At 33.1% G+C, this 120,314-nt stretch overlaps 8 protein-coding genes across 9 annotated transcripts; 7 read left to right on the plus strand and 1 right to left on the minus strand.

The window, feature by feature from the left end:
• Positions 1 to 16,042: 16,042 nt before the first annotated feature.
• On the plus strand, positions 16,043 to 19,651 carry LOC123892618 (GDSL esterase/lipase CPRD49-like). The gene is made up of 6 exons (XM_045942458.1): positions 16,043 to 16,267; positions 16,964 to 17,041; positions 17,787 to 17,927; positions 18,174 to 18,250; positions 18,394 to 18,537; positions 19,202 to 19,651. The coding sequence occupies exons 1-6, from the start codon at positions 16,157 to 16,159 to the stop codon at positions 19,413 to 19,415; spliced, it is 765 nt and encodes a 254-aa protein (XP_045798414.1). The 5' UTR covers positions 16,043 to 16,156; the 3' UTR covers positions 19,416 to 19,651.
• Positions 19,652 to 27,922: 8,271 nt separating this feature from the next.
• On the plus strand, positions 27,923 to 31,458 carry LOC123893035 (GDSL esterase/lipase CPRD49-like). Its single transcript, XM_045942952.1, has 6 exons — positions 27,923 to 28,209; positions 29,282 to 29,359; positions 29,752 to 29,892; positions 30,027 to 30,100; positions 30,770 to 30,916; positions 31,115 to 31,458. The coding sequence occupies exons 1-6, from the start codon at positions 28,099 to 28,101 to the stop codon at positions 31,326 to 31,328; spliced, it is 765 nt and encodes a 254-aa protein (XP_045798908.1). The 5' UTR covers positions 27,923 to 28,098; the 3' UTR covers positions 31,329 to 31,458.
• Positions 31,459 to 40,207: 8,749 nt separating this feature from the next.
• Positions 40,208 to 44,317, plus strand: LOC123889746 (GDSL esterase/lipase CPRD49-like). Its single transcript, XM_045939232.1, has 6 exons — positions 40,208 to 40,309; positions 41,679 to 41,756; positions 42,398 to 42,538; positions 43,291 to 43,364; positions 43,698 to 43,847; positions 43,941 to 44,317. The coding sequence occupies exons 1-6, from the start codon at positions 40,208 to 40,210 to the stop codon at positions 44,152 to 44,154; spliced, it is 759 nt and encodes a 252-aa protein (XP_045795188.1). The 3' UTR covers positions 44,155 to 44,317.
• A 2,118-nt stretch (positions 44,318 to 46,435) lies between these two features.
• LOC123889747 (GDSL esterase/lipase CPRD49-like) lies at positions 46,436 to 49,019 on the plus strand. Its single transcript, XM_045939233.1, has 6 exons — positions 46,436 to 46,652; positions 47,704 to 47,781; positions 47,873 to 48,013; positions 48,153 to 48,226; positions 48,326 to 48,475; positions 48,556 to 49,019. The coding sequence occupies exons 1-6, from the start codon at positions 46,551 to 46,553 to the stop codon at positions 48,767 to 48,769; spliced, it is 759 nt and encodes a 252-aa protein (XP_045795189.1). The 5' UTR covers positions 46,436 to 46,550; the 3' UTR covers positions 48,770 to 49,019.
• Positions 49,020 to 52,492: 3,473 nt separating this feature from the next.
• LOC123889748 (GDSL esterase/lipase CPRD49-like) lies at positions 52,493 to 62,756 on the plus strand. Its single transcript, XM_045939234.1, has 6 exons — positions 52,493 to 52,646; positions 53,656 to 53,733; positions 61,215 to 61,355; positions 61,539 to 61,612; positions 62,041 to 62,190; positions 62,284 to 62,756. The coding sequence occupies exons 1-6, from the start codon at positions 52,551 to 52,553 to the stop codon at positions 62,495 to 62,497; spliced, it is 753 nt and encodes a 250-aa protein (XP_045795190.1). The 5' UTR covers positions 52,493 to 52,550; the 3' UTR covers positions 62,498 to 62,756.
• A 4,573-nt stretch (positions 62,757 to 67,329) lies between these two features.
• LOC123892878 (GDSL esterase/lipase CPRD49-like) lies at positions 67,330 to 70,444 on the plus strand. Its single transcript, XM_045942758.1, has 6 exons — positions 67,330 to 67,486; positions 68,433 to 68,510; positions 69,243 to 69,386; positions 69,492 to 69,565; positions 69,692 to 69,841; positions 69,939 to 70,444. Exons 1-6 carry the CDS (start codon positions 67,382 to 67,384, stop codon positions 70,153 to 70,155), a joined length of 768 nt encoding a protein of 255 aa, XP_045798714.1. The 5' UTR covers positions 67,330 to 67,381; the 3' UTR covers positions 70,156 to 70,444.
• Positions 70,445 to 70,678: 234 nt separating this feature from the next.
• Positions 70,679 to 89,743, minus strand: LOC123888981 (LIMR family protein At5g01460-like). 2 transcript variants are annotated; one of them, XM_045938152.1, is made up of 16 exons: positions 89,651 to 89,743; positions 77,575 to 77,655; positions 76,022 to 77,476; positions 75,837 to 75,922; positions 74,229 to 74,344; positions 74,039 to 74,149; positions 73,600 to 73,698; positions 73,367 to 73,489; positions 73,100 to 73,162; positions 72,948 to 73,012; positions 72,681 to 72,790; positions 72,427 to 72,541; positions 72,265 to 72,330; positions 71,737 to 71,847; positions 71,222 to 71,288; positions 70,679 to 71,132 (listed from the first exon to the last, which is right to left on the minus strand). In XM_045938152.1, exons 3-16 carry the CDS (start codon positions 76,369 to 76,371, stop codon positions 71,085 to 71,087), a joined length of 1,530 nt encoding a protein of 509 aa, XP_045794108.1. In that variant the 5' UTR covers positions 76,372 to 77,476; positions 77,575 to 77,655; positions 89,651 to 89,743; the 3' UTR covers positions 70,679 to 71,084. The 2 variants fall into 2 exon arrangements, with proteins under 2 accessions (XP_045794108.1, XP_045794109.1); XM_045938153.1 differs by having other exon boundaries at positions 76,022 to 77,655.
• LOC123891972 (secreted RxLR effector protein 161-like) lies at positions 84,078 to 84,776 on the plus strand. The gene has a single exon (XM_045941831.1). It carries the CDS (start codon positions 84,078 to 84,080, stop codon positions 84,774 to 84,776), a length of 699 nt encoding a protein of 232 aa, XP_045797787.1.
• Positions 89,744 to 120,314: the final 30,571 nt, after the last annotated feature.

The following is a 120,314-nucleotide window of genomic DNA, read 5'->3' on the forward strand; positions in this document are numbered from 1 at the left end:
AGATCAACAAGCACATTCTGAGGGATCTTTTTCCCATCAGACTTTTTCTTTGAGGCAGAGGGTGTGATTTCTGGCACATCCTCCTCAACATCATACTTAGAGTCACTTGAAGATTCTTCCTTTCTTTTCAGACTCTGTTTCTTCTTACTAACAAGCACATTAACCTCATACATATTCTTTTCAGAATCAACCACTTCTTCATTAAGTGGCACAGTTTGATGACTTTCTTTAGACTGAGAGACCCTTCTTCAACCTCAGCAGAATTTTCTTCATCAGATCTTGTTTCTTCATCATATGAGTCAGATGGGTCAACAGATGTCCCAACAACTTTCACCACAGCAGTTTCTTGAAAAGGTTTCTGGACAATAGTAACATCAGCCTTAGGTTGGACCACAGATGTGTCAACGTCTGGCACAACATCCTTTTTAGGAACAGTTTGTTTTGGTTTATCCACAACAGAACCAATAGCATCTTTTGTCTAAGATGCAGCAGCAACAAGAACATTAACATCTACAATTGTGTTTGTGGAATCAACAATATTCACACCAGCAGAGATAATAATGTCAGGAGCTAGTAATACTTCTCATAGCTTCTTTCTCCTTTAAAGCACAAAGGGAGAAATAAACTCCCATATACTGAGGAAAATGAATTCTCACACATCAGAGAAAAATAAATTCTCAAAAATCAGATCAGGATGTGTAGACATCATGGATGACATCACAGCACAACATATTTCATGAGAACATAAAGCTAGAGGTTTCAGAAGCAGATCTGAAACTGTCACACATAGTGGTAGTAATCACATCTAAGTATCACATATCTGAGCATTATCACATCTGATCACAACACATCTGAACACATACAGTACTTCTCCGCATAATGCACATCCACACAAACAGTCATAGCATGACCAGTTCTCTTTCAGTCATACTTTGAGCAATAGCTTGGTCACGTGGAAGATCATCAAGATCAGTTTCTTCCACCACAGTCTAAACTTCAATACTCCAAACCACCATCAGGTTTAAGACTCTCAGAACCATATTAGCATCAGTTTGGGGAATTGTAGAACAGGTTTCAACAACACGAACAGGTTGGTCCAAGATGTTTCGACATCTGATGTGATATCAGACTCAGGTGAGGTTTCTTTGGGGGACACAACCACAACTTTAGTGGGGGATAACAAAGTGACAGAATCAACAACTTTGAAAGATGACACATAAAAAAATTCAAAAAAAATGTCATCAACAACCACAACATTCATACTAGACTGACCTATGGTTTTAAGAGATCTTGGTTTATCTAGACTTACAATTTCAGAGACAGATCTCACAGATGTTTTAATACTACCCACAACATTTGAACTGACAAAAACCTTTAACAGATGTAACAACATTTGACTCAACATTAGGGATGACAACTGAATTAATGAGGTTATCAAAACGAGTTTGGTAGGTTCATTAACATCATCAACAAACATAGATAGACTTTTCTAGGATCTTTTGAGATATAAGATTAACCTGGATAATGGATTTAGAAATAGGTTTCCTAGATGATGCACATTTTGTTGACCAAGCAAAATAGAAGTAGATTCAGATGGATTCAAAGTATTCACAGACCTTTTATGCATTCCCTTCTGACACGTGGTTGATCACACTGTCCATTTCACTTCCTTGTTGATCTTACAGGAAACATGTCTCGAATAATGTTCTAACATTCAGTCAGACATTGTCTTCTTTTACTTGAATTGATCAACACATCTTCGAACATACTGTCTTCCACTTGATTCGAAGTGTTCTCCTTTCACTTAGTGACACATACCAAGACATCTGAATATCCCATTTGTGACATCTCTCAATAATGAAGACTCTTGGAAAGTCCTTCCAAAAAAAACTGTAGAGAAAAATAAATTCTCCCAGACTCAACCATTTAACCCTTCGAGAGATATGTGAATAACTGATATAATTATTCAGCTTTACATGACTAGAATCAACCATGCCTTGTTAATAATTTCATAATGTCACAACATGTTGTCTGACATCATATTCTCATATGAGGCAAAGATCTCCAGAAGCTTGTACAACACTCTAGACAATATATATGTACCAATGCAATCCACAGATACACACATGACTCTACCTGTCATAGATAATCAGGGCTCCAGCTGAAGATGAAAAAAAAAAAACTCGAGCACTAAATGAAAACATGTGAAAGACTTCATGCTTTCATGTTGAAGGGCAACACCAACTCCCTCAGTAGAGTCGATTCTGAGTCAGATACTCTCACTTCTTGAGAATACATCCAAGCATTCTGACCTCTTCACTTAACAAGGACAAATCTGATCAATGTCCTAGCAGAACCACACTATGTATCATGACCTTTTGAATAGGCAGGATGTCATGCATACAAGGTGTAAAGTCACTCACAAATTCCAAAACATCTTAGTTTGCTTAAAAGCTTGACTAAGATCCTGATTATCAACCCTTTTTCTAGAGTGACTTGCAACAGAAGAAAACCAAAGACAATTATCAAACCTCAGTATTTGACAATATTCGTCTAGCCTTACATTCACTAGTAGTTGTTGATACTAGTGGAATAAATAGTCATGCATTGCTAGAGCATACTATTAAAACAAGATCAGATCCTCTACATTCTGATTCACATAGTCAGAAACACGTCTTCTGACCACACAGCTTGAGCACTCCCATGCAAAGTCTCAAGCACCTTCCACAGAACAGCCATCAGTAAATATGATGTTACAACATCATTTAGGACATCAGCTTCTGATTTTGGAACCCAATTACATCGGTTCATAAATCATCATTCAAATGGACTCATTGTGCATAGACATTCTTCAAGAAGCTCCCAATAGAGTACCATCAATGCAGATCATCCAGGTTTTTCAAAAACACCTGAATACCATGAAGAGAAATATACTCTCCGAACAATAAAGTTCAGACTACATAATTGCACAGCTCTTCAGACAAATATATCAGTTTTATGCATAACTTCAACAAAGGATATACAGATACTTAGCTCCCATTAAAGTATTTATCATTTGTCAGATATGATTACCTTCTCACACAAGGTAGGACATTAGATCTGACACCATTCTTCTGCACATATATGGCACCAACAAATAACATCCACTCATGACAGTTATTCTTACAAAAAGGTCATTCCAGATTAGGTCAGTTGCTTGACCTTGTACTCCACCCTGAGTAGAACCAGCTTCCTTGGCTGAAGAATCAGATGTTGGAGAAGATGTTTCAACATTAATTTTGACATCAATCTCAATCCCATTGGTTTCATCCTGAACTATGGTCTGAAGATACCATAGTAGTCCATAACTCTTGCAAGGGAACACAGGAGAATCAACCATCAGTAGTTGATCAACCTTCAATATCAAATCATCCACACATGCAGGGACATGCATATTTTACATCTCAAAAACTTCTTCTAATGTTCCAACCCCTTGTCTTACTTTGAGATGTTTGATGCCATTCTTCTGAACCTATAGAGGAGATTCCCTCTAATAGGTATCTGGAACTCTTTGAACCAACATAATATCAGGTACCACAGATGTGACAGTACTTAGCACAACATCCGTCTTAGGTGCCAAAGATGTACCAACATTCGACACAACATCATTTTCAAAGACAGATCCTTTGAGAGACTTATCAACAAACTCACTTGTGACCTTAGTGGAAACACTAAATACATCAGATGGATTTCCCTTGATTAGTGTGCACCAGACAATGGAGAGAGGGATGCAACATATACTTCCTTTCACTTCAACACAAACACACATCTTGAAGGGAAGTAAAAACTTCGTCAATCTTAATTCAAAAGATATCTTTAACGCACAAGGTCAAGAATTAACTTCACCAAAAATACAAGAGAACCATAATTCTTTGGTCCCAAAAATAATAAATCCTCCTTGTTTAATCATGCATTCATACAACTAGATATTATCATAAGAATATAACATGCATGGTTAAAACATCAGATAACACATCAACACTGCACACAGCTTCAACTATCACTTACTTGGATCAGACATGAACTAACCCAAGAGGTCAACCATATGTTGATCGTGTCCCAGCAAACTTATCTAAGATATGTTTCTAGCGTAGAAACCATCTCAGACACAGATGCCTCCTCTTCCAGGTCAGGAGAAGGTTCCAAACATATGTAACCAACACACACTTTGTTTAGCACCCAAGCATCTGCCATGCCCTACTGTCATCCAACAAGATTCTGCAGAATCTGCTCGTCAGATGTTCCGTCAGATGTTCCAACATCTGGTAAGACATCAATTCCCTTCTAACGAAACACACCAAGAAATCCTTTATCAAAGACACTGGAAGTTGACTTTTCTGAGTTGAAAGCAAAAATAAATTGCTCATAACTTCCTTCAGACCCCTTTTCAACAAACTCATACATGAGTGCCTTTATGAGTGGACTTGAGATCACCCATAAGTATCTTTGGCATCTCTAACAAGTTAATTAAAAAAAAACTCTCCTCGAGCATCACCACACCAGGGCTTACATCATAAAACAGAGTGGTGCATCCTCAACAAACAAAACCACCAGGAGTTTTCCATCAGATATATATGCAGCGGAATTCAAACCACAAAACTCCTCAACAAACTTCAGGCACACTACAATAACACGTGTTTGAAAATAAATCAAACCATACAACAACTCATCACAAGATCTACACGCCTGAACAACAAAAGATAGGTCTAATACACACCCTATCATGAATAGTCCATCCTCCACTTCTAGGGACCATTCAATCAATGTGAACTTCTCCAAGTTCAAACAAATTTTCAGTATTCCTTTCTTGCCCATAACCAGAAAGTATCTTCCCTAGGATCTCATCCAGAAAACAGAACAGGATGCCTGCTCTGATACCAATTGAAATTCTGGTATAGCAGAACCAGATGTTGTATAGAATGTCGAGACATCTGGTCTGACAAAAATAACACGGCAAGGCATATAACATTAAAACGGATACTGAGAAATAATGTTTTATCAGATGTTCCAACATTCAATTTAAAGAGAATGTCATACTTAATGTTGGAACATCTTACGAAACATAATAAAATCAACAAGTAAATAAACTGCACAGGAAATTGTTAACCCAGTTCAGCCAACCTGCCTACTCTGGGGGATACCAATCCAGGAAGGAAATCCACTAATAGCTCTAGTCACTAAGACCTCCAGCAAACCCTCGGTTTACGTCTTACACTAAGACCTCCAGCAAATCCTAGGTTTACGCCTTATGACCTCGACACTACTCATGTAACTTCTGCCTAGGAACTCCTAGACATGAGATCCCATCTCACTTCCACTCACTCAACACAACCTGTGTTGTTTATAAAATGTTGAATAAAATGTGGCGACAATCACCGTGACATATTTTACTCTTGCTTAAAAGCTTTGAGTAAATCACACACAGTTAACTCCGTGCTTCAAAGCTTAGGAGTAACCTTAAAACATTACAACTCAATAAAACACAGTCCTACTCAAGTATTAAATCAATACGTGAGAGGCTCACAAACACTATCTCCTTGCTTAAAAGCTTCAGAGATATTACAATACTCTACTCATTACCTAAAGGTTTCTGAGTGAGGACATAGTGACCATCTCACAACCCGAGTGGTTCACTTACACCAACTCTCCTAGAGAGTGGCTTAAAGACACGAAACCCTAAAGACTACATCTTTGATGAACAATGGTTTCGGTTCATGAAATCTTGGTCTTGAGTCTTCTTTATATAGACAGAGCTAGCACGCTCCTGATCTTCCAAGATAAGCTTCAGAACATAGCTGGTCTTTGAGTCACGTCCAGCTAAGCAAATCAGACCTTAATAAAAACTTTCCTAAAATAGTTTATCCTCTTTAGGAAATAAACAATGTGTTGAATCATTCCATTAAGTCTTGATAAGAACATATCTTCACTGATAGCGTCTTGATCAGATCAAATCTTGATATACACGTTTGTAGAGTGGATTTCCATATATAGCAGATACGTGTAATAAATGCGCGAGATTTGGGCAATCTGACTGTCGTACCCAAACATGTTACAACATTTGGTCCAACATCTTTTGTACCTAACATGTTGAAACATTTGGTCCAACATCTTGCTTGTATATTTGTTTTAGCAAAATGAGGCCAATACACAAATATCCAACAAAGTGTATTTTTTTTGTTAACCCTTTGAGGAAGGGATTCTAGTAATTTGGAGTTTGGCTGCGAAGTAAGTAAAATCTGACCAAAAACATATAATGTATATTTAGTTTGGCGGTAAGTTTGTCAAAAACACTCTGACTATTATATTATAGAGCTTTAATAAAATTATGGTGTTATTGTGATTTGGTAAATGTTACCGCAAATTCAAATTCAAATATATATATACTACGTAGGTTGTTTTAATAGTATATATAAGCTTTTGTGTACTCAATGTTTGTGGTACTCAATGTTAGAATTCGATTAAGCATGTGTTTGCTCGCTTTGGCTAAAATGAAATAGTTAGACAAGTGGTGCACGGTGTACCAGTTGTCGATAACTCTATAACGAATACGAATTTTATAAAATTTACTGTTGGATATAAAATTTATATCGTATAGGTCATCCATATAAATTTTTAAAAAAATTGAAAATCATTTAATATGTTTTTGAGACTCATCAAGATTAACGGTTTATGAATTTTTATTAAATACCGTTAATTTTGTTATGTCTCGATAACACATAAAATGATTTTCAATTTTTTTAAAAATTTATATGGATGATGTATATGATATAAACTTTCTATCCAACATTGAATTTTATAAAATTCGTTTTCATTATAGGATTATTAATAAGTGGTGCACCGTGCACCACTTGATCAACTTGTGCATAATAGAAGCTGGCTGTGTTTGCTTCGAAATTTGAAATGTCTCCAAAACTCTATGTCTAAAGTAGTTGTCACCGTTGTTGTAAACACACTAAATATAATATGAAATGGGAAATGTAATTCATGATCGATTCCTAATTTCAATTTTCAAACTTCCAATAATATTTTTCATTCTATATTTCTATGTGCTATATAAATTTTCTTTTTCATGAACCTGGTATCACAATCCTCGAGCCAATCTTATGAAAGTTGATTGTTGACAAATTTTTTTAAATGATAAATATAATATTATATATACGAGAACAATAAAAATATATAAATGGGTTTCAGAAATACACACAACCAGAAACCCAACACCTAAATAAGGCGGACACACAAACAACCGAAAGTGTCTGATGGGCCGAACACTTTTCAAGATGTAAGTTTCACCCTATCCACCATATAATCAACATAAAAGGTTCTTTCCAAAGAAATTACATTGTTTCGAGAATTTCAAATAGTCCACACAATAGCATGTGAGATTAACAAACACCCTAATCTACTTTTCCTAATTGATATTAATTGTACAATTTTATCCTTCAAAGGAGATAACCAGTTAATGTTTTCTTTAGAGTATTTATTATATACTCTCTTCTTTCTATAAGCAAAAAAAACCAACTTTTCTTGTCCCAAATTATAAGTAAAAAAGATAATTTTTTATCATTTTGCAGATTTAATTTTACTTATTCTCATAAAATTATATGCAAATTATATTTAATTTTCTTTCTCTTCAAATAAAAATTATACTTACATCATTCTATGAAACTTATTTTAAGGAAACATAACAAATTATACTTTAAATTATTGTGTTTTGTTTTTGTTATTAATTTTTTGCTTAGCTTACGGAAACATATTGTTAATATATAAGGGTCTTGCTAAATAGTGCCTCTAGGTCACTCTTTAAGCATTCTATTTAAAGAAATAATTTACTCAAAAAGTGGAACATTTCAATTTTCGAGGCGTTGACTTCACATATTTCCATAAAATTTTAACAAAAACTTACTATTTAAGATGCTTAAAGAGTGTCCCGAGTGCACTGTTTAACATTTTTCAATACTTAATAGTTTTATACTACAGTATTAATTAGTCACAATTGTTAGATAGCTAAAAATATTTGACTCTATTATTTTTGACAAATATAGTGATAGTTTGTGATTGATTCACAATATACAAATAATTGCACGATATATGCACCAAAATTAATCTATATTGATTTGTTCATTCAACGAAAGAAATCAATGATTATTTCGAAACTCAAAACAATTCTTATTTCAGTTGTTGGACAAGGTCAAACAAATTTTTATTGGTGGTTGAAGAAAACAAATATCAATTTAGTCTCTAACTACCATAGCTGGTGGTCAAGTCCACTTGTTTGGGCATGGTGTAATTGTGTTTCTCTATAATCTTGATTGTTTTTACGCTTTTTTATCTGTAAACTCTTGTAGTCTCTTTTAACATATCTTGTGCTGATGAGACTCTTTGATTGATTATAATGTGTATATATATATATTATATATATATATATGGGGTTGCTAATTTACAATCACCTAAAAATATGTAAGTGTAAATTAGCAATGCGCACTTTTTATAATTGGAAAAAAACCATTAATATTTATTATTTACAACTATCAAATTGAGGGTTAGTTTGATAACTTTAATCAAATGATGTATACTCACCTTACTAATTTACACCAACTTTTTATAATTGTTTAACAACACCTTGAAGATGTCGATATTGTTGTAAATTGTTAAAAGTATAGTCCTATATTAATTCATTCATTCACGTAAATGTTTTACAGTAAAACAATACAAATTTTTTTTCAAAATTAAAAGCCACTAATTCTTTAAATTATGTGGATGAGTAAATTTTCTAAAATCAGAAAAATAAATATTGTTTGTGTAGGTTCAATATTGAAAAAAGAAGAAATTTTTATTTGATCGTTAACTATATATGAAATTAAACCCAGGGAAGAAGATATTTGGTGCAAGGTGAAAGAAAGTCCAGCCTGACGTTTTCAGATCTTGTTCTACATGTTGGAATTTGTTTTGTTAATTTTTATTTGTGTTTTAATCAGTAAAAAAATTAAATTAGTTTTAAAATAAAATAAAAGCAGGTTACAATAATGTCCTTCCATCAAAGTAGTATTTTAAAAAGAGATGATGAGGGTATTTTGGTCTAATTGATAAAGGTGCGCATTGCTAATTTACACCTACATATTTTTAGGTGGTTGTAAATTAGCAACTCACATATATATATATATATATATATATATATATATATATATATATATATATATATATATATATATGAGTCAGGATCCGTTGACACTAACTAGTTTGACACCAAATGTTACACCTCTCAATAACGTTTTAACCGATATAAATTTTATAAAATCCACCGTTGGATTGAAAGTTTACATCATATAGATCATTTGTGTAAAATTTCAAATAAATCCAAAATCATTTGATATGTTATTGAGATACATCAAAATTAACGGTTTTTGTATTTTTTTAAATGCCGTTAATCTTTATGTGTCTCAATAGCATATCAAATGATTTTGGATTTGTCTGAAATTTTACACAAATGATCTATATGATGTAAACTTTCAATCCAACGGTGGATTTTATAAAATTTATATCGGTTAAAACGTTATTGAGAGGTGTAACATTTGGTGTCAAACTAGTTGGTGTCAACGGATCCTGACTCTATATATATATATAGACACTACTTACTCGTGGAACCAAAAATCAAATGGCACGTGAATCTATTTATTATTATTTTAAATAATTAATCAATAATTAAGGAGCTGCTGAGCTCATCGGATTCTCTCATTGATACAAACTAAATAAATAAATAAATTTTGTACCAAAAATAAATAAATAAAACCGATAATGCTAAATTAATTAAAGAGCAATAATCTCAAAACTCTTCCCCACAGCATATTCTTCCGTTGATTCAGAATCTGGTATACATCGTGGTATACATGAGTATCAAATGTGAATCACACTTTTACCAAAAAAAAAAAAATGTGAATCACACATATCTCAAAACGACAAATAGTTTCAAATTATTAACGTTCTATATATCTTTGCATCTGTGTGAAAATCGTGTTTAGATAATATTCTCTCTGATCTTTTGTAAGAAATAATTGATTTTTTAAGTTTATTAAATAATTAATTTATATTTTTACCAAAAAAAAAAAATTAATGTATTTGATTTATATTATAGGTCATATATAAAATATTTACATGACACAATCATTTAGTGGGGGATGTTTTTATATATTTTTTAACCGAGATGGAACACTTACCGAGATAGAAAATTGTTTGGTAAAAATAGTAGATTATTGATAAGTTAGCTGATAATTTTTATTTATAGTTGATGATTTATAGTTGATAAACTAATTAAAGTGTTTGGCAAAATTAAAGGTTCAACTAACTAATAAATATAAGATAACATAAAAGGACCCTTTTTTTTAATGAATAAAAGGGCACTCTTAATTAATAATCAAATTACAATCAAATTTTTAAGATAGTAATTTAAATTTATTAATATTTAATGGAATATGTCTTTTTTTTTTTTTTGACGAATGGAATATATCTTTTATATATTACTATAAAATGAATTTTATATGTTGAAATTTTATTTTACTTTTAATATAATATTGTAATTCATGTCAATGTGTACATGTACACTAAGCCAACTTGCGATACTTGAAAATTGACTTCATGTTCTATGTTGTAATTGCCTTAAAATCTTAAGATCAGAAAGTTTAGCACCACGACAAGACTGCTCCTGGTGCGGCACGCACCATGCTTTGTGCGAGGCGCAATCGGTGCTTGATCAAGCAGATATGCCCCTGGCTTGGGAGGGCTGCGCATCAATACCTGCGCGGGACGCAATACTGGAATGCGCGATGGGGCTTGCCTCATGTGAGTTGCACGCGTGAGCTAGTTTAATTGGTAGTGGGAATAAATTGAACATGTACTTGAACCACAAGGTACGTGGTTCGATTTTCACGGAAGGCAAAAACTCTATTGGAGAGGGGAGTAGAGAAGATCATGAGTCGCCTTAAAAGAGGGGCTCGGGCTGTGATGACAGTTAATTATACGTTGTTTTTAGTAGTAATTTAGGATAGTTTTAATAGCAATTGAAGCCCAAAAGCAAACAAATACCTGAAAAAAGTGAAGTTACTTGGACCAGAAGCAAGAAAAGAGGAAAAACCAGCAAAAAGGGCAAAAATGTAATAAAGCAGCGCAGCCATCGTACACACGATGAATCTCAGCGTTGCGCGATGAGAAGGCAGTTTAATTGAAGAAAATCTGCAGAAAATCTTTTCTATCGTACCACGATGGCTTGTCATCGTGACACAATCATGACTTGAAAAACACGCAGAAAATCCTGAAGAAATCTTCCATCGCACCACGATATGATCCATCGTGGCCACGATGATGCGAAAATACATGCCATCGTGGCCACGATGGGTGCGATGGATGCGCAGAAAAACTATAAATAGAGCCTCATTCCTCCACTATTATTTATTCAGAAATATTGAGACCTGTTCAATATTCACTCTAGAGTTAGGAGAACTCTAAGGAGGAGGCAAGGAGGCCAATGAACTCCAAGGCCAATAAAGTTCTTTTCTTTCTGTTTTTGTAATTTATTTTTCCTAGGTTAGGTGGAGTTGAGGAACTCCGTTACGAATGCTTGGTTTTGTATTTTATATAATTTGGTGTAAATTCAATTGTTTATACTTTCAAACTCTTTTATTATCCGGTTTTATATTTATTTTAATATTGATCACATTAGAATAAAATCTAAGGACCTAGTGGAAATCGAAGAAACGAAGCTAGTAATCCCGAACAAAGGATAGTGTGCTAGGGCCAACATGAGACCATTAAATTCAGTATCTGGGGTCTTAGTATAGGATTAGAAAGAACGATAATTTCTACCTGAGGCAGAGATAGGACTAGTTAGAGACACACGTGACAGATTATGACACACGGAGTCACTAAGATAATGATACCAACATTTTTAACAAAAAAGTGGAACTTTGAGGCGATGATGCTTAAATAGAGTAGGGGTAACCACTAACTAGGCTCTGAACAGTTTGTAATAGAAATATGGAACGAGTGTTTCTGAACCTATTTTTAATATTCTAATTCCTAATAGAGGGAAACAAGGGAATAACCACCAAGCAAGATTAAAGGAGGGATCTGACCACACTTAACCACCACGTGTGGTCACACACTATTTATATTTTCTATCATTTAATTTCAGTATTTAATTTCCTGTTATTTACTATTACCCGCAAAGATACAATTCAAAACAAACAAAGCGAAGACAACTATCTATATTCCTAAGCGAAACTAGTAACCTTGACACAATCCCTGTGGAGAACGATACACTTATCACTTTATTACTTGGTAGCGATTCTGTGCACTTGCAGAACCACCGTCAGGCTGTTACAAAATGAAAGTGTCTGAATTATTCATGTCTCTAGATCTGTTATTTTTTTTTTAAACTCGGTATTTAGCTTAAGAACCGACTAATTCGATGAGACCAATCCCACCGCCCGTTTACGGGAACCTCATTTAAATCCAGAGTTTTTTTTTTGCTTTGTACGGTGTATATATATATATATGTAACATTAAGACGCCAAAGACATTGCTTTGATTTGTAATAGATACCAAATGGAAGAAAAAAAAGCCGTCAAAATTAAATAAACACCGCAATAATATTAAGAAGAAAAAAAAGTTCGAACAAAAAAGATAAAAGTTGCACTTAATTAATTAGATTACAAAATCACTTAATTTATTTATGGCTGATGCATATGAAAAAATATTTGTTGAGAGATAACAACCTCTTAAATGAATCACAATTAGCTCGAGACATGCATATATAATGCAATGTCTTGCCAACTGAGTTAAGCTCATGAGATAGATGATACATTTAATTTAGGGTTAAATATGTTTTTGGTTCCTATAATTTCCTAGAATTTTCATTTTAGTCCCTGAAGATTTTTTTCCACACTTTTTGGTCCCTGTAGTTTTTTCCGTCAATGTTTTTAGTCATTACTTTTCATTCAACTCGTGTATACTTTCATATTTTTGAATGATTTTTTATATTTATGTTTATAATATGATAAGAAAATCTCCGATAAAAATTTAGAATTTTTTAACATAAGATGAATTATTTATGAATTTTTATGTGCAAAAAACTAAAAAATTCATATTTAATTAATCTTTTGTTAAAAAGATTTAAACTTTTGTAACAGAGATTCATATAATGTACTAAACATGATCGTAGAAAAAAATTAAAATTTCAAATGGTATGCACGAGTTGAATGAAAAATAGGGACTAAACATATTGACGAAAAAAACTTAAGGAACTAAAAAGTATGAAAAAAATCTTGAAGAACTAAAATGAAAATTATTGGAAACTATAGGGACCAAAAACATATTTAATTCTTTAATTTATAAAAATAAATAAAAATAAAACGGGTATTTTCGAAACAAAAATAGCCCTAAATAATCACCCCCTCTCTTCAAAAGGATAAGGAGAAGTGAGCTATCATATGCAGCGTGCATTGGACCCCTCCTTTCATTATCGATAGCGAAAATAATTTTTTTTGTCTTTTCACAAGTTAATAGAAAATATAACTTATACTAGTTTTTTCATAACTTATATGAACTCTTGGTGCATTTGTAGGAACAATCCTTTGATGCGTTTGCAAAGCTGTTAAAATCTATGTAATAAATGGATTTGGAGTATCCTTAATTTATATTCCCCTTTGATGTCATTCTGCTTATATATAAATAAAAACTAACAATATGATATATGTTAGTTAGAAGAGATTCCATTATTAAAAAATAACAATATATCTTATCAATATAAAAAGAAAAAACAATACACACACACACATAATGTACGTAGATTATGTGGATGTCTATATACACTTAATCATTATATTATCCTCAATTCCTGATAGACATGCTCACAATTCACGAGTCTGGATTTATTTCAATACCTTCGTTTATAAGAAAAATAGTTACAAGTAAAAATTAGTGAGTTCTATTAAGAGAATTTTTTATATTTAAACGAATCCTTATATTGGTGCTCGATTTATTTGTCTTTTGCCAAAGTATCTTTTATTAACTTAAAATTTTACTTTTTAAGGTTAATATTTTTTGAACGAAAAATATATTATTAATAAAAATCAGATCTCTGCATAAGGCGAATAAGGACCGGTAAAAAGAGATACAAAACAAAAGTGTCGTATATAAGCGAAACATCAATAAAAATATCAAAACAGACATCACCTAAAAAAGGTCCACTTCTAATCTCATACTTAAAAAAAACACTGACTACCAAAAAAAATATCAGTCCGACACATATACATGCCACTAAACACTAACTCCTGAACTCGAATTAAAAGTGATCGGCCCATAAAATTTATTTTTTACTTAAAATAATAATAAAAAATTTAAAGGTCCATATATATTAATCACGATCACAAATTAAATTATATATTAGTTAAAAGATAATTTTGTAGACAACCTCCTCTCCAATTCTCTAAGTATTGAGAACACTTGGATGAGATGTCTGAGATGGTGTAGTGTGTAGACAACCTCCTCTCCAATTCTAAGTACCAAAGAGCACTTGTTCGGATGGTAATTAAGAGAGTTTTGCCACCTTTTGTGGTTCTATATTCGACTTAAAAAAAATTAAATTTTACAGTTGTACGAAGAGATATTTGAATCATACTAAAAATGAATTTTGTAAGGAGTATAAGATATCAAAAACCAAGATAATTTTGCATAAATGCATGTGTATTTATTACTTGACAATTTTTTTATTTTAATAAGCAAAATTTATTACTTTGGCAAATATTTGACTTATATTTCACAAAAATATTTTTTTAGCTTATCAAAAAAAAAAAATATTGTGTAAAAAAAAAAGAAATAAATAAAGATAAAGATAATTTTTGTGTAAAAAATTATGCATTTAATTTATTAATTTGACAAATTTGTAACTTATATTTTCAAGATAAGTAATTTTCCTAGAATTTTTTTAAAGAATATTTAAGAACATTTATTAATATAATTTTTCTAAAATTCTTTAAATAATGCAATGTGTACCGTTCTTTTAATTACGTAATACTACCGTGATTTCGTAGTCAACGAATTATATGACAACCCCCTCTCCAATTCCAGCTCATTTTGGATGATGATATGGCCAAGAGTTTTTATCATAAAATAATTAGCATTTTTTTCATTTCCATTTGAATATTAACGGTATATCTATTAATAATTAAGCTCATACAGTAGATTCTACCTATAATCTATCGATTGTTGATCCAGTGATGATTGATGTTAGAATTAATAGGGAGGACCACGATTCAATCTTCCACGATTGTGATCGAAAGAGAGTTGTAACCACTTTATATCATAATTGACCCCGAATTAAATTAAGCGATTTAATTAGTTGGATACTTGTGGTGAAAAAAAAAAATTGATCCAACAAATGTAGCCTAAAATAATGACTAATTACCAATCGTTAGTTGACTCGGTGAGATTGACGCTGAACTTGGTAGGGAGGACCGCAGTTCGACCCCCCGCAACTGCGATCGGGAGGGACTAGAACCACTTGATGCCAGAACTGATACCCGAACCAGATTCAACTGGTGGTGAAAACCAAAAAATAATGACTAATTATATAAAAAATACTATTAGCACAATTATTGCATGTGAACAAGTTTTTTTTTTTTTTTTTTTTTGTGGTCTTGAACAAGAATTGTTTTTAATGTATTAAAATAAAAATATTAAGTATTTGTTATTTACACGATAGATCAATTTTAATTGGTTGAATGAGCCCATTTAATCATGGATTAAGTTTTTTTTTTTTTTTTTTTTTGATAAATCATGGATTAAGTTGAAATGGCAAATTTTGGCAATATTATATGCTATGATTGCCAGCTACGTAGCTATTCATATAACGTGGCAAGGACTGTAAACTTGCCCGAGAGAGAGAGAGAGACACAAAAAATAAAATAAAATAATAAAATAATAAAATCGACTTCTATAAATTGTGATTCCAATGACCAATGATAGTGCAACCACAACCTTGTGTATAGGAAGGAAGAGTATATAGATATTGTTTGAGTGAAGGGGAGCCAAATAAGTTAACAACATATATAGCACAAATTAAGAGATTATGGCAGGCCCAATGAGACCACAAATTGTGCTATTTGGCTCTTCCATAATTCAAATGAGTTTTGATAATGGTGGTTGGGGTGCTATTCTAGCTAATTTGTATGCTAGAAAGGTCATTTTCTTGCTACTCCATGGTTATTTTTTTCATTTATCTTTTTATGGTACATTTACATATACTTTCATTCTCTCCAAATATATTTGTAACCAAAAAAAAATTCTCTCCAAATATATATATATTTTCATCTTATTCTCCATTATAGACCCCAGCTCCCTCCAGTTTTATTATAAACAAAAATGTATATACATATTTACCCCAAAATACATATATTTTTTTGTGTTTAAGATAGAGGGAATATTTATTAAGCAAATTGATAAAGCAGTGAAAATATTTATTTAAGCAATAAGAACAATATATTTACACCCGTTAGCACGACTCACTTGATAAAAACATTATACGTAATATACAGGGACACTCCCACTTATTTACCTTAAAAACGTAAAATTTACTAAGCATTCGAACTCGGATCATCTGCAACTATTATACCAAAACATGCATGTTATATTATATTAGTAGCAATAATATATCAACTTAAGATTTATTTTTTTCAAGAAAAAAACTTTAGATGTAATCTATAGTTATGTGATTTTAAACATGAGAATCTGAGGACTCTTTTTACTTGAAATGAATTTTTGGGTTTACAAATGCTCAGTAAAAAAAATTTACAATTGCATATTATGTTGTTGTAATGTAACTATTGAGAGTGAAAATAAATTTATGTTTAATATTGACATGGTGATATATATATAGGCTGATATAGTGTTGAGGGGATACTCTGGTTGGAATTCAAGACGTGCTTTGGAGGTTCTTGATGAAGTTTTTCCCAAGGTATCTAATATATTCCATTGGTATCTATCTGAATATTCCAATTATTGAATATCCTATATGTTGTTATCCACTTGAATATTTAATTAATTTCTTCTATCATAAATATTTTTTTAAAAATATATTATTTTATTGAGCAATGTCCCCATTGGAGTCAACTAATTGAAATGGTCTAAGTGTCTTGGAAAATATTAATTTATTAGTTTGAGTAATCATGGACATGATTTAACTGAATTACTATCTTACAAAGGAAAATTGGACATTTTTTAATATGTTTGGTTGTTAAGATTTTGACCTAGTTTTACACAATGTGATTAGTGATTATTTCTCTAATTTATGGTCAATCGGAAATGTGTAATTACTTGTGTTTATTTTATTATTTTGGTTAAATTATTTAGAAGTGTTTACACAATTAATGTAAATTATAATTAATTACCTGTAACTTTTTTTATCAAGTAGTCTAGTGGCTAAAATTCAAACCTTATTAAGGTGAATAACTGACGTGTTCTCCAACTCTTGCATATAAAATATGATACTCCTACCAACCGAGTTAAACTCACGTAAACATCATATATGTGACTTTGAAAGTAGTTAATTATACTTAAATTGCACTTTTAATAATCTAACAATTTTAAATGATAGTGTAAAAAATATTTGCACCCATAATGTATATGTATATTAATATTCTTACTTTGGTTCATGCTAAGATTCTTTTGCTTTGTTTGTTCTGTTTTTTTAATCAACTTAGGATGCTCATGTGCAACCATCATTGGTAATTATCTACTTTGGTGGGAATGATTCAATTCACCCTCACCCATCTGGTCTTGGTCCTCATGTCCCCCTTGAAGAATATGTTGAAAATATGAGAAAGATTGCTAACTATCTAAAGGTAGTAATTAATGATTTTTTCCCTATTTCTTGGACAATTTTTATTTATTTATCATTATTATTATCTCAAAAAAATATTCAGCATTCTTTTTTGCCGGAGATCGATTAAACCATGGATGTGCCTGGATTCAAACATCGGTTCTATATTTTACATATTTGTCCCTATCAATAGAGCTATGCTCACAGAGACTTATTTACTGTATAATTTATTAGTGCAGAGTTTGACACAAATAATAATGCTTTTCAGAGTCTTTCGGATCATATTCGCCTTATATTTCTCGCCTCTCCTCCTATCAGTGAAGTACAAATCAGGAAAAAACTCAGGTTCATGCAATTTCTGTTTGAATAATTTTTTAAACAATAATATACATGATTTTAATTCATACATTTATATATAATAGTAGTAGGATATTGCAAAAGTTATATATAAATTATGATGAACTTAATGGTGTGATTGAATATTCCAGTGCAACACAATCTGGAAGAACAAATGAACATTGTGGAATATATGCAAAGGCATTGGTGGAGCTATGTGATGAAATGAATTTAAAAGTCATTAATCTATGGTCTGCAATTCAGCAAAGGGATGACTGGTTAGATGTCAGCTTTACGTGAGTATAAATATTCCTTATAACTTTTGTTAAAAAAAACAGGAACATTCCTTAACATTTCCAAAACATCCCTTTTAGTTTCTCTATCAATTTTTTCCAGTCACTATTTCAAATAAAAATCCATTTTAAAGTAATTAAATAACCGATATATCTGGTCAAAATATATAGTACTAATTTTATTCAATGAATTATTTATAATAGCGACTGACAAGAATGTTATTACTATGATATATGACTAATTTTTCACATAGACTTCCAACTCACATCCAAGTGGCATTATTATTCCCATGTGACAATGTTATGTGTTACTATCAACATTAAATAAATGAAGATTGACTACAATGATTAAAAGGAATTATTTTACCGATCGTTAATTTGTTCAGTGATGATTGAGAAGGAGCTGAAATTATTTGATGTTAGAACTGACTCACGAACTATATTAGACAGTCTAGTTGATCGGTTACTGGTGGTGAAAAAAATTATTTTGCTAAACTACACACAAAGAAAAAATAGTGTGATGTTTCTTGATGATTTTTTTTTTTTTTATGAATAAACAAATAATAGTATATTAGTTGTTATGTGTTACTATTTTCTTTCACTATTATAAAAATGTTAATATTTTACGTTTATTTTTTTAATGCGATTATTATTATTTTTTTATTAGGGATGGAGTTCATTTATCAGCTGAAGGAAGTAAGGTAGTTTTGAAGGAAATATTAAAAATCCTTAGGGAAGCAGATTGGAAGCCAAATTTGCATTGGATGGCACTACCAACTGAATATGCTGAAGATTCACCATATTACCCTCCAAGTCCAGATGGAACCACCACCATAAATGTGTCCTACAGTATCCCTAGGAGACATTTGCAATGGGATTAATCTATAAAAAGCATTTGTGTGGTGTGGTTTGAGTATAAAAAAATGAAGCAATAATTGAAAAGAAAAAAGAAAAAAAAACACTTTGGTTATTGTTATTTTTATATGCAATTTATTTTGCAAAGATTGAAAGAAATTCAATTGTGTGGAGCTCTTGAAAAAAGTCAGTCACAGAAAGGGAAAGGTTATATATTTCATATTTTATTTAAATAATAAAGGGAAGAGTTTTTTTTTCTTCATGTTGTGAAAGTCCCTACTCTTTCCTTTGATAAGGAACGGTTTGATTATTATGTATTTATCATTTGTTGGAATTTTTTATGTAATTTATATACGCTCAATGTATATATTAATTCATATCAATTTAAATTTACATGTCACTTCTCCTATTTTTTTAGTAGATAAACAAAAATAATAAAAAATCGAAATTTAGCACATAAAATAGAGGGATTGGGTCCAATCATTGTCCGGCAATTCTCCCCATATCTATAAACCTTTTGTATTTTCAACAACTACAAATACAATAAATTCTAATTAATTTCATATCTAGTTAGACATTCAACAAAAAAAAAAAAGTTTTTCCCATAAAAAATGCTAATAAGTTTTTCCCGAAAAATATGTCCGTAAATTTAGTTCATTTGGAGTTCGAACCTCAAACATTCCATTAATTTACTTTAAGAGTAAAAAATTTAGTCACTAAAATATAGTACTTGACTAAAAAACAAAGTTATCACGAAAAATTGGTAAAGAAACTTAAGTCAAATATACGTTTTAACTAAGCTATTAAGTTTGATCTAGTGGTGAAAATTTTTGATAATTTGTTATAGGTTGTAGATTTGATTATCAGTTCCATTATAAACAAAAAAAAAACATACGATTTAATTGATGAAAGTATTACAATTTATTTATTCTAGATAAGCACTTATATTTTGTGGTGGTAAGCACTTTGCTTCCACCTTTTGGTTAAAAAAAAAAAGAAGATAAGCACTAATGTGAGTCAAAAAAAAAAAAAAAAAAGATAAGCACGGATGTATCGATAGATAGCACAAAGAAGTACTCAACTCATTGCAAAGATTGAGAAAAATCACCTTATACCTAAAATTGACTGATGAAGACATGCATGCTAATTGCTAAGTTATCCCAAATGGTTGTCTACACATGTATGGTCTAAGTTATGTGTGTGTGTATATATATATATATATATATATCATTAATCATAGAATACTATAACATATATCATTAATTGGAAATCATTTGATATGTTAAAGAGATAGATCAAAATTAACTCATTTTTTGAATATTCGTAAGACGTTAATTTTGATGTATCTCATTGACGTATCAAACGATTTCCGATTAATGTTATATTTTATCTATGTGATCTATGTTATGATATCTTTCAATCCAACGGTCGATTTTGTAATACGATTTTCCGATAAAAAATTATAAGAGGTGTCATATAAAAAGTTTGACACCTTAGTGTCATTTGATCATATATATATATATATATATATATATATATATATATATATATATATATATATATATATATATATATATATATATACTACCATTGGTGAAGGTATCTTTTAGCAATGAACACCTTTTTAAATAGGGTATAATAATTCAAGCTTCTAGTATTATTTGCTCAATATAACATGTAAAAAACATATGATCATGGAGATCACACATATGTTTTTTTTTTCTAATAGAGAAGTGCTATACATGACGATAAGAAATGACTCGTAAAAATCATGAGCATACTTTATCAGAACTTGAACATTAAACTTTCAGACACTTTAACTTTTAGCTCAATCAATTGAACTATTCATCTCACCTCTATTTTATAATTATGTAACATTTCCTTAATCTAACATGGTAAATTTGACATGTGATTGTAAAGGTGACAAGTTAATATGACCTGTGAGATGACCAATGACCATGAAAATAATAATGTATCCAAATATGTAGGGCTTGTAATGTGACATATGTAAGATGACGGTGAATTAAAAAATGTTCAATTATTATCCATTCCGTTAATAATACAAATAAAAAATACCAATTATTCTTGACCAAAAAAAAAATACCAATTGATCTCCACCCCATCCAAGTGATAAGGTCTTGCACATATCTTTGGCATCATCATGATTCATGTGCTCTATAGTGCTCCATCAGCTGTGGGGTTGGAGATTCTCACTGATACAGATTCTTTGTTTTATTTATTTATTTGGTGGGTCATACGAGAGAAACAGATTCTATGTACTCCATCAATGAAATTAGCCGACCCTAATAATTTTAAATAGACATGTTTATAGAGTTAGTTTAATTGTTGTGTAATGTTGATATAAAGATTTTTTATATATATATTTAATGATGTCATATGGATTTTTAAACATAATACATAATGTGTTCGTATATTATTAGATGTATGTGTAAAATAATTTTACACTCACAGTGCATATAAATTAAATTCACATGTTTATATGCTAATGATATGTTAAAAATTTAAATAAAGCAAAATGCATTTTACTTAATTTTTAATGTACAATTTTTTTTATAATTTAATGTACAAATTTTAAGAGAATATTTTTTAAGTCAATTTTTTGTCTTAATTAAAATTTATACATTTTTTATTAAAAATTAAGTAAAATACATATTTCCTTAAGTTATAAAAAAAAGTGTATATTAAAAATTTGTTGTTTTCATTCTTTGAAAAAATTGTGGTTTTGAATAATTTTTAAGTCAAAATCACCCTTTTGCATTTCTCCTTTCTTTTAAATTATACACAGAGATCAATTTTTTTTCGTATTTTTTTTGGTCATTTTACTGTCTTTTTGTGAGGTTGTTTTGTTTGTTTTCATGATATGTGATTATCTATTTTTTTTTCACCTCATTCATATATTCACTTTAGCGTTAGAGTGTTAACATTATTACAAGTACATTTTTCTCCAAATACCAAGAAATCAGACCAATCATCATACACAAAAAGGAAGGGGGAGAGTAATATCAACATTGTTATGACGAATTTATTCTCACAATCACAACACATTCCTTTCTGAGCGCACTCAGTTCATGAAAATTTGTCCACAAATTTGTACCCATCAATCATTTTCGTCGTTAGTTTTTTCAAAATTACTAAAACATCCTTCAATTTGCATAATTTATATCAAATAAGTCCCTCTATTAACTTGGGCCGTTAGGAGTGTATTATCCCATATTTTAGTCAAGCTAAAATATGCGTTAAAACTCCTGTTTAAAGTTGCGTTGACTACATTCAAAGATACATTGACTTTAACTTTCATAAGATGAGAAGTAAATGTCTTCAAGAACAAGAGAACTCTTATTTAAATTCTAGTTATGAAGGTTAATGGTAATGTGTTTAAGAATAAGAGAATTTTAAAGGAAATTATTTATAAGTATGAATCTTAAATCATACTCCAAGTCAAAAGGCAAAAGAGAAGAAATAACTTAGTTTCTTTTCTTATATATTTACTATAATTCTGCCTTTCGATTACTCTTTCTTTCGATCATGTCAATTAACAGATCGAAATAGTATTTGTTGTGGACTTAGAATATTTTTCTTATTTCAGTTTCAAATTCAGTTTGATTTCGATGGATGCAACGTTCCAAGTGACAGTGTATTTCAAATGTAAAGGGATACGTGGCAGAAGATTAGTATAGAAACGTTAGGTAGCAGTTATCATTCTTGTAACTATAAATACTAGTTTTTAAGTCGAAATCTTGGTCCCAATTCGCATACAGAAATCCTTGCAAACTCAAAGTACCCAAACGATTGTGAGAAACGAGTACAAAGGGAAAATGTATGAATCTGTGAACCATTTTCAATTCTTGTAATCATTTACAATTCAGTGCAAAGTTAAATTCCTGCAAAGTCTTTACTTTTAAACTTACTTTTCTGCATTTAAATGGTTCTCTCATTTGAGTGAACTTTCTTTCATTTACATTCAAACCTTGCAATTTACATTTTCTTTGCAACTTTTACTTTTCAAAAACCTTTTATCATTATTTGCATTTAAACCTTTTTGCATTTAATATTTTTTAGCATAATAAATGTTTATTTCAATGATGAACATTCAAAACTCTTTTGAATTCAATACACAAAACTTGTCTCGAGATTTACTAGTTGATTTCTCAAGTAATTAATTTAAAGTAGCGCTTATTTACCAAAAATCAGTGTAAACAGAATGCTGACGTGTGGAGTTAACTGGTGACACATCCTTCTACGTTTGTAGGGACTAATTTGATTGATTTTAAAATGACAGTAAAAAATGTGTTATTGTTCATGACCGTTGAATCATGCAACAACTCTATCGTTTTATTCCCTAATATAAACCCAAACTTCTAATCCCATTAACAAATTGAAATCCATAATTTCTATTCCTCCAAGTTTATTCAAACTCAAATAGAGATGATGTGTGGTGTCTATCTGCATAATTATAGCAGAGAAAGAACTCAAACACGAAAATCTTCAATCTCCATATTTAATGTTGACCGCACAATAGGAACTATTGAATGTTAGGAAATGAGTTGAGAGTGATGAAGTATTTGATAGACATAATTTTTTGTTTGAATTATTCAACCAACTAATTTATTTGAGTGGCATGGATTGATATGATTAGAATAGACAAATGTCACATGGAAATCAATTTGGAACCTAGTTTATTAAAGAATGCATCACAAATCTTGGAAAAATAGAAGCATGTGCGTAAAATTGTTTTAGCTTATTAAAGAATGCATCACAAATCTTGATTTTATACTCATCTTACATCATCAAATTATGGGAATAACAGATAAAGTGGTTGGGATAAGTTGTATACAAATCTGACGATTTATTGTGTAAGACATGCTATTGAGATTCCTAATTTTGATGATACTCATTTTGCAATAAGATATGGACGCTCTCGTCTTGAAGAGAATCAAGTCACATTAGAACATTACTTTAAAGTTGAACTGTTTTTTGCTATTATTGATCAACAATTACAAGAGTTGAATAGTAGATTTAGTAAGCAATCAATGAATTTGTTAACTCTAAGGGTAGTTATAAAGCTTTTAAAATTGATATTGTTTGCACTCTAGTTGAAAGATATTATTAGGCATGGCAATGGGGCGGGGCGGGGATGAGTTTTGCCTTCCCCAAACCCAAACCCATAAAGTTCGGGTTTCCCCAAACTCATCCCAAATTCGAGCGTGGATAAAAATGATAACCCCAAACCCATACCCAACGGGGATCGGGTATCCTCATCGGGTTTCGGGTATCCCCATTACGTCTCTTTCCACGTGAATTTATATTATATTTTAATATTTTTTTATTAAAAAAAAAAATTAAATGTCCAAAATTATTTTCTCTCAATAATATTTTTTTTAAATAAAGAAAAAAAAATAGAAAAAATAGATTGTTTAATACTCAAATTAAAATAAAAAAATAAATATATGAACGTAATTTACGAGATTGTTTAAGTGTTTCTAATTTAAAAGAGGTGAAATCTAATTTTTAGTATAAGCGGGGCGGGTTCGGGGACGGGTTCGGGGTGGGTATCAATGTACTCATTACCCTCCCCAAACCCATCTTTTGAAATCGGGGAAAACCCAAACCCGAACCCAAACCCAGTCAACTCGGGTTTTACCCGTCAAAACGGGTATGGTTTGGGTGGGTACCCGCGGGTATGGATTTTATTGCCATGCCTAGATATTATCCTTTGGATTTCAAAGAGCAAGATAAGATCACTTTGCCATTTAAGCTTCGACAATTTCATCTTGATGTACGTCAATCAACAGATTTGAAGAATTTATCAACTATTCAAAAATTATGTTCGTGTTTGGTTGCAACTAACATGGATAAAATTTACTTCTTTATTATTAGACTGCTCCATCTTATCATGACTCTTCCAGTTTCTACTGTCACAATTGAGAGGTCCTTTTCGGCAATGAAAATCATCAAGACTAAATTGCGAAACAAGATGAAAGGTCGATTTCTAGCAGATAGCATGACTGTTTACATATTGAAAGGGAAATTATTTCAAATATTAGTTCAGATTCAATTATTAATGATTTCAAACAGCTCGATACATGTAGAGTGTTATTTTAAGGTATGTAATTTAATTTTCTACTAATAAACTTTGTGCTTATAATGACTTAAACTTTTGTATGCAATATAGTTTTGGTATTTAATTTAAATATTATAGTTTATTTTAGTGGTCCTCCTTTATTTTATTTCATGGTTCCATCTCTTGCTACAAATGTCATATTTAGCCCCACAAATTTGCATGGGCTTATTGTCCGGTGACGGTTGCTAATTCATGTTATGTTATTTTTGTAGTGTTTTAAATTAATTGGATTTTATTTTTTAGTTGGAATAAAACTCATATGTGATTTTCTACCAAAATAAAAAAAACTCATATGTGATTTTCTAACTACATAAATGTTTGACTTGGTCAACAATAAGGGTCGGTTATTTATAAAAATAGGTTAAAATTAGGGGGTCAAAATTATTATTATAAAAGTTATGGCACAAAAATTGCAAGTTTGTGAATGTTATGGGATAAAAATTCATTTTAGCCAAGGAAAAATGAGGATAAATATTTTTTTCGTCCTTATTAAATTAGAAAATTTTAGTTTTCGTCCTTATATAAAAAATCACATGTTTTCACTTTTCATCCTCAACAATTTTTCTGTTTTGTTTTTAGTCTATAATATCTAATTTATTAATTTTTTTAATGTCAAAGTTTATAACCCCTGTCATGCTTGAGATATGTTTATATTATATCCCAACGGAGTTGTTCCTCATGCAACTCAATTTAGTATCTCTTATTTGTTTGGAAAGGAGTTCGGCTTGATTTATAATCTTATTTGAATTGTGTGTCGCTGGTCCATTTGAAAAGCGCGTAATAATCACTTATTCAAAAACAAGACTTTCTATTGCGACCCTGGTTGGTAAGATTAAAGTTTTCTCTTGATGGTGATTGAAAGCTAGGAAAAAGGATGGCCGTTTGATCTTATCCATTGAAAGGTAAGTCCTTTACCATGTTTAAGTGCTAATATTTAGGAGTTTTTTTTAGGATGTCACCCACATTTTTTCTTGTATTTGACACTTCTAACCCATCTTGTGCATTTAATATAATTTTCTTTAGCCTCTTTAAAAAAAAAACTCTATTATGTTAAAAAAAAAAATCAAAATGATGTTAAAATTTTGTCCATTTAATATTAAAATAGATAAACCAACCCATGCCAACCTATGCCACTTTACTTTTTTTAGAAAATGCTAACTAGGGTCCCAAATTAGGGGCAGATTCAGACTTAAAATACAAGTGTGGCTAAAATCTTAAAGAAATAATAAAATATATTATAAAATTATATAATATTGTTAAAAAAATCTGTTTATAAAATTCTGTTTGTTTATAAAATCTGTTTTGGTCCCTATAAATATCTTGAATTCCATTTTTAGTCCTTATAAAAAATTTCAGCAACTTTTAGCTCTCAAATATTTTTTATCGCAACTTTGGTCCATATTTTGAAATCAACTCATGTGTACTTTCATATTTTTCAATGATTTTTATATTCATGTTTATAATATTATAAGAATATCTCGCACAAAAATTTAGAATATTTTAACATAAGATTAATTATTTATGAATTTTTAAGCATAAAAAATTTTAAAATTCATATTAAATTCATCCATTGTTAAAAATATTTAAACTTTTACAAGAAAGATTCTTACAATATACTCCCTCCGTCTCAAATTATAAGGTAAAAGTCTTTTGCGGTGCTATTTGATTTTTAGTATTGTTGTGGTGTTCGCTTATTCCTATTGAAAGATCAACTTCAGTCAATTGTAGATTCAATCAATGATTTGAGCATCAAACGTTGCAGATCTGGAAATATGGATATTCCTCTGACTTTAATGTTATCATATTATTTATAGTACACAATTTGTCATTATATACTATTAACTTGGATGCTGTGAGTTTGTTCGCATATTCATCATTTTACATTTTTAACGATGTTGAATATATGATTGTACTCCCTCTGTTCCTTAATATAAGAGGAAAACTACTTTTTAGATTCATTGAGAATCTAATGTATCTAGTCCATTATATAAACTAGGTTTGATCAGTAAAATGGTCTCTTAAAACATTTTTGGTTTCACATTGGTCTCATAAAGAAAAAAAGTCTGAATAGGTCCTTAAAGAAAAAAAAGTCTGAATAGGTCCCATAAAGACATATCCGTTAATTAGTTTGGTCCTATTCGGATATGTCTTTAAGAGACCTATTCAGACATTTTTTTTCTTTAAGAGACCTATTCAGACTTTTTTTCTTTATGAGACCAATGTGAAACCAAAAATATCTTTAAGAGATCATAATTAAACCTATAAACTAAATATATTAGATACTCAATAAATCTAAAAAGTAATTTTCCTCTCATATTAAGGAGCAATAGAGTATTTGATGCGATCTATCGCTGTAATAAGTTAAAAACTTGAAAATCACAATTCACCCCCTTAATAAACGACGGTCTAAACGTGAAGGAACAACAAACCAACCAACCCACCCCACCCCCCTTAATAATGCATACTGTAATAATTTATTTAGTTTCGAATCTGCTCCTTCTTCTCCACTGAGTCACAGACAGATCACACTGACACTGTATCTGCGCCGTCCGTGTGAGAGAGAAAAAATGGTCGGACCAATTCGGCCACAATTTGTTCTGTTTGGTTCTTCCATTGTTCAGCTCAGTTTTTTGAAAGAAGGTTGGGGTGCTATTCTTTCTCACTTGTATTCTCGCAAGGTACTACTTTTCTTCCTTCCATTGTTCTGCTTTCTGTAACTGAAACCGTTTTTTTTTATGATTTAAAAAAATTAAAAAAACGTCAAATCTTTCGAGTTGACTTTATTTTTCCAGAAATGCACGATTCTTGTGAATCTGTTATAGTTTTAATTTATTTAATAATATAAATATAATAATTGGTGCTAAATATTCTTAGGACAATATGAATATTATTCAACTGATGCTTGTTACATTACATGATTTATGTCATCTATGATTGAGTTAAGGTGAATTCTTCGTTACACATCTTATTTGGATATGTGCTGGTACACTGCTGAGGCTGCTAATTCTGATACCTTCATAAATAGTGTTTATTAATTTTTGGATCTATCAGAATTATCCATCTCAGAGTGTTGTAATTGAAAGGGTTTTAGTTTGATGGTAAGAGATTAAGAGGAATAAGGTTTGTGCCTATAGATTGAGAGAAGTAGGATTTTAGACATTGGGAGATGCATAGACCCTCGAAGCACTGGCATTGTTCTGTAATTTCGGGAACTCACCTTGATTTTCTTGTAATAGAACTGTAGAAGACCGATTTATGTCAAGTGATTACCCGACTAACTTCACCCGTCTTTTCTATTTATAAACAATTACAATTAGGATATCACTCCCCCGAAGGAGTAGTCCAGTAGTATGGGTTGAGACGTTGAAGAAGTATTAAATAGGTTTCAATAGTTCGATCTTTGCTACTAACATAACTATTTAACCACTAACATGTGCATATGTATAAAAAATAAAATAAAGACCTAACCCCTCTCCTAATCTATTGAATAAACCACTACTAATGTGGACCTATTAGAATTTAGAAAACTACCATATTGAGGACTTTTTAGAAAAGTGGTGGTCCTATGCTTCTTTCTTCTAGTACAAGGCTACCAATTTGAGACTAATATAAGAACAATGCATATAAAATGCCTAACATTTTAAATTTTCTACCAAAAAATGTATGAAGTTACTCTTTATTTGATTTTTTCTTGTTTGTTGCTTATGATGGTCAATGAGTTTAACTTATGTCACTTTGTCGTTTACATAGGCTGATATAGTTCTGCGAGGATACTCTGGTTGGAATACAAGGCGCGCTGTGCAGGTTCTAGATACAATTTTTCCCAAGGTATTGAGAATTGTTTTTACCAGTAAATGCCACTATTGAGTAAAAAATTTCTCCTTCTTTTTTCATCTTGAATCTCTATTCCTTTCTTCATAAATGTTTAAAAATGGATATTCTACTGGTGGTGGTCATTGAGTAACAAATGACACCTTCGAAAAGAGTCTGTAGGTTGCGTAAGTTTTCTATAGATTAGGTGGAAGAATCTTGCAAATGATGTTCTCAATTTTTCCTAGGAAGATTATTTTGAATTTTACAATATTAACTATAGTACAACGAGTTTCTTAATTATCACAATTTGTAGCTTGCATTTTTTGAATTTTAGATTCAAGTTTGCACAATGTGATTTATTACAAATGAAGAGTCACACTTTTGCTCTGTTGTCTTCTATAACATAGAATGCCACCGAGCAACCTTCGTTGATAATAGTGTACTTCGGTGGTAATGATTCTATTCTTTCACATCCAAGTGGCCTTGGTCAACATGTACCTCTCCAAGAATACATTGAAAATATGAAGAAGATTGCTAACCATCTCAAGGTAAAATTTCACACTAGAGTAACACTTTCTGTATTCGTTATTTATCATTATATGAAAGAAATCATTCATCCTTCAAGTGTTAATTTTTGTTCACTGCTTGCATAATTTGCATGACATATGCTACTGTTTGCCAGAGCCTGTCAAAGAAGACTCGCCTTATATTTCTCAGTGCTCCTCCTGTCAATGAGGCACAAATTTATGGAAACAGGTTCGTATTACAATTCTATTGCTATTTGATTATTATAATATTGCTGAAATGAAGTTCAATACAACATTGTTGATGTTTTTAAACATAACAGACTAACTTGACATTTAAAAAGGATTAACTTGACACGAAAAGATGATAAAGTACCTGGTTGAAACTTGAAACCTTAAACTAAATTAAAGGACTCTTGATAATATAGTTTTGCCAAAATAGAAGATAGAGAGCCTAGTGATTCCTGCACTCATGTTTATACTATGATTATATATAGTCACACATATGCCACAAAACTGGCACAGATAACTTATGAACTATAGATTTAATATTACAGTATATTAGAAAAACCTGTACTGATAAGGTTATGTCAATAAATCATAGTATATTGTACAGTTGATATCTAAAAATTGTCATCTTCAGATTGAAAACAATCTTCACCCCCTCACTCATGTTGAATAAATTTGTAGGATTAGGCATGTAGGTGAAGTAACATGTCAAAATCCAATCATCCCAAACAATCATGCTATTAGACTAAGACATGTGAAATGTTGTACAATTTAACAATACTAGCATATGATAAATTTAGTGAATGACATGGTCCTTTTCAAGACCCTTTAACATTCTTCTTTTCAGGACTATATCTCAAACTAATGATTAAATTTTTGGACTTCAAACCAGTTGTATAAAGAAGCCGCCAAGGAATAATGAATCCTGTCGAATATATTCAGAAGCATGTTTGGAGCTATGTCGCGAGATGAATATCAAGGCCATTGATCTGTGGTCTTTACTCCAGAAAAGGGATGACTGGCGAGATGTTTGCTTCACGTAAGTTTGCCCTCATATACCCCTCTGTATTGTTTTGGTTTTCCATAGGTTCTCCAATAGAGGTAATCCTATTTGAGAGATTATCAGAGACTAAATATGAGCACATCTCGTAACTGGAATTAAATACACCCTTTAATTGAAAAAGCTTCAAACATGCTCTCATATTGTTCATTAATTTGCTTGATTGGTGTTTGATAGGGATGGAATTCATCTGACATCCGAGGGTAGCAAGATAGTGGTAAAAGAGATACTTAATGTTCTCAAAGAAGCAGATTGGGAACCTTGCTTGCATTGGAAGTCACTGCCAAATGAATTTGGAGAAGATTCACCCTATGATCCACTTGGCCCAGATGAAAAATCAACTTTGAATGTTTCCAGCTTGACCTTCCTGGAAACTTCAGAATATGATTGATGTGCATTTGTGAAACAAAAGACATGTTCCAATTTATTGAATCATTTGCAACAACCATAAATAACACGAATTTAGAACTGTGCCTAAAGAAAAATGGTTTTCTTAGTTCTGTTTATTACTTCTTTTACTATATTTGATTTACTAAATTGCTTAAAATATTTTTGTCTTTAGTGAATGTTCTATGGATTTGGATCACATCGATTATGAATGAGAAAAATGTTGGATTTATAAGATAGGTGACTCATTAATCTAATGCCTAAGAATGTTTTGAGGTAAGTAATGTCTTGAAGGAATTAAATTCTTTTGTCTAATTTCTCCCTTGTTTGGATGATTAATTTGGAAAATTTTCAAAATGATGAGATTTTTTGAAGTATTTTGTCCCGAGTTAAATTTAAGGAATTTCAAATGATACCAAAAAGCTAGAAACTTGAAATTCTTTTATTCCATATGTTTCAAAATTTTCAAATCGACCCGTATAATATTTTTAAAATTGCAAATTAACCCCTATTTTTTTTTCAAAATTTGCAATTTGGTTCCTAAAAATTTGAAATTGTTCTTTATTTTTCAAAGTTTAAATTTGACCCAAAACTTTTTAAATTTATAAAAGTGACCCAAAATATTCACAATGAAATTTCCTATTTCTCTATCCAAACATATTTAAAAATAATGGTAATTCAAATTCAATAATTTGAATTGCTTAGAATTATAAATTCTCTAAAATTTCTAATTACTCCATCCAAATGCACTCTTTAAATTTTGGGTGGAGATGTGACGTCTCTCACTCTCTCGTGATCTAGAACATTTGGTCAACTGTTTTTCCCGAGCTCGCTGTACTCTCCAACACTTACTTGATAGTTGACTTTGTTAATCGATGTTTGTTTGGTATTTTTTTTTTTTGAAGATGTTTGTTTGGCTGATGGCCGAAAATTGACAAATTGGTCTATCTCATGCGGTAAAAGAAGGGACAAAATGGATATCTTCTCACCCCTCCCTTTTAAATCTAACAATCACAAAAATCCCAAAACTGTCGTTGATCTTTCAAGAGGTGGAAGAAGAAGGCGTGGGATCTAAAATCTGACCTAGTGACTATACTTTGTTTCTTGTTTAATTTAAATTTGAAGGATCAACTTCTCTTTCACAATTTACCGATGGTTGAACTCACTACCGACAAAAATAAAATCCTAATTCATTCGTAACATTTTCATATTTGGGACAAATTAATCTCCGGTCACTATAATATAATAAAGAGACTAGTTTATTTTTTTTGTTAGAGACATAATTAATTGGTAAGAAAATTGCAAGGAAGCTGTCTCGTGAGCTTAACTCAGTTGACAGATACAATACATTATATATGTAGGGGGCCGAGGTTCAAATCCCGGTCATCCCACTTATCCACTTTAAGAGTGGAATTTCTAGCCACTAGACTGCTTTGACAACAAAAAATTGTGAGGAACCAAATTAAATATTTATTCTATTTTAAATTTTTGGATATTTACTATATTTTGAATTTTAATAAATATATATACAAAATAATTATGTCAATTTATTTTTTTGAGTTTTAGTCAATGTTTTAAGAACCGGACCGGAGGTCGAACCGGTGTGGCCACTGGTTCATGGGTCAACCGGTCGGACCAGTTCAACCGTTATAGAACCGTTTATATTGAACTGTTCACATCTTTTAGTTGTTTCTAAATGGCGTAATAATCCTTTAGATTGTTTTCAACGCATCTAAAGTGATCTATTCTGAATTGTAAGGGTTGAGTACCCCTTGTACTCCTTATAATTCATTTTTTGCTTATAAAAAAAAAAATCAGTCACAAAATAACAAATACTTAAACATAAATTAACAAACTAACAAAATACTTATACATAATTTTTTTTTGATGTAAAATACTTATACATAAATTGATAACAAATATTAGGCATAAAATATAAAAACATCATAATTCATGCTAATAATTAGATGCATAAAATAAATATGAATAAGCACAATAAAAAAGTAATACATTTTTTTTTCACATGGCCCAACAACATACCAGAAAACCAAATAAGCCCGATAGTACCTCTTACTTTAACCCTAATTATATAAATAGCTTATCTGCCAAAACACAAAGCAGCCGTTCCTTTTCTTTCCAATCTCTTCAAGCAACACTAGTACATGTTAATGCAATTGTTTTGAATCTCTCTTATATTTCTACAATTGACTCAACAATGTTACATCTTTTTACTTCTCTCCCTACATCTAAATCTCTTGTTTCATTACCTCTTTATTTTTTCATATTCATTGTCACTGTTTTCTTTCTTTCAATTAATGCTTAAAAAAAATACCAACTATTTTGTCATCAACTCAAATCATTCAATCGAACTAGGTAAATTGAAAGGTGATTGAAAATCAAAAGATTTGGGCGAGAGAAGTGAGAATATGCCTAAAAATTTATAAAAATTAAAATTTGGTGTTAAAAGATTGAAATTGGGGTTTTTGGTTTTGGTGTTTATATTAGTTAGTAGGATAACAAGATTAGCAATTGGGTTTTTAGATTTCCGTGAAAAGTACAGAAAAATAGGGGGGAAAAGTGATTTTTGCATTTTTTTTTTAAAAAAAAGATTCCGAACCGGCCGGTTTTTTAAAACGCACCCGGTTCAACGGTTTGAACGGTTCGGGACGGTTCTATCCGGTTCCAAATGGTTTTTTTCCAGTTTTACAGACTGCCGGTTCTTGACACCCATCTGAAGCGCTGCTGTGTCCGGTTCCCGATCGAACCGGCCGGTCCGGTTCTTACAACATTGGCTTTATTTAGTACTACTTTCACAATATTTTTGGATTTGGATTTGGATTTTAGACAAACCGACAAAGTTTATTGAATTCCGGTCCCGGATGAAGACATTGAATCTAATAATATTGGTATTTACCGGTCAATGTATAACTTATTGACTGTTCAAAGTTTGCTTTTATAAATGTACCAAAAAAAAAGTTTGCTTTTATAATTAATTTTTTCAAAATGTTACTTTTATATTTCTTTTACACAGAGGATTCATAATTGATTCATACACACAAAAGATTGAATTTGGCGGGTAAGTGATCCTCTATCGTCCCTTTATCTTATGAAATTCAAGCAATTCAATTTTGTTTTGTTTTTTTTTTTTTGTACATAGTAGTTCAATTTTCAGGGTAGATATCCACATTGAATTTATACCAATAAAATGGTCACCGGAGACAATCCAATTCAATCTACTGCTCACCGGAGCATGTCTTGGCTGTGTGGACTATTAAATCTACTGCGGCTGCGATCTTTAAGAGAATCAAATTGGTACCGGAAGTGGATTTTGCTCATACTTTTGATCTGTGGCGTAGAATCTTGTAAAGGAAAGGTGATTGAGTTTTCGGTATCTTTTTGGTTGAATCTCAAAATCCTTGTCCGAATTTGGCTCTAGATTTGAAGTTCTTGCATCATCGCATGTTTCTTCAATCGTCTGGATGCTCACTAGTGACTTGGAGCGAGATCCCAAGAGATCCAAATTTCTCGATCCTTATTTAGATTTTATGTTCTATCCTTAATTTGATTCTATGCCTGGATGAGTAAATCTCTGTTTTCTAATCTCAGTATCGGTGATGCAGCTTAATTCTATGTAGTGGTGATGTTCATATTTTCCTGTAGTGTTATGAGAGGTGTATACCATGTATTAGACAATGAATTCCTGTACTATTATTTCTTTACCTTAGCATTCCTTATGCTTGGGTTTATTAATATATTAGCTTTTGCCTTTCCAAAAAAAATCTACTGCTCACTCCATGTGATTAAAAAAATTATGCTAACTCCACAGGAGGCAGTATGATCTATAATGTTATCTTAAAATAAAAAGTACATAATTTAATCCACAAAAAATGCACACCCCAGACAAGTTGTAAGATATTTTCAAGTTGGTGACGGTTGTACTAATAAATATGTATTTATTGTTTGGTCCAACATAAATTTGTATTTTTATAAACACACACAGGGTGTTAGGAGCAAGAGCAAATGACAATGAGGCCTCAATTTGTGTTGTTTGGTTCTTCAATTGTTCAATACAGTTATTATGAAGGTTGGGGAGCTACTCTTTCTCACTTGTACGCTCGTAAGGTACTCTTACTTCAAAATAGGGATGACTGGCGAGATGTTTGCTTAACGTATGTTAGCTCTCATTTGGATCGTCTTATTTTTTTACATATGAAATATGACTTATGCATATAAATGAGTTCAAAAATAAAGGGGAATTCTAGAGTGGGAGATCATGATAGGTCTCTCACCAATGCACCACAAGTTTTATGAATTGGAAAAAAAGTTTTTGATTTTTCCGGAAAAAAGTTTTCGATATTTTCTCGGGAAATTTTTTTTATTTTTTCTTCGGAATAAAAGTTCCCGATTCTTGGGGGAAAAAGTTTCGATTTCAGATAAAAACAATTCCGGAGTTTTTCTGAAAAAAAAGTTTCCGTTCTTTTTTCGGGAAAAAAGTTTGGGATATTTTATGGAAAAAAGTTTTCGATTTTTTTATGGAAAAAGTTCCCGATTTTTTGGGGAAAATAGTTTTGAAATGTTCACCTGAAAAAATATTGTTGCTACAAAAAAGAGTAAAAAAACAGAAAATATTTGAAACTTTTTTTCCGAATAAAATATTAGAACTTTTCCAGATAAATATTGGAAACTTTTTTTTTTTCCGGAAAATATCCGAAACTTTTTTCCGAATAAAATATCGGAACTTTTTCCCGGAAAAAGAACGGAAACTTTTTTGTTCAGACAAAATCTTCGGAATTGTTTTTATCTAAAATCGAAACGTTTTCCCCCAAAAATCGAAAACCTGTTTTCGAAAAATAAAAATAAAAAAAAATTTCCCAAAAAAATAAAAAATAAAAAATAATATAATACTGACAGTACATCATATAATATCATGTACACATTCAATCTAATCCACAAAACACGTAATGCATCGATGAGAGACTTATCATGGTCTCCCACCCTAAAATCTGCCAAAAATAAATGAATCAAAACATGCCCTAGTTGGCATTTGTTGCTTCCTTAGCTGGCTTGGCTTTTGATGAGAAAACGTGAATAAAATGTGTCTTATAAAAAATTAATAATCAGCTGTATCAATCACTGCCCCGTGATTGATGAGATAAAATAATTGATGGGTCTTTGCAAAGAACCACTAGAATGTGGATAAGAAAAAACACTCCTTTATTACTTTAAATGAAGAACACAAAAATGTACGATGATTACTTTAGATGGTAAAAAAGAAAATGAGAAAGTAAGTACTCCTCACTTCGATTTTTTTCCCAAAATATACCCCTCTCCCTCTCTTATTTTCTGTAATACCCCCCTCTCAATTTTTTTTCCCGTAATACATCTCTGACAGAAGACAAACTGGGTAGCACCATTTGAAATGACGTCATTGCCCATGTGATAGCGCCATTCAGAATGACTACATTGACTTCCCTGCTGCTTTTTCTGTCTCCTCTGCACCTGCTGTCTCCTTGACTGCTTTTCTCACATGTAGCCATTTGAAATTGCGCCATTGACCAAGCATAGCACCATTCAGAATGGCGCCATCTCCCTTGTTGTTTTTTCCTGTCTGGTGCGCGTGTGAGGCTTGCATGCATGTGAGATTAAATTGGTTTGAATGCATGAGAGGGAGAGAAAGAAAATAGTCTTGTAATAAATTTTTTTCCATCAAATATTTGTTCATCAAATAAATAAAATCAAATAAAAAAAATTTTAAAAAATTTCAAACAAAACTATTTTCTTTCTCTCCCTCCCATGCATTCAAACCAATTTAATCTCCCATGCATTCAAGCCTCACACGCGCACCAGACAGGAAAAAACAACAAGGGAGATGGCGCCATTCTGAATGGTGCTATGCTTGGTCAATGGCGCCATTTCAAATGGCTACATGTGAGAAAAGCAGTCAAGGAGACAGCAGGTGCAGAGGAGACAGAAAAAGCAATAGGGAAGTTAATGTAGCCATTCTGAATGGCGCTATCACATGGGCAATGGCGCCATTTCAAATGGTGCTACCCAGTTTGTCTTCTGTCAGAGGTGTATTACGGGAAAAAAAATTGAGAGGAGGGTATTACGGGAAATAAGAGAGGGAGAGGGGTATATTTTGGGAAAAAAATCCCCCACTTCCTCTCCATCACAGTGATATTTCTAAGCACAATTACAAATAAATTGAGGTTAGAGTATATAAAAAATTAATGAAATGAGGTGGATAGCTCAATTAGTACTACTTTCACAATATTTTTGGATTTAGAGTTGGATTTTAGACGAACCAACAAACACTACTAAAATTTTCGCACATGTGTGAAGTTTTGAATTTTATCATGACGAAGACATCCAACCTAACAATAAAGAGATTAATTTATTCTCAATATAAAAATGTCAATGACTAATTTGAATTTTTTACTAGAGTTTTATTTTTTGTCAGGAACATAATTGGACTATCAGAAAATTGTTCGGAACCAAATTTAATATTTATTCTATTTTAAATTTCTTATATATTTACTATATTTTAATTTTTAATATATATATATATATATATATATGGGGTTTTCTAACTTAGACCCTAGTTAGGTCTAAGTTAGCAAGGTGCACCTTTTCAATTGGACCAAAATACCCATTCTTTTAATTTTTGAAAGAATAGAGCAACAGGGGCATTTCTGTAATTTTACATAAAAAAAAAATACTGACGCGCCCCCACCTTCTTAAAAATTAATAGACGTGGATCCAGTGTCGCGCGCGTACGGAAGGACCATGGTTACAGACCGTTGATTTCCATCAGACAGCCAAGATGTGATCTCATTAAGGCTGTCTGATTGATCAGACAGCCCAGATCATCCTACCATCTTGTCTGCGCCACACTAGATTATAAGCTGGAGAGAGAAAATTTTACTTTTGAAAAAGGCAGCCACGTGTCAGCATATGAATGGGTCTGCGTGATTTTTTCCATTTTATGCTTTAAACTCGATTATTTCGTCGTAAATTAATTTTTTATTTTTTAATTTTTATACCAAAATTCATAATTTTTTTTTCTCTACAAATAGAGACTTGGTTTGTTTGATTTGGACACCGAAAAAAAAACACAATTTTTCACTACTTTAAACTCGATTATTTCGTCGTAAATTAATTTTTTATTTTTTATTTTTTATACCAAAATTCATAATTTTTTTTCCTACAAATAGAGATTTGGTTCGTTCGATTTGGACACCGAAAAAAAAACGCAATTTTTCACTACCTTAAATGAGATAAAACGATAATTAAAAACTAATGTTTGCTTCTGAAACCATTTATCTGGTACAATGGTTTCAGAGAGTTGTAATCTGAAACCATTTTGCTGGTAGAATGGTTTCAGTAAGTTGATTATTAGTTATTTGCTTCTGAAACCATTTAGCTTGTAGAATGGTTGCACATAGTTGTATTCTGAAACCATTTTACTGGTAGAATGGTTTCAGTGAGTAATTTATTAATTGTGTTTGCTTCTGAAACCATTTATCTGGTACAATGGTTTCAGAGAGTTGTAATCTGAAACCATTTTGCTGGTAGAATGGTTTCAGTAAGTAGATTATTAGTTATTTGCTTCTGAAACCATTTACCTTGTAGAATTGTTGCACATAGTTGTATTCTGAAACCATTTTACTGGTAGAATGGTTTCAGTGAGTAATTTATTAATTGTGTTTGCTTCTGAAACCATTTATCTGGTAGAATGGTTTCAGAGAGTTGTAAACTGAAACCATTTTGCTGGTAAAATGGTTTCAGTAAGTTGATTATTAGTTATTTGATGAGATTAAGGTAGTGAAAAATTGAGTTTTTTTTTCTGTGTCCAAATCAAACGAACCAAGTCTCTATTTGTAGAGAAAAAAAAATTATGAATTTTGGTATAAAAAATAAAAAATAAAAAATTAATTTACGACGAAATAATCGAGTTTAAAGTAGTGAAAAATTGCGTTTTTTTTTCGGTGTCCAAATCAAACAAACCAAGTCTCTATTTGTAGAGAAAAAAAAATTATGAATTTTGGTATAAAAATTAAAAAATAAAAAATTAATTTACGACGAAATAATCGAGTTTAAAGTATAAAATGAAAAAAAATTAACGCAGCCAATTAAAATGTGACACGTGGCCTTTCCTTTTTAAAAGCTTTCTCTCTCCGCGTGTGGCCTTCACCCACGCGCGCCTGTCGGCGCGTGTGATGCACGCGCTTGGCTTTTGTCAAATAACACGCTGCCACGTGTCCTGGGGGGGAAAAAAGAAGTGGGGGGTGCGTGTACTGTTGCGTAAAATTACAGAAATGCCCCTGTTGCTCTATTCTTCCAAAAAAATAAAAAATGGGTATTTTTGTCCAACTCAAAAGGTGCACCTTGCTAATTTAGACCCAACTGGGTCTAAATTAGCAGCCCCCATATATATATATATATATATATATATATATATAAACAGACAAACACCGCTAAAATTTGCGCACAATTGTGAGGTTATAGATTTAATCCCAGCTGAAGACATTCAATCTAATAATATCGATATTTATCGGTTGATCACTTGATCTATAATTTATTAACAGTTCAAAGTTTGCTTTTAATTAATTATTTCAAAATGTTACTTTTTATATTTCTTTTACGAGGAGAGATCCGTTGACTCCAGAAGTAAGTCTCCATTGACTTACTCCGCTTAATAACTCGATATCGGCATTATATTTCTTCAATCCAACCATTGAATTCAAAGATCTTATTGAATAGATCAACTCCACAAATTTTTATAAAAATTCAAAATTGTTCAATACAGTTATTATGAAGCGCTGTTGTACTAATAAATTTGTATTTTTATAAACACACACAGGGTGTTAGGAGCAAGAGCAAATGACAATGAGGCCTCAATTTGTGTTGTTTGGTTCTTCAATTGTTCAATACAGTTATTATGAAGGTTGGGGAGCTACTCTTTCTCACTTGTACGCTCGTAAGGTACTCTTTCTTCATTTTTAAAACCATATTTATTTAGTTATCGTGTCGGTCAGTGCCGTTCCTAACATTTTATGGGTCTTAGCTAGGCCAAAAAAAAATCTTTTGTTTAAGATAATAGCATTAATACATACCGTCAAAAAATAGATATAAAATTTCTTCATCTTAAAATAGATATGACATTTTTTTAGTCGATTGTTTAGTTTAGATCTAATTATGCCTATCTTTGTTTTTCTTTTGGTTGCAGTAATTGTTCTTGCATTGTTGTTTTAGTTTGACTTCGTTCATTCTTGTTTGTCAAATTTGTTGTGATCAAATAGATGTATTTGTCAGGAGCAAATCTAATGCTTAAGGTTGTATATTTTTTTATGAATTCTATACTTTACTAGTTAGTGGATAGTGATCTACTCGTGGTATAATTTTTGTCTATTTTAACTTATTGAATGATTTGAAGGCTTAATTACATCTTTGGTTCCTTATTTTTTGTTTAGAAGGTTTTAAGTTCGTCTCTTATGTTACCAACGTTACAATTAATTAGTTCTTTTTGTCAATTTTCATTTAAATCGTTCAAATGGCTAAGAGAGTTGCACACGGGATAACTTACGAGGGTGTCAAGTGGAAGTTTTAAAAGAAATCAACTCAAAATTTGACGGAAATATCAAACTTATAGTAACACCACTAACATAAGGGACCGACTTAAAAGTTTTTAAACGTAGATAACAAATTTAAAATTTAAAATAAATGTAAAGGATCAAATATGAAAGTAAACCTTTAAAATAATCTTTAAAGGCTAGGAAAATGCTAACACGTGTTTCAGGGCACAAAAAAAAGTAATACTGTATAATCTTTAAAATAATTCATTCAATGTCTTGGAATTTTAGAAAATATTTTTTTCCTGGTAATGTTTTTACTTTAGTTTTTATTTTTGTTTCTTTAATCAATGCCTTGACAAATTAACATGATTTTTATTATTATTATTTTTAACAAATTAAAAATCATTGATATTACGGATATGTTAAATGTAAAGTTGTTCAAGTAATGTAACTTTGGGTTATATCAAAGTGATTATTGAGATGAATTGCAAAAAGGTTATGGAATATGTCAACCATCCCAAAGCAAATAGATCATAATATGGTTTTCTGATCACAAGTTGTTCTCTTCTTATCAAGACTATGCAGTTGTCTTTGCTAGGCAGCAAGCAAACGGAAGTGCTTATGCTCTTGCACGAGCAGCTTTATCTCATGTTTCTTGTAATACTTTTGATTCAATTCCTACTTGTATTGCTCCTGTTATTATTATAAATAAAATACATTAAGTTTGGTTCCGTAGAAAAAAAAGTAATGTATTTATGTAAAAGGTGAAATTTTTGTAGGCGGATATAATTTTGCGGGGATACGCTAGTTGGAATTCAAGACGTGCTCTCCAAAACGTGGATAAAATTTTTCCAAAGGTATTGAGTGGAGACCATATTACCACATCAATTTGAAATAATTCATTCATTTTTTTACTTCAATGGTAACAACTCGCAACTCTTAAGAACTTATATTGGACCCTATACAACTATAACTCACATTAATAATATTTTATTTATGCATGATAAAACAATGCTATCACAAAAAAAAAATAATAGTAAAACAAACAAATATATTGTTATTTTATTCCTATTTATGCTGAAGCTCCATTGCTTCATAATGGAACCATATTGACAGGTTGATTACTCACCTTTATCTCCAATAGTGAACAGTAATAAATTTTAGATACACACACTTGCGGACAATCAAGTTACCTCTGCTGGAGTTGTTGTAATTTTTTACGAATTTTAGTTGGGAACTATGCGACTACCCATTCTAATTTTTATGTTAAGAAAAAATTTATTTATAAATTTATTGAATAATTAATATATTTAATTTATAATATAAACTAGATAGATTAGTTATTTAATAAATCTAAATTAATTTTTTTTTCTTATATAAATTTTAAAAGGAGTATTTTGATTTTGCTGACAAAGACTCACTTCTAGTACTGTCATTATTTTGATTTTGTTGATAAATATTATTCACCTTTGATATATACTCGTCATTTTTAATACAGAATGCCATTGAGCAACCATCGTTGGTAATTGTGTACTTCGGTGGTAATGATTGTATTCCTCCACATCCAAGTGGCCTTGGTCCTCATGTACCATTGGGGGAATACATAGAAAATATGAGGAAAATTGCTATCTATATAATGGTACTCTCCTTCATTTACAAATTCTCTTTAATATATGTGAAATGATCAACTTCCACAAATTTTGTGGGACGTTAGGAGTAACTAGCTAGTATTGTTATTTTGAGTTCAAATTATGACACTAACTTGAATGGTTAATAATTATGTTTAATTAATGGTTAATAATATAGGCTAAAATATGTTGTTAATCCATGCAAATATGGCATTATTTTTTTGTTTTTCTCCCAATAAAATTTACAAAATGCCGGCTCTCTGATCATAGATTAGTTGACAAGGACATTTCATGTAATATGAAGAGACCGAAGTTCGAACTCTAACAATCTCACTTATTCATTTAAAAAAGATAAAATACTAACTTCTAAACTATTTAATGAATAAAAAATCAACAAAATGCAGTCTTATAAGTACAACTCAAATTGTTTGTGTGTGGACATTTGATATGCCTAGTTAGGGCCAACATATTTGGAGCTAAAAAAAAGTCTTGAAATGAAACTTTTTATGTTTTATCATTTATGTGTGTTAGCAAGAGTAACTTCAATTTTTGAACTTCAAATGTATTAATTTAATTTATTAATATATGATGAAATATTCGGTGAATATCACTCGCAAATTTAATTTATTAATATATGATGTTATAAAAGCCTCAAATTTCATCTCATATTTATGAATGTTAATTTTTATTAATGATATATTTTCCGTTAAAAAAATAATAATTTATGAATGTTAAGTTTGACATAATTTCTAATGATTGACAGAGTCTCTCACATAAGACTCGGATTATATTTCTTAGTAATCCTCCCATCAATGAGGAACTAATCAAGCGCCAAAGGTAATAACTTGGTTTGCAATTTTTTTGATAAATTTGGTTTGCAATTTTGATTACTAGTCAAAACAGCACATAAAATTGATAGATATCACATACAAGTGATGCATGACTCGAATACATGTACATTATATCATGACTACATAATCTAACGAAACTATATAGGAAAAAGTCACTTATTTTTTAGCCGAGGTTATCATATTTAGTCACTTATTTTTTAGAATATCAAATACACCTTACTATTTATTTAAAGCTATTTTAGAAATAAATATATCTAGAACTTTGATATTTTTAATTCCTAATTTTTATATTAACAAATTGTTGGAATGATGAAACTAGTGACAAATTTGGGTTACCACCAAGGACAAATGAAGTAATTCGAATATATTCAGAAGCATGTTTAGATCTATGTCGCGAGATGAAAATCAAGGCTATTGATATGTGGTCTGCAATTCAGAAAAAAGATGATTGGAAAAATGTTTGTCTCATGTAAGTATAATGGTCACATATGTATGCTCTTAAAATAAAATGATTTAAATTTGCATTTTATTGATTTAGTTAGGTGGTTTGGTTATATTTTAGGGATGGAATTCATCTATCAACCGAGGGGAGTGAAATATTGAGAAAAGAGATATTGAAAGTTCTCAAAGAAGCAGAATGGGAACCAAGTCTATATTGGAAGTCAATGGCAGTTGATTTTGGAGAAGATTCACCATATGATATTGTTTCTCCAGATGGAAAGGGAACTATTAATTACTCTGACTTACCTTTTCCTCAAGGAGTAGAGTGGGACTAGACTTCATTATGTGCCTTAAAATCCCTAGGTAATACAAAGAGAACTATTGATCATGCATATGGTTTTTCACCATTTGAGTAGTGAAATTTGATTGTAATTTAAATTCACCATATTGTTATGTAAGTTTAACATCCATGGTTTAATTTTAATTCTTTGGCTAAAATTACAAATGTAGTTGGCAGTTTTTTTTTTTACTAAAATAAAAAATATTCGTTCATTCAAATTGGTAGAGCACATCATATTTATGATGAATCTGAAAAATGATGAACCTACGAACAAATTTACAACATTCAAGTTAATAGCATAAAACTGCATACTCATACCTACAAATAATGTGATATGATAAAATCAAAGTAACTCAAATATATATATACCTCTAAATCAGCATTGTTGTCGAACTTAGTTGGCCCTGCAAAATAGGACATATAGGAGTATAGTGTAAGCCAGTGTTGGTGGAATTATATACGTTAGTTTTTGAGATTGAACAGAAGACCTCTTTTTAAAATTCCTTCAATGGTACGTAGTTCACCAGCCAAACTATTTAAATAGGACTTCTGGACAAAATAATGATGGAATAGTCTAGCTACCTAGGACAAACAAAAGTAACTGAATTATAACTATCTAGCTACCTAGGACAAACAAAAGTAACTGAATTATAACTGTACAAAAACTAACTAACTAACTGCCTCTAAAAGCTAAGAAAGCAGAAACGCGCATCAGAACTAAAACAGAGCTTCATATGCTTTAGAACTTATATCAGTCTTCAGAGGTTGCAAGATTCAGAGGTTGTGTTGCTTCAGAGTTTGAAACGCTTCAGAGCTTGGATTACTAGTCAAACCAATAGATTTGGAACCTTGTTTGCATCGGAAGTCACCGAAAATGAATTTGGAGAAGATTAATTCACTCTATGATCCACTTGGCCCAGACGAAAAAACAACTTTGAATGTGATTGATGTGCATATTTGTGAACAAAAGACATGTTCCAATTCATTGAATCATTTACAACAAACATAAATAACACGAATTTAAAACTTTGACTAAAGAAAATTGGTTTTCTTAGTTCTTTTTTTATCACTTCTATGACTATATTTGATTTATTAAATTGCTTAAAATATTTCACTATTTTTGGGTTTTATGTCTTTATTGAATGTTCTATGATTTGGATCATCTCTTTTTTATTTTTGATATAACTTCATTGGAAATCTTTTTTTTTTTTGACAAATTTTCATTGTAATTCTTAAATTGTTAATTGTTTTATTTTATTTTACAAGTTTGACCTGATGGTAAAAAGATAAATGTTGAATTAAATAAAGTTATGGAGTTACGTTACGTGTTAATATTCGCATGAAAAGGAAAAGATGAATAAACACTAGAAAGAAGAGATCTCACTTCTATGTTATTTGGATTTGGAATATACTTCTAGATATATTTTACCATAAGAGGAGTGCTAGCAACACACTCTTTAACAAACACACTCTAACACACTCTTTTTTATTGATTAAAATTCACATGAGTGTGTTAGAGTGTGTTTGTTAAAGAGTGTGTTGCTAGCACTTCTATGTTATTTGGAATATACTTCTAGAGATACATTTTCTTTTAAGCACTAGAGATGTTATGTCATGATATATTAAAGCATACTCATTGTATCATTGTGATTCTAGGGATTGAGATAAACATATAAAAAGAACAAGATGGAAAAAAATAATAGTAGTGGGGTGGCTATGATTCAAGTCAACTAATGATTCTATGATAAAATTTACACAAAAATAGTTGTGAAGGACTAAATTAAAATATTTACTCTATTTTAAAATTCTTGGATATTTACTCTATTTGAATTTTAATAAATATATCAACAAAATAATCATGTCAAATTTTAGTACTAATCAACGATTTGACCTAAGATATAAGCATTTATGGACAATTTAAAGTCGATTGTCCGGAATTTGAACTACGACTCTTACATATATAATTTAATATATCTTTTTTTTTTGTTACAAATAATTTAATATATCTACCAACTAAATTAAGTCCCCGTAACGGTTCAAATTAAGTTTGCTTTTAATTGATTATTTCAAAATGTTAATTTTATATATAGTATATTTCTTTTGAATATTTTTTTTTAGGTGATTTAGTCATAATAATAACTAAAATCAAAATATGGGTAGATATGAACACGCGGAGAAGTTGTAGGTGGTTGAATAAAAACAATGTATGACTTTTTTTTTCCTCACATGGACAAAATGGATATTCTACGTTTATGGTAATGCATGGTACTTATCCAGTTATCCAATCCATCTTGGCTACTATAAGAGAAAAGTAGGTTCATTCCTTATTAGAAATAAAAACGTTAATTAACTACTTTTATCTCCTTTGATACATTATTGTGTTAGGAACAAATGACAACGAGGCCTATATTTGTATTGTTTGGTTCTTCAATTGTTCAACATAGTTATTATGAAGGTTGGGGAGCTACTCTTTCTCATTTGTACTCTCGCAAGGTTAGTACATTTAGATATGTAATATTTTCTCTTTTTTAATTAATTTTTTTTTAATATAGATGAATTTAGATAGATAGAGAATCTAAATCCCTAAAAAATTTCATTTAATAAAGCTTTAAATTTTGAACTCATACGTACTAAATACATTAAATGTGAACTTTTGTCTCTTAATTATGAGCTCCATTGTAACTATAATTATTTACGGGGATTAGATAAGGGGTATCAGCATCAACTACATTTTCATTTTATATATACTCCCTCCGGTCCTTTTTATAAGGAACACTTTGAAAAAATCACACAGACCAATAAAGCACATTTAACATAGTTATTTTCATTTAATACTCTTATAAATTTAAATTTATTCCATGTATACCCTTATTTAATTACTCTTTATTCAACTAACTTACTTATTTTTAAATTCTCTCTCATAATAAATAAGGGCATAAGTGAAATTGAACATTTAAAACATTTGAAAATTGGTCAAAGTTTCTTATAAAAAGGACCAAATTTTTTGCCCTAAGTGTTCCTTATAAAAAGGACCGGAGGGAGTATAAAACTACATTTTCATTTCTCTTTTGAAAAAGAAGTATTTGTAGATTTTTTTGCAAAAAAACTTAAAAAATCTTGAGAAATTTTTCTCAAAAATTTTCTGAAACAAATTTTAAGAAAGAGTTTGTCTAACATGTGCAATTGCACATGCTAAAAAAAAATAAAAGTTGGAATTTTTTTATTGAAAAACAACTATTATTTATTAAAATCGAGTCTTTTTACACTTTAACACATTTAACTCTTAGCTCAAATCAGTTGAACTACCCACCACATCCCTTAATTTAACAATTTTAATTATCTATTTTTGAAATTTTGAAACCAGTTTAACACATTTTGAATAATTATTACACATTAAATAATTGTTATTCATACACATTAAAAATAATTATTAATAATTTAGTTAAAAAAATTAATGATTGAAGAGCTTATAAAGCTTCTTTTGTTTGATAAGTACATACAAATAGACCATGGTCAATTGGTCATAGATTTTTATTTGTTGTAGGCTGATATAGTTTTGCGAGGATACGCTTCTTGGAATTCAAGACGTGCTCTACAAATTTTGGATAAAGTTTTTCCAAAGGTATTGAAATTTTTGGATTTAAGTTCTTTTCAATTTTTTTTTCTCATGTTAGTCATTTTGTAGTAATTTTGGATTTGAGTTCTTCACACAGGATGCAATTGAGCAACCATCATTGGTGATTGTATATTTTGGTGGTAATGATTGTATTCGTCCAAATCCAAGTGGCCTTGGTCCTCATGTACCATTGGAGGAATACATAGAAAATATGAGAAAAATTGCTATCCATATAAGGGTAAATGAATCTCATTCTCTTGTCACACATTGATTTGGATGATTTTTATGGTTAAAATATATGATTAGAGTTAGAGTAGTACTAATATTATTAATTCACTCTTAAATGTAAGTTTGACATAAGTTCTAATGATTGACAGAGCCTATCAGAGAAGACTCGGATTATATTTCTCAGTAATCCTCCCATCGATGAAGCACAACTCAAGTATAACATGTAATAATTACATATATTATATTGCAAAGTATATGATAAAAACCTTTGATATTTGAATTTCCTAATATTTCCATTAACAAATTGTTGAAATGAATCCAGTGATGAATTTGGGAAACCGTTAAGGACAAATGAAATATGTGGAATATATTCAAAAGCGTGTTTGGAATTGTGTCGCGAGATGAAAATCGAGGCTATTGATGTGTGGTCTGCAATTCAAAAAAAAGAAAACTGGAGAAACGTTTGCTTCATGTAAGTATGTTCTTCAATTAAAATGGTTTAAATATGCATTTCATTAATTAATGTGATTATGTGGTTTGGTTATATTTTAGTGATGGAGTTCATCTATCAAGTGAGGGGAGTGAAATATTGACAAAAGAGATATTGAAAGTCATCAAAGAAGCAGAATGGGAACCAAGTTTATACTGGAAACTAATGCCAGTTGAATTTGGAGAAGATTCACCATATGATCCAGTTCTTCCTGATGGAATCTCAACTTTTAATGTCTCCAACATACCTTTTCCTGAAAATGTAGTGTGGGACTAACAGAATAAAATGCTGTTATATGGTAGTCTTGAATCATGCATGTTCTGGAAGGAGATTAATTATGTAGTAGTTAATTTAATAATTTAGAAGTAGAATTTATATTGATATTTGAGCATTTATTATATTTAAGTTGTTTAGATTGAGTTTTATAGTCTTAAACCGATTTAGGATATTATTATCCATTAATATATGTAGTTTTTGAGACATTGGAGCTTAATCAATGAAAATCTTTTTATCTTGTAGTAGTTTTTTTTTATTGTTTTTCTTAGATTTAGAGTAGTTTTTCCATAGTTTATAGACTTGGTAATATGATCATGATTTCTCATGTGAGTAGTAAAATTTGAATCTGGTTTGTGTGTATTTTTAATTGAGGAAAACAACAAAAGATAGACTCAAAGTACATGATACCCAAAATAAAGAGAGAATATATTTTGAAACAACTTAAATGACACAATTTTTAACCTCCCAATTCATCCCTAATCCCTAATAATAATAAATTAAATTCTAGCAGATGTTAGTTGGTTTAGTGGTGATTGGTGCTGAACTTGGTAGGGAGAACCACGGTTCGATCCCCCGCAACTGCATTTGGGAGGGGACTGGAACCACTTGATGCCAGAACTCGTCCCGAACTCTGGACTACTAGGACCCCCTTCCCCTAGGAACCAGAGGGTGAAAACAAAAAAAAAAAAATTTCTCGAACTCTCAATTCTCCATTTAGGGACCGATTGAAGGGGGGCAACAGAGTCAACCGACTCCACTTGTCTATTATACTTTTGTAAAAATTTATATATTTATGTCATATGACCTCGCTTATTATAAGGTATTGTTGTCTTCACATAGTTAATTTATTCGATTAAATAAATTATAAAATTAATAAAAATACCAATTATTGTCTTAAGAGTATTAATTAAGAAACATAAGTAAGTAATTTTGTATAAAAAATATTTAATTATACATTTTCATATTTAATAGTGATTAAAAGCTAGGTGTGTGTGTATATATATATATATATATATATATATATATATATATATATATATATATGGGATAATTACATTTGAATGGAGGGTAAATGGGGAATAAGCTGCGCCGCTAACCATTTTTTGGATGACAAAATCAATCCGCTTAAATACTACATCTAGAGACCTAGGAGACACCACATCGCTATGCATGACTCTTTGAACTCTTTTCAAAATATTCATAGCATCTGATGCTAGGAAACCAAACGTGTCAATTGCAAATGGTATAAACACATGTTGATTGTCATAACACGCTCTCTCATGTTTGGCCACTTTGCTTGAAGTAGCTTTGAGCGCTTGTCCTATAGTTAAATCCATAGTCGTCAATCCCACAAGTAGGGAAACTCACGTCAAATCCACACATGCATGTTTTCCTCATACCCACCCGTACACCAAAACATCGGCTAGCCTCAATGTAGATCTCCCCTCCATTCTCCCTGTCATAATACACCTTATCCCACTTTATCGAATTAATTTTTCTAGATTCCTCACTTCAACCCCACAAAAAAGATTTAAGGCTTAAATGCAGTTTTAACCCCCCCCCTATTTTGAATAAATTGGAATTTTACCCCCTCTATTTTAAAATCCGGAATTTTACCCCCTATTTTAAAATCCTGAATTTTACCCCCCTATTTTATAATTTTTTGGATTTTGCCCCCCCCCTCCTCCCCAAATTATGCACAAAATTTGCTTTTGAGCCTCAACTTTAAAGCTTTGCACATAACTCAATTTAGATCAATAATTCACCAAAATGGTACCTAAATAACCGTAATCAAGTTAGTTTTCCACGGAATCAAACCCCACTAAATTTGAAGTTACAGAGAGATTAATTTCCATTTTAGTGAAGGTATGTCCAAATTAATTTTGTATGGACCTACCACTGGTATTTTCGTCATGTCTCTCACCCTGTAGCTCCGTTTTGAATAGTATTTACATGTCCGAAAAGCTAACGAAATTATCCTTGTTGCCCTTTTAATTTCATCTAATTTGGAGTTACGATGCGTTCGGTAGACGATGTTGAATTTGATGATTAGAAGCAAATTTTTGCAGAATTAGTAATTGAACAGGTCTGCACTAAATCAATAAATATTCTCTCTGTGTAACTCCAAATTTAGTGGGACATAATTCTATCGAAATCTAACTCAATTACGGTCATTTAGGTACCAGTTTGGTGAATTATTGATCAAAATTGAGTTATGTGCGAAGGTTTGAAGTTGAGGCTCAGAAGCATATTTTGTGCAGAATTTTTGGGGGCAAAATCCAAAAAAAAAAATTAAAATACGGGGGTAAAATTCCGGATTTTAAAATAGGGATAAAATTTCGATTTATTCAAAATAGAGGGGGTAAAATTGCATTTAAGTCAAAATTTAAATAAGGACTCAATGGAAAAAAAAGTATATCTGCAGGAACTTTGAAGGAAAAAAATAAACCGGCAACGAATACAAGACATAATTAAACATTACACCATCCATAAAAAAATACTCTCTACTTTACTACCCAGACAATTTCTTACGTATTTTTTTTTTTTTTTGGTAGAAAAAAGAGGGCTAAAGCCCAAAACGAAAAGATCTACAGAGTCGAACGAATATTTCTAGGCATGCAAGCCCCGAAAAAATCATCAAAAAGGAGTCTTGAAACCTCACTGGGAGGATTCTCCATAACATGAATATTAAAAGAGTCTAAGGAGAAACTAAAATTAGCCAGCCAATCAGCACTTTTATTTCCCTCCCGCCAGGTATGATTGAAATGCACCTGCCAATTCAACTTTAAAAGCTCTTGTATACGACGCACCAAGGTTGGAGGATTGCCATTAATTTTAACTTTCCTTGTGATCATGTCTACTAGAGATTTTGAGTCGCTTTCTACTTCTAGATGATGGAAACCCTGACTCCAAGCAAGCTTCATTCCCAAGTACATTCCCCACATTTCAGCGCACATAGCGTCACAAGTTCCAATTTTTCGCGCATATCCTTTAATCCATCTGCCATCAGAATTCCGAAAGAGTCCACCACAACCAGCTAGACCCAAAGAATTCTTGAAAGCTCCGTCACAGTTAAGCTTAATCCACCCATCCCGAGGTCTTTTCCATCCAATGAAAATAGTGTCGCATCGACGGGTATTCAGAGGATGTCTGGTGTAATTATCTATATCATCAACCATCTTGAGAATCTTGAAAATTGGATCAGTCTTACGTATTTAATTCTAGTAGTAGGAGTTTGTAAAAAAAATAAATAAAAAATTGCAGTTATAGAAGAATAATGAGGGATTTGTCGATTTGGATTCTCTACATTTACCTATATTTAGTTTATTTTTAAGGTTAATTTTATCATTAATTACCACCTACCGTACTGTCTCTCTTCATTCTCTCTCTTAACATTTTTATATTAAATACAAGTGAATGTTGATGAATTTAAAAGATTTTTAAACGTAGAGAATCCAAATCCAGTACTGAGAAAACTAAATTCATAAACAATTAATAAATGTTTAAATTTGATGAGTTGCCATTTGTTGCTTCCTTAGCTAGCTGTATCAATTAATGTCGCCATGTTACATGCATATGTGGATTGTGATTATTGAGATAAATGTAATAGATATTTGAGATTAATTTATAAGATTTTGCAAGAGAATCCAGAAACTACGATCCGCACTCCTCCTCCATCAAGTTGACATTCATATGCAAATAAATTAGTAATTAGATTAGATGTGTATAAGTCATTAAGTATCCCCTTTATCACAGCTCAGTGTGTTAGGGCAAAAACGCAATGAGGCCTCAATTTGTATTGTTTGGTTCTTCCATTGTTCAACACAGTTATTATGAAGGTTGGGGAGCTACTCTTTCTCACTTGTATGCTCGTAAGGTACACACTTTCTTACTCTTAAAACCATATTATGTCGGTGACCGTCGAATTTTATTCTAACGATCACTGATATGGTAACAATGTGAATGCATGATTTTAATTAGCGCGAATCCAAGTTTGAAAGATTGAGTACTCAATATAGTATTAGACATATAAATTTCTTGTATTAATTCACCATGTACATATTTTTTAATTACTTCTAAATATGTTATGTAAAATAAGATTTTATATAACTAAGACATAGAGTTTAAGTGATTAATGAGCTCCCATTAAGATGAATTGTTTGGGTGAGCCCGAGTTTGATTTCCTGTAGAAACAATTTTAAGCCAGACTTTACTTTGCCTCGTGTGTAGTCGAAATCCAGATTACCGAGATCCCTTTCCACCGAAAAGTTAAATTTCTTATTTATTTTGTCATTTGCAAAATTTATTATTGTTTTATGGCCGGATTTGACATATTTTTTAGCTTACAAAAATAGCTTATGCAAATAAATTAACTTTTATGTTAATTTATAAATTTTCACTAACAAAAAATTGTATCTTTAATTATCAACTATTTTCTCATAAAGTACCTTAAAAAACTTATAAGCAAAAATTAGTCAAATCCATTTTTGTTGATATTTTGGGACAAGAAAACATCTTATATTATTATTATTATTATTATTATTATTATTATTATTATTATTATTATTATTATTATTATTATTATTATTATTATTATTATTATTATTATTATTATTATTATTATTATTATTATTATTATTATTATTATTATTATTATTATTATTATTGACGAAATATATTAATATATCCCTCTTTTATGTATATAATTATTTTAGCCTCTTCAAAAAGAAATAATTATTATTTTTTGTTTCTGTCTCCTTAGAAATCAAGGACACAGTAGTACAACCCTATAGAACAGGTCCTGTTCAAGTAAGGTCGTAGGAAATAATTATTATTATTGTTAGGGTTTTTCTTGTTATCATATGCCCTATATTGATTTGATGTAGGCAGATATAATTTTGCGGGGATACGCTGGATGGAACTCAAGCCGTGCTCTGCAATGTGTGGATAAAATATTTCCAAAGGTAATGAGAATCCCTTTGAGTGTTTTTTTCTTTTGGCTTAAATGCAGTTTTGTCCCCCTTATTTTGATTAAATCGGAATTTTACCCCTCCTATTTTAAAACGCGGACTTTTAACCCTCTGTTTTATAATTTTTGGATTTTGCCCCCCCTAAAATTTTGCTTTCGAGTCACAACTTCAAAGCTTCGCACACAACTCAATTTGGATCAATAATTCACCAAAAGGATATCGAAATGACCGTAATCGAGTTATCTTTCCACAGAATCAAAACCTACTAAATTTAGAGTTACAAAATTAGATTAATTACCGTTTTAGTGAAGGTATGTCCCCAAAATTCTGCACAAAATCTGCTTTCGAGTCATAACTTCAAAGCTTCGCACACAACTCAATTTGGATCAATAATTCACCAAACGGATACCGAAATGACCATAATCGAGTTATATTTCCACAGAATCAAACCCCACTAAATTTGGAGTTACAAAGAGATATTAATTACCGTTTTAGTGAAGATGGTTAATAGTTAGTTACAAGTTTTTTTTTTTTTTTTGAAGGAAAAAGACTTATAGCATTTCATTATTAACTATGTTACAAATACATATGGGTACATCAATAAAGAGGTGGAAACTAGCTAGAGATGTGGTCACCCTTGCTAAGGCATGAGCAACCTCATTGGCTTGTCTCCTAATAAACTCGATACGAGAGTTTCTAAAATAAGTGTTATAGACACGTACGCAATCCTTAATAATATCTCCGAGCTCAGACGTGTTAGGATGCTTACTATGGAAACTAGTGACAACATTTCTTGAATCAAGTTCAAAATCAACATTTTCCAGCTGCAAGTCATGGACCCAATTGAGAGCACTGAGTAAGCCAAGAGCTTCTCCTATATCGACATCAGTAATGGGCGATAGCCATTCTGTTTTGGCCAAAACAAATCTTCCTTGATCATCTCGGATGCACATACCTATTCCAACTTTGTTCTGCTGTTTGGAGAATGATGCATCTATATTGCATTTGTACCGACCAGTTGGAGGTTTTGACCAACAAGTTGCATTAATATGTTGTCGTTGCTGGGAGTGCAAGCTCTTGTGATTCTGCGCACCTTTCCAATCTGTAAGCAAGTTGATAGCACGTGCACGTACATGTTGAAACGGTTCAACCTTGTCTCTCCAAACCTTGTCATTTCTTTGTTGCCAAATACTCCATAACAAAACCATGAAAAGTGACACTTGATCTGAATTGAAAACCTGTAACACAGAGAAGATAATGTCTGCAATATTATTATGCTGCAAGTGAGTTTGCAATGTATTCCACCATCCAACACTTTTCCAAATTTCCTTTGCATTGTTACACAAGAGGAATATGTGTAAATTATTTTCCTGTTCATTTTCACAGAGAGCACAAATATCAGGACAGTTAACGCCTTTTTGAATAAGGCGAGCACGAGTCGGAATACAATTTCGACATAATCGCCAAATAAAATTCTTAATTTTTGGCGGAACTTCAGCTCTCCAAATTTTATTCCATTGACTCGGGATTTGCAAACCAGTTGTGTCAATTGCTTCATTGATGCAGTAACGATATGCACTCTTAACAGAGTAGTGTCCATTTTTCTCAAGTCTCCAAATCAATTTATCTTCAACAACCGACTCTAATAAAGGAGTTTGCGAAATTTTTGTTGCACTACTGTTATCAAAAATAGAGCAAATAAGAGGCATATTCCACTTTTTTGCATTTGCCATTAACAAGTCAGATACATTCAAATAGCTTAACATTGGATCCAGTTGCAAGGGTCTTGTAAAAACTGAACCATCAGACACCCATCTATTATCCCAAACCGGTATATCATAACCCGTTCCAATACTCCACTTTATAGCCACCACGAACAATAAATTTTGCACTCCAAATGCTTCGCCACACGTAACTTGGGTTGTGCCCAATGCTTGAGCCAAGGAAATCGCTTCTAGGAAAATATTTAGCTTTGAATAATCTAGTGATTAAATTACCCGGATTAGCTTGTAACTTCCAGGCCTGCTTACCAAGCATCGCATAATTAAAAGCTTGAATACTTTTAAAACCCAAGCCACCCGCATTTTTGTGCATAGCTAACCTCTCCCAAGAGAGCCAATGGATTCCTTTAGACTGTTCTTTGTTATGACCCCACCAAAATGAATTCATCATCTTTTCAATTTCGTCGCAAAGAGAGGACGGAATCAAAAAAATACTCATGATGTATGAAGGTATAGATTGAAGAACCGATTTAATCATAATTTCTCGTCCTGCTTGAGAGAGACATCTGCTGCTCCAAGAATTTATTTTTTTCCAAATTCGATCTTTAATAAACCTGAAAGTTGCTTTTCTACTTCTCCCAACCATAGAAGGCAATCCGAGGTATTTTCCAGTACCAAGAACCTGCTGCACCCCTAGAATATTAGAGACAGAGTTTTGAATGGCCGGAGAGACATTCCTGCTACAATAAATTTCAGATTTTTGCAGGTTAATTGTTTGGCCTGATGCAGCTTCGTAAGTAGAGAGAATATTCTTCATGATTACAGCTTCACTGTCAGAAGCTCGAAAGAAAAGGAAACAATCATCTGCAAAAAGAAGATGTGAAATAATGGGGGCATTTCTGCAAATTTTAACCCCGTGGATATCACCTTGGCATTCTGCTTTTCTAATAAGTGCCGACAAACCTTCGGCACAAATAATAAATAGATAGGGGGACAGAGGGTCCCCTTGCCGTAAGCCTCTGCCCGGGATGATAGGTCCAACTGTGTTGCCATTGAGGATCACTGAGTAATCAACTGTCTCAACACAAAGCATAATCCAAGATATCCAATTATGAGAGAAACCATAGTTTTCATAACATCTTTGAGATAATCCCAATCTATTCTGTCATATGCTTTACTAATATCAAGTTTCAGAGCAACATCTCCTTGCTTGCCTCTAGTCTTTGCTTTCATATAATGCACTAATTCAATTGCAGCCATAGCATTATCGAGAATTGATCTTCCAGGAACAAAAGCAGATTGATTATCAGAAATACATTTATTAAGCACACCTTTTAATCTGTTAGCAAGAACCTTAGCTACCACTTTATAGAGAACGTTACACAAAGCAATTGGTCTCCAATCCTTCATAGTGGTTTGAACATCACCTTTAGGAATTAAAGCGATGTTAGTAGAATTCAAGCTAGGAGGAAAAACACCGGAATTAAGCCAAGAACAACCAGCACTAAAGACTTCTTGACCACAAATATCCCAAAACTGTTGATAAAAACCCGGATTGAAACCGTCCGGACCTGGACACTTGTCGGCTTCCATGGAAAAAATTGCTTCACGAAACTCTTCAAACATGAAAGGCGCTGAAAGTTGGTTGTTGTCCTCAACTGTTATCGAAGGTGTGATAGCATTAAGAACTTCATCACGTGCACTGTTTTGCTTCTGAAACAGATTTAAAAAATACTCTCTAGCAATAGCAACCATGCCTTCCTGAGATCGGCACTCAACATTGTTGTTATCGGTCAAGACTTCAATTCGATTCACCTTCTTTCTTGTAGAAGCAGCAGCATGGAAAAATTTGGTATTTAAATCTCCATCCTTGTACCAGAAAGTTTTGGCTCTTTGTTTCCAAAAACGATCCTCCTGAGAAAGTAAAACATTTAATCTTTTTTTTAAAGCATTGAAGTAATTGATATTGGTCTCATCTACATGACCACGAGTCTGCTCCAGTTTCTTGTGATAGGTGTCAATTTGCTTACGCAAATTATGGAAATGATCCTTGCTCCAGTTTGACAAGTCTGATGCGCAAGCATCGAGCTTATGTGTAATATCATTTGCGTTGTATGTGCTCCACCTGTTGCGAACAAAGTTAGCAAATTCTGGATCTTCCATCCAAGCCATCTCAAATTTAAAATGTCTCGGTGCATAAGAAGTGGGCTGAATCGGCTCACAGACAAGCCACAATGGATAATGGTCAGATGAGGTAGCTGTCAAGCACTCCAATCTAGCATTAGGAAAATTTTGACTCCATGAATCATTTGCTAAAGCTCTGTCCAATTTTTCTTCAACCGCACGATTTGTTCCCAAGCTTTTAAACCAAGTGAATTGATAACCATGCATAAACAGATCAAATAAACCAGCATCTCCCACCGCTTCTCTAAAACCATTTATCAACCAATTTGCTCTGTCAGCTCTACCTTTCTTTTCATCTGAAGACAATATATCATTGAAGTCACCAATGACACACCAAGGTAAATTAGATCGTTGAGAAAGTTGTCGGAGTAAATTCCAAGAGTCTCTTCTACGACTACCTTCCGGATAACCATAAAAACCTGTTAATCTCCAATTCCCCTTACCTGAATCAGCCACCTCAATATCAACATGATTGGAAGAATAATTGGTGATATTACAATTTACATGATTATTCCAAAAAACAGCCACTCCCCCTCCTCTTCCTTCACGATCAACAGCAAGACAAGAATCAAAACTCAACTCATAACGCAAATCAGTTGTTTTATTTGAGTTGACCAAAGTCTCATACAATATCATTACATCCGGTTTATATCTACGGATGAGGTATTTCAAATGAAGAACTGCACTCGGGTTACCCAATCCCCGGCAATTCCAACTAATGACACTCATTTAGCCTTATTTTTAGTATCAGAGGGAAATTAATCATACACATCAGCCATGCTTAGAGAGAAAAACACATAATAGTGTAGATGGAAACAATCAAAGGCTCAGGCATAAATAGTGAAATTCGATCAGTGCAACAAGGATGAATAAATCAGCCTCAACTCTAAGCATTAAGGAGAGTCATAACAACCAGTAAGCAGTAACACAAGCAATCAGATTAGGCCTAACCTAAACGATTGAAAATCAAAGCAATCAGATTAGGCCTAACCTAAACGATTGAAAATCAAAGCACCCACAAGGGAGAGAAGCATATACCCTAGGGGAGAACACGATGACACCAGCGGAAATAGGGAATTATTCCACAGCGACGGCAGCGGCGGGGGTGAATAAAGTAATCGGCGACAGGCAATGAACTAGATAACTGACGGCAGTGTGAGAAGAAAACTGAAACAGACGGTGGGGGTTACAGATTGCAGCAGCGGCGGCGACGGTTCATCTTTTGTTTTATTGTACAGGATGCATCTGTTCAGCCTTGTGCGGCGGTGGGGCTATTGAGTCAAACGGAACTCGAAGTTAAGAGTTCTGAGGTTGTTGAAATTGAGGTTCTTGTGCGGCGGTGGGGTGAGAATCTTGAATCGCTACAGTGAGTTCTTGTGCGGCGGTGGGGTGAGAATCTTGAATCGCTACAGTGAGTTCTTGTGCGGCGGTGGTCCTTTTTCATACGGGGCTTTGTTTATCGACTCGTGACATGAAAATCCACACAACTCACTTCTATCAAATATTGTTATATCAACACTTTGTAAAATTGGAACAATCATCTAGTTAGTTAGTTACAAGTTGTTGAATTGATAACTTGGTGAACAAATTACCGAGTACGCTTGTTTTTTTGACTAATTACTGAGTATACTTAGATTAGTATAAATACTCATCTTGTACTTTGAGTTAATTCAAAATCATTCAATAAATAATGAATCTTCTCTCTGATTCTCTCAATATGGTATCCCAAGCTATTTGTAACTTGCTTATCACTTTCCTCTTATTTCTTGCATTTTTCTGCAATTTCAATCTATGATCTTCTGGTCTTTTAGGTCGGATTAGTATCATGAACAACTCATTTAACTCTTGAAATCTAAAATCTGAACATAGACCATACAACCCCCATTTTATAAATAAGACAAGTTATCTTTTCTTCAAAATTTGGTAAGGAGAAATTGTGTTCTTGGATTTAGGCACTCTCTTTAGCACAAAACAAATTATTGATAAAATTTTCCCCATTAATGAGTTGCAACCCCGAAATTAAGCATGACCACAACAATTAGCTCGGTAAAGGTTTTATGCTTTACTTCCGTTCATTTCACGAGAGTAAGGTGTAATTGTTACATGAATAATTTTGTGCTCGGTAAAAATATGAGAATCATATTTTGTGACTGTATCAAGATTTTCTTATCTAATAGATTTTTCAATTTCTGTTACAAGAAAAATATTAACATGTCAAAAACATCATCATCAACAAAAGTGATGAAATAATATTTCCAATTTCTATCCAAGGTACCATTAAATTCACATTTAGAGTTTTTATTCATAGTGTGTTTCGTCCTTTCAAAAAAAAATCATAGTGTGTTTCTGATTTTTGAATGATTTGTCAGTTGGCTTCAGAACATTGCCTGTAAATTTGTTTTTAGTGTTGTTCAACACAACACGCACTTCGTTTTTCTGTTCTAGCTAGTTTTCTAACTTCTTCTTCAATGCGAAGACATGTAATAATCAGACTTTCAAAGGAATATTCTTTAGCGTTTTTATCCTTTTCAGCTTGTTCATCTATTTCATGTACAACTAGAATATCTTTCTTGAAAATATTAGCAACTCTTTTGTTATTATAAATTATTTTTTTTGTTGTTAATGTTTAAAGTGATTCTCTTCAAACCCAAATGGTTTGTCACAATCAGCAACATCATAACTTTTGTGCCATTAATTTCATCGGTAGTCATGGCACACATGAAACGTCTTAAAATTGTTGTTACCGGATTTAAAAAAAAAACGTTTAAATAATATTCAGCCACTGAAGAGCTTGAGTAATGGACTAGGTTGCTCTCTTTAAGATGATTCCAGGCACTGTCAAAAATTGTACAAACAGACTATCACCACGACGTTCCCAGTATAAAACAGCTCAACTACAACTATAACGGAGTCCTACTGCACGATTTCTAGAAATAAACTCTTAAATATGGTACAAAAATCACTCTCATATGATACTAAGACCAATCTAATACGGTGATTTTACCATTCTAATATGGTAGTATAACCAGTTTAATATGATACTCTAACCATTCTAATATAGTACTTTTAACCACTCTAATACGTTACTTTAACCATTCTAATATGAATTTGAAATTCACTAGTGTGAGCACCTTAAAATATGAGAATAACTCATGTGGTATACTCTCTTTAACTAACATTTATATGTCACCTAATCCAATTGCATTAAACTAAAATCTCACATTACACAATCTTGTGATGAAACGGACTCATCATATTATATACATTGATAATATACATAATCAACCTTATGATGAAACGAACTCATCATATCATGATCATACAGATTGATAATATATCATATCATACATCATACATATAATTATAATAACTATCATACTGATGAGATTCAAATAGGGTGTCGTGTTGTGTTCACACTTAGGAAGAATATATACATTGACATATTAGGAAGAATATATAAAGCTTTATAATTTTCAAATATTTACATTTATTTGTGCACAATGTGATTATTTTGATTTTGTTGATAAATATTATTCACCTTTGATATATACTCCTCATTTTTAATTACAGAATGCCATTGAGCAGCCATCGTTGGTAATTGTGTACTTCGGTGGTAATGATTGTATTCCTCCACATCCAAGTGGCCTTGGTCCTCATGTACCATTAGGGGAATACATAGAAAATATGAGGAAAATTGCTATCTATATAAAGGTAAAAGATGAAATTTCAAAATCAATTTAAAAATTGGTCCCCATTATTTTAAGAATTGCTCCACACTTCATGATTTTTTAATTTATTTTTTTATAAAATCTTCATGAAATTCTTATTTAAAAATTCAAATTTCATCTCATATTTATGAATGTTAAGTTTGACATAATTCCTAATGATTGACAGAGTCTCTCAGAAAAGACTCGGATTATATTTCTTAGTAATCCTCCCATCAACGAGGAACTACTCAAGCAACACAGGTAATAACTACAAGTGATTTATAAAGTTGATAGTAAGTGTCGGACTTAACAATATGATATGGATAATTTACTATTAAGATATTGAATAAATTTATACATAATTTGATGGATAATTATTTGTTTTTTTTAATATTTAATTTCAGACAATTTGTACTTTGCACAAAAAATTATACCGTGGTTTAATGAAGGATAAATTAGTTATAGTTTTTGACTAGTCATTTGCTCCTTAGTCTATCGGTCTCAAGAATTTTTTTTTAAAATCAAACACAATTTAACTTATGTTATCACAATATTCAGTCTTTTATTTTTATAACAGATCAAACGCACCTTATAATTTATTTAAAGTTGTTTTAGAAATAAATAAATCTAGAACTTTGATATACTTAATTCCTAATTTTTATATTAACAAATTATTGGAATGAAACTAGTGACGAATTTGGGCTAATACCAAGGACAAATGAAGTATCTAGAATATATTCAGAAGCGTGTTTGGAACTATGTCAAGAGATGAAAATCAAGGCTATTGATATGTGGTCTGCAATTCAGAAAAAAGATGATTGGAAAAATGTTTGCCTCATGTAAGTATGATGGTCACATATGTATGCTCTTAAAATAAAATGATTTAAATTTACATTTTATTGATTTAGTTAGGTGGTTTGGTTATATTTTAGTGATGGAGTTCATCTATCAATTGAGGGGAGTGAAATATTGAGAAAAGAGATATTGAAAGTCCTCAAAGAAGCAGAATGGGAACCAAGTCTATATTGGAAGTCAATGGCAGTTGATTTTGGAGAAGATTCACCATATGATATTGTTTCTCCAGATGGAAAAGGAACTATTAATTACTCTGACTTTCCTTTTCCTCAAGGAGTAGAGTGGGACTAGACTTGATTATGTGCCTTAAAATACGTAGGTAACAATATATCGAATAAAATGCTACAATCTTGATGGAAAGGGAACTATTGATCATGGATTTTCACTTTTCACCTTTTGAGTAGTGAAATTTGACTGTATTTAAATTGAGCAAATTGTTATGTAAGTTTAACAACCATCCATGGTTTTATTTTAAGTTTTTGGCTAATATTATAAATGTAGTTGGTAGTTTTTTATTTTTACAAAAATAAAAAATAGTCATTTATTGAAATCGGTAGATTATATCAGATTCAAGTATAAATTAAATACTGCTAAAAATAAAAAAGATGAGCAACAAACTCGCAATATTCAAGTTAATAGCATAAAAAGACATACTCTTGCCTACAAATAAAATAATACGATAAATCAAAGTAACTGAAATACATATACCTTTAAATCTGCATTATTGACAACTTAATTATTTGGCAATTGACACTGCAAAATAGGACATATATTGTGAGTTGTGTTTGGCCTTCCGCACCACCTTGTTTCCGGTTCTCCGGCCTCACCGATTTCGTGAGATGATGTTTTTGTGTCTGATCTGGAAGGTTCCGGTAGTTTCTGTTACGACGACGGTGGTTACGACGGAGTTTTGCATTCTATTTATGGTGTTTTGGTTCTCGGTGGTGTTCTCTTTTTCTCATCTCCTTACTTCTATCATGGTTCTCTGCTAGGTTGAGGTGTTTGCGCCAGTGATTTTCAGACGGTGGTTATAACACGTGTGTGTTTCCGGCGATGATTCTGTCACAGGGGTGTGTCTTCAGCGGTGGTTATGACACATGGGTAAGTTTCCGACGATGGTTTTGACACTGGGTGTCCTTCCGGCGGTCCAAGGCGTGTGTTATTGCTCTATTCGAGTGGTGTGTTGCTATGCGCAAAGTTCTGACTGGTCATGCCTTTGTTTTGTAGTTGTCTTTGTTTTCTTCTCCCTGTTTTTGAGTTTGTCTTACAGTGGTGTTGGTTTTTTTTTTTTGGGCTAGTATTGATGCCTTGATGGTTGTAGGACATAATGATTTGCTGTGTGTGGGTAGCTTTGCTGGCTCGGATCTGGTGTTGCTCTCTTCAGTATTGATTGTTGTTGATGCTTGGCTCTGGTCGAAGGAGGAATGTCACAACTCCAAAGTGCGGTTGTCTTTCAATAGAACCACCGCGGCAGAGTCTTTCTTCCTCTCTCCAAAACATTTTTTGCAGCGGAGTCTTTGGTGTTTTGTTTTTGGATTTTGGACGTTGATGTTCTCTGAGATTGTGTTGATGTTGTTGTTTGCATTTTGGTTCGTTGTGGCTGCTTTTGCACTGCAGTCGGATTGTGGTTCTCTTTTGAGCGGGTTTGGGTTTGATATCCGATTGAGTTTGGGTTGTGGTGCTCAATGGTCTCCACCGTACGGTTGTTTTGGTTATTTTTTCTGGCTAGCGTTGGTGTGTTGGGATTGGTGTGTTTCTGTTTTGCTTTCGATGGTTTTATTACGTAGACAATTGTTCGATTCGGGTCCTTTAGAGATGCTAGTATTGGTGTATGGTGCAGTGATTTTTGTTTGGCTTAGGGGCTGCAATTTTGGTTGTGGCTAATTCCACGTGGTTTAGTGTCTGAGTATGATTGATTGTTATTGTCGTAATGGAATTTGAGTTGGATGGGTGGGGTTGAGGGTTTTGGTGTAAGGGCCCGCTATGGGTGTCATGGATTTAGGTATTGTTTTAGTTTATTTTCATTCTTGTGATGTGATTGTATGCGTTTGTTTTGCGCATTGTACTTATCTTGCGCTCAGTTACGATATTAATAAAATTTAGCCATTCAAAAAAAAATAAAGGATTGTTGCACCCATTAGAGAAAACCAAATTAACATTACTCCCTAATCGACCAATAAACCAATACCACGAAATATAAATAATTTGCTCCACTAAAGAGAAAATATCAACACAAGCTCTGTTTGTATCATAATTTGATCATGGTTTTTCACCATGTCTGTAATGAAATTTGGCTCTGTTTGTATTTTAATTGAGCAAATTGTTATGTAGGTTTAACCATCTCATGGTTTTATTATATGTCTTTAGCTAAGATTATTAATGTACGTAGTTGCCCGATGCGACTGTCAAATAGAACATAAAAATATAGTGAATCATGTTGATTAAATAGATCTTTTTTTTTCCTTCGAGGACATCCAATAAAATTGGAAATAACTTTTTCTTTTCCTTTTTAATTGCATTTTTTATCTTCCAATTTAATCAAACTCACAAAAATAGTCCTCCTATTATTTTAAAATCAAACTTTCTGGTCCCTCATTTTTAGTTTTTACATTTGTTGGTCCTATCTCTTTTTCTTTTTTTTTTTGTTGCTTTTGTTGCCTTAAAAGTGGCGACTTTTAATGCTTAAAAAAAGTGAATTTTGTTTGACGGATATGTTACTCGAGGATAAACAACGATTTAAGTTTGGGGTTGTGGTGATAGAAATTTATATGATGTTTTTAGATAGTTTTTAGTAAGTTTCAAAACAAAATTCATGTCAAATACCAAAGAAGCGAAGTTACTTGACCAAAAAACAAAGAATTGAGGAAATTACACAAAAAGGAGTAAAAATGAGAAAGAAAGAAAATAAAACGCAGTTACATCGTGCCACAATGATGAATTATTTATTTGAACAAAATTTACAAAATTTTGGAAAGAAATCTAATCTCATCGTTCCACAATGGGAGCATCGTCACACGATGAATGTTTTTGAGATATCATCACACGATGGATCTTCATCGTGCCACAATGGAAAGCCCAAGTCCACCAAGAAAAATTGTAAATAGAATTATTCTCCTCCCCCAATTATTCATTCCTTGTTCCTCACAAGTTACAACAACTCTCAAAGTTGAATCAATTCAAGAGAGCAAGGAGGTCTCAAGGGAAAACAACTCCTTACCATAGGGAGTCCTTACTCTAGCGCGTCAACGAGGTTACGGTTTATGTGTAATTTTCTTAACTACTCTTCTGTTATGTTAATTATATTTAGAAGTAACTAATTTCCTCATGGTAGGTCAAGTAGATGAACTCCCCTAGGAATATTTGATCCAATTGAAAAAGTTTATATTATTCACAATTGTTCCGTAAATTTTTTTTTTATATTTTCTGTTTTATTTATCAAAACCTTATCTAATCTATAAGCGAATGCAGTCATATTTTATTATTTAAATTCCTAAATAAAACTAGTTACTTTATCACAATTCATGTGAAGACAAACTCATTTATTGAGAATTTATTACGCGACGACAAGCTGGTGTGCACTTAGCACGAGTCAGTGATATACACAATTCACAATTGGTTTTAAGTTGAAGCTTTTGTTACTCATTATCAACAACAACAAAAAAGCTTTTGTCTTTTTCAAAAACAAAAAAGCTTTTGTTACCCTATTATGCAATTTGGATTTAGAAACATCAAATTAAACAAGTTACATTTATCAAATATATAAGAGAAATGTTAAGAGTTACAAAATTTCTAACCAAGACCATCTTCTTGTGTCAAAAAAAAGAACATGACCATCTATCTTCTCGCAAGTTTTCACTGTTGTACACATATGTTCAAGTCACCACAATTTTTTAAAAACCTTTTTAGACAAACATGTAAACATTATAGAAAAATGATTAAATAGAGCAGAAGGGTTTAGGGAAAAAATTGAATCCAGTCAATGCTCTGCTTGACTGCTTCACCATGTTGTAATCACTTCAACCGGGTTGGCAATTTGGTGAAAGGCAAGAAAGGTTCCAAGGTGAGGTACTTGATTTGCCTTGCTACAACATGATGTCTTTGGCGACTCCGAAATAATATTATATTTAGAGGTGTTTTGCCGAATATACTTGTAATTGTTGATCAAATTATGTATATTTCGCGGTTTTGGTTTCTAGGTAGAGTTGGAGCTAATACACCTTATGGTTATGTTGATTGGTGTATTAACCCTTTAGTTTGCTTACATAGCATCTAACGGTGTTTGTGAATTGTAAGGGTTGAGTACACCTTGTACTTCTTATAATTCTATTTTGATTATCAAAAAAAAAAAAAGTAAGTCAACTTATAATTGGCCATAAACATATATTTTTAATCAAACGGAGGATTTTATAAAATTTTGTATTCACTAAAACGTTATTGATCATAAACGGTGTAATAATATTACTCAAATATATATATATATATATATATATATATATATATATATATATATATATATATATATATATATATATATATATATATATATATATATATATATATATATATATAGGGGAGGGATCAAATTACACCGGTGTAATATTTGAGTAATGTTACACCACTCAATAACGCTTCAACGAATACAAATTTTACAAAATCCACCGTTGGATTGAAAGTTTATATTATATAGATCATTCATGTTCAATTCTATAAAAATCTAAAATCATTTGATATGTTATTGAGATTAATTAAGCTTAACGGTACTCAATAAAAACAAATAAAGCGTTAATTTTGATCGGTATATATCCATCAAAACATAGGGTATAAATTATTCTCATATATTATTATTTTTTTCTCTTAAATTTTTTGTGCACGAGAAACACAAAAATCATAAACAAGAAATGTTTGAAGTTGGTCAGTTGGCGTTCGTTGACTGCTGTCCTGTCCTACTTCCTTTCATATATGTATTATTAATAAGAATAGCTGGCTTTCCATGACAAAATGTGACTTATAATTACAAATAAATTAAGGTTAGGCGCTTATAAAAATAAAATAAAAAACGTGGCTTGTAAAATATTAATAACTACTTGTATAAATATTGACCCATGATGATGCATAGTATTGCATATATATATGTATCATTGTGTTTGTTGAGAGAAAAGATAAGTTAGGATCAATATGACTACAAGGCCTCAATTTGTATTGTTTGGTTCTTCCATTGTTCAATTCAATCATTATGGTGAAGGTTGGGGAGCTACTCTTGCTCACTTGTATGCTCGTAAGGTTGGTATGCTACTCTTTCTTCGTCTAAAAACTGTAGAGATACTCACTCAGTCACTCCATCTCTTTTATAAGTACTTTTGGAGAAAATTAATTTGTTGTTAAATACTTCCTCCGTCTGATTTTATAAGATCTCATTCTCATTTGACTAAATGTACTATTCATATATATATTTTGTTTTGACCGTATTTTTCTAAAAGTATATAAATGTAAATATTATCATATAAGATCTTGTTTGATTTGTTTCGACGAGTTTTTCAAAATATCAAATTTCTATAATTTTTACAAATAGACAATTAAAAATATTCATAATCAAAGTTATGTATCGGTGTACGTGCAGTGGTCAACTGGTTCTTATATTTTGGGACGGATGGAGTATAACTTAATATTTGAATTATTAGGTAGATTTATGGATTTTATTCCTGCAAATAAGCATAGTTAATACTACTGAGTGTATTGAAATTTAAAAAGTCAATGTTACCTATATTTACGCAAAACGTGAATTTTTTAGACTAAATTGTATTTTTTGCCCTCTAACTTTCACAAATTTACAATTTTGTCCTACTAACTTTCATAATTGCACTTTTGCCCGTCTAAAACTTTAGTTCACTTTGCAAAAGGCTAGTTCCCCACTAAGTTTATCTAAGTCAACGCACACGTAAACAGTGATTCAATGTCACATCAACATGTAAGTCACTGTCCACATGTCAAGACATGTGCTGACGTTGATGTAAGTCACTATCCACGTGTGCGTTGACTTTATCAAAATCAGCGGGAGTCAACCTTTTACAAAAAGGCTAAAGTTAGGGGGTCAAAAGTGTTATTATAAATTAAAAGGCCAAAAATACAATTTAACCAAATTTCTATTTTTACTTCTTTAACCGGTGTCGGAGCTAAAAACATAGCATTTCTGTTTTACTTATCATTCACCCTAAATTGACTTATGTAGGCAGATATAGTTTTGCGGGGATATGCTTCTTGGAATTCAAGGCGCGCTCTTCAAGTTGTGGATAATCTTTTTCCTAAGGTATACATTATTGAGTAATATCCAAATGTGGAAATTCTATTTTTTCCTTCTTTCCTAAGGAATATTATTTTACTCTAATCTTATAATTTCACTCTTTAATCTACTATTATAATTGTGCAATTTATTTATCTCAATTTTCCGATGAGTAATACTTCTTTTGCGATAGTGGGAATAACCGTTTTGGTGGGATCTTACATGTGAGTCACAAATATTTTCCCTAAAAATCATTTATTTTATGCTTGATACTTCTGATCCTTAATATAAGAGGAAAACTACTTTTTAGGTTTAATGAGAATCGAATGTATTTAGTCTATATAATGGGCTAGATACATTAGATTCTCAATGAATATAAAAATTAGTTTTCCTCTTATATTAAGGACCGGAGGGAGTAACATGTATTAGAGTCAATGCACCTCACTACTTTATTGGGCTTTGGTGATTGGGCATTTAGCAAACCTAGAACAAAATTCGAGAATCGAACCAAACTAGTTCGATTTTCTTTTGTTCAATTCGGTTTTTGATCTGAACTAAACTAGATCGGTTAATTTTTGGTTTATGGTTTGTCAATTTAATGGTTTTTTTTCCTATTACACACCTCTACATTTAAGTGTGATTATTTTATTTTTTTAGTATTAATTATCTGATTTATCAAAGAAGAAACTAATAATTCAGAGTTCAGCCTAATCATTAGTTAATTACTTATTATTTTATTGACAATTATTATTTATACAGAATTCCATTTCTGAGCCACCAGCATTGGTGATTGTGTACTTTGGTGGTAATGATTCTCTTCTTCCCCATCCAAGTGGCCTTGGGCCTCATGTACCAATTGAGGAATATATAGAAAATATGAGGAACATTGCTAACCATCTAAAGGTAAACAAAAAATGTCATACTAGAATTTCACTTTCCTATCTTTATGCATCAAATTCAATATTTATCTCATAATGTTAAGTTTGACACAAATCTTATGATTGACAGACACATTCAGAGAAGACTCGCCTTATATTTCTCAGTACTCCTCCTGTCAACGAGGGACAAATAATAGGCAACATGTAATAACTGCAATTGAATGACAGTCTAAAATTATTTTATATTGTCAGTGCATGTTCTATTTTCTCATAATATATTATTTCCTAATTTTTATGTGATATATAAACAAATTGTTGGAATAAATCCAGCGATGAATTCGGGAGAGCAAAAAGGTCAAATGCAACTCGGCGAATATATTCAGAAGCATGTTTAAAGATATGTAATGAGTTGAATATCAAGGCGATTGATTTGTGGTCTGCGATTCAGAAAAGAGAAGATTGGGAAGATGTTTGTTTCATGTAAGTATATATGGTTTGATATCCATGCCCCTAAACTATTTTATTTTTATTATTATGCATTTCAATAATTAAATTTGGTGGTTTGGTTATTTCTTAGTGATGGAGTTCATTTCTCAGCTGAGGGGAGTAAAATAGTGTCAAAGGAAATATTGAGGGTTATCAAAGAAGAGTGGGAAACAAGTCTATACTGGAAAACAATGCCGGTTGAATTCGGAGAAGATTCACCATATGATCCGGTTCATCCTGATGGAACATCAACTGTTAATGTCTCCAATGTGCCATTTCCTGAAGATGAAGACTGGGAGTGGGAGTAAACTCGTGTCCCTGATTCAAGGATCATTAGAGAAATGTTGTGCCTAATGAAATAGGACAGTCTTCAATTTTACATGTTCAATAATAAATGTGTGATTGTACACCATGGTTTTTCACCATACGAATAGTGAAATTTGATTTGGTTTGTGCTTTAATTGAGGCAATTGTTGTGCCTAAGAATTTGTGGTATATAGTCTTTAATTTTTACTTTGCTCAATAATAAATTGGTGATCATTACTTGATCATTGTTTTTCACTGTGAGAAATAAAATTTGTTACCCTGTTATGCAAATTGGGTTTATAAACACCAATTAAATTAAACAAAAGAAAAAATCACATAATGCAATGAGACCAGTATGTTAGAAGAAAAAAGTCTTGAATTCAAATTTTCATTCAAGTAAAATATTAGAGTAGTGGGGGCATGAACGAAAGAAATTAAAATTTGAAATATAGGGACAATTTTTATGAGAACATAAAACATGAAAGTAATATATTTATATTACACAAAGAATGAGCTACACAAACATGAGCATAAAACTTACCAATAAAATAAAAAAACTGGCCTTACAATTTTCTCTTTGGCAGGGGTTGCATAACCTCATAGTATTGTGGGAATCCAGTACTCTTTCATGCACACAACAGTACATTTAATTACATATATTGAGCAGAATGAATCAAACAAAGTAATTATACATACAAGGGCAGCAAAAGAAGCAAAGACCCAAAGTTACAACTCAAGCACCCACCTACTGAGTCAACTGCATAAAATGATTCTGCTCAGATGATGATAAGCTTATCCTATAGCTTTCAACGTGAAACAAATCTAGGCCGAAGCATATCCAAAGATAAAAACCACTGTAAAGGATATGACGAGAGACAAGGAATCCAAAACGGCTACTTTCAGAGGCTACTCCTGAGGGCTAAGCCACACCTCATGTAGACAATTGGAACCTGCCACTAGGCTTTTTTCTTCTCCATCCCTGATTTTTCAAATAAAAAATCTTTTAGTATCAGCAAGAATATTAACATGCATAAAAAGAGGGAGAAGATCCTTTTGAGGTAAACTTACAAAGGCAGCATAATACACAAATGTCAATCCAGCCAAAATAACAAATGCAATTTGAAATATATTGTACCTGTAATGTGATAACCGGTAAGTCAAATAATAGCACCATTGGTAATAGACAACAGTTAAAAACTAAACTAAATTGGGCATCATATAGACAACTTATGCTATACTTACACCCCCAAAAGATAAATAAATAGAAATAAGTTCTGTGAAATAAGTTCTACAGGCCTTTGGGTTCAAACATGTCATGCTAATTTTTACTGTACATGTCTGACAACAGCCTACATATTAGATACTAGATACAGTATTATTGTTTGTTGTCCATTTTGGTTTGAAAAACTGATAATAAAAGACTTCAATTGAAAATATGGGGGTTTGATTGAACGGGAAGAAAGAAAAATAATAGGGCCCTGTCACTGTGTGGTCCAAATTTACTAGTTATAAAAATAAGGTACAACTTTGCCTTAACAGGGAGGAGAGGCAGAAGAAACAAGAAAAAATTCAGCTTAACTCACTTGTACAAATATTTAATTCCACGAAGAGACTCCAAAGTGTGTCCAAATATTTCCTGGGCTGCAGTTGCTTGAGCATAGTATGCAAACGCCGTGGAGCAAAACTGAATCACACTGAAAAATTAAAACAACAAAACTTTCAGCAAGGTTGTTGCAGCATGACATACTCAAAAAATTAATCAAGTAAGAAGGCTTTAACAATGTAGAACATTATTTACAACACTCCAAAATACTAGTAATACTACTCAAAAAATTAATCAAGCAAGTTCCCTTTGCCACTTACAAATTTTAAAATTTGAAAGGGGAAATCAAAGCCCAACAAGTATCATCACCAGTTTGAATTTCACTTTTCCGAAACTTTCTTTATATTATATATATGTAGCCAAAGAATGATACAGCACCATTATAAACTTTACCATGCTGAGTTAAGAGATTTTTTTTCATATTTTGGATTAGGCCTGAATCCCTTACTCAGAGAGTTTAGATTATATAAGCATACTATATGGAATTGAAGGAACAAACTATACTGACCTAATGGAACAAAGAAGGATAAGGCCCACATTAAACAGAAAAGAGTTCATGAGAGTTGCTCCCCACCTGCAGGAGGCATGTTCACATTGTGAATTATCAGTAAGTGCATTAAATGACCAAAATGGAAAATAAAATGATAAACTAACAGCACAATTGAATTACTTCATGGGATGGATGGTGATGAAAACTAGTCTCAACCCAAGCATCGTGGCACCAGCAATCACAGCAAGGAGAAGGTAGAAGCAGAAAAATGCAAATGCGGCTGTGCCAAGCAGACCTGTTAAAAAAGAAAACTATACACATTAGCTACCTAGAATAACTGAACGAAGATCAGCGTGTAAAAATCAGTAATTATACATAGCTGAGTTAAGATAACATATAGTAAAACTAGAATGTGCTTCCAATTTCCAACATACCCCAGATATCATCTAGCTTGATGAAAACTTCATTCAGGAAAGGAGAAAGGGGAGGATTAATTAATAGATAGATAATGATATGAGCAATCCATGCCACTGAAACAATCAGCCTGTTAAAGTTTTCAAAAACTTGGGTTAGATATTACATGGAAACTACCTGTGTTAACAAAGCAATCTTTATAAAACTAAGTACTACTATATTGCTAGTAAGCATTATTAGGCATCATACATTCATAACAACTTGTATTGTTATGCATCATTGCTTACCCTAGAATTCCGAAAACAAGGTTTGCCAGATAACCAAGAACTGTTAGTGCCCATGTTGTCTCAGCCTGCATTCATGCAGGATCAGTTAGCAGGGAAAACATTACACATTGACTATACCGGGAAGTTCAAAAGTTAGAAATCGGGATAACAACCTTTTCCCCTTGTGGATACATCTCTTCAAGAAGCTTAACGTCTTCTTCTAATTGAAACAACTCCTGGAAAATTATGTTAGATAAGTAAATTATTGGAACCACAACACAAACTATTAAAACTTCAGTAAATTGTACGATTTCTTCCCCAAACTAGAACTTCATGTGTTAAATTATCATACAGAAGAAATCTCATACCAACAGCAACAAGGATATCCTCATAAAAAGAATGCAGTAAAAGCTAATGATAAATCACCAACGTTTCCTTACCTTTTCTACTTCTTTTACATTTTTACGATGTTTTCTACCCTTTGCACCACTTCTTTCATCCTGATGGAGTGACTCGGCCGCTTTCTTCAATTCTTTTGCTTTTTTACCAAGTTCAGTTGCTTCCTACAGTATCCAACAGAACATATCAAAAATAGTAAGCATATCATAATAGAAATGCACATATAAACAACAATTTAATTTAATACAACGATTTCAGTAACAACATATATTACCTTGATATACTGTGAGCGAGTGATAACAGCCTTTGGACGCCGAATAAATGAAAATATAAGTCCTAGTGGAAGACAAGCAATACCAACACCACCAAATATCTGGATTGAATAATGAAAACGCAATGGTTAATGTCATGAATAGAAAAACCAGACATAATATAATGCAGTCTGGAAGGTTTATGTGAATTCATATCAAGAGACTACTTCTAGATTGCAGTAATTTTATATATCTACAAAGTTAGCACAATATCATTCCCAAAAGATAATATAATAACATAAAATTCCAATTCACAAACACTTGTGGAGGAAATGACAACCACAGGAGAGTTGTAGCATTGGCTAATACAATAATTCATCTAAAGTATTACAGGCAAGCCTAACCTAAGCTAAATTTGAAGCAGATTTTATGTAAGTTTTATTTTATGAATAATGAGCTTACAGAAAAAAGCACAGATCCAACAATAGTAGCTAGAGCAACAACATATTCTGGAAAGGTTGATCGCATGGTCCATGTTTTCTCTGAAGAAGGACTAGCAGAGTATGCAGAGCACTGTTAAGGACAAAAAACAGAATGAGTTTGGTAAAAGATGTCAACGACTACTAGCAGAGTATTACAGTGGGGAAAATACCTGATGGACACCATTTCCAATACATTGTTGACCACTATTAAATACCCATGAGTTAGGAAATGAAGTTGTCGATGAAGAGAGATGCCTAACAGTAAAATCCACCTTACCAACAAGCCCTAATATATAATCACACAATAAAAGCACAATCAAACAAAGCTCATATTAAACCACTCATTTTCTTAATCCATCACCAAACATTACTGATAAATCACCAACAAAAAAAATTAAGCAGTGCTTCCTAAAATCAGCAAATATTCAAAAGTAATCAACAATCTTTCTCCACTTCTATTTTACTATCCCACAAAAAAATACTTATTTTTTCACATTAAAAGGCAATTGCACTAAAATAATCATCAAACAAAACCAATCTATTCTCCAACACCCAATATTAGCAACTAAAGCAAACACACAATAGCTTCCCCTTCCCATGATCCTTCTTGTGTATGTTTGGTTGCGTGTTGAAATCACGACGCCCCAACTAAACTCTCGTGTTCCATTGCGCTTTTCCCGTGTAATATGTGAAGCTACAATTTGGCACTTCAACCTTGCTACGCATTGTCACCACAATTCGGTAAACCTGCCACTAATCTAAACAAGCACCTAGTCCAAGACTCATTCACTAAATTAAGAGCCACAACAACCAACACATTCTAACTCGCATAAACTCTGAAATAGCTACTCCTCTCCTCACCACCTGCAATGCACTAGAGAAACCCACTAAAATTTACTTCCTAAATGTTCCAAGTCTCACTCTATCTAGGCAGGGTTAACATAATCAAATAATTATCTAGCTGCTAATAATTGACCCAAATAAATTAATTACCCTAACACCTTTTCTTTTCATATTAAGAAGCTGTACTACACCAAATGAACATCAAACAATACAAAAAAAAAAATTAAGCAGTGCTTCCTTTAAAATCAGCAAATATTCAAAATTAATCAACACTCTTTCTCCACTTCTATTTCACTATCCCACCAAAAAACACTTATTTTTTCACATTAAAAGGCAATTGCACTAAAATAATCATCAAACAAAACCAATCTATTTTCCAACACCCAAATATTAGCAACTAAAGCCAACACACAATAGTCAATATCTTCCCACTTCCCATGATCCTTCTTGTGTATGTTTGGTCGCGTTTTGAACTCACACCCCAACTAAACTCTCGTGTTCCATTGCGTTTTTCCCGTGTAATATGTGAAGTTACAGTTTGGCACTTCGACCTTGCTGGGCATTGTCACCACAATTCCGTAATCCTGCCACTAATCTAAACGAGCACCTAGTCCAAGACTCATTCACTAAACTAAGAGCCACAACAACCAATAAACTCTGAAATAGCTACTCCTCTCCACCTGCAATGCACTAGAAAAACCCACTAAAACTTACTTCCCAAATGAGCCAAGTCTCATTCTATCTAGTCCCAATAATTGACCCAAATGAATTAATTACCCTAACTCCACCTTTTCTTTTCATATTAAAAAGCTGTACTACACCAAATGAACATCAACTAACACACAAAGAACAACTCAGTCCTACCTTACACAAGCAGAGTAATATAAAATTGTATAACACAGTTCAAATCAAACAAAAGTTCATATAATACATACCATACAAAATACCCAGAACGAGAGCACACACTATAGCCGTTGACACCACCCACCACAATGCACTCTTAACCCTTTTACCAATACTCCTGCAAACAAATCCCACAAACACCAAACTCTTCAAATCCAAACACAAAAACAAAAAACAGTTTTCTCATTTCTTCACAAACAAAAAAAGAAATACCTACTTGTCCTGGTCGCCTTCATAGTAGAACATTGCGAAAGGAATTACAAAGAATACAAGGATAGCGTCGATTACATAAACAGCGAGCCATAGGTCTTTCATCGGGAGCGTGAGATTACACGCTCCGTTATAAATAGCATGCCGGCAAGCTTGCCGATTCGCCACATCGGCCGGAAGCATGAGTATAGAGATTGCGGCAACCGAAAGCCCGAAAACAACAACAAATTTAGGAAAGTAAGCCTGGTTAACATCATCGGGATGCTGATAGTTCACGAGAAGGTATACATTGACGAGAAAAACGATCGCAACCACCACTATTGCTACGATCACGAGGGCGAGGTTGAAATCGCCCATGTCGATTTACAATTTTCGAATCGAATTGTGAAATTGTGAGATTGAATTTGGGATTATTGATTAGGGTTAGGGTTTGTTTGGATCTGGTTTTTGAGAGAGAGGGAAATGGAGGGGAATGAATGATTTGGTTTTCCGGTGGTGGTTTTGCTACGGTAACGGTGATGGTATTGATGTGATGGAGACGATAAAATTGCGGTTATGTCCTTGTTGCAGTTAAGAATTAGAGAGTGGATTAGGATTCAACTGTTATGGGTATAATGGTAATTTGGCGGGGTTTGTTTAGCTGTGTAAGCGAAATTCAAACCAGGCTGTTTCGCCAAATTTAAAATAGAAATTTGGAATGTGTTTTTCATAATTTTTCTAGTTTTTTTTTGACAAAATAATTTTTCTAGTTTAAATTCGGGAAAAAATCGGAAAACATATGCCAAATTATTTTTTTCTAAGTAAACGAAAATTCAAAAAACGCGTTCCGAAATATTTATTCAAGGACAAAAATGGAAAAATGAGGTAGAAAAGAAACATGGGGTGGGAAGAGAAATTTTCAAAAATGAGAAGATGATACACGGTTATGTAAGTGAATTCAATAATCGGCTTATCAGACCGAATATAACACGACTTGTAAATCCTACTAAAGTCTGAAGTAGGGATGGGGTGTACATGGGCCGGATTGGATTGAGTTTAGCCAAAACCCGAACCAGATTTTTTTTTCCTACCCCAACATTTATCTCTCTACCCCTACAAACAAACCAATATTCTCATTTTACCCTTTCAAGAAAATTTTAAAAAATGAGTTTTGAACATTTAGCAACGGTTAAACCGTGGCTAAATGGAACATTTTAGGAATATTTTCCCCTAAGTTTTCCCGTAACAAGTGTAAACCGGAACAGTTGAAAAAGTGTTCCGGAAAAATTTAGCCACGGTTAAACGTGGCAAATAGTGGAATCTGGAAAATTTGCCCTTCCTATCCCTTCTTTCACAGATAATGAGATAAAAAATTTATGGAATTCAAGTTTGAACAAGAAGCTTAGACAAAAAGGAATTGATCCAAACACACATCAACCACTCTGTAAATTAGCTGAGATCAATGACAAGGACAAACAGTTACCTGCGGATGACAAAAGCAATATTCTTCAGAAAACCTCTGCAATTATCATCCACTTGAAATTTTTTCTTCAACTTCAAAAATCAACAATTGCTTCATACCTTCTTCTGATATGGTTGGAGTAGGAGGTTCATATCTCTCTTTTCAACAACTTAACTATGGAATCAATAACATAGCTCTATCTGCAAATACCAACAACAATAATAACAATTCACTTTGTTTCATACCAAGTACAAGTGGTTCCAATTCCACTTGCTCTCAAATGTTGTCAGAACTCTCCCTTAAATCTATCCTTTGCTTATATTTCAATTTTCATTCAATGATTTTTTTTATCGACACAACATTTCATTCAGAGATAAATGAGCTATTTTTTGCTTATAAATCATTCAATTATTCCGGTGGCAGTGTGTTTTTAGGCCATAAATTTTGGATTAGTGGGTATATTTTGGAATTACATCCGAAGTGTTTTTATGTCATGAATGAAATGTTTTGTTGACTAAATTTCTCAGGCAAGGATACTCACAGAGCCTGGATTTTATGCTTTTGTGAAAAATCCATCACCATGTGAGAATGATCAAGGTTTTAAATAAAGGTCCGTTACCGTGAAAACGGCCGCGACAAAAAGGTATTGGAGCCTAGCGTTACCGTTTTTCACCGTTTTTATATGGTGAAAATAAATCACGCCGAAACGCCGTTACGGCCGCGACGAAACACCGATACAACCGCAAAGAAACGCAATACGGCCGCGACAAAATGCTAATAGATAGAGATTTCTATTTTTTCCAATAGAAATGCATAAAAATCACATTTTTAATACAAATATGAACATAAATTATAAAGTGTTATATCTTTTTAACTCTTTCCAATTTCAAAACTTTACATTTATCTCATATTTAAGTTATTATACATATATCATAGTACAAATAATTTTAATAAGATTTGTGTGATATTGTGATTTATTCACACCGCGACGACCGTATTTCATAACGCAACAGCCGTAACAGCCGAAATCACGAAATCCTTGACGTGACCGCGACCGTGACCGCGACCGCTATTTAAAACCTTGAGAATGATAGTTCTAGTAATGAAAGTTCACTCCATGTGAGATGTGAAAATCAAGAGCAGGGAAACAATCATGAAGAGTATTTTGGTGTTTCAGATCTGCGGATGATGTCGATAAGGAAGGGAGAAATTTTTCAGATTCTACTATTTGCCACGGTTTAACGGTGGCTAACTCTTTCTGGAACACTTTTTCACATGTTCCGATTTACACTTGTTACTGGAAAACTTATGGGAAAGTGTTCCGAAAATGTTCCATTTAACCGTGGCTAAATGTTCAAAACTCAGTTTTAAAAAATTTCTTGAAAGGGTAAAATGGGAATATTGGTTTGTTTGTAGGGGTAGAGTGATAAATGTTGGGGTAGAAAAAAAAAATTTCATTGGATAGTTAACCCTAAAAAAAAAATTATATTTGTAATCTTGGCACCCTAAGCTTTCCAACGAGTGGTTTTTTACTCAAATCGGACATCGTTTAATATTTCAAATAAATTGTGGAAGTTGAGGGTCTGATGCTGAATTTATGCAGGAAATCTGGAAAAAAATTTGCAACACAAAATTTCGGTTTTTATTAACCGAAATTTTTGACCATGACAAAAAAATTCGGTTCGTACAAACCGAAGAAACCCCAAGGACAAAAATGGAAATTCAGGGGTAGAAAAGAAAAGCGGGGAGTCGGGAGAGAAAACATCGTAATCCAAACCTTAGTTTTAATCTCTTATATTCTAACTTGTTCCAAAAAGCTATATTTACTCTAATTTTATTTTTCCTCTCTTTTTCTATGTGGTCCCATCACTCTTCTTCTAATCTCAACCGTTTAATTTCATTCCTATTTTCTGGCTACAAAGGAATACTAAACTCATTCCTTTGATTTTGCTCTTTAGGCCCCCTACTTGCTTCGAGACTCCCCTAAAATCCAAAAATACCCTTGAATTTTGGACCAGTAAAGTATGGATCCTAGAATTCAAAATCCAAAAATGCCCTTTAATTCGGATCGTAAAGTCTGAAGTCGTGTTATAAGGCTGAAAACATGGTGTTTGGGATGAAATTGCTTTAGTATTCTGCACCTTCGTATAATACGATCCGAAAATGCTTATGTTCGTATTTTATAATCCGAAAGCTTTAGTATTCCTTTTATACTTAAGGCACTCCACTAACCCTAAGCCCATTTAACTAAAAGTCCAACTCACAATCTTAATAACTCATTCTTTCTATTTAATGTTCTCACCAATTATTTACTCACCGTTTAATAAAATAATTATAAGCCACCTCATCAAATAATTAAATTAAAATAAATAGATAAATAACAAATAAATAATTTTAGGTCGTTACAAAACTCCACAATAATGCACTAAGCTGTAATTTTGACTTTGAAAAGCGAACACAAGAAGATTAATATTGTTGACTCAGTAATCAAATATCTTAATAACACAAGAAGATTAATATTTTCCATCACAAAAAGTTAACCGAATATAAATTTAATTTTTTTAAAATAGAGTTAAATAGGTTTTTGGTCCCTATAGTTTCCCATAATTTTGTTTTTAGTCGCTGAAGTTTTTTCCGTCAGTGTTTTTAGTCCCTATTTTTAATCAAACTCTTGTATACTTTCACATTTTTGAATGATTTTTTATCATCTTGTTTATAATATTATAAGAACATATTCGATAAAAATTTAGACTTTTTTAACATAAGATGAATTTTCATATGAAAACAACTAAGAAATTCATATTTAATTCATCTTTTTTTTAAAAAAGTTAAACTTTTGTAAGACATATTCATATAATGTACTAAACATGACCGGAGAAAAAAATTAAAATTTTGAATGAAATGCATGAGCTGAATGAAAAGAAGGCACCAAAAATCATGACAGAAAATACTTCAAGGACCAAAAAGTACGAAAAAAAATCTTTAAGGACTAAAAACAAAATTTTGGAAAACTATAGGGGCCAAAAACATATTTAACCCTGTAAAATATAACTTACATGATACTTTTTAGTTTTTACCCCATGGTGGAATGACGTAGAGGAACATTACTTGTATTTCACTCTAACTATCATCTTGTGTAACTAGAGCTATAAAAAATGGGTGGGGCTGATGGGCGGGCCCATTAGCCCACAGTCTTGTGCGGACTGGGCCTAAAAAATATAGCCCAAAATGCAATCAGTTTTTCGTGCCAAGCCCATTTTACCCATATGGACATCGGGCTGGGCTGGGCTAGCCGACCAGGCTTTGGGCTGACCCATTAGCTTATCATTTAATTGATAAAAACACATTTTTGTGATTTTTGTAAAAATAATATCAATGAAAAATTATCATTTAATTGATAAATTATTATAAAAAATATATTTGAATGTGTAAGCTTAATAAAAGGGGGTATATTTACCTAAAATTAGAGTTTAACTGATATTTACTATTGATGTAAAAATTATGTACAATTGCAGCAGATAATATCTTAATAAAATTGATAATTATGAAGCACTAATATATCAAAATAATATAAAAATATTGAATAAAAAGAAGGAAAATAAGTAAAATGAAATGGGTTGGGCTGACCCATTAGCCCAGTTGGCCCACAAGGGTCGTGCCGGACTTGATAATTGCTAGCCCAATAATAATCGGGTCGGGCCAGTCTATCCCATTTATTTTGATTGGCTTACCGAGCCGGACCAAGCTGGGCCGGGTTAGCCCATTTGACAGTTCTATGTGTAAATCCTTGCCCAAAGACTTAACAAAAAAAATCCACCACTTGATTGTTGATTAAGGATCTTGATAATTCATTGATTATTGGTAGTTCGAAGGAGCATGATCACTTGGATATTGGTTATATGAGTTGAAATATGAATATTGATAAATAGGTGGATAAGATTATTGACAATTTTGAGAAGAATCATTAATCCAAAATCACTAAAACTCTGAGCAATACTATAAGAAGAAGAAGAAGAATATGTCTTTTGTTGAGAAACATACTTATGACAACCCTTAATCGAATGAGAATAGAAAGCCTACATGGTTTTATATTCAATAAAATAGGATGATCCTTATGGAAAATATGATATTTGAATCTATATGATTCAATAAAATGAGAGTGTGATGGTATTGTGCCCCAATGAGAATTTTTATTTTTTTTAATCAAACAAACTTAATTCATATCATTAACTAATAAATGTTCAATACATAAGGGAATAATCTCAAATCTATGAAAACTAGCCCAAACATTGGCCGCCCTAGCAAGAGTATGAGCAACCAAATTCGCTTGTCTCCTAACAAACTTATCCTCAAAGTTTACATAAGAAGATGACATAAGAAGTATAATGTCATTAACAATTAAACTAAATTCTGAATTGCCCCGTCTTCTCGAATGGATAGCGTCAACCAACAACTTTGAGTCACTTTCAAATTGAACTCGCACAAATCCATGATGGATAGTCTCTTCATGCTTCGCCTTCCACTATGGAATAAAAAGGTTGCTGCCATTGAGTCAAGCCAGCCACAAAGTTCTCATTGGTATCACGAAAGCAAAGACTCATAGAAGTAACATCGGGCCCAACTACAAACGCAGCATAAACATTACATTTTATCCAACCCACTCCTGTTTCTCGCACCGAACTGGCCTAGAATCCCCAACAGGAACAACGTTATGACGCTGTAGTTGGTGGACGGTAAACCACTCATTCCAGATGACGAACGACATGCTTCCAACTTGGCTCGGGGACTGGATATTGTCATTCCAGATCTTGTCGTTTCAATTATGTCAAATGCACCAAAATAACAATGCAACCCGTCATATCGTTGCACTGTCCTCGTTTCTGCACATTCAAAACACTCTGTTTGCGGCTGTCCCATGCTGGTAAGCTGCATTCTGCAGCAACTATGACAGGCCTGCGACCGACCAACATTCGCGGGCTGCTACGCATCCAAAAAACACATGAATAGATGGATTGTATTGTGTGTCGGTGACCCTAACAGAAATTATGATTTTTTGAACCTATTCGGTTCTGAATTGGGGAAAAAAAAATGAAAGGATGGCGGTATTTTGCCCGAATAGAATTGAAAATGAAATTTAATATTTGGATTAAGTTGCCTTAAACTTACAAAAAAAATTAAATTGACAATATCAGTTGTTGGAAAAATAAAAGGATGACTGTATTTTACCGGAACCAAATTGAAAATAAAATTTGATATTTGGATTAATTTACCTTAAACTTATATGTTAACATATATTTATTCAATCATGCATGTTTTGATATTTAGCAAAAGCCAAGAAGCATTTGAACCCCACAGCCACACCACCACACATGCTGATCTAACATCTGTGCCACCACGCATGCTGCTCTCTAACATGTGTGTACAATTACACACAAAGAAAGATACATGGTTGGTCCCAGTTTTAACACCAAACACTACTGTACTACAATCGTACGTACATAAAACAAGTATATTCCCTAGTAATGATAGTGACGAAGGAAAGTTCAAGGAAAATTCGTAAGTCGCTATAATCCTCTATCCTCAATTGGGTTTTAGTTTCTTTCAAGCAATAGGTATATTTCGCATGATTGATTACTCGTTAATCAGTGTTCACCTAATAATTATTATTTGAACTTCATAACTTATTTTAAACCGTCTGAGGGCACATCTTATTATCTTATAAGAACCTAACTAAAAGTATTGTATTGAAAAATGGTAAATTCTAATATGAACCACTTCATCAAGTGGTTTATGGTGGATCAGTCATGAATAATATTATAACGAATACGAATTTTACAAAATTCACCGTTTGATTGAAAGTTTAGATCATATAGATCATCCATAGAAAAATTTAGAAAAATTGAAAACTATTTGATATGTTATTGAGTCACATCAAGATTAACGGTTTATTAAATAACATAAATCTTGATGAGTCTCAATAACATATCAAATGATTTTCAAAAAAAATTATAAATGATCTATACGATATAAGCTTTCAATCAAATAGCGAATTTTGTAAAATTCATATTCGATAGATTACTTGTGAAGGTGGTCTACCGTAACATTAGCATTGAAAAATATAAAAATTTCACATTTGAAAAGTTGAGTGCACTCTGCACAACTTTTATGAGAAGTATTTTTATATTAAGTTGTTTATGATCATGTGTCATTATGGCCATATGGTAGCATTTGCCTAACTTTAAATATCTATATGCATTTCATTACAATTCTAATTAATTCTCTAATCAACTCTTTTGAAATAACAACTCCAGATTTTGAAATTCATGGTAAGGAAGCAATGGTGTATAAGCTGTATAAGGCTCTATATGGTTTAAAGCAGGTACCTAGAGCTTGGAACAAAATGATTGATGATTTTCTGATTCAAATTGGATTCAAAAAGTGTGCAGCAGAGTTTGGTGTATATGTGCAATGTCCTAAAGATGAAGAAATCATCATAATCTACTTATATGTTGATGACTTTCTCATAACTGGCAGTAAAACGGCAGGAATTGGAAAAGTGAAAGACAAACTCAAAGTTGAATTTGAGATGTCTGATCTTGGTGAACTTTCATTCTTCCTATGAATGGAATTTTTGAAAGACAAAGATGGTATAGTAATGCACCAGCAAAAGTACATTGGTGAATTACTTAAATTTTTTGAAATGAATGGCTGCAACTCATGGTCAAATCCATCTGAGACAAACTCAAAGTTTGATGAGTGTACTAATGAAAAAAAGATTGATCCAACTATGTTTAGACAAATAGTTGGATCACTGAGATATGTGTGCAATAGTAGGCCTAATATCTGCAATGTAGTGAGTGTCATTAGCAGATTTATGCATGATCCAAGGAAGCCTCACTTAATAGCTGCAAAGAGGATCCTTAGATACCTCAAAGGGACTTTGGAGTTTGGTTTACTATTTCCTATTGGTACAAATAGTGAAGGGAGTACTTTAATAGGATATTCAGATAGTGACTGGTGTGGAGACATAACTGATAGGAGGAGTACATCAGATTATGTTTTCAAATTCTACAATGCTGCAATCTCATGGTGTACAAAGAAACAAGCCGTGATTGCACTCTCATCATATGCAACTGAGTATATAGCAGACACATTTGCAGCATGCCAATCAATTTGGTTGAATTCAGTGATGAAGGATATCAAATGTGAACTAATGAAGCCTTTAATTCTTAAGATTGATAACAAGTCTGCAATAAGTTTGCTAAAAATCCAATCTCTCATGGCAGGAGCAAACATATTGATACCAGGTTTCATTTCATAAGGGAACAAGTGACAAATGAAATTATTGAGGTACAATATTGCTCAACTGATGTTCAGCTTGCTGATGGTTTTACTAAAGCAGTAAAACTTAACAGGTTTGAATTTCTGAGAAGAAATTTGGGCATGGTTACATGAGAATTGTAATTCAATAACTGATTTCCATGGTTTGTTAGATTGAATAAAGTTGGTTACAACTAATTAAGTGAGTTAGTTACAACCAAATTAGTTAGTTAGTTAAGTTTGTTACTTGCATTATAAGCAAGTATGTTTAGATTGTATAAATAGGGATCAACTGTATCAATTTTACCATGGCTCTATGTGGAAGAATAAAAAATTTCTTTTCTCTTCATTAGAAATCTCTAGTATTCATCCTTCCCTCATTCCAAAATTCATTCCTTTCTTTCAACACAGTTTTGCAGGAAATTGAGTTCATGCTCATAGGCTTGCCTTGAGCCTATGCAAACTGTGCAGTGTGTGTGTGTTTAATGCTTCTTGCTGCGCCAACATCAATTTCACATACTAACATAGTAACATGTAGTTCTTACATTATCATACTAACATATACATATTTTGCTTCATAACACAAAATTATGCAACTCATATAAATATAGAAAATATTTAATCCACTAAATAAGCCAATATTATATACAACTAAAAAACCAATATTAAGATGATATATAATACCTTAAATAAGATACTTGAATTATTTTTTAGATACTCACCCTGTCACGTCGTGATTGCTCCAATGATAACCAAAAAAAAGATACAAATCATTTGTCTATGGAATTCGCTTAGATATCTTCATTGGCGATACTTTTAGCATTGAACCGGTGAACCCTATAACTTCGGATTCAAATTGAAATTGACTATTTTTATTTTGTAAATGTATTTTGAGATTTATTACATGAAAAAAAATAGAAATATCACTTCCTTTTTTTTACATAAAAATAGAAATATCTAATTGAATGTTAGTGTAATTACACTATTAGTATATGCTCATTAAATTCCAAACAAAATATTATTGAATGGGACATTTTTGTGTGTTTATATAAATAACGAAAATCATGTAACTTGCATAGATTGGCAAGGGTGACATATATATGATCGTGTTGAGACGAATATGTTGGGAATAATGCCTATATATCTTTTTTGAAAGATCTTAGATTTAAATATTATTTAGATTTATATTTAAAATATGATAATATTAGATTTTATGATTTATATTTCTATTTAGAATATTTAATATTTGTTTAGAATTTATTATAGGATTGATTTTGTTTTAAAAATATATGATTTGTTTTTATGTAGCTCTATATATAGAGTCATAAGCATAATGAATAAAATAAGAGAACTTTAGTATTCTTCATATAACCCTATATTTGAGGAGAGTTTTCTCCCTAAATTTATATCTCACCAAATTCCGCAATACAAAAACACAAAAAATCATATCAGTGGCATCAGAGCGCTAAGGTTCAGATCTGTGAAGATGGAAGAAGATGATGAAGACGAAGAAAAAAGAAGAAACCATGAAATCAACAACCCATAACCTTGATTGCATCTTTATTATGAATATGTGAAAAAGAAGAGAAAAACAATCCATAGCCAAAAACCATAACCATAACCTACACCTTTCATACGTTATATGCGAGATGGTTTCATGTATTATATAACCCATAACCATAACAAATACATGAAAAAAGATCAAGTCTCATATGAAGTTGTAGAAAAACCATAACCATAACCTGCATCTTTCATATGTTATATGCGAGATAGTTTCATGTATAACCATAACAAATACATGAAAAAAGCTCAAGTCTCATATGAAGATGTAGACAACAAAAACAAAAATCAACATGAATCTCGGGCTGGATACAACACAAAAATATTCAGTCAGGGAGGAGTGTTAAACAAAAACAGCAACAAAGAATGTGGATGAACAACAACAACAACAACAAAAATCAACATGAATCTCATGCTGGATACAACACAAAGATATTCAGTCGAGGAGGAGTGTTCAAAAAAGTTTTTTCAACTCAAATCTCAGGTCGGATACAACACAAAGATATTCGGTCAAAGAGGAGAGGCTTGATAAACAAAAAATACAATAAAATTTCAGTGCAAATCTCAGATTGGATACAACAAAAAGATATTCAGTCAAGGAGGAGTGTTGGGAATAATGTCTATATATCTTTTTTGAAAGATCTTAGATTTAAATATTATTTAGATTTATATTTAAAATATGATAATATTAGGTTTTATGATTTATATTTCTATTTAGAATATTTAATATTTGTTTAGAATTTATTATAGGATTGATTTTGTTTTAAAAATATATGATTTGTTTTTATGTAGCTCTATATATAGAGCCATAAGCATAATGAATAAAATAAGAGAACTTTAGTATTCTTCATATAACCCTATATTTGAGGAGAGTTTTCTCCTTAAATTTATATCTCACCAAATTCCGCAATACAAAAACACAAAAAATCATATCAGAATATATGTTTGAAAAGAAAAGAGGAAGCTTCCTAGAAGCTGTGTATATATAACTAACAAGAAAACAAATTAATGAATGTGGGTGTAATATATGAGCAGTTTTCTTTTTTGGCGTATATCTGGTATATCTTTACGCGTAACTGTAGAGACTAACTTCTCGAGCCTTAAGAATTTTAACATTGTTGTATGTCTAAGACATGAATCGAACCCAAAATTAGTTCAATATTTAGACAAAATAAATATTTATCATCGGAGAACTAAACATACATTTGTGTGGCTATTGGGTATGTTAAAGGGTAAGGGAGGGGGAGAGGGTGATTTATCATATGGGGATGGGACTAGAACCAATTAGTGTATATTTGGAGGCAAGTGATAATGTGATAACCATGCCAACATTTTGGAAATTCTGAATTCTCATTCATTGGCCTCCAATGTTCAATGATAAAAACAAAACAAAGGTGAATCAGCATGTTGCTACACTTCAAGCATGTGATCTCCCATAGCTTATGAGTCTTATATGACAGTTAGACTTGTGTATATGACCAAACTAATTATGAGTATATATATGGTTATAATAGAGTGTCTATAGGACAAAACTAATTATTAGTATATGGTTATAATAGAGTCTCTATTTGAAATATTCTGCAATCTTGTGGGATATGAATAGGCGCCCCACAATTTTTTTTTGAGAAAATGTAGTTTTCATATGAATTCATAAATAAATATTTGGTGTGTTTTGCATAGGCGGTCAAAGTCACTCTTGGATCAAATTTGTAATTACAATTTGGACGTGTATTCCAACTTGTTATAAAAATCTAAGAGAGAGTGAATAAATGTGTGAAGAACAAAAGAGCCAATTCTTTCAACCAATGGGGATTGGTGGGCATTCTGTTAACCTTTAATCACCACCCATTTTTTATTTAAATAAGTAGATTTTACATAAATATGATTTTTTCTTCCATATTTTTTCTATAATCTTGCCATATGATGCGGCGGTTTCTTGGTGCAAGTTGTTTGATAGTAAGGGGTGGTAGTCTACCCCTTACAAATTAGTTTTGTAGGAATTGAATTCTGCCCAAATTCAAATAAAAGAAGAAAAAAGAGAGAAAAATTATTCTAAATTTTAGTTATTCAATTCAATGTTTTGAATGAGAGAGGGGAAAAGAGGGAGTATTTGATTGAAAAAAAATTGTTTTTCTTTTTTGTAGACAGAAAAAGTCACAATAGTCATTTGAATTTTACGCACACAAATGTAGAGTGAAGGTTCCAATTTCGGTCATGGAGTCTGACCTAATAATTTCAACATTTTTATCAGTTGAACTAAGTTTTGTAGAAAAAAATATTTGTTTAAATTGAACTTTAAATTTAATTTTGTTTAATGTGTCTTACATATTATTTTATGTTTATTTCCTTAACTACTATCCAATATTTTTTCACATTGATTTTTTCTAAACTACACCTTTATAATTTGGAGGTATTTATTCATCAACCAATGAGAATAAGTCATATGTATGTAAAATAAAAGTTGGTCACAAGTTAGTTGTAAGTATCACATGCAAATCTATTTATGCGACTTATTCTCGTTAGTTGATGAATAAAATCCCAAATTATGATGTGGTAGAGTAGGCTAACCTTTCACATTAATCAAGTTTATTAGCCATTTGGTGTTAATGATAGTAACATTTGAGTTTGTGAGAAGAATCAATATATAGCACGACAATATTTGTGGTCCCTAGAAATTTGATATTTTGATCCTTGGTGTAAGTTGAACATAACCGCTGTAGACAGAGCAAGTGGAAGAATGATGAATCTATAGAAGACATATATGCAACAATAATAGAGGCAAAATTTCCATATTTATCTATTCATTTTAATTTAATTTGTCTATATATATATTGGTCATATCAGAAAAAACATATATAATGCTTCTCGACCAACATTATTTCTATGACAATGAATTATAGCAAGAATGTCTGTAGGGGAATTCCTTATCTTGTAGGGATTAGATTCCTTCATTTTAATAATAACAAAAATAACAAGAAAATATTATTATTTAAGCAATACCATCAAACAACAATATGATTGAATTGTGAAAATGAATAAAAATCAAATATAAGCAATTCAATTAACACACTCATATAGCTGTGTCAAAAAAAAAAACTAACACACTCATAGCTACTAACAAAATTATATTATTGTAGTGAAACCATATATGGAATATTTTCCAATTTGTGGCCATATCTAAAGTTATAACCAAACCTGTTTTACCTAATACAAAAATAAAAATACAATAAAAAAAACACTTCCAATTTGTGGCATTGTTATGTTAGACATATTGATGAGTTTAACAAAGTAAGCCCGTGAAGTGTAGGACAGTACCTTAATTACGAGATTTGTCTCTCTCTCTCTCTCACACGTTGCTGTGAAGTGAAGTAAAACTATGACTTGCTTGGTTTCCTTACCAAAACTCTTAGCACAATTTTCTCTTGGAAAATGGTGTTTTGCATTATATAGAGCAGATGAATAGGGTATTTTTTTTAAAAAATAATTATTTTGCTTTCTTTTGGAAATTTCTTACCACTTTCTATGTCTGAGGTACTTTCCAGCATTGATGTAGATGTTTTCTCTTTTTTATACTAGGAAACAAAATTTGATCCTTACAATTTAGTTTCTTCTACATAAAATAAGTGTTGTAATTGACCAGTTTATGTATGACAATGTATATTTTTGATGAGTAATATTTTTAATTGTTTATTATTAAAAATTATAAAAAATTTGATATTTCAAAAATATTTATCGGGATAAATCGAACAATATATTATATGCAAACTGTGACATTTATTTTAGAACGGAGGGAGTTAGTCTTATTTAATTACATTTTTTTATCTTTTATATAAATTAACTTTCCCTTTTACTTATCCATTTTATTGCATTTTAGTTATCCCTTTCTCTCTAATTAAGTAATGCCAGATGGTCGAGGGATGTCGAGGATCCAATTAACTTCGCCTTCAAATACATAGGGATGACAATGAGTAGGGTATGGATAGGGTACTATAGTACACATTCACATACTCGCAGTTTGAAAAAATACCCGTACCCATCTCCATATCTGCGTGGGTAACAATCTTTGTGCCCATGCTCATACCCTATGGGTATTCAAGTACCCATACCCTTACCCGTTACCCGCATTTTTGCTAAAAATAAATCGATCAATTATAAAATATCATATCATTTTAATAAAATTAATAAAAATTCAGAGATTTTAGTGTTGACTCATGAAAATCATAAACAAAATTATTACTAATCTTTCGTGATAAAGTTCATATCCTTATTGACATACTCATATCGTGTTTGCGCTATATTATAAATAAATTTTTTTATTAAAAATGTGTAATAGTTTAATAGTGTTGTATTTTTTAAAAATTGATATACATATATTACTATATAATAATATAAATAAAATAAATAAATATATACTATATGGGTATGAGGCGGGGTGGGTACTAAGGTACCCGTACTCGCACTCATACCCGTTCATTTTTGCGGGTAATTACCCATACCCGTCCCAGTACCCAAAATGTGGATTTTTACCCTACCCATTGTGAGTATTTTTTGCGGATACCCATTGGGTATGGGTCCAATTGCCATCCCTACGAACACATGCAAATATGAGAAACTAGAAATGTTCCCTTCCCGAAAAGTGAATGAAGTGGATAATGGAATTTAATAGTATTCCTATTATGTTGATTTAGTTAATGGAAGTTCACCTAAAGAATTTGGAATGGGACGAGGATTGAGGATTTAGAGTGGTGGAGGAGAGCAAACATCTTTCTATTGTGATCCTTGGCTTGAAAGGGGAAGGGAGGGGGGGGGGGGGGGGGGGGGGGGGGGGGGGGAGGGTCCTTTGCATGATATTTAGGAGGCTTTTCGATTTATATGTGTAGGTTGAGTTGGAATACTGATGGCAGAGGTTCAAAGTGAGAACCTGAAGTTGTGATCAAACACAAGAAACAGGAGGTTTGAATTGTGTTTCACGGTTTTTGAAAAATTATTTCTTTTTCTTTTAGCACAATTTCTAGTAGTTGCGATTCCAACTCCGAAATTGATCGAAACGTTTGATGATTCTTTTGTTGCAAATCAGTTTTACTGTAATCCAATTTTCATCCAATAATCTCTGTTGATGAAACGACACTTATTCCGATAGCGACATAACAACTAACTTGATATGTGCTAAGACTCAACCTTTGTTGAAACATTGGGTGAGTCGTATTTCAATTTCTATTCCTTTATATGTTGTTGTTGCTGCAATTTTAGGGATTCTTATTTTGAGAAGGAGGCTTTATAAAATGAAACGCAAGACTCAAAGTTCAACCTTGCACATGATGATAAACTTGGGTATGTTGGGGATGAAATAAGGTTGTAGGTAAGAGGGTTTACGTTGGGAAGGGGGAGAGGTCGGGTTGGGGGGTGTTTTGTTATGGATAGTGGGTTTGGGGTAGGGGTTGTACATGGGAGGAGAGATGAATTTGGTCGCAATTGTGAGCTGACTTAAGTCTCACATTGCTTAGAAAAGTGAAGGTTGAAATGCTTATAAGTGAGATAATTCTTAAATCTAATGTCTTAACGATTAAAGTTTTGAGTTAAGATGTGGTGTTCAATTCATTTGTATAGTTGTTTTGAATCCAATATAGATAATTGATCAATTAGAAAACTGAAGGTCGAAAAATCTTAATACCTTAATTTTTGGGGTTAAGATGTGGTGTTGTAAGCCAACAAAGATGATCCCCAAGTGGGGTTAGGGATGGAGGGGGAATATATGAATTTGAGGTTAAAGTTCTATGCAGAAGAAATAATTTTTTGGGTAAGGTTGTAGGTTACGGTTTTTTTAAAAATAAATATTATAAATTATAAATAAGAAAAAAATTATCTTATTTAATTTAAAAAAAAACATTTTAATGTGCCACATGGCATAAAATGATTAGGCTGCGTGGCACCTATTATTTTTCTTCCTTGTTTAACGGCTTACTAACCTTAGCGACCTAAACCAAAAAAATTCAAAGTGCAAGAACTAAAAAAAATTCAAAGTGCAGGAACCAATATCAAAAAGTGTTATAAATGTTGGGATCAAATGATCAATCAATAACGAGATGTTGTTATTGTTATCTCATACCATTTAACCCAATTAATTTTAGACTTTTTATTTTATATAAGGAGAAGTCGGGCTAAACAATATTTTTTAAAAGTACTTGATTAGAAAAATAGCTTAATTTATGTGTGTAAAATTAACAAATAATTTTCTTTCAACAAAGTTAGGTACTGTTTTACCTAATTTTTTTTTTCTCTTCTTTTTCATTAAAAGTAAAAAACAAGGGCAAACAACAATTTTTAAAAATTCCTTAAAAAAAAACAATTTTTAAAAGTTATAGTAAAAAAAATAGCTATATTTTATGACAAATAATATTATATTATCAAATATATCTTTTAACCCTATTATGTTACACAAACTTAAGTCATATCAACAACAAGAATATTATGTTTACAAGTAAGGATTAGCAAGGTCAAATAAGTCATCACGGGCTTAAATACAAATCAAGCGAATATCCCGACACGGTATTACACCTAAATCAGAGCAACATATACAACCCATCAAAAAAATATCTAAAGAAGTAGTCTAAGCTAAACTCCTCACCAAAAAGTGTGTTATACTAAGCACGAGCAACGCATCTAACTCTGAGCCGGATCCTCAACCTGAGTATCTGACCCCCCAACGGTCCAGCATGTTGGGTTTTTGTAAGTTGGCTACATTTTGCAAAAACATATTTCATCCAAGTGTTGAGACAAGTGTGCTGACCCCAAGTGTTGTGACAAATGTTGGGACACTTTGGAACAACACCTGACTCTGTTCCTGCGCGCGTCAGCTAAGGTGTTATTATTTTCTACGCAATCTTTTGAAGATCTGTTTGAAGAATTTGTTCAAGGTATCTTGCAGAAGAAGGCGCACGTGTTTAATGTGATTCAGAAGGCAGCTAAACCCTAGTTTTATTTTCCAAAGGAATTATATTTTTGGAAAATATATTTTTGCGGTTTCAAAAATATAACTATTGTTTTCAAAAATATATCGCAGCTGCCGCAATTCTAGAAGCCCTAATTTTGTCTTGAAGCCCAAGTCATTCTACTACTATAAATACGAAGGCAAGCATATGGTTTCAAGCATCTAAAATCGTGTTCTTACAAAGCGTGAGTTTTAGGGATTTTAGAGTGTTAATTGTGAGCCTTTCTTGTGTCTCATTGATGCAAGCTTAGGACCTGTGTGTTATTGAGTTGTAAGTGTGAACTTCTCCTAAGCTTTGAAGTACGGAGATTGTTCTATTGTGTTGTCTGGTTTACTCGCAAGCTTTTAAGCAAGAGTGAATCCTAGTTTTTAGGAGTGTGTCTCCAATCGTTGTAATCGTCTGAATTGAATAGCAGCGCTGTCTGTGTTGCTAAGGTGGGAATTGGGACGGGGTCTCATATCTAGGAGTTCCTAGGTAGAAGGGTCATTGGGTAGTGATTAAGTGAGAAGTTGTAAACGGGTGAGTTTAGCTTCGAAGTAATACTGCTGATAGTGGACTTCATTCCTGGATTGGTATCCCCCAGAGTAGGCTTTAGGCTGAACTGGGTTAACAACTCTTGTGTGTTATTTACTTTACTGTTTGTATTGTTTTATGTTATTTTCTCTGTTTATAGACAAGTGTTGGCGCACCAGTAACAACATCTGTCTACAACAGACAAGTGTTGCTACACCTTGAGCAACACTTGTCCACTGTGTGCCAGGAATTTCAATTGGCATCAGAGCAGGCACCCTGTTCTGAATTTTAGGGTGAGCTCCAGGGAAACTTTTTCTGGCAAGGATGGACAAAGAAGGAGGGTTTGTTACCAGACCACCTCTTCTGGTTGGTGCTTCAAACTATGACTATTGGAAGTCCCGCATGATGGCCTTTCTAAAACAAATTGATAGCAAGACATGGAAGGCAGTGCTGAGAGGGTGGACTCCACCTGTGAAGATGGACAAAGATGGTAAACCAACTCTTGAGTTGAAATCTGCTGAAGAATGGTCCAAAGAAGAGGATGAGCTTGCTCTTGCAAACTCAAAAGCATTATATGCACTATATAATGGTGTTGACAAACACATATTCAGACTCATCAAAAAGTGTGTCTCTGCTAAGGAAGCTTGGACAATTCTTGAGACTGTTCATGAAGGTACCTCTAAAGTGAAGCTGTCAAAGCTACAACTCCTAACAACTAAGTTTGAGAATCTAAGAATGAATGATGATGAAACCATTCAAGATTTTCACATGACCATACTTGATTTTGACAATCAATTTGATGCCTTGGGTGAAAAGATACCTGAAGAAAAGCTGGTAAGAAAAATGCTTAGGTCTTTACCTAAGAAGTTTGACATGAAAGTCACAGCTATAGAAGAAGCAAAGGATATCACAGATATGAAGCTAGATGAACTAGTTGGTTCACTACAAACCTATGAGGTAGCTACAAATGAAAAGATGCATAAGAAAAACAAGAGCATTGCCTTTGTCTCGAATGCTGAGGAAGAAGATCAACAGAGTGACACGGAGTCTGAGAATAGCATCTCTGATGCAATGGTTCTTCTAGGAAAACAATTTAATAAGGTGCTAAAAATAATGGACAAACGTCCAAAGACAAGTGCAGCTGACATTGGTCGCAACACTTACAGGAATTTCAGAAAACCTGTAACAGATGAGAAATCAGCTCCAAATAAAGGTGTTCAATGCCATGAATGTGAAGGGTATGGACACATTAGAACTGAATGTGCAACCTTCTTGAAGAAACAGAAAAAGGGGTTAACTGTTTCATGGTCAGATGAGGATTCTGAAGGAGAAACTGATACTGCAAAGTCTATTCATGCACTGACAGGTGTATGCACATCTGACACTGAATCATGTGATGAAGAGCTGACCTTTGATGAACTTGCTGAATCATACAAGGAGCTGTGTCTAAGGAGTGAAGAAGTCTGCAGAATCTCAGAAAAACAAAAGGAGACAATCTCAAAGTTGCAAACTGAAAGAATTGTCAATCTAACAAAAATCTCTGAGATTGGTGTTAAGTGTGAAGAAGGGTTGAAAACAATTGAGGAGCAGAAGGCAATCATCGCCAATCTGGAAACAGATAAGCTTGAGCAACTAGCAGAAATATCTAAGCTGAATGAAGAGGTAACTGAATTGAACTCTCATCTTGAGAATCTAAAGAAGCATGTTGTTATGTTATTTAAAGGAACTGACCTAGATGAAATCCTAGAAAAACTACCTACCCCTAGTAGAGCCAAAACAGGCATTGGGTATGAGTATAAAAGCGTTAATAGAATTAAGGATTACAACAAAGATGGAAAATATATGCCTGAGATAAGTAAACAACCGTCTCCAAAAATGCATGACAGAATGTCGTCACACCTGTCTCCTAGACAGCAGAGACAAGTGTTGCCACATGTGGCACCACATCAGCAAAGAAGGCAGAATCCTAGATTTATACCAAGGCATAAAAGCAAATATCGTTCATGGAGATGTCATCACTGTGGAAGAAAGGGGCACATAAGACCTTACTGCTATAAGTTATATGGGTATCCAAATGAAACTATTCAAGAAAAACTTGATCCATCCATAACTAATGCAAAGAAGGAGTGGAAACAAAAGGTTGATGTAACCAACACCAAGGGTTGTGCAGCTGAAAGTTGTGAGAAAAGCTTGATTGCTCACACCTCTCTTAGAGTCTCATCAAAAGAAGATTGGTACTTTGATAGTGGTTTCTCTAGACACATGACCGGTGTTGAAAAATATTTGATGGATATAAAATCCTATGCAACAAGTTTTGTAACATTCGGAGATGGAGCTAAAGGAGAAATTAAAGGTATAGGAAGGCTGATTGACAATGGTCTACCTAAACTTGAAAATGTTCTTATTGTAAAAGGGTTAACTGCTAATCTAATTAGTATACGCCAACTATGTGATCAAGGCATGCAAGTCAACTTTACAAAAAATGAATGTCTTGTTAGCAATGATGAAGGTGACATCCTGATGAAGGGTGTTAGATCGAAGGATAATTGTTACTTGTGGGTTCCTCTAGACGAAGCTAATGTATCTACATGTCTCTTAACAAAAGAAGATGAGGTTAGGTTGTGGCACCAAAAACTAGGACATCTTAACCTGAAGAGTATGAAAAGAGCTATATCCGAGGAAGCTATCAGAAGCTTACCAAACTTACAAATACAGGAAGACAACATCTGTGGCGAATGTCAGATGGGCAAGCAAACCAAAGTGTCGCACCAAAAGCTGCAACACTTGTCCACTTCTAGAGTTCTTGAGCTACTACACATGGACTTGATGGGTCCTATGCAAGTTGAAAGCCTTGGAGGTAAGAAATATGCTTTTGGTGTTGTTGATGATTTCTCTAGATACACTTGGGTTATTTTCATTAGGCAAAAATCTGAAACCTTTGATGAATTCAAAGATCTTTGCTTACAATTTCAAAAAGAAAACGACTGTGGTATTTTAAGAATTAGAAGTAACCATGGAAAGGAGTTTGAAAACTCTAAATTTGCTGAGTTTTGTGCTGCTGAAGGAATAGCTCATGAATTCTCTTCACCTATTACACCTCAACAAAATGGTGTGGTTGAGAGAAAGAACAGAACTTTACAAGAATCTGTTAGGGTTATGTTACATGCCAAAAACCTTCCTTATAAATTTTGGGTTGAAGCTATGAATACTGCATGTTACATCCATAATAGAGTAACATTAAGAACAGGTACTGCAACAACACTATGTGAACTATGGAAGAACAGAAAGCCTACTGTAAAATATTTCCATGTGTTCAGATCAAAATGTTACATCTTGGCCGATAGAGAACCTAGGAGGAAATTGGATCCCAAAAGTGATGAGGGAATATTTCTAGGTTATTCAACCAACAGCAGAGCCTATAGAGTTTTCAATTCTAGAACGAAAACCATGATGGAATCAATCAATGTCGTAATTGATGATACTGATTTAACAAGTATAGATTCAGCTGAAGAGACAGATGTAGTCACACCTGTCCCAACACCAGATGATGATCAAGCTGAATCTGATTCTGTTCAAGACTTTGAGGCTAATACAGAGAATTTGAGACCAAACAAAGGTCCATCAATCAGAGTTCAGAAGAACCACTCAAAGGAAATCTCTATTAGAAATCCTGACCAAGAAGTTACCATAAGAAGATCTACATATGTAATTCCCAAGAATTTGAAAGAAGAAGCTCAATCTAGAAAATTAAGGGGCAAGCTAAGTATTTGCCTATTTAAAGAACTGTAGCAGTTACTGCATGTAACGCGTGCAACGGCCTTTTTTCCCTCTCTCCATTGTATGGTGCACGCTAATCAAGGGAAATGTGATATGAATTCTTCTTCTAAAGTTAATGTTAATGTTGGTGCTTCTGGTAAAGTCATGATTGACTATGTGATTGATTGGTTCAAGAAAATCGTTCTTGAGACTAATGTTGTGGAAGATGTTGACACATCTTTGGCCCGAGAGAATAAACAGGGTGAAACTGTTCCTAAAGTCCCCGAACATGTGATTGTTCCTGGAAATGAAAATGGCCAGGTGATGACTGATAATAAGGAAGAAGTGTCTGACGAACACACTGATGTTAATTCTCCATCTAATGATAAAATTTGTTTGAACTTGAAGAAGTTCATATTGGTTGAATGGTCCCTAGAAGTGGAGGATGGACTATTCATGACAGGGTGTGTAATAGACCTGTCCATTATTATTCAGGCGTGTAGCTTTGGTGATAATTTGTTGTATGGTTTGATTTATTTTCAAACCTATATTAACCTGTTGCACCTAGAATGTGGAGTGTGTGCAAAGGTCATTATGTTGTGCCTGAAGTTTGTTGATGAGTTTTCTAGTTTGAATTCCGCTGCATATATATCTGATGGGAAACTCATGGTGGTTTTGGGTGCTGAGTATGCAAAACTATGTTGTTCTTTGAAGATGTATCCATTGGTGTGGTGATACTCAATGAGAGGTCCAACTAACTTGTTAGAGATGCCAAAGATACTTGAGGGTGATCTCAAGTCCACTCAAAAAGGCACTCATATATGAGTTTGTTGAAGAGAGATCTGTAGGATGATATCAGCAATTTATTTTTTATTTTTTGACCTAAAAGTCAACCTCTAGTGGCTTTGATAAAAGATCTCCTAGTATGTTCCTTGAAAGGGGAACTGATGTCCTCCCAAATGTTGGAACATCTGACCAGCAGATTATGCAATTATTAAGGGGGAGTCCTTAATCTGAAGCTGGAAGACCTTGAAGACATGTCAGACTCAATGTCTTGACATCTTTATATCGAGAATTTATTTTTCTCAGTATGAATGGTGGTATTCCTCTGAAACAGGATGGAGGTTGTTTACTCTAACTTGATATTATCAAGTCTGAGAGCATGGAACTCTTGTTTTGTTGTAGTAAAAAGCACTTCAAGGGATTATGAACATTGGAGCTGTTTCAACTTATGTTCAATGGTTAATTGTTATCTATACTTTGGAGCGTCATCCAAATCACCTAGGATGAGCAATTTAGTTAGTTCAAGCAAGGAGGAGTTATTATTTTTGGGAGCAAAGGATTATTGTTCCTTGGTATTGAAAGTTGATCAACTACTGATGGTTGATTCTCTTGTGTCCCCCTGCTATTGTTGATGCTAATATTGGTGCTTCTACTAAGACCAATGATGTTGTTGCTGCTGAGTCTCTTAAGAAAACAGGTCCTGAGACTCATGTTGTGTCAAGTGTTGCAACACCTGACGCTGAGCCAAATGTTGTGCCAGATGTTACCACATCTTTGGCACAAGAAAACCTTGTGGACTATTCTGAGTCTGATGAGAGTCCCCAACCTAAGTCTGCTGATAAAGAGATTGCTGCTGATAAGGATGATAATGAAAATCCTGATGTTGTAATTGTAAATGAAACCACTGTTAGTGATAAGGCTGTTCCTACAAATTCTGAGGCTAGTGTGGCTAGGAGGACTAGAAGTAGGGCTGGTAAAGGTGTAGAAACGGCTAACACACCTGTCCAAACACCCAAACCATCTAGGGCTGAGAAAGTTACTGGTAAAAAGCCCCTGTATGGACCTCCAAAACCTGTCAGTAAAGTGGTTCCTAGGACTGAAACTAAGAAGAGAAAAGCTCCACCAAATAGTGACTCTGATTTTGAGCCAGAGACAGATGTTGCTGCATCTGGCAGCACATCTAGGAAGAGTGTAGGAAGAAAGAAGGTCCCACAATCTGTTCCCTATGCTCCATTAGATAATGTCTCGTTCCATCTAGAAAATGGGTCTGCAAGATGGAAATTCGTATATCATAGGAGGCTGGCTCTGGAAAGGAATTTAAAGAATGATATTCTTGAATGTCCAAGTGTTGTTGAAGCTATTGAGTATGCTGGGTTGATGAAAACCGTGGTTGGTCTGGACAAGTGCTTTGACAGGCTTGTTAAGGAATTTTTGATTAATGTTGCTGAAAACTGTAATGATCCAAGAAGTCCTGAATATAGGCAGGTTTTTGTACGTGGAAAGTGTGTGAAATTCTCACCAATTGTGATTAATCAATATCTGCAAAGAAGTTCTGATGAAGTTGCTCCTCTAAAAGCCACAGATAATGAGGTCTGCAAAGTCCTCACTGGTGGAAGAATTAAAGTATGGCCAAGTAAGGCTAAGTTGTCTGCAACTTCCCTCTCTCCATTTTATGCTGTTTTAAATAGGATTGCTGCCCATAATTGGGTACCTACAACTCACTCAAGAGATGTTGCAAGAGGATTGGGAAAGTTTATCTATGTTGTGGGTACCAAGGCCAAATTTGATTATGGATCTTATTTCTTTCAAGAAACTTTGAGTCATGCCCTGACATATGCTGTTGAGAAGCCTGTTGCTCTCCCCACTCTGCTATGCAATATAATACTTGAGCAACACCCAGATATTTTGAGAAGTACTGATGTTCCTTGTAAAAGGAAAGGGGTGTTGGTTATTGAGCAGAGACTGCTGGATGGGACAAATGTTGCAGCAGGAGTTGGCACATCTGTCCAGGGTGGTGTACTTTCAAGGAAGCAGATGATTGCTGATCTTACTGAGACTAGCAGAGCCCTTGAGGCTAGAAAATTGAAAATTGATCGTGTGATTGAGGCACTAAAGGCTGAGGAGGCTGCTGAGCCTGTTGAGGGTGAGCCTGATGGACAAGAAGGTGAAGGAACTAGTGGCTCTGATGATGGCACTGAGGATGTGATGGAGGACTCTGATTAAAGTTCTTCAATATAGTTCTGATGTTTTTTTCTTTGTTTCTGATGTACTTTTGGTATTTCCTTGTTGCTCCTTTTCTGGGCAAGGCCCTGGATTTCTAGCACCTGTGTGTGCTCTACGGTCTGTAATAATTGCACCCTGACACTTCTATTTCCTATGCATGATGTTTGTCTAAATTGTGGCTAAAAAGGGGGAGTAGTGTGTGTGTGTGACAAGTGTGTGGACAGATGTTCTCACATCTGGTGACTGTGTTTGTGCTAATCTTCGTATGCTCGTATTGAGGGGGAGTGTGAGTAATATGCATGTACTGAGGGGGAGTAGTGAATATTCTTTCTCTATCTGGTGTGTGTATGCATGAATTCAGGGGGAGTGTGAGTGATAGTATCTCTTGATCGCCTGAATCTATTTGATGACAAATGTTGTGCCAAGTGTTATGGCACCTGACTATTGAGTCCACTATCTATTATGACTGAGAATTTATTTTTCTCAGATGTTTATGGGAATTTATTTTTCCCTGTTGTTCTTATGTTGAAGAAATGCGCGTTAAACTATTAGGAGTTTATTTCTCCTACTTCTTAGCATCTACTATGGGAGTTTATTTCTCCCTTGTGTTGTTCCATGAGGCTAGTTGTGTTTTTGTTCCGCTGTTGCATTGCCTCTGATGCTACTTACCTCTCTTGGAAGTAGTTTTACTATGTGTTACTTTCTTTCCTAGTTGTGTGATCATGTTGACTCGAAGGAAAGGTAATATTATATCTCTCTATATACTGGTCTAATATTGTTTTAGCCAAAATTTGCCAAAGGGGGAGATTGTTGGGTTTTTGTAAGTTGGCTACATTTTGCAAAAACATATTTCAGCCAAGTGTTGAGACAAGTGTGCTGACCCCAAGTGTTGTGACAAATGTTGGGACACTTTGGAACAACACCTGACTATGTTCCTGCGCGCGCCAGCTAAGGTGTTATTATTTTCTACGCAATCTTTTGAAGATCTGTTTGAAGAATTTGTTCAAGGTATCTTGCAGAAGTGTTGCTACACCTTGAGCAACACCTGTCCACTGTGTGCCAGGAATTTCACAGCACATAACACAAAACATGTAAGAGTTAGATCACATAATCAAAATATAAGTATAAGTAAAATGATACTTAAACACTCCTTCTCAATACATGCATATTCATAACTATAAATACACACCAACATCCATCATTTAATTATAAGTTCTAAATATATATAATCGAATATCAAATCATCAATTAACAATTATTACACTTAGCAAAATATGTGTCACATATCACTTATCACATAATGCACACATATCCTAATGCAATTCTAATGCTTCAACTTCATGAATGTCATCCTAGACATCTCTAATGCATGTGGTACCATCTTCTTTATTAGAGTATCTCACCTCTAATATCCTATTTAACTCATGAATGCATGTATGTTGATTCATGAATTCACTTACAATTAGTTAGCTTTTTAGCTCTTCATTTACAATGTGGAACACTATCCAACATTCTTCATTATTAAGATAAATCAATCATCTTAATATCCTTAATTTATCATACTTCATTAATCTTACTTCATTTATCATACTTCATTCAATAAGTAATCCACACACAATGCCAATAATACAAGTAAATCATATTAAGCATTTATTATCTCCAAAAACTAACTCCGGAATTGGAATCTACGCGAAAAATCGAGTAAAATAGGTTTCGGGTGCATAAACCGTCAAAAGGTCAAAAGTCAACGGTCAACCCAAAAGTCAACAGTCAACACAGTCTAATTTGAACTACGCCGGGGGCGTGAAGGGTTCATGCCGCGCGTGACACATGGCTACGCTGCGCGTGGAAATGATCACGCCGCGCGTGATAGCCAGGAGAATTAATTACGCCGCGTGTGAAAAGAATCACGCCACGCGTAATGGTCCTCCAAAATTCCCAAAGAATTACGCCGCGCGTGAGTGTTGGGGAACGGTCACGCTGGGGGCGTGAAAGGCCACGCCGCGTGTGATAGATCTGATGTTCTTCATGTTCATACGAAAAATGGTCCAAAACTCACTTATTTGACCCAAAATCCCCATTTTACATGTTATAAATCCCAAATAAGTTTGTTTTCATGTCTACTACACATACATAAACATAAAAGAACATATTGATTCACAAATCTACTTCAAAACATGCCATAAAGTAAGAGATTTATGTGTTTTACTCAAAACTCATCAAAACACAATGTTCTTAGATCAAACATCTACAATTTATGTTTGGTTTAATTAGTAAAATGGTCCCTTAAAGATATTTTTGGTTTCAGATTGGTCCCTTAAAGAAAAAAAGGTCCAAATAGGTCCCTTAAAGAAAAAAATGTCCGAATAGGTCCCTTAAAGACATCTCCGTTAATTAGTTTGGTCCCTAAAAAGAGGTCTGAATAGGACCAAACTGATTAACGAATATGTCTTTAAGGGACCTATGTGAAACCAAAAATGTCTTTAAGGGATCTATTCGGACATTTTTTTCTTTAAGGGACCTATTCAGACCTTTTTTTATTTAAGGGATCAATGTGAAACCAAAAATGTCTTTAAGGGACCATTTTACTAATTAAGCCTTTATGTTTTTACTTGGTAAATTCGTTCATACATCAGACCAAGAGTATATCAAACATGTTATGAACATAATAATTGATTCCCTTTAAGAAAATCCATCCAACCAAAACGAAAATGGGGTGGAGAAAGTTCGTGTACGGAGAAATCGACATTCTCCCCTTTCTCGTATCACCCACGATTATGAAATCTACTCTCATACCTGAATTCGAAGAAAACACGAAGATTGAATCTCGAATCTCTAATCTTTCTCTATGCCCTAGCTCCCAAGTTCTCTCTTCCTTCTCTCTATCTTTCTCAAGAAACATGAAAAATGAATCTATCTCTCTCCACTAAGGCCATATGGGCGCCCCACACACATGGGCAAGGCCCATTGGGCCTCAAGCCCAATTAACTTGGCCCAACTTGCGATAACTCTCACTACTCGCTTAATAACCAAAATATTCGATAAATAACTAAAGTTACTAACTTATTTAAAATGCCACGTCAATAAACATTTAATCACACTAAAACGAATAAATTAAAATTGGGTCGTTACACTTTATTTTATTGAGACTTTTTATTTTAAAGAATAATATCGATATTACGGGGATATAGCTAATTAAAATTAAATTAATTTTACTAATAGTTTACATGAAACAATTTGGTGATCTATGTTGAATTATTAATTATTAGGCTTAACTACACATTTGGTCCCTTACGTTTATTTTAGGTTTCAATTTGGTCCCTTACGTTTAAAAAGTATCAATTTGGTCCCTTACGTTTATTTTATGTTTCAAGTTAGTCATTTCCGTTAGTTTTGTCACTAACACCGTTTGAACAGTACACGTGTCAGTGTGTCCAAGTGCCACGTGTCTGTCCACATATGCAAATTGGCTGCCACATGTGACAAAATTGACGGAAAGGACTAACTTAAAACCTAAAATAAACGTAAGGGACCAAATTGATATTTTTTAAAAGGAAATGACCAAATTGAAACCTAAAATAAACGTAAGGGAGCAAATGTGTAGTTAAGCCTAATTATTACTATTTACTACATCATTTTAGTATGTTAATTTTTTAAGAGATTAAAGCACATAAGCAGACAGAGTAAAAGAATATTACACAAACAACCAATAATATTTTATCTTTCTATCACATCACCCCACTCATGACATGGAAGAGTGGTGGTTTTTCATTGGATGTCTGTGTAAACTTTCATTACATTGACTACTTACCATCTTTAAACTCATTTTTTAAGTTATTTTCTATTATGCGTTGTTGAAAAATATATCTTTTAATAAAAAAATATAAAAAAATAGTACATAATAATATAATAAATCTATAAGTACAAATTAAAAAAATAATAAAAAAGTTGTTTGGCGGGCCTACCCGCTAATCTGCCAACTCGTTAATAATCAGGGCGGATTTGACATTTGAGCTTGGATGCCTAAGTTGGTCCGTCCCGCCCCTTTTTGGACTGATGGCTAAGTTGGTAGTATAGTGCTCCTGGTATGTAGAGGTTCTGGGTTCAATTCCTAGAGCTTGCATTTTTTCTCTTTTTTTTTCTAAAAATGAATTTCAAAATTCCAAGTACAACTTCTTTTTTTTTTACTTAAGATTATTTTCATATATACTCCATTCGTCCCAAAATATAAGTAAAAGTGAGTCAAAGAAACTTAGGTGCTGAGTTGGAATCCCATTCAAACTAAGGATTCTTGTGGTTTCGGAGCATCGATCCAGCTACAGGAGAACCGGGAACGAAGAGCTTCTCCCACCTTTTTCCGCCCGACTCTTTGCTCTTAAGAATGTGGGTTTTAAGTTAAAAATGAGTAATTGCACTTCTCCGACCCTTAACTGTTCAACCCCAGAGCGGATAACTAATATGTTCTGCTTTTTCTTTTGAACAGTATTCTATGGTCGGTCCGCGACCCTTGGATGCCGAAGGCGTTCTTGGGGTGATCTCGTAGTTCCAACGAGGTGGAGACGATGGGGTCGGTCCATGGATTTTCTTTCTTTTTGTTTTCCCGCATTTCGCTCAAAGGGTTAAAGGGAGATAGTGCATCAAGCTGTTCGCAAGGGATATATTTGGTTAAAAATGAAACTTTATTTTCTTGATAATTTTTAAATTTCTCTTTTGTTTTCTAAAAAATGAATTTCAACATTCCAAGTACAACTTTTTTTTTACTTAAGATTGTTTTTCATATATACTCCCTCCGTCCCAAAATATAAGCAAAAGTGAGTCAAATAAACTTGATGTATTTGGTTAAAAATAAAACTTTATTTTCTTGATAATTTTTAAATTAATAATTAGTTATTGTAATTTTTTAAATGATAAAAAAAAAATTCTTTCGAAGAATACTCATTTACCTAATTTAAATACTTAATGTAAAGATAAATTCAAAGCTCATTTTTGTGTGTGTTGGATATTTGAATTGGCTTAATTTTGCTAAAACAAATATACTAACAAGATGTTGGAAAACATGTTACAACATCATATTTATTCAAGGAAATCTCGCGCATTTATGAGAGCATCTGCTATATATGGAAATCCACTTAAAGAGCACGCTCAATGGAGATTTGATCTGATCAGGAGTTTTAAAGATAAGACAGACTTAATGGTACAACGGTATGATCACAATTATCCTATAAAGTCCTTAAACACTTTTGGAAAGTTTATATACAAACTTGATGAAGATCAAAAGAGAATCAGATCACCTTTTATGAGTTACAAGGAGCGTCCTACGAATAATGAAGAAAGAGGAGCGTGCTAAATGATTATATATACGAAGACCAAGCTCAAGAATAGTCATCTCATTGAAAAATATTAGTTACACATATTGAGTCTTTATTGAGTCTTTGTTGAGTGTTTTATTATTTGATTGTAATTCTTGCTTGTGGATTCTATAACACGAGTTAAGAAGTAAGTTTATTAGTTTAAGGTTGCTCCTAAGCTTTGAAGTACGGAGTTTACCGTGTGTGATTCACTTGAAGCTTTTAAGCAAAAGTGAAGTGTTGTCTTGACAAGTTGTCACCACATCTTTCCAAACATTGTATAATCAACACAGGTTGTGTTGTGTGAGTGGAAGTGAGATGGGATCTCATGTCTAGGAGTTCCTAGGCAGAAGTTGCATGAGTAGTGTCGAGGTTATAAGGCGTAAACCAGGGGTTTGCTGGAGGTCTTAGTGTAAGGCGTAAATCCTAGGGTTTGCTGGAGGTCTTAGTAACTAGAGCTATTAGTGGATTTCCTTCCTGGATTGGTATCCCCCAGAGTAGGCAGTTGGCTGAACTGGGTTAACAATTACTTGTGTCATTTATTTATTTTTCTGTCAGTTTTTATATGTTATATAAGATGTGCCAACAATAGAAAACAACATTGTTCACAAAGTAGTTGTTGGGACATCTTAGGCAACATCATTCTAGTGATACCAGAATTTCAATTGGCATCAGAGCAGGCACCCTGTTCTGTTATTTTGGGTGAGCTCCAGGGAGAATACTTTCTGGTACAATGGATAAAGAAGGAGGGTCAGTGTCTAAACCCCCCCTACTGACAGGTCCTGAGAACTATGATTATTGGAAATCTAAAATGGAGGCTTTCATAAAATCAATTGACAGCAGGACATGGAAGGCTGTGTTACGTGGATGGGAACCACCAATGGTTCTTGACAAAGATGGCAATAAAACTGATGTCAAGAAGCCAAATGATGAATGGACTAAAGATGAGGATGATCTGGCACTTGGCAACTCCAAAGCCTTGTATGCTATTTTTAATGGTGTGGATGCAAACATGTTCAGGCTTGTTAAGAGATGTATTACTGCTAAACATGCCTGGGAAGTTCTGAGAAAAGCTCATGAAGGAACATCAAAAGTTAAACTATCTAAACTTCAGATGCTCAAAACCAATTTTGAGAATCTCAGAATGAAGGAGGAAGAAACCATTCATGACTTTCAGATGAATGTGCTTGATTTTGCAAATTCGTTTGATGCACTTGGAAAACCTATCTCAGATGAGGAGCTAGTTGGAAAAATACTCAGATCTTTGCCTAAAAGATTTGATATGAAGGTGACAGCTATTGAGGAGGCTCATGATCTTTCAAGTCTAAATTTAGATGAACTCATAGGATCACTTCAGACCTATGAAATTGGCCTAAACAGGAGAAATGAAAAGAAAGATAAGAATCTAGCTTTTGCTTCAAAAAGTGCTGCTGATGACTTACAAATTGAATCTGAAGGTGAAGAGAGCTTAGCTGAATCTATGGCTATGCTTGGAAGACAGTTCAACAAGTTGATGAAGAAAGTAGATCAAAGGCACAAGCCAAATGGTCGACTCAACAACAACAAACAGTCCAGCTTTCAGAAAAAGACAAATGAAGATGAAAGAGGAGTGAAATGCCATGAATGTGAAGGTTTTGGACATATCAGACCTGAATGTCCAACCTTTCTAAAAAGGCAAAAGAAAAGTCTTGTGGTTTCATGGTCTGATACAGATTCAGAGGAGGAAGAATCTGCCAAATTTGTTAATGCTTTAACAGGAGTTTGTGAATCTGACTCAGAATCATGTAATGAGGAGGTAACTTATGAGGAACTAGCTGCTACTTATAAAGATCTTCATACTAGAAGTATAGAAGTTTGCAAAGCATTAGAGAAACAAAAGAAGATCAATGGTAAACTACAAGCTGAGAAAAATGACTTACTCATAAACATTGATAATCTCAATGCTAAGGTTGAAGATCAGAGTAGTCAAATTCAACAGCTGGAAATGGAGAAGTCTAACCTCCTGTGTAAAGTTGCTGAACAAAATGAAGAAGTAACCAAATTAAATGCTGATTTAGATCAAGTCACTAAAGTGGCTAAAATGATGACCAAAGGTACTGATGCCTTTGAGGAAATGTTACAGAGACAAAATTATGGGAAACCTAAGCCCATTGGTTTTGAACATGAAAGAGTAAAACAGCAGATGAAGTTCAACAATGCTACTGTACATACTCCAATCAGCAGTACATTTGTGTCAGGAGGATTGTCGCGACATCTGATGGAACATCCTATGCCCAGGTTCTATAACTGGACATGCCATCATTGTGGTAGGAAAGGACACATTAGGCCTTTTTGCTATAGGCTGCACGGATATCCAAGGAGAGTTCATCAAGAATTCTATACTCCTGTCTTTCCTAATGTTACAACAAGACAGGAATGGAGAGAAAAGAAGAAGACCACAGGTCTAATAGCTCATACATCCTTGAGAGCTTCTTCAAGAGAAACCTGGTACTTTGATAGTGGCTGTTCTAGACACATGACAGGTGTTGAACACTATCTTGAAGACCTGAAGTCATATGCTACCAGTTTTGTAACCTTTGGAGATGGAGCCAAAGGAGAGATCAAGGGAGTTGGTAAACTTGCAAACCATGGCTTACCAAAGCTAGATAATGTGCTGCTAGTAAAAGGGCTGAAAGCAAATCTAATCAGCATAAGCCAACTTTGTGATCAAGGCATGAAAGTAAACTTCACAAAAGCTGAATGCCTAGTTACAAACGAGCAAGGAGAGCTGTTGATGAAAGGAGTAAGGTCAAGAGACAACTGCTATCATTGGATTCCTAAAGAAGAAGAGGTACCAACATGTCTTATTAGTAAAGAAGATGAGGTAAAGTTGTGGCATCAAAAACTTGGCCACCTACACCTCAAAGGCATGAAGAAGGCAATAGCTAAAGAGGCAATCAGAGGTCTTCCAAAACTCAAAATTGAGGAAGGAAGTATATGTGGAGAATGTCAAATAGGAAAGCAGACAAAGATGTCGCATCCAAAGTTGCAACATCTTACCACAACAAGGGTTCTAGAATTACTGCACATAGACCTGATGGGGCCGATGCAAGTAGAGAGCCTTGGAGGAAAAAGGTACGCGTTTGTCATGGTAGATGATTTTTCAAGGTTCACATGGATTGAATTTCTAAAAGACAAATCTGAAAGTTTTGATGCATTCAAAGAACTTTGTCTTCAACTCCAAAGAGAAAAGAACTCTGCTATTGTTAGGATACGAAGTGATCATGGTAAAGAGTTTGAGAATGCAAGCTTTCTTGAATTCTGCATCTCTGAAGGAATCAAGCATGAATTCTCAGCTCCAATCACACCTCAACAAAATGGTGTTGTTGAGAGGAAGAACAGGACAATACAAGAGTCAGCCAGAGTAATGTTGCATGCAAAACATCTTCCATATCAATTCTGGGCTGAGGCTATGCATACTGCTTGTTATATTCACAATCGTGTCACACTCAGAACTGGAACTTCTACTACACTATATGAATTGTGGAAAGGCAGAAAACCAACTGTCAAACACTTTCATGTGTTTGGAAGTAAGTGTTACATCCTAGCTGATAGAGAGCACAGAAGGAAAATGGATCCTAAAAGTGAAGAAGGATTATTTCTTGGGTATTCAACAAACAGCAGGGCTTATAGAGTTTACAACCAGAGAACCAAAGTAATAGTAGAGTCTATCAACGTTGTGATAGATGATATGACATCTGCTGAAACATCTGACACTGAAGATGATGTTGCAACAACTTTGCCAACATCTGAAGAAGCTGTAGCAGATAAGGAATCAGATTCAGATGATGAATCAACCATTCCTACACCTCGTCCTGTGAGTAAAGTTCCTTCAATAAGAATACAGAAGAATCATCCCAAGGATCTCATCATAGGAAATCCTAACCAGGGAATTGCTACAAGAAGGACAAATGAAGTGGTTACTAACTCATGTTTTGTTTCAAAAGTTGAGCCTAAAAATGTAAAAGAGGCTCTCACTGATGAGTTTTGGATAGAAGCCATGCAAGATGAATTAACTCAATTTAGAAGGAGTGATGTGTGGGATCTTGTTTCTAGACCCAATGGTGTTAATGTCATAGGCACAAAATGGGTGTTCAAGAACAAGTCAGATGAAAATGGTGTTGTAACAAGAAACAAGGCAAGGTTAGTGGCTCAAGGGTACACTCAGGTTGAAGGACTTGACTTTGATGAAACATTTGCGCCAGTAGCAAGATTGGAATCTATCAGACTTCTTCTTGGTATAGCCTGCATCTTTAAATTTAAGCTGTACCAAATGGATGTCAAAAGTGCCTTTCTTAATGGGTACTTACATGAAGAAGTTTATGTGGAGCAGCCAAAAGGTTTTGTAGATCCTGCTAATCCTGATCATGTGTACAAGCTGAAGAAGGCTCTTTATGGACTAAAACAGGCTCCAAGGGCTTGGTATGAGAGGCTGACAAATTTTCTTGTTAGTCAAGGATACAGAAAAGGAGGCCATGACAAAACCTTGTTTGTTAAAGAACAAGAAGAGAAGCTGATGATTGCCCAGATTTATGTTGATGACATAGTATTTGGTGGAATGTCTGAAAAGATGGTGCAACATTTTGTACAACAAATGCAATCAGAGTTTGAAATGAGTTTGGTAGGTGAGCTGACATATTTCCTTGGTCTGCAAGTTAAACAAATGGAAGACACCATATTTGTTTCTCAAAGCAAGTATGCGAAGAACATGGTCAAAAAGTTTGGAATGGACACTGCAGCACACAAGAGAACTCCAGCTGCTACTCATCTGAAGCTAACCAAAGATGAGAATGGCATTGATGTTGACCAAAGTCTGTACAGGAGCATGATTGGCAGTCTCTTGTATCTTACAGCTAGTAGACCAGACATCACCTTTGCTGTTGGTGTTTGTGCAAGATACCAAGCCAAGCCAAAGATGAGCCATCTTGTGCAAGTCAAAAGGATTCTGAAGTATATAAAGGGCACCAGTGATTATGGGATTCTGTATTCCCAGACCAAGAACTCAACTTTGATAGGGTATTGTGATGCAGATTGGGCTGGAAGTGCTGATGATAGGAAGAGTACCTCAGGAGGATGCTTCTTTTTGGGTGACAACTTAATCTCATGGTTCAGCAAGAAGCAGAATTGTGTGTCTCTGTCTACTGCAGAGGCTGAATATATAGCTGCAGGAAGCAGTTGTTCCCAGCTGATGTGGATGAAACAGATGCTGAAAGAATATAATGTCGACCAAGATGTCATGACATTATATTGTGACAACTTGAGTGCAATCAATATATCAAAGAATCCAGTTCAACACTCAAGAACCAAACACATAGACATCAGGCATCATTTTATCAGAGACCTTGTTGAAGAAAATTGTGTGGAACTCAAGCACATTGGTACAAGTGAACAGCTAGCTGACATTTTTACAAAGGCGCTTGATGCTAATCAGTTTGAATTTTTAAGGGGCAAATTGGGAATTTGCCTGCATGAAGAAGCATAGCAGTTACAGCAGTTGAGGCGTGCAAAAGGAAACCGTTTTCTCTCACATCATTCAATGCACGCTAATTTAGGGAAATCATTACAAACTTCCCTTAAATGTGTCTGTACACTCAATCAATATACTTCCACTCAAATCCTAATTTTCTGTCGTGAACCCTATTCTTCCACTTCCAACTTCAACTTTCATCCTCTCAACTTCCTAAACCGCAAAAACCTTCATCAAAACATGTCTGAATCATCACAAACTACTAAGTCCGGCCGTTCAACTCGATCAAAGGCGAAGATCGATTCCTCGAAGATCATCAAGGACGCCGTCCCTGTTACGACTGTTCGTGCTTCCAAATCCAAAGCTCAAACAAATGTCGCTGAGAAGAAAGGAAAAGAAAAATCTGTTGAGAAAAAGGAAGAAACAGTCAAAGGTTGGAGCAAAGTTCTCTCCCCTCCGAGTAAGAAGAAGGAAACACTGAAGAGAAAGAAGGAGTCATCTAGTGACTCAGACTATGATGTTGCTGAAGATGCTGTTAACATCTCCTCTGCCAATCCTAAGAAGACTACTGTGAAGAAGGCTCCACAAGGTGTTGAAGAAGCCCCATGTGATAACATCTCCTTCCATCGTGCTGGCTTTGCACTGAGATGGGACTATATTTACCAAAGAAGATTAGCTGTTGAAAGGGAACTGAACAAAGATGCTCTAAAATGTCAAGACATCTTTGACTACATCAAAGAAGCTGGTCTGATGAAGACAGTCTGTGACTTCAGTCCCTGCTATGAGCTGCTGGTGAAAGAATTTCTGGTGAACATCCCTGAGGAATGTGATAACCCACTGAGCAAGGACTACCACAAAGTTTTTGTCAGAGGTAAATGTGTCAATTTTTCTCCTGTTGTGATAAATAATTACTTAGGTAGGTCTGTAGAACCTAAGGCTGAATTAGAGGTTGCTAATGATGTTGTGAGTGCTGAGATAACTGGTGGTAAGGTTAAGGTCTGGCCTACAAAGAAGCTGATACCCACGAGTAATTTGAATGTCAAATATGCCATCCTCAATAGGATAGGGTCAACCAATTGGGTACCAACCAAGCATGCAACCAATGTTGCAACCAACCTGGGTAGATTTATATATGCTGTAGGAACCAAGTTTGACTATGACTATGGAACCTTTATTTTTGATCAAACCATTAAGCATATTAGATCAACTGCTGTGAAGATGCCAATAGCGTTTCCATCTTTGTTATGTGGAATCATTTTGGCCCAATATCCAGACATTAAGACTGTGACTGACACTCCCAAGAAAAGGGAATCTGGTTTTACTTTTCATCATAAGCTCTTTGGTAATCACAATGTTACTGATCATGTTGGGACATCTACTGCTGGAGCTGGTGTTATGACCAAAAAGGAGATTATTGCTGGCTTAAAGGTTCAATGTCAGGACATTGATAAACAGCAGGCTGAGCTTGAGGAGAGGAAGAATGTGTTCTTGAAAATGATTGAAGGATTGGAAACTGATGAGATACCTGTCAAAGCTAGTGCAAATGTGGCTGCTACAGGTGATCAAAACAATGCAGATGAGGAAGAAGGTTATGCTACTGCTACAGATGAGGATGAAGCCTCTGACAGTAGTGATGATGAATGATTTTGTAATCTGTTTAATATTTTACTGAACTTTGTTATTTGTTTTTTGTGGGTTGTTTGTGCCCTGGATTTTAGCACCTTCTGAGTGCATGGTCTGTACTTTTAATTCTGCACTTTGGATACTTTGTGGGTTGTTTTGGCACATTTTGTGGCTAAAAAGGGGGAGTAGCATTTAGGTTTGTTTGTTTCTGCTACATGTTGTTGTGTCTTTTGTTATGACATGTGTTTAAGTAGCAGTAAGCAAGTATTCAGGGGGAGTAATTTTTTTTTTTCCTGAGATGATGCATAAGCTGATGAAGTCAGGGGGAGTTTGCTGCTGAAATGGATGCTGCCCTGATTGGACGAACATGCGCTAGAAGATGTGCTCCCATATGTCACAACATCTTTGATGTCATATGATATATATTTTGCTCTGATACCACGTTTTATTTTGCTCGAGGCTAATTGATGATAACTCCGCTGCTGCTGCCTCTGATGCATATATTTTCACCTATGTGAAATTTTGTTTAAATGATGCTCTAACATTCCTTCTTTTGTGTGACCATGGTGATTTGAAGGATTGCGCTCTTTATATCTCTCAAAGGTAATGGCCTGAAATTGTTTTAGCCAAAAATTGCCAAAGGGGGAGATTGTTGGATATTTGAATTGGCTTAATTTTGCTAAAACAAATATACTAACAAGATGTTGGAAAACATGTTACAACATCATATTTATTCAAGGAAATCTCGCGCATTTATGAGAGCATCTGCTATATATGGAAATCCACTTAAAGAGCACGCTCAATGGAGATTTGATCTGATCAGGAGTTTTAAAGATAAGACAGACTTAATGGTACAACGGTATGATCACAATTATCCTATAAAGTCCTTAAACACTTTTGGAAAGTTTATATACAAACTTGATGAAGATCAAAAGAGAATCAGATCACCTTTTATGAGTTACAAGGAGCGTCCTACGAATAATGAAGAAAGAGGAGCGTGCTAAATGATTATATATACGAAGACCAAGCTCAAGAATAGTCATCTCATTGAAAAATATTAGTTACACATATTGAGTCTTTATTGAGTCTTTGTTGAGTGTTTTATTATTTGATTGTAATTCTTGCTTGTGGATTCTATAACACGAGTTAAGAAGTAAGTTTATTAGTTTAAGGTTGCTCCTAAGCTTTGAAGTACGGAGTTTACCGTGTGTGATTCACTTGAAGCTTTTAAGCAAAAGTGAAGTGTTGTCTTGACAAGTTGTCACCACATCTTTCCAAACATTGTATAATCAACACAGGTTGTGTTGTGTGAGTGGAAGTGAGATGGGATCTCATGTCTAGGAGTTCCTAGGCAGAAGTTGCATGAGTAGTGTCGAGGTTATAAGGCGTAAACCAGGGGTTTGCTGGAGGTCTTAGTGTAAGGCGTAAATCCTAGGGTTTGCTGGAGGTCTTAGTAACTAGAGCTATTAGTGGATTTCCTTCCTGGATTGGTATCCCCCAGAGTAGGCAGTTGGCTGAACTGGGTTAACAATTACTTGTGTCATTTATTTATTTTTCTGTCAGTTTTTATATGTTATATAAGATGTGCCAACAATAGAAAACAACATTGTTCACAAAGTAGTTGTTGGGACATCTTAGGCAACATCATTCTAGTGATACCAGAATTTCAGTGTGAAAAAACACAACTTTTTTATCAACAAAAAATCCAGTTTCCATTATATTTTTCTACAAAAAAATTAAGACTAATTTCAATTAAGAAAAATTATTCTCCTTTCAATATAATGCAATATAATACTTTTAATATAATAAAACATATAATTTTTTTGTCATCAATTTTATGCAAGAATTATAACTTAATTTTTTTTGTATGCAAGTAGTTTTTGAGTGGCCCACCCGAATAAATTTTTTTGGCTCCGCCATTGGTTATACTATGACGGATGTGGTATTTAGTTTTGACCTTTTTTTTTTGTTTTTCATCACCAGTTGAATCTGTTTCGGAGGTCACTTCTGGCATCAAGTGGTTCCAATTCCCTCCTAATCATAGTTGTGGAGGATCGAACCGCAATCCTCCCTACCAAGTTCAGCACAAATCACCAATAAACCAACTAACTATTAGTATTTAGTTTTGACCTTTGCCATCGTCAGTTTCTACTTTCTAGTAAGTTCTTTCTTGCATAATAATAACAACCCGTACAACAGCTTTGTACTTGCATTGTCCAGTACCATAATAAAGTAGTGTATTTAAGGAAAAAATAAAAAAGAAAAAACGTGGTTATCACATCAACCACGGGTTTCCAAACGGGACAGAATTTAGAATGTGACCACTTGATTTTAATTTTTCATTCCGTACAAAAAACTGAGTTGTGGGCTTGTGGTTGTGGCTTTCAATTTTTCTTCTGTTTCAGTATTTGTAAAAACTAATAAACCTTCCCATCCAACCGCATTAGCACACATTTTTTGGCTCCATAAAAAAAAACACACACACACAGTTTTTGGTCAAATAAAACTGCAATTTTCTAAGAATTTAATCAATTGTTAAAACATTACATGTACAGGAGTATATTGATCACAATATAAATATCTAAGTATCTGTACCTCGTTAGCTGAATTGTCATCTCGTCAGTTGTCATATGTACAGTTCTGAATGAAATGGACAAACAAATTTACTCAGAGCCATGTTATTATGTACGAATTAATTAATTTTTAACACAACCAACAAATCTCCAATATGAACCGAAAATGAAATCTCCAGTTGACAGTATCATATATCGATTCTTGATATGCTTTTAGATAAGTTTGAGGTGTGGTTGTTTGGCAATATACTATTTTTTTTTTATAAGCAATCACTTATATACCATGAGTAACTATGAGCAAAACCGACTTAAAGCGGGAAAAGACATTGTTATAAGTGATTTCAAAGTAGTTCTTAGAAATGAGTTTTGGGCCTAACTCATCCTTACAAAATCGGTTTGTAAGGTGATGATTGTCACTTGCTTATAAATACTTGTCAAGGTCATCTCACAACCGATGTGAGACTTCTTAACACACCACCTCACGCCCAACACTGGTGCATGGATATAAACGGTGGGTGAGCCGATAGTGGAAACCGGATAACAGGTGGTCCAATAGATCGGAGAGAGACTCTGATACCATCTTAGAAATGAGTTTTAGGCCTAACTCATCCTTACAAAACCGGCTTGTAAAGTGAGGATTGCCACTTGCTTATAAAAACTTGTCAAGGTCATCTCACAATCGATGTGGAACTTCTTAGCAGTAGTTTGTTGAGGCAAAATGAGTTTAAGAAATATCGTCTCTAATTTTTTAATTTTTTTATGATAATAATATTTGTAAGAGTTTAATTGCTGTGCACCGTCGGTGTAAATATTTTTTACACATACATCCAATGACGCGTTGCCAAATCATTTAATGAATGTGACACATCATGTGTTTTTAATTACCATACATGATGTGTCGGTATATTATTGGACGCATGTGCAAAATAACTTTAGACCGACGGTGCATATAAATTAAATTCTATTTGTAAGAAAAATTTGACTAATGTGTTTGTTGTTTTATATAACTTTTATTGATTCTCTGGGCAAAATAACTCAAGTTCTGGATGCAATGTAAATGTATCATTACACTCTGGATACTTATTAATCATTCTCTAGACTAGATAACACATATGATTTGTGTTGTTGCTGTTTGAGCTTTGGTGCTACGTTGTGGCTGTTTTTGCGCGGGAGTCAGATGGTGGTTTTGAGCAATTTTGGATTTGATATTCGATTGAGTTTGGTTTGTGGTGCTCATCCGTCTCCACCGTGTCGGTGCCTGGTTGTGCTTTCTGAGGTGCTAGTCTTGGCGTATGGTGCAGTGATTTTTGTTTGGCTTTGGGACTGTCGTTTTGGTTGTGGTTGATACGACGTGATTTAGTGTCAAAGCAGGATTGATTGTTATTGTGGTGATGGAGCTTGAGTTGGATGGGTAGGATTGATGGTATTTGGTGTAAGGCCCGCTATGGGAGTTGGTGAATTTAGGTGTTGTTTTAGTTTATTTTCTGTCTTGTGATTTGATTGTATGTGTTTGTTTTACGCATTGTCCTCGTCTTGCGCTCAATTGCGTTATTAATATAATTTAGCCGTTTTAAAAAAAAATAACACATATGATTAAAAAAGTCAAAGTCAACAATTTACGCCATCATCTGGATACAATTAAGTTGAAGAATTTTTGGCCAAATCAATTGAATATTTGGCCAAGATAAGTTTTACTAAGAAAGCATCGGTGTCATCAAAGGTTTATTTGGACACAAAAAATGCATTATATCATCGGTCATATTGTTTCAACTATCAGAAGACATGTTCACATGATCCCATGAAAGTGACCTTACATCTTTTTTAACTGTACAACAAAATCAAGTACAAGGTATTGCACTATCTGATGATTGAGTTTTGGGTCTAGCCCATCCTTACAAAATCAGCTTGTATGGTGATGATTGTCCTCACTTATAAACACATATTCAGGCTAGATAATTTTACAAATACGACCAAGAGATTCCTTGTACTAGGGGTGCTCGTGGTTCGGTTTGGATCGGTTTTGAGGCAAAAACTCATCCGATCCAAAAATAAATTCATTTGCGGTTCGGTTCGGTTTTGGATGACAAATAAACAAAATCCGATCCAATATTATGCGGTTTAATTTGGATCGGTTTTTGGATATCCAAATTATAAATTGTAATTTTTTTTAATAAATATAAATATTATAAAAAACGCTACAAAATAATAGTTTGACATTTTTGACAAAATAAATATTAAGTTTGATGTAAAATATAACATATAATATATTGAAAATTAATATTTTGGAATGACAATTACCAATTATATTCGAAACATATAAAAAGTAAAAAAAATAGATTAAATTAAACTAACATATAATATTAACAAAATTTAAAATGAATAAAAAAGGTTAATGCAATATATATATATTTATACTAATAAAAAGATAAATAAATACTAAAATATATGTATGCGGTTTGGTTCGGATTGGATCGGTTTTAAGAAATCAATCCGAAATCCGATCCGATCCAACGGTTTTCACAAAAGAACATCCAAACACATCCAAAAAACTTCGGTTTTTTGCGGTTTTTGGTTTTTTTGGATCGGTTATCAGTTTTTATTTGGATTGGTTTGGATTTGAGCACCCCTACCTTGTACTGTTACAAATGCGGCTAAGACTTCTGAAAGGTTTTCACATAATTCTGATAGCATAAAGTTGCACCATGTTGCTCTCTGATTCATTGCGCTCTCATGTTAGTTCCTTGGCATTGATCATGTCTTTGATTATGTCGAGAATGATGTGTGGCCCGAGAAATCAATTTTAGCGGAGTCCCGTAGTGGGCGCCAAATGTTACTGCAAGGATTTGAGGGGGTATGCACTTAGCTAAATAGTGTTCTAGGTCTAAGTCTAAGAGTAGGTATGTATGTTGAATGTGGTGAGATTTTAGAAATGGAAATCATGGGCTTATATATAGGCATAGTAATAACGGCTTAGGGCGAGATATCCTCGCCACATGAGCTATAATTTTGGTCCTCAATCTCTTAGTGTTTGACAGGGTCCATCTTTACCCCTTCTTATATTTAGGGAAAATATCTTGATCAGGCCCTTCATCTTGATGGGCCTTTCATCTTCTTCAGGTGAACATTCAAGCGATCAACCCACTTAGGCAAGTTGGGCCTTAGGCGAATGATACCTCAGTATTTTGTCTTGTACAATACTGCACATGTTGTTTCAGCTTAATGCAGCAAACCCAAAAGGAACTACAATTATAGTGAAAAATCCTTTAAGTGTGAAGGGACTAGAGTTACACGAGTTTTTGGTGTGATCAAGAATAAATTTACTTGTGTTGCCTCTCTCTCTCTCTATCTTTTATTTTCATGAAAGTTTTTAAATCCTAAAACATAATTCAACCCTTCTTCTTGTGTTTTTCTCACCTTCAAAGTTGGCTGCTATGCTTTTTTGATAATGCTACTACTACAAGGCTATGTTGGAAACCCGACCCATTTTTTTACAATAGGTTTACATTTACATTTTGTAGAGGTGACGAACAATAAATATTATTGCACATCAGCACATGTGCAATTCGACGTTGTTGTAACGATTATAAGTCAATGCATTAGCATCAGATCCCCTATGATTTTTGTTTGGCCCTTGATTTAAAAAACTGGCCATATTCATTTTTCCTAGGGACTTCTTTACAAATTGGTGGTTGGAGGACTTCTCCATATTCAAGAGTGTCGCCACTTTAGCACCTGGTTTAGTACGTCTGGCAAAAGCTACACATGTATTTTATTTTATTTTTAATATTTTTGATCAACAGCAGGATATCGACTACTGTCTGTTGGTTGAACTTGTTCACCATCTCGTGGTTGTTGTCGTCATCCTATTGTTGAGTGCTCGCTAGCGGATCTTGTGTTAGCATGACAAAATTACACAATTATGGGGTATATTCAAACATTTTAGGCTGAGTAACCCTGGCCAAATAGATTTTGGCCATACGACTTTCCTCTTAACGAGGTAATGAAATTCATTAGTATTAGTATTTTGATGGTAGGTTTGATTGTGGGTTGACGATTACAGGACACAAACAAAGGAAAGTTATGTATGTGTTGCACCATCTCCTGTATCATAGTATAACTATTGTCAGCCACAAACTACAAAGGAGCGGATGGAACAACCTTTTGTTTGTGTTGGAAGATTCAAATGTGTCGAATGCAACAATAATGTTACAACAATCGCAATGGATGTCAACATTGTCACATGCCGATTGCCAACAACAATATCCGCTGACAACTATGTCCAAACAACCGATTCATCCTCGCCTTGAAAAAAAAACATTGTATTTAGGCCACTAGTAAATGGTTTTAGAAAAAATAAATCACATAACTTAGTAAATTGACAGAGAATTATAGCCATGACAATTAAACTTCTATATGTACTATAATTTAACAAAGTAAACAAAAACCAATTATTTGATTTAAGGTCTATTTATCAAAAGCATGATGGCCCATTAAAATCGATATGAGACTTCTTTAACAGTTTAGAATTGAGTTTTGAGCTTAACTCATTATTAAAAAATCAGCTTGTAAGGTGAGGATTGCCTCTTACTTATAAACTCAAGACTATCTCGCAATCGATGTGGGACTTCTTCAACGCATCCCCTTGCGCCCAACAATATTGGGCTT

The sequence above is a fragment of the Trifolium pratense genome, linkage group LG6, assembly GCF_020283565.1.
Source record: "Trifolium pratense cultivar HEN17-A07 linkage group LG6, ARS_RC_1.1, whole genome shotgun sequence".
NCBI lineage: Eukaryota > Viridiplantae > Streptophyta > Magnoliopsida > Fabales > Fabaceae > Trifolium > Trifolium pratense.

What these genes read in the sequence shown, in the direction of transcription:
- LOC123889748 (XM_045939234.1), top strand. Translation starts at nt 52,551, where the DNA reads ATGAGGCCTCAATTTGTATTGTTTGGTTCTTCCATTGTTCAACACAGT. An exon ending in CTCACTTGTATGCTCGTAAG is followed by an intron (nt 52,647 to 53,655) that starts GTACACACTTTC and finishes GATTTGATGTAG; the next exon opens with GCAGATATAATTTTGCGGGG. An exon ending in GAACTACTCAAGCAACACAG is followed by an intron (nt 61,613 to 62,040) that starts GTAATAACTACA and finishes GAATGAAACTAG; the next exon opens with TGACGAATTTGGGCTAATAC.
- LOC123891972 (XM_045941831.1), top strand. Translation starts at nt 84,078, where the DNA reads ATGGAATTTTTGAAAGACAAAGATGGTATAGTAATGCACCAGCAAAAG.
- LOC123893035 (XM_045942952.1), top strand. Translation starts at nt 28,099, where the DNA reads ATGGTCGGACCAATTCGGCCACAATTTGTTCTGTTTGGTTCTTCCATT. An exon ending in CTCACTTGTATTCTCGCAAG is followed by an intron (nt 28,210 to 29,281) that starts GTACTACTTTTC and finishes TCGTTTACATAG; the next exon opens with GCTGATATAGTTCTGCGAGG. An exon ending in GCACAAATTTATGGAAACAG is followed by an intron (nt 30,101 to 30,769) that starts GTTCGTATTACA and finishes ACTTCAAACCAG; the next exon opens with TTGTATAAAGAAGCCGCCAA.
- LOC123889746 (XM_045939232.1), top strand. Translation starts at nt 40,208, where the DNA reads ATGACAATGAGGCCTCAATTTGTGTTGTTTGGTTCTTCAATTGTTCAA. An exon ending in AAATTGCTATCTATATAATG is followed by an intron (nt 42,539 to 43,290) that starts GTACTCTCCTTC and finishes AATGATTGACAG; the next exon opens with AGTCTCTCACATAAGACTCG. An exon ending in TGGAAAAATGTTTGTCTCAT is followed by an intron (nt 43,848 to 43,940) that starts GTAAGTATAATG and finishes GTTATATTTTAG; the next exon opens with GGATGGAATTCATCTATCAA.
- LOC123889747 (XM_045939233.1), top strand. Translation starts at nt 46,551, where the DNA reads ATGACAACGAGGCCTATATTTGTATTGTTTGGTTCTTCAATTGTTCAA. An exon ending in CTCATTTGTACTCTCGCAAG is followed by an intron (nt 46,653 to 47,703) that starts GTTAGTACATTT and finishes TATTTGTTGTAG; the next exon opens with GCTGATATAGTTTTGCGAGG. An exon ending in TGGAGAAACGTTTGCTTCAT is followed by an intron (nt 48,476 to 48,555) that starts GTAAGTATGTTC and finishes GTTATATTTTAG; the next exon opens with TGATGGAGTTCATCTATCAA.
- LOC123892878 (XM_045942758.1), top strand. Translation starts at nt 67,382, where the DNA reads ATGACTACAAGGCCTCAATTTGTATTGTTTGGTTCTTCCATTGTTCAA. An exon ending in CTCACTTGTATGCTCGTAAG is followed by an intron (nt 67,487 to 68,432) that starts GTTGGTATGCTA and finishes TGACTTATGTAG; the next exon opens with GCAGATATAGTTTTGCGGGG. An exon ending in GGACAAATAATAGGCAACAT is followed by an intron (nt 69,566 to 69,691) that starts GTAATAACTGCA and finishes GAATAAATCCAG; the next exon opens with CGATGAATTCGGGAGAGCAA.
- LOC123892618 (XM_045942458.1), top strand. Translation starts at nt 16,157, where the DNA reads ATGGCAGGCCCAATGAGACCACAAATTGTGCTATTTGGCTCTTCCATA. An exon ending in CTAATTTGTATGCTAGAAAG is followed by an intron (nt 16,268 to 16,963) that starts GTCATTTTCTTG and finishes ATATATATATAG; the next exon opens with GCTGATATAGTGTTGAGGGG. An exon ending in TGGTTAGATGTCAGCTTTAC is followed by an intron (nt 18,538 to 19,201) that starts GTGAGTATAAAT and finishes TTTTTTTATTAG; the next exon opens with GGATGGAGTTCATTTATCAG.
- LOC123888981 (XM_045938152.1), bottom strand. Translation starts at nt 76,371, where the DNA reads ATGGGCGATTTCAACCTCGCCCTCGTGATCGTAGCAATAGTGGTGGTT. An exon ending in TTGGATCTGTGCTTTTTTCT is followed by an intron (nt 73,699 to 74,038) that starts GTAAGCTCATTA and finishes TATTCAATCCAG; the next exon opens with ATATTTGGTGGTGTTGGTAT. An exon ending in TTGTGTATTATGCTGCCTTT is followed by an intron (nt 71,133 to 71,221) that starts GTAAGTTTACCT and finishes TTGAAAAATCAG; the next exon opens with GGATGGAGAAGAAAAAAGCC.